This window comes from Balaenoptera acutorostrata, chromosome 2 (assembly GCF_949987535.1).
Source record: "Balaenoptera acutorostrata chromosome 2, mBalAcu1.1, whole genome shotgun sequence".
Taxonomy (NCBI): domain Eukaryota; kingdom Metazoa; phylum Chordata; class Mammalia; order Artiodactyla; family Balaenopteridae; genus Balaenoptera; species Balaenoptera acutorostrata.
The window spans coordinates 60,768,984-60,913,162 of record NC_080065.1 but is presented as its reverse complement, the minus strand read 5'-3'; the positions used below and the strand labels follow the sequence as shown (position 1 = coordinate 60,913,162).

Sequence of the window (144,179 nt, the reverse complement as noted above, 5' to 3'; positions counted from 1 at the left end):
TCGATGGTATGAGCATCTGCAGGAGAAGCTGATGTCCATCATCATGGACCTAACACACACCTGGCCCAGGAGCTGGAGAAGCTGAAGGCAGATCCAGGAGAAGGTGGAGTAGCTGCAGGCCTGGCTCCCACATTACACCATCAGCGTGACCCAGGAGATCAGCAACAGCAGCTGCTGCTTCTCTTCCGCCCTCCAAATCTCACATGAGAATCTCTCTTGTGACACGTTCTAACTGGAAACATACAGGGAGTAAAATTCTGGGAAATAGAATTCAGCCTAGCTATGTTGACACATTACAAAGCCACCACAGTCAACCCTTGTCAGCTTACACTATACACGGTTGCTTAAGCCATATTTTATCTCTAAAACCATAATAAAGTCATGCTTCAGCCAGATGGGATGCAACCATCACACATACAACCAAAAACACAGTATCCCTTTCCCCAAAAGAGGATACAAAGTCTGTTTTTTGATTTTGGATGTTGTTAATTTTTCTTCTAGATGATTCACAATCCCTGTTCTTTGAATATTGGTATGTAAAGCTAATTACTATATAAAACATTTTAGGTTAGGTGATACGGGGATGGGGGGGGAAGAAAACAAAAATTGTTGGTTAATATATATATAAACATATAAATATCAAAATGATGAAGCAACACTCAAACTCTCATTTACGCAATGGTCACATGATCATTGCTGGTATACAGCATTACTTTCTTCTACCACCCATTCCCTTTACCCTAAGCAAGCACTTCAGCTGCTTATGGTTCCTTGCCTGGTGGGAGGACTCAGACATTCGTTCCTGAAGGGTCTGGGTCATTTGTGATCCTGCCTGAACTGGGTTGTTGTAGTTTTCCATTGATTTTAATCCTAGGAAACAGGAATAGTAAGAGGTGGCCCAGAAGATCTCTCGTACTCCAAATATATTGTTCCTTAGCCCTGTTGTGTAGTAATCCCAATTACCCCATGATTATCAGGGTCAATCCCCAGAGCCAGTACCCGACCCTCTTCTCTGCTCATTGATTCACTGTCATGAAGAGCACATAGTGTGCAGGTGGCAGTCTCAGCTTCCAGTTCAGTGGAATCATTGCTGTGTCCCTTGGTGGAAGCATTTTTCACCTTTAGCTCCTTTTGAAGCTAAAATTCTTAAACCAGCAGAGCCCAGTTGCAGGGATGGGAGTAAAAAATGTTGCTAGTGAATCATTAGGGGTAATAGTGATAAGAGTCAACACCATTTCCTCCCCTTGATTCCCACACTCATGAGTCCAGGCTATAGGAGAAAAATCACCATATATTGGACATCAGTTTGAAGCATATACTGTATCCTGGAGGACATTGCCCCAGCCCTGCAGGGCATTGTCACCTAGCTGGCACCCAAATGAGTCTTCAAAAGGCTATTCCACTATTACATCAAGTCAGCTGCTTTAAGATGATGGGGAGCATGGTAAGACTAGTGAATTTCACGGGCGTGGGCCCATTATTGCAACTTCATTTACCATGAAATGAATTCTTCGGTCAGAAACAATGCTGTTTAGAATACCATGATAGTGCATAAGGCATTCTGTAAGTCCACGGATAATAGTTTAGGTAGAAACATGGCAGACAAGGAAGGCAAGAAGTGAAGGCATCCATTCCAGTAAGAACAAAGTGCTGCCCCTTTCATTATGGAAATAATCCAATATAATCAACTTGTCACCAAATATCTGGCTAATCTCCCTGGGGAATGTGCCGTATTAGGAATGCAAAGGCCATGGGGAGTTTGGGCGCTCAGCAGTCGTTGTAACCACATCAGCCTTGGTGACTGGAAGTCCATGTTGCTGAGTCTATGCATAACCTTTATCCCTTCATCCCTACCATGGCCACTTTGTTCACGAGCCCATTGTGCAAAGCCAAGAGTAGATAGAGAAGATACTGACTGATGTCCACAGAAGGGCCTTCCTCTCCACCTGAGGTCACCTTTCTGTAAGCATTCACAAGAGACACAAATATCTCACACTCCGTGCCCATTCAGAAAAGTCTATCCACACATCGTTTCTTTTTTTTTTTTTTTTAAACATCTTTATTGAAGTATAATTGCCTTACAATGGTGTGTTAGCTTCTGCTTTATAACAAAGTGAATCAGTTATACATATACAATATGTTCCCATTTCTCTTCCCTCTTGCATCTCCCTCCCTCCCACCCTCCCCATCCCACCCCTCTAGGTGGTCACAAAGCACCAAGCTGATCTCCCTGTGCTATGCGGCTGCTTCCCACTAGTTATCTATTTTACATTTGGTAGTGTATATATGCCCATGACGCTCTCTTACCCTGTCACATCTCACCCCACCCCCTCCCCATATCCTCAAGTCCATTCTCTAGTAGGTCTGTGTCTTTATTCCCGTCTTGCCACTAGGTTCTTCATGGCCTTTTTTTTTTACATCGTTTCTTCATATTTCCTTGTCACCGATTTTCAATCATGTTCCTTCCAAGTCCCTGACCATTCAGTCACACCATTAGCTGTAGCCCATGAATCACTGTGGTCATACCTCTGTCCATCTCTCCTTCCAGCTATAGCAGGTGGTACACACTGAGTTGCTAACCTAAGAGAGCTAACTTTGGCTTCTTCCAAAGGATTCCACCACACTCCTGGGAAACTCTTAGCAAAAAATGGTTTCCAACTTACCTTGGCTCACAAACACTGATCCTTGAATACCAAAGCGCTTACATATGCACTCTAACACAGAGTCTTACACATGGTAGGCAGGCGCTCCATCAATATTTGTGCAATGGTTGGATAGCCTTGACCATGCTACTGCTGAGGTTGTTAGAAAGTAGCCAAATGCAGAACAAGTTTATGCATCTGCCCAGCAGCTGAGATTGCATAGCGCATGACCACTTATAGCCAACAAGTCTGTATTGATCAGCTACTATGTACCCAGTTACTATTCCACAGTAATCTTTTTATACCAATTGTTGAGCTAGGTTAATTTTACGGGCACATGACATCAATTACATAAAATTACATTTATTTTTCGTTCAGGTTAAGCACATTTGTATATCTGGGCCTGGAGTCATAACTACTGCCTCAGAAGTGCTCAAAGGGGAAAAAAGGAATTTATTGTGTCCTACTTATTATCTATCTAGATCCCTGAAGTGATGCACTCTTCAGCTCTGGGAGGTTAAGGCCCATTTCTGACGTTGGTCTTGTTCAACACTCTCAATCTTTCTTTGGTGTCTGGCACATGATAGAGCTGTATAAATAATCGTTGAGAGAATGAATGAGTTGTTCACCGAGATCATGTCAGAAACTTTCTGAGATGCCCAAGGAGCTGAACTCTGGGCCCAGAGGGAGTATAGTGTAGTGAAAAAAAAAAAAAAAAGCACTGGGCCAGGGCCAGGACAGCTGAGTTCCAGCTTTACCTTTGCCACTGCCTGGCTGTGTGACCTTGAACAAGGTACATATCCTTTCTGGGCCTTGTTTTTGGTCCGAGGACATTTGAGAGTTTCTGAAAGTGTTTTGCTTAACAGCAACAACAAACACTGCACAGTGCTCCAAAAACTGTATGTGGATGCCTTTGGGGACACACATTCTCTGGTTTGCTGCAGTTGCCACCCATTCTTATCCCCTCTGTGCATTTTTACTCCCAGTCTGGCCCCTGGAGCCATCTGAGTTTGTAAATTTTGAACACAATAGACCCCTGCTCTGACAATCTCTGAGTTCATGCCACTGGAGTCTAAGTGCCCTAAGGGCAGGATTTTGAGCCTGTTTTGATCACCACTGAATGCCCAACCCTAGAAGGGTGTCTGGAGCCTGATAGATGTTTTAACAAGCGTTTGATGAATGAGTGAATGCATGTGTGAGAATGAAGCAGACCCAGGTAGAAAAGGAGCTGGGGGACCATATCAGGAGATGTCTCCCTCCAATTTGGATAAGTTTGTTTTGCTTTGATGGAGTAGGAGGGTCTCTGGTCTTCTGTAGCTCCTAAGCTTGTCTGGGAGGTCTCAGGTTGAGTACGACTAAGAGATATAACATTTCTGCAAAAAGCATCCAACGTCAAATAATACAAGTTGGTTTAAATATTAACTGGCCCTGTTTGGGAGCTTTCCTAAGAAAATTGGCCACTTTGTGCATCTTTGTTGCTGTGGGCACTTGCAGGAGCCCTGTTCCAGATGCCTCTGCCTGAGCTTCTTGCGTGTATCCTGACCAGGTCAATGCTGTCTTACTGCTGGGTCCAGCTGAAGCACTTCCTGTGAGCTTCCTACTGTGTGTTTTGAAAAATTCCTTTCTGAGACTACAACCGCACAGCACGGCTGTTAACACTCAATAAGACTTTTTTTTTCTGGTATGTTAAACTTTAACATCAGATTATAATACACATCAGCAGAATATGCCACACAGGTCTTCCTTGCTAAGCAGAAGTGAGTCCCCTAATTCATCAGCTTTGGGGAGAGTAAAAACCTGGCTCACTCTCACAGCACCTGGGGAGAAACTCTAGTAAAACAACTTCCAGTCCTTCAGAAAGAGCCCTGGCAGTTAGAAGATTAAAATATCTCACAGACAAAAGAAGTTAGAGGCTTGAGATTTAAAGAAACGGTTTAAAATTAGAAATGAATCCTGAATTACTCCTAAGCATGTATGCTGTTTTCTTACATTTTCCTTGCTCTGATAATTTGTAGTACACATCTTCAATTTGTGAGTTAAAAATGTAAATAACTTGACAAATGTTGTCTGACAAATCCAGAATAGTACTTGTTTGGATTCATGAAGAAAAAAAACCTGTGTTCAAACCCCACAGAGAGAGGACAGAGCAAAAAAAATTCTTCTGGTCTCATAATTGAAGATGGCAACATTGACCATGGCCTGCAAACTGAAGGTCTCAGTCTGCGCTCCAGACCCCTCTGGTGGGGTAACATTTCATTTCTAACTTGGACACAAAGGTGGCATCTACTCTGGGCTGACAGAACTGGGGATGGGCAGTCCTCTCTGAGAGTAGGTGGTGGAGGCCACCAGCAGAACATTTCTCTGCAAACACAGGGGAAACCCCCTTTCCCCCTACGCTGTAGGTTTTCACTGGAAATACCCCAGCCAGAGTTTTTTGATTTCACTTGTCATTTGTAGATGAATCAGCCTAGATGCTTTCACTCTGCACTGCCTGCCCATCAGGGCACAAAGTTAGAGATGTCTTGGGAAGATACACATGCAGAAGAATCTGGCCCACAGATTCAAAGGCTCCGCCTTTGCAAATTAGACCCCAAGATAGCATAGTGCTGTGTCATGTCCTCACAAAGGAACAGCAACTTTGAGGTTTATTCATGCAGCTCTGGCTTATACTGTGTATGTTATGATCCATATCTAACCACCTAATTAAAAAAAATAAGGATGTGAAAATTCATTTTAACAGAGAGGGAGAATAGTTCAGTAGATTTGAAATTTAGAACAAAAGTGATCAGCTGAAATCATTCCAACCATATAGCATCACATGGTAGCCTTGAGAAGGACAATGGGAGAAATTAGAGGCTGGTTTATAGAAATGATCCTGCAAAACTCTTTACTAGTTTATACAGATCTAAACTATAACATGGGTAGTCAAAGAATAGTAACTTTATCTTTTTCTTTAGTACATTGTAAAAAAAAGTTGTTCTTCATTATCATAATCATCTTCATCATCTCCAAAACCAACAAATGTCATTCAAACCTAATTATTGTATTTTAAGTGTTCCTAGTATCAGACCGAATTTACAGCCCAAAGAAGATAGCACTGACACAGATGCCTATGCAAAATACACACAGATTAATTACCTAAAATCTACATGGAGAGAAAATCCATTTTCAGAGATAGGTAGTCATAAGACTGTCAAATCTGGTAAAATTCTTAAGGCGAGTCCCTTTTAAAATTCATTTTGTATTTCCCATAGCAATCAGCACAATGCCTTGCACAAAATTGGTGTCAGGAAGCTTCTGTGAAGAAGACAAAAAAAAAAAAAAAGAAGACAGGATTGCCAAATTTGTTTGGAAAATGGCATAAAGTTTACCTCTGAAGTTTACCTTCAAAACGTCTTAAAGAAAATGTAAGTTTTTATTCTGGCTCTCTTTTAATGTATTCTCGCTAAACTTTCCTCTTTAAAAGACGGAAAAAAAGTCCTCCCTCAATTTACCCCAAGTCCTTCCTCTTAAACCAGGATCCTCCCATGGTTCACTCTGCTCCTCCCACTTCCTGGAAAGGCTTATTTCCTTGGGGAAGCTTTTCAGTGGCTGCCTCCTCACAGGAGAAGCAGAAACAAGTCTGGAACGTCCATCCTTGGAGCCCTCACCACGTTGTCATCTGGACTGTTTTATGTCTGACTTGTATTGTCTGGGTATCTCAAACTGGAAAACTTCACAGGGACTGTGCTTTTGAGTGAACTGTTTTGAACAGCTGAAATTAGTTGAAAATGCTTGAAAAAGTCATAAATAGCCCAAATTCTTAATCTGGTTTTGGGGGTAAGATTACTAAATGTTAGAGTTTTCATAACGAAACATGGAAAGTAAAGAATTCCTAAACATTCTGGTTTTGCTACTATTATCAGCTACCCTTGCTGCTGCCTTGTTTTTTGCTGAAGAATCTCCCTCCTCATTGCTCTGAAAAGAGGGTGAGTGCTGTAACTAACAGTTCTACCTCTAACTAATCAACCTCACCTTGCAGAGGGTTTTGAGGAGCATCATGCTGGATTAGGAAACCATGAAAAATCACAGAAGTTTCAACTAGAATGAAAACAAATGGGTGCATGAGACCACCAAGGCTTTTAGAAAGCAGCACCTATCGATCTGTGTTCGGTGTCAAGTAGTCTTCAAGAAAGTGCCACGCAGAAGCCCTGCGATGATGTTGTTTCTTATTTAGTTTTACTCTCATCAAAGGTACATGTGCACGCATGTAAAGAGGCAAGGAGTTGTTACAAGGCTTGGCATGAAAGAGAGAAGCCTCCACCCTCTGTCTCTCCTCATTCTCACTTTCTGGAGGCAAACCCACTCGATTTTTCCAAACAGTTATTTGGTATTCACATCATGTGATTTATCTCCAAATCACATGATTTTATGGCTACTTCTTGAATTTTCACTTTTAAATATTATCTATGGACTTCCTACAATAGACTATAAGGATTTAACACTGTTTCTCACCCCCTCCTACCACCCATATTCACATGATCCATCACCCTCCAACTCTGTACTCCCAAATATTTCTACATGCTTTTAGTTAGATCAATATATAGGTTGCCATTTTATGACCATTTAAAATGCTATTGTCAGCTGAGCTGTGTAGTACACTATGATTGCTCTTCCTTTTCTCCACAACTTACCGTTTTCCCTGGCATCAATAACTGCCTTACTGTTTCCTTTGCTTGGTTTTCTATATATTTATCACCAAATAAGCCCCCAACTCCCTTCCAGTTATGGAAATCTCTCAATAAGCTCAAATACGTTAGATATTCCATCAGATGTCAATCCAAAAGCCTTCTAAACCCCTCCAATCTTGATTGTTGTCCCTAAGCTGGTTACATATCTGCTGTCGTGGGTTTTCCCTTCACCACCATCTTGGGAGTTACCTTGGCCTCTGTCTTGTGTTGAATTCTCTGTTTCTTGGACTTTGTGTCTTCCTTTTTCTTGATTTATTCAGTTGTTTTGATGGAACACATCCTCCAAGAGCTTTCTGAGAAAGTGTAAATGGTGGTAAGTGTTTTGAGAATTGCATTTCTGAGAATATCCTTATTCTACCAATCCACTTTGATTAGTGTTGGGGCTGGGTATAAAATTCTAGGTTGGGAATAATTTTCCCTCAGGAATGGAAGACATTGCTTCTTGGCCTTCATATTTCTAGCATTGCTGTTGAGAAGTCAGACACCATTCCAATTCCTGATACTTTGTACCTAATTTTTAGGATCTTCTCTTTGTCACAAAGTGTTAAAATTTCACAATGATGAGCCTAGTGTGTGGATCTATTTGTATCCACTTTGGCCAGCATGCGGTAGGTCATTAACTCTGTAGATTTTAATAAGTTATTGGATGATCCATGCTCCCCTGCAACTGTTCTCTTTGTCTTTTTCCGGAACTCCTACTCATCAGATGATGGATGTCCTGGGCTGGTCCTCTAAATTTCTTACTATTCTTCTCCTATTTTCTATCTCTTCATTTTACCCTCAGGGATATTTTTTCAACTTCATTTTCAAACCTTTTATTGAGAATTTCATTTTTACTTCCCACTTTTAATTCCCTGAAGATTTTTGTTTTTTATATAATATCTTGTTCTTGTCTCATGTATGTGGTAGTCATTTGTTAAAGTTTTCATCTCCCTGCATTATTTTCTTCCAAGTTGTTGTATATTTGTTTGTTGATTTGGCCTCATTTTTTTCCTATTAGAAGTCTTCCTCAAATGTTGGTAATCTTGGCTATCTGTTGGTATGTAAGAGTACGGTGCTACAAAGCTGATAGGAAGTTCTGTATGCAAAGCAGGGCTTGTCAAACTCTGAGCCTCACATCACTCTGGGTTGATCTGGGTAGGCCATTTCATAGGTGAATCCCTGATGTTAGTTTCTAGGTCTTTCTCTTAAGCTGTCCAGATTCACCAAAGAGGTCTATTCTAATTAGGAGGGCAAAATAGTGTGGGGTTAATTTCAACATTCAGTGTGTCAGCTTTCACTTATTCACCCTGTTTTTAGGACATATTTTCCACCTTAACTTCTTGGTATTCCCCAGCCCAGCAGATCCTTTGTCTTATCCTCTTCAGGGAATACATTTCTGTCTTCTGTCAGCGTAGTGGAGGAGATATGGGGGGGTGAGGGTTCTCACTGCTTCTTTTTTTTAAATAAATTTATTTATTTATTTATTTATTTATTTATTTTTGGCTGTGTTGGGTTTTTGTTGCTGCATGCTGGCTTTCCCTAGTTGGGCGAGCAGGGGCTGCTCTTCATTGCAGTGCACAGGCTTCTCATTGCGGTGGCTCCTCTTGTCGTGGAGCACCGGCTCTAGGTGTGCGGGCTTCAGCAATTGTGGCACGTGGGCTCAGTAGTTGTGGCTCATGGGCTCTAGAGCACAGGCTCCATAGTTGTGGCACACGGGCTTAGTTGCTCCACGGCAAGTGGGATCTTCCCGGACCAGGGATCAAACCCGTGTCCCCTGCGTTGGCAGGTGGATTCTTTTTTTTTTTTTTAACATCTTTATTGGAGTATAATTGCTTTATAATGGTATGTTAGTTTCTGCTTTATAACAGTGAATCAGTTATAGATATGTCCCCATATCTCTTCCCTCTTGTGTCTCCTTCCCTCCCAACCTCCCTATCCCACCCCTCTAGGTGGTCACAAAGCACCGAGCTGATCTGCCTGTGCTATGTGGCTGCTTCCCAGTAGCTATCTATTTTACATTTGGTAGTGTATATATGTCCATGCCACTCTCTCACTTTATCCCAGCTTACCCTTCCCCCTCCCCAGCAGGTGGATTCTTAACCACTGTGCCACCAGGGAAGTCCCCTCACTGCTTCTTAAACAAACTCAACCAGTCCTCTGGGTATTAGCCCCATCATTATCCCCACTTCCAGAGGTAACTGGTACTGCCAGTTCTTAGACCTATGGGGGATTTCATGCCTCTCAGCTTTTCCTACTTTCTTGGGTCTGCTAAGTCATTACCACTCCTCCAAGTGCTTTTCAGCTGCTAAAATGTTATTGTTTCGCCTCTTCTCTTTGTTTACCTTTTGTGTTTTCTTTGTTTGATTCCTTAGTTGTTACTTTAGTGGAGTTTCTGGAGGAAGTGGAGGCAGATGGTATCTAGCCAACTATCTTCAACTGGAAGTCCATTAAGTAATCTGATATATTTATTAAAGAAAAAAATACAAGTCATGTTCTACAGAGAAAGCTTCCCTTGTGTGCCTGACATGCATAGATCTAGGGCTTCCTGTAAGTTGCTAAATGAAATGAAGAATAATACCTTTGCCTGTTCTCTCTAATATCTGATCTGTAGGTTGAATCCTTGATTCACATCACTGCCATGTTGGCCAGGGGCCCTATGGAAGTCCTGTGCCATTGGGCCTATACTAACAACACAAGAGTCTCAGGAAGGATTTCAGCCTCTCCTTTTAGCACTCTGCTCTACCCACCTGTGGCCGATTGCTGGCTAATAATAAGGAAGCTACAAATAGGAGGAGAGACCCTAATTAGGGATGGAAGAGGAGGATCTGAAACTCTAAGAAATGCACCCCTTCCCCTCCCTTGTGACATAGCCATGGTTTTGCCCCTCCGCTGCCCTTATTGACCTGTCTTTTTCCCTGGTCACCTTCACAACTCCAGGACAGAAGAGAGAAGCACATACTTCATTAGTCCACTAAGGACTGCCCAGTTCATGGGGTCAGAAACTAGAATTCTGCCAGGTCACTATTCTCAGAGGCCAAGCGGATAAATAACATCCCTGCAAGGAGACAGTTTAATCTGCCCCCCATTTGCATTACTTCTTTGGAAGGGGAAAAAGAAAAAGATGTAAAAGTTTTTAAAGGTAAGAGCTCTCAACAGGGTCAGTTCTTTGTAGGAGAGTTTACATGTGGGGCTTCCAACTATCTACTTACTTACATATACACATACACACACATACACACATACATACACACACACACACACACACACACACTCCCCTCAATGCTTTTATATAGGGTAAGTGAGACCTAAATGAATATCAGGCAAACCTGTAATGGGAGAGAATCCTCAAAATGGGAATTCCATAGTCTCAAGAGGGTATTTGTGGGATGGGGGAAGGGAAGACCCTGGGCTTGGCCAGCATGGGATGAAAGTCAATGCACTGACTCTATGTAGACAGGCCTCAGGATTGCCTATGTGTTTGGTTTTTAAAGTACCACCTGGCTGTCTAGTATCTTACGCTCCACACCCTGGGCATTTGTCAACCAGCTGTGTCCCAGCAATATCTCTGGCTCCCAAGATTACGGCTCCAGAGCCAAATCTTGCTTGATTTATGACTTGGATGATTCACACAAAAGCGTCTTGACTTCCTGCTTGGGTATGGAGTTTTGGAAAGAGCTCTCATCTAACGGGAACTTCCTTTTCCTTTACCCTCTAGCGTGCTCCCGTATTTCGAATTCAGATTTCTATTACTTGGTCTGCTGCAGGGCTTAAGGGCTTGGGAACTGGAGGAATTCCTGGAGGTGCTGGGAAACTGCTCAGGCTTGGACATTGATAACACTGCTTATTTCAGCTACTTGGACAAGTGCTGCAGGCTCCATCCTGCTCTTACTCCAAGCTTCTTTCAGAGCCAATATCATTTTCTGCATATGTGTCTTCATACACAATTTTCAGTAAACTTTGCAGGCAGCTGTCTTTCTACATAGGATCATCTGCCGGAAATGCAGGAAACCACACAGGCCAGAAACAAAAAGACACTCGAGGTATTGTTTAGAGAACATATGTAAGATATTAGAAACCACAACATCCTACACCTGTAGCAACATCTACTGCAGATGGGTATGTGCTTTGCAGTCCATTTTAGACTTTAATGCAAATTACTTCTAAGAAACAAACTCAGGCTGCCTTTCTGCCAAGTTCCCTGCTGTAGATGATTACTCCTGAAAGGCCACATACCTTACAACTTTACTACCTCTGGAGCAAAGAAGAGACCTCATTTGCAAGGGTTTGCCCAACTCAAGCCAAGGTCATCAACCAAGGTTTCTGTCAGAGCAGTTTTGGCCCCGGAGATTCTGCTTGCTCTTTCAAAATACACAGGAAACCCAAACAAACTCTATAGGGCTCATGCCTAACAAAAAGCAGACCCAGCCAGTCACTCACTCGCTCATTATTGTCCAAAAGTAGCACTTACCACCTCAATATTAGTTCTACGAAAAGCACATTAGCTCTGTGAGTTTTAACTCCCTCCTAATTGCGTTTTCTGAGACTGGACCCAGGGCTCAATGATGGACTCAAATAACTCACTGTGCAACAGGAAACTTCCATTGACTGGGGTTTGAACACCTTATCAAACAGAGATTTTATCTTTATTAGTTTCCTATTTAAACCCAAGCTATAAACACCATAACCATTAACAGTTTCACCGCTCAGAATATATGAATGTTCTCAAAATTGATGACTATCTACAATTTTGGGCAAGATCCAAGACCGTAAACTCTTGCATGCAATGAGAACCAGAAGGGCAGTGAGGCTGGGAGCAGCAGGAATGTTATATGTGGCTGACTGCCTCTTAGGAGATATTTTAAAATTAGGGACTCTTTGGGGATTTCTTTCATTTTTGTTTTATTTTGCATTAATTCTGGGTCTTTCTGCCTGAGCCAACTTCCAAACAGGGATACTGGAAAGGCTTGGTGAAAAAGACCCAGAATGTTCTTCTATTAATTTTGTCCCTGGCTAACTTGAGTACCTTGAGCAAGTCTGTCTGATGATCAGTTTTGTGAAATGGCACTTTTTCTATTCCTTTTACAGTGTTGTGGTGAGGACCACATACGTCTCCTTGAAAAATATGTTGATAAACAAATCTAATGTCCTTTTTTGCCTTTAAAGTTAAGTTTATTCAATTACCCAGTGTATTAATTTATCTATTGCTATATATCAAATTACCCCCAAACTGAGCAGCTTAAAGCAATAAACACTTAAAAAAATTTATTTTATTGAAGTATAGCTGATTTACAATGCTGTGTTAATTTCTACTGTACAGCAAAATGACTCAGTTTTATATATACATACATATATATATATACACACATACATTCTTTTTTATATTCTTTTCCATTATGGTTTATCACAGAATATTGAATATTGCTCCCTGTGCTATATGGTAGGACCTTGTTGTTTATCCATTCTATATAAAATAGTTTGCATTTAATCCCAAACTCCCAATCCATCCCTCTCCCCCGCTCTTTCCCCCTTGGCAACCACAAGTCTGTTCTCTAGGTCTGTGAGTCTGTTTCTGCTTTGTATAAAAGTTCATTTGTGTCATATTTTAGATTCCACATATAAGTGATATCATAGGACATTTGTCTTTCTCTTTCTGGCTTATTTCACTTAGTATGATAATCTCTAGGTCCATCCATGTTGCTGCAGATGGCATTATTTCATTCTTTTTTATGGCTGAGTAGTATTCCACTGTATATATGTAACACATCTTCTTTATTCATTCATCTTGTAACCGAAAGTGGGGTCTGGCTGCTCGCCTTTCAAAAGCCATTACAGAGGCAAGGTTGGTGGAAAGGAAAGTTTGCTTTATTTTGGATGCTGCCAACTGGGGGGTGGGGGGAGGGCGGGCTCCTGTCCAAAGGCTGACTCCTCCCCCCACTCCCCTGCCCCCCTGCCCCCCGACAACCAGGGGGCAAGAGCTTTTATAGATGGAGGGAGGGGGCTACATGTAGAAACAGCACAGTCAGCTCTGACAGTCATCTTGAAATTGGTCATGTGTTGGTCTGACCAGCGTCATCTTGATTGTTTTAGGTACAGTTAGTCTTCAGTTCTAGGGTCGGTTTGTTCCCATTTCTTTGAGGCCAATTCTTGGAATTGTGGCAGCTTATGTCATGGCTACAGTCATCCATCGCATAGTTAACTTCTTCCACCTGATGGGGGTTTCAGTGTCTATAAGACAGCTCACAGGATATGGCTCAGAATATTATCTATAGCCCATGAAGAGGGACTATAGGTCCTTGACTATGCTTAATGACTAAACTGTTATTATTTAGTCTTGTTGGACTGTTTTCCTTTGTTTCTGCATTTTCTCACTTTTCTAATTAAACTTATTCTTTGGCTAAAGGTTTTTCACAGACAAAAGGCAGGTGGAGGACGGGGGGGAAGGACCACATCCTGCTCTGTTTCAATCTGTTGATGGACATTTAGGTTGTAAAACAATAAACATTTATCTCACAGTTTCTGTGGGTCAAGAATTCAGGAGTGGGCTTCCCTGGTGGCGCAGTGGTTGAGAATCTGCCTGCTAATGCAGGGGACACGGGTTCGAGCCCTGGTCTGGGAAGATCCCACATGCCACGGAGCAGCTGGGCCCGTGAGCCACAATTGCTGAGCCTGCGCGTCTGGAGCCTGTGCCCCGCAACGGGAGGGGCCGCGATGGAGAAAGGCCCGCGCACCGCGATGAAGAGCGGTCCCCGCACCGCGATGAAGAGTGGCCCCCACTTGCCGCAACTGGAGAAAGCCCTTGCACGAACCGAAGACCCAATACAGACAAAAATAAATTAATTAATTAATTTAAAAAAAAGAAAATCCTTAAAAAAAAAAAAAAAAGAATTCAGGAGTGGCTTAGCTGGATGGTTCTGGCTCAAGGTCTTTCATGAGGTTATAGTCAAGTGTTGGCCAGGGTTGTGATCATCTGACATTTGACTGGGGCTGGAGGATCCACTTCCAAGATGGCCCACACACATGGATATTGGCAGGAGGTTTTGGTTTCTTGGCACATGGACCGCTCCATTGGGCTTCTTCAGTGTGTGTGACATGGCAACTGGCTTCCCCCAGAGTGAGTGATCCAAGAGAAAGCAAGGCAGAAGCCATGATGTTTCTTATGACCTAGCCTGGGAAGTGACACATTGTCAGGATATCCTACTGGTTACACAGGTCAGCCCTATTCATTATGGGAGTGGACCACACAAAAATGTGAATACCAGCAAGTGAGGATGGCTGTCTTGGGGGCTGGTTTACCACAAATCAGAACTATATTGACAAGTAACTAATGAATTAAAAGTGGTTATGGGAGTTCCCTGGTGGTCCAGTGGTTAAGACTCTGCACTTCCACTTCAGGGGGCATAGGTTCGATCCCTGGTCGGGGAACTAAGATGCCACATGCCACACTTGTGGCCAAAAAAAAAAAAAAAACTGGTTATTAAGTACATGTTTGAACTCAGCATATTCCAAACATTTTCCCATGCTCCATTCACATGTCCTGAGCATAGAATCAGAGTTAAATATTCAAACCTTAGATGGTTACAAATCTGGCTAATTCATGTGCTTGTTTGAGCCTATATGTCCTCATTTGCAAAATGGACATAATTCTATACTTATTTCACAGGCTTTTTGTAGCCATTAATCAAAAGAGCAGTCCCTAAGTACTCAATCGATGGTAGGCATTTTTATTAATTACTATTGCTTTCACTATACAATTCAGTTTGAGAGATGAGCTCAAGTGCCCAGAGTTTGCATTCTGACACTCATATAACAAGAAGTCTGGACATTGCCTAGGTTCAGGTTTGATGAATGCAATGGCTCAGTGACATCATCAAGTACCCAGGTTCTTTTTAATCTTTCTTCTCTGCCATCCTTGATATTTGGATTTCCTCCTTGATAAGATAACTGCATAGAGTAACTGCTGCAACTTGGATCATCATGTCCTCACACAACTACATACAAAGGCTGGCTAAAAGAGTAAGTCCCTTTCTTCTTTTTGAGGTGAAGAAAATCTTCCCATACCCCTATAGACTTTTCCTGATATTTAATTGATCTCAGTTGTGTTACATGCCTATTTCTAAGCCAGTCATTTGCAGGTGGTAGGGAATTACAACTTGCTGGCTTAGATGAATCAAGACTACTCCATGGGGCTGGGGAAAGGCTTAGCTTCCCAGAAGCACATGGCTATGTGATGCCTTAAAAAAGAACATGAAAGAAAGATGGAGATGGCTGTTGGGTGAGTCATCAGTGTCTGTTTCAGGGTACAGGGAAATAAAATTTTTAGAATTTTGCATGGCTGAAAATGTCTTTATTTTGTCTGCACATGTGAGTAGTTCATCTGGATGTAGAATTCTGGACTGGAAATGATTTTTCCTTAGAATCGTGAAGGCATTGCTCTATTATCTTTTTACTTCTAGTGTTATTTTTGAGAAGTTCAATGCCATTCTGATTTTTGGTATGGGACCTGTTCTTCTTTCTGGAAGGGTTTTGGGGTTTCTCTTTATTCAAGAGTTTCTGAAATTCTGTGAGTATGCCTTTTGGTATAAGTCTTTTGTTAGTCTTTGTGCTCGGCATTCAGTTGGCCCTTCTAGTCTGAAAAATTATCTTAGTAAGTTCCAGGAAATTTTCTTGTACTGTTTCTTTGAAAAAGAAATTCCCCCTTTATTATCTCTGTACTTTCTTCCTGGAATTTAATTTGAATGTAGGATTTCCTGTATTGGTCTTCTAGTTTTCTTATCTTCCCCCTCTATTTTCCAAATGTCTTTTTGTTCGTTTCTGAAATATTTCTTCAACTTCATCTTGACTTTTTTTTACTGAATTTATTTCTGCTACCATATTTTTAATTTTAAAAATTTCTCTCTTGTTCTCTTAATGTTTCTTTTTTAGACCATTCTTTTTATGTTTTATGGATGCAATACCTTTCCTCATCTCTCCAAGGATTTTACTTGGAAGATTTGTGTGTGTGTGTGTGCGTGTTTGTGTGTTTCTTTAAAAAGTTCTGTAATTCCTCCCAGCCCCTTACATGTCCAATTTGGTTTTTGTCTTTTGTTAAATATTTTCCTTAAAATATCTGGTGATTCTTCTTCACTTTCTCACATATAAGAGAAAAAAGCACTTTATCCCACTTCACTATCTACCCATAAGTTACACTGTAATAGAGGAGACAGGAATGCCAAAGGCATAATGACATTATGATGTAGTGCTCCAGGTGAAACTGACAGCAGTCATTGCTAACGCTTAAGTGCATGTTATTTTATTTAATCCTCATAACTCTGTGATATATGTATTATTACTATCCTCATTTTGCACATGAGGAAACCAAAGCTCATACAGCCAGAGAGTGGTGAACATGAGCTCTAAACCATAATACCATACTGCCTCTTAGTAGGTGAAACTTGTCCTTGGCATGGCCCACCGCCTCTCTCTTTCTCTCTCTCTCTCTTACTGGCCCATCTTCAGGTGTTCTTGCTCCCTAATTCCTTGGTGCCCTCCTGGTTTCCTTAGGTATCCTCTGTTTATATTGATATCCATCCCTATTATTTTTCAAAATCCTCTGCCCTCCCATATTTCTTCTCCTTTTTCCCCACTCCCTTTCTCCTCCTCCAATCAAAATTTCAATTTCTTCAATGGTATTACCTCAATTTGGGTTCAGAAGGAAAACAAATCTATTGACATAACTTAGAATGAACACACACCACCACCACTCCAGTGATCAGCATTTTAGAGGGGACTGTATTAATTCTAATTAGTTGTAGAGTCAACATAGGTAACATTTCTTGATCTGGCACCACACTGTAGGACAACAGAGACAATTGGTCTTGGTCATTGTTCCTAATACGTTAAAATTTTAGTTGAGGAGTACCTAAAAAGATAATCATAGTACATCAAGTACTTGTGTGCACTCTGTGAGATACGGAACACCTTTAAAGGTAGTGACTGCTTGATATCAAGGCAACTTGATTTTCCAAATACACTGAGATTTCAGAGGAAGGTGTGGACTCAAGGCAGCAATGTCTGCAAGGGTTAGTGCCCAGAGGATGCCAAGAGGGGTGTGTGTGGAATCTAGACAAGGGACACTGATGAGTAAGGGTGGGGCGTCATGAGAGGTGACCTAGTGCTACCCTTACTTAGGTCACCAGAAGAAAAGGGGTCTGTGGCAGGGCCCTCCACTTCTGAAAGGCAGTGCTCTTTGAAGCAAGGATGAGGAAGATGCAGGAGTGATACATGATTCTAAGTAACTGTCACACCAGTTGCTCCCAACGCTGTTGTCTGCGTGGTTCTCAACAGCGAACAAAGCTGCAGGTAAAGAGGGCTTCTTCAGAACATGGCTTTTCTGACACTTTGAGTGTTTTTTGGATGAAAGTGCTTTCTTTTAATATATTGGAAAAATCTGTTAGGAATAAGATAAATCCATACCTCAGGCTTTATCAGCTTCAGATTTAATCATGTTTCTTGAACCGAATTCATCACAGCTTTTAAAGGGCAATAAGAGAGCAGAGCCATCAGCTAGTCTTCAAGACTTCGGGATGAACTAGCAGATCGACCTTTATTCAAAACAAACAAATCCCTTTTTGACTTTTGTCTCTGGCTTTCAAAACCGAGCACCCAGCAGCAGATTAAAAACGCCTCCCAGACCCATGCTGCTGGAAGGGGTGGGTCCTATGCCCCCCTCGGCGCATGCCCAGAGTTCCGGGTCCTTCGTGCGCAGGGGGAACGGCTTCGTGGCCGCCAAAGCCCAGCAGTCCGGGGCGCAGCAAAGACACGGAAGGGTCGCCAAGCCGCAACCCAACGACCTGTGTCGAGCACCCCTAGCCTGTGATGCTGGGATGTTAACTGTGGAGTTTGTGTTGTTGGAAGAAAGCAGGAGAGCCGCTTCTCCCAGGCCGGCAGGTTTCCCTGGGCGGTCCGCTCCCTCCGGGCCAGCGGGAGAGGGCGTGTGGAGAGCTGAGGACGGCCCTGCGCGGGCCTCGACGTCCCCGGCCGCAAGGACGCCAGGCGGCCTCTGCACCCGTGCGGGTACCTCCGAGCGCGCCCGGGCTCATTTTCCACTCGGCTGCTTCCCGGCCGAGCTGTAAACCCAACCTGACGTGGGCTCATTAATTTGGCAGCGACTGGAAGGCTGGGCCAGGGCGGCGCACCCGGGAGGCCTTTGTACGCCCAGGGTCAGGTCAGAGGGCAACCGAAACACGGCTGAACCCTGCACGCGGCTCCCGGGCGCGGGGCTGCGCGGCCCAAGCTGCTTCCTCCCGCCCGGCCGCCCCGCCAGCGCGGCTTCCGGAGCCCGGGAGCGCGGTGACCCGGGCCCTGCGTAGCGCCCGGCGGAGCTCGGAGCCGGTGCGTCCCACCCGGTCTCTCTCCGGGAGGGTCTCAGGCGGGCTGGGCAGGCCGTCTCCAAGTCCTCCCGGCTCCGAGATTCAGTCCCCCGGGCGCAGGCCCTGACCTGCCCACCGCCTCCCCAGAGTCTCCGCGTCCCGCACCAGCCCGGGGGTGCCTGACCGGCCTGGAGCGCAGGGCTCGCCGCTTCCTTCCGGCCCGAGCCCGCCCCGAGTCAGGCTTCCGCCCGGCAGCCCCTCGGCCAGGTCCTGTGGCCGCTCGGGAGTTTTCCTGGGCGCCCGTGAGGCCGGGCTCCGTGTTCTTTTGCACATGGTGCAGCCCTGACAGTCGGCCGGCATCGAAGGCAGCCTCGCTGTCCTCTGTCTTCTCGCTCCGCCGGGTCGAGGCGTGCGTGCGGGAGGAGGCACGCGCGCCTCCCGGTGGGGAGAGGAGGCCGCAGGCACCCTCGGCGCTCGGGGTCTGTTTCCCCCTCGTGCTCCTTGGACCCTCCATGCTGACGAGCGCTTGCCGAATTTTCTTTCCCTTCTCCAGTTTTCTCGACGGGCGGGTTTAGACTTCGAAGCCCTAGAGCCCGGATCCCCAAGCGAAAAGGTTCTTTCACAAACGCCTGAAATCCGGCGGCGGGGACAGGGTGGCCTTGGGGTGGCCTAGGGGTGGGGGGAGAAGGGTTGTTATGCTTTTTCCAAGTGCTCCAGCACAGATTAATTTTAGCAAGAAACAGAGCGGCTTCCTTCTGTTCCTTTAGGTGACTTTTGTGACATTTAGCAGCAAAGAAACCTATTTCCTCTGCCATTCAGAGCTAACCACGTGTAATTAGCCCAGAAGTCTGTTGTATTTTGGGGAACTGTTTGCGATATCCCATCGGTTTTCATCTCGCAGTTCAAACGATACTGTTTACCCTTCTGTCGGGGAAATTGGTTTACATGCGCAGCAATTTCAGTGCGACACCGAAATATTCTCTTGAACCAACGCTATGAATCGTACAGGCTTTGTACTGCTAATAACCCCCCATTACGACTGTCAGGAGACATTTACACAGCCTCTTGGTCGGTCTTGTAAAGGAAAGTCAGATCCTGGGTTTATCTCACTATTTGAAAACCAGTTGGTCTTTGGCCAGAGACGCAGACGCATGGGCCAGAGGAGGTGGCCGGGCAGCCTGGGAGCAATCGGGTCGCAGGGGGCAAAGCCCTGACGCCTTCTGTCTGCTGTGGGGTGGGCTAGGTTGGCTGATACTGAACGACCCCAGCAGCTCCCTCCTTCCGCCCCGCAGACTCGTTTGCGTCTCTTTTCTCCGAACCGCGATCCGGAGCTTCGGGCCCAGCTTCCCTAGTGACACATCGTGAAACCTTAGGGAAGTGGTGCAAGCCCGGAACGGATGGGTCTCTGACCCTGCGTGTTTCGCAGATTGAGGATGGATGGAGGTGTAGACGGCTCAGGGCCATCTAGCCCTTTCGCGAGCCTCAAAGAGACGGTTCGGTGCTCCCAGGAGGCACAAGTCTCCTTCTCAGGCTGTGTCGAGGAAAGGGAGCCCGTCAATGCAGCGTGAAGCGCCGGCCCGCAGCCGTGTGGGTGGGGGGCGGTCTCGTTTTTTTGACCCGTGGGCAGCCGCTAGACGGCTGCGTAACCGGCTCCGGAGACCGGGAGTGTGCGTTGGAGCCGCGCCCCGACTGTCCTGGGGCTGAGAAATTGGAGAAATTGCTCTGAAGTAGCGTCGGCTGCCCTGACTGAGAGGCCCGTAATCAACCCCTGGCATGTGTGCAAATGCTGATTTTGCGGGTGTTACTTAATCCACGCCGGCGGTGAAAAGCCTCGGGTTGGTGGCAGGCTCACCTCCCACCACCAGGCTTCTTCTCGGTCTGCTCTGGGGAGCAGACTCTGCGTCCAGGGTGGGGTGGGGTGACCGGTGAGGGTGTGAGTCTGATGCTGGGGCTTCTTTGGCCCAAGGATTGAGGAGTGAAAAAAGAATGCGAAAGTGAGGCTGTTGACAGACGTCTGCCGCCTTAATTCAGGCTGTTGTCCCAGTGTCCTGGTAGAAATTAGCCATTTCCTCTGTATCCCATGCTAACTTACTCTTTCAAGGGGAGGAGTAGTTGGCAGAGGAAAAAACCATAATGATTTACACACAGTACAAAATATGACCAAGGCTAACTTGAGGAAGGTACAAGGAGAGGAATATTCAGTTGATCATTTAAACCTCAGTACCAGAAACAGTCAAAATTATCTGTGGAAAGCCATAAGATCAATAAGGGGCTCCTCTACAAAGGAAGACCCAAATTTTAGTCCTAGCAGTTAAAGTGACCTTTGGTAACTCCATTAAGGTGGAGGCCTGCTCCTGGGCAAATGCAGGAAAGCAAAGATCTAAGGCCAGAACCCACGTCCCAGAAAGAGTCCATCTTTTCCAAAGTTGGAAGGGAAAAGCTCCCGCACAATGCCTCATGATGACCAGCCCTCAGTTCTCTCTACTACCTTCAATTCATTGTCTCATGTGACTTATTATTATACTGGAAATGAGTAATTTTATAAAGCAAAATATTCTGGGGGAAAAGGAGTGAAAATTCCCACCTACCTCATCCCTTAAATTTCAAAAGGCAAATAATCCATTAACTCATGACCACACCTCTTCCTGCCCCTCAAAAGTAATGAGAATTTAAATTTATATAACAACTTGAATATAGGTCTAAATTATAAGGGGCAATCTCTCTTTTCAGATCCTTGAGCATTTTATTTTGTGGACTTTCCAGTACTTTCTACCAAAAACAAATCCACAGAGAACGTGAAAGCATCCCAGCTATAGAAGCTAGTTTGAGTCAATCGATGAAAACGAATTGGAAGGTTTGTCCTGAAAAGCAGTGATTTTAAGGTTAAGGTTATACTTTGTATTCTTGGTCTGCGTAGCCGCAAAGTGTAGAAAGAAAGAGAACAGAATTATCTCAGAGTATAGTGTTCACATATGAGGGCCATTGTAAAAACAGGGTTTTAGTTTAACAGGGTTTCTTAGTAGAGGCTTCCTCTGCCTTACTAATTGTCCTCCTTGATGTTTGCTTTCTTTTGTCCTCCTTACCCATCTACTACAGCTGACAAAAACTTACACCAAAGAGACTCCTCACGCAATTTGTTTTTGAGAGACTGCTATTTGCTTAGCACTGTACTAGCAATAATGAAGGGTAGGAAAGGATCAGATGTGTTCCCTGCCCTTTTGGAGCTTCTCATTTGCTTGGGGAGAAAAGACTTAGAAAACTTAGGGTATTCATGTCCATTAAAGAGGTAGGAAGGGCCTACACAGTATTGCTGAGGGAACGGAGTGAGAATGGCAGCACAGTTAGAGCGTGAGGAACGGCACAGGTCACAGGAATCTTTTCTGGGTCACCCAAGTGGTCTTCAGGTCATGTTGGAGAGAAAACTAGATGAGGAGATTGGGAAGCCAGCAACCAGATGGGGCCTGGCTCAGCTTTGTGCTTTTCTCCCCTGCCTCTTCTGCTCTTGCAGTGTGCATGGGAAACAACTGAAGGGCAAATCTGGAATTCATGGTGTGTGTCTGCGTGTGTAGGGGTGAGGTGGGGAGGAAAAGGCCAAATACATTATCTGATCATTCTCTACCTGTGGGGAGGTTAGGGAGCTCCATTTTCTGGCTCTTGACCCAGAGCTACTTGCCTTGCTATTTGCATGGCCATGATGCCCAAATGTAATATCAGGAAAATAAACTAACTGGATTATGAGCTGAAGAATCATGTGGCTTTTTTTCCTGCTAGAATCTCAGCAGCTGCTCTATGACAAACATGGCCCAACAAAACTGCCACCATCACAGGATGAATCTAAAGGACTTAACTGCCTGTGAGTAATTTACAAAAAGTACTTGGAATTTGGTATGTGATAGAAAGAACAACCACAGTGGAACACCGCTGCATTTCTAGTCATTTTTGAGACCATATCTACCTGGTTTGTGTTTGAAGGCAAAATAATTCTTTCTGCTTGAGAAAAATATTTGATTCTGTTCCTCCACATGCGTTTATTTGGGAGAGTTAAAAACAAATCCAGATACAGTTGCTGTTTTGATTCTACTCAACCTCTCCCTCCCCTGCCACCCTCCACCAAAACCTTCACTTTGTCTGGTTTGATTTTTCAGACCACACACACAGAGGACCGAATGTTTTATAAGTGATCAGAGTCTTATCAGCTCTGTAGTTGGCAGAAGACTTGATCTTTGACCTCTTGCCTCTTCATGGTATTGCTCTGTGGAAAGAGGTGCCCCCCTCCCTTAATAATGTGGGATGTGGTAGGATGACCCTCATGGCCCATCACCTCTGTCATTTAAAACATAGCTAGTTCAAGTCCAATTGGTCTGAAACCTGCTTTCTTCAGAGCTTGCCCAAAGTTTATATCTGTAATCATCCATAATGAGCCTATGCTGTCAGATCTACCCAGCACCTGTGCCAGAAGACTGAGGCCCAGGCCATGGTCAGCACCACTGATGGGCAGCCTGAAAGAGCCTGGAGGAGCCCTGCAGGTGAGATACTGCCTGGAACCTCTATACTCACCTTGTTTTCCCCCCCTCCATCTGAAGGCCAAAAGCCCTGCCTGCCCCTAAAATATCTGAAACAAAACACACATTTAAAAACTTTTGTCAACCTGTAAACAGTTGAATTTTTTCCCGTTGATGAAATTATCAAGTACTTAAGTTTTATTTCCTCCATGAATGTATTCATATGTTCATGGAAATCTTGCCCAGCGCACAGAGCATTTGGCAATCAGTTTCTTCTCCTTTGGGAAACCACCTATGCGAGTTTTCAGGGATGACCAGGGAGACTAGGAGTAAGTTTCTGTACAGTCAGTGAAGCCCCAACTAGTGGAGGCCATGCTCCTGGCAGAGCAGTGGATGAGGCAGGTAGAGGCAGTGCATGGCGAGAGGGAGGAAGGTTGGTATGTGATCCAGAAAGTCTAATTTCTGATGTTTCTTGGCAGGTTCTGACTATGATATCTTATGTGGGTAACCCTTCAGATGTGGTAAAGTAGATATTGGATGAGAAAGAACAAAAAGCCACTTAAAAAAAAAAGCAACTCAAAAAGAGAAAAACTATCATGCATGTTTTGATTCTATTAAAACAATGATTATATGTAAATAAGACATAACATAGTTATTCCTAATGCATGTATGCTTATGTTTTTCCATTTATATTTCTTCTGTCTAATAGATACCCAGATAAAATATAAAATCAAAGTCAGCATTTACCATTTATCTTATCATTCATATATACTATTCATATATACTTATTTTTTTCCTTAAAATGTACAGAATTTTAATTCTATAGACTTCTTTTGGGTCATGAAACTCACTTTACATTCTGAAAAACACTTTCAGTTGTTTCTTTAGCCAAGTTAGCTTTGCCCATTTTATTAACTGCACTTTTATACATTTATTTATTTTTGTGATTTATAAAAATGGCCTCATCATTTTAATAGTCACCCCTGGGTGCATAGGCAATGGTTTAGAAAACTTCCAAAATATGGTAATACCACTATAGCAAAACACCATTACAGCAACAAAAAACACAAACCCACTGAACACGAGCCCAGAACAACATTCCTCCAACTATCTGGGGAAAATAAACCAAAAAGAGCTATCTTTCATCGTGCTTGAAAGGTCAGCTAACCAGGGCTCTCAGGAGAACAGAGGAATGGTATTTTACAGAGGAGGGCCCTTTATGGAAGACCCTCTGCTTCCAGCTCCCCAGAAATGCACTGCAGGGTGGGGTGTGGAGACTGATCTCATGAAAAGAGAGGTCATAGAAATGAAGCAACAGAGAGCCTGTCCCACCTCCTGTGGATGTCTGGGGCTGCATGGATGAATAGACACGTGGTCCATTAGAGCTGATGACCACTCTTGTCCCGAGAGCTGAGGGCAGAGCCCTTTTTTTTTTTTTTTTCTGTTGTTGTTATTATTTAAGGCCAATAAAGGGCAGAAGGAAAGATTGTTCTTTTGTGATGCAGCATCATAATATAGAGATGGATTCTGAGTCCCAGCTGTGATTTTTACTAGATGTGTGATCTTGGGTAAGTCGCAAAGCTTTTCTTGAATTTAAGTATTTCTCTTAATATTAGAGACAACAATGGCTGCTTCTCTGAGTTGGTAAGAGAATTAAATGAAAAAACCTGTGTGAAAGCACTGATGTAATATATTGAAAGTGCTTTATATTATACATGACTGTACTGCTACCTGGAGTTTTCCTTGAGTCTAAATCATCTGGACTCTCTCTTTGTCTTTAGTTGGGTGCACACAGCCTTCACCATTGTGAATCGGATCTGGGCGAATGCCTGAAGAACCCAGAGAAGTAGATGGTCCAAGGAGGTGGCCCCATGTCGTACCGCCTCTGACAGCACTGGGCAGGCAAATGAAAACTCAGTCACTCAGGAGTGTAACAGGGGTTCTGGCAGAGCCTGGAGTGAGAGAAAGTGCAATGGAGCAGAAGAAAAGATAGAGGGGACTCGAGTATGTTCAGTTGACTTTTGCGAGCCTGTGGGGAAGCAGCATGGAGCAACGGTTACAAGCAAGGGCTCTGGAGCTCTTCTTACCAGTGATGCATACTTAGCTTTCAGTGCCCGAGGCCCACATCTGCAGAATAGGGAGAATAATAGTACCTGCCTACAGCATTGTAGGGAAGACTCAATGGGTGAGTGCCAGCAAAGGGCTTAGAACAGTGCTCAGTATGCTGGGTCCTGGTTCTTTCGAGAGGCAATAGAGACTCAAGCTAATGCACCGGACTCTGAGGGAGCTGCCTGAGTCTGCCTTCACCCCTTACTGACTAGATGACTTTGGGAGGTTTCTGCACCTCTGTGCCTCAGTTTCTTCATCTGTAAAATGAGGGTGATAATAATACCTACTTCCTAGGGTGGTGGTGGTTATGATTAAATGAGTTAATAAATGTCAAGTATTTAAAGCAGTGTCTGGCAGGTAGCACGTATTTGCTGATATTATTATTGTTGTTGTTTTTTACTATTGTTTTTAATAGTAAAAACAGTAAAAATAAGCATGCTGCCCCCTCACCTTTCCCTCCAACTCAATAAATGTAGATTATCCTACAGCCAACCTGAAGGAGAAGACTCTGTATCACCTGGAGATTTTTTCTATGGCTCTCACCAATACCCCTGGACATACCAATGTCATCCTAAGATGGCTCTTTAATAATCCTCTAGGAAGAGACACAGCCACCCCTCCCAGCAGGCTACCCCATACCACACCCTCACTCTACCTTTGGATAGACTCTCTATTTTTCACTTGTGATTTTTCACCACCTTCAGCTCTTCTACTTGTGTTTTTCCTCTTCCTACTAGTTCATGAGTGTGACCAAGGGTTCTTCTGAGTTACATAGACCCTCAGGGGATCTTGCATTAATCAGACCAGGGCTGCTATTGGTCGGGATGAATACATGGGTGGATGGACTCAATGGACAGTGCTTGGTTTCTGGTTTTTATGAAATCAACAAGAAATGAAAAATGGAGCATAAAAAAAATTAAATGCCCTGTTGATTTCTAGTTAATCCAATTATCTCATTCTTCATGCTACTATAGATCCAGAATGATACCGCCATTATTTGAAAAGACGGAGAATAAATACTAACGCCTTACCAAAACATTGCAGGACTCTGCAGTTTCCTCTAAAACCTCCTTTCTGTTTGCGGGTGGACTTGAACTCGACAGACGGAGGAACATCATGGAGCACATCCCCTTTGTTAGCAGTCTGAGCTTCATGGGCCCTGGGCTTATGGCATTCCTTCACGGCGGACATGACAGAAAGAGTTGGACATGCCATTTTAGACTGAGCTCTGAATCTCCAGATTGTGAGTAGTTTAATTCATACCCTCCATGTAGCTTTTGCTATTGACATTTATTAGCCGAGAGTGTTGCTGCCAACACAAGTTTTGAGTAGATTGTGGTATAAACAGATTTCCTCTTTACACATTCTAATCAGCGCAGAAGGACTGTTTTTATTGAAACCGTATCTCAGCCTAAGTCTCTCCACACATGTAGGCACACATGTACAGAGTTTAAATTGTATTTATGGTTGGTAAATGTTCTAATTATGGGGCTGCGTGTGTTCTGAGGGGAAAATTAAATCAGTGAACATGGGAGGCCAGGATGCCCTTCCGCTCTGGTTTAGGTTCTTTATGGTTTTAGGCTTTGAGAAATCAATGCCATGAAATGGTGGGTGACAATCCAGGTAGATGTTTGACTTCCAACTGATTTACAATGTTATCTACAGATTTCTTTTTCCTCCATGAGGTAAAGTTTGGTTTCTTATTGCCTGCATCATCCTAACATATCACAGTGCAATTTCCAACAAGCTGCTCTTCTGGACAATGTCCTGGGCCTCATTTCCCATATTAGAGTGCATGAAATGCTAAAATAGAAAAGGGGTGTAATTGACATTGTGCCCACAGCCCAGTCCCATACTGCTGTCGTAATGATGACAATGAGTAGGTTACTAGTCACCGAGCAGTGCCTAGGCTTCTTTGGAACTCACCTAAGGAGAGGTTTTGACATCTTCCCCAGTGCCACTAAAGGATGCAGTCCTAGCTGTAGCTGACCAATGGGTGCTAAAGGGTTTTGAAAGTAGCTGCTGCTGCTGCTATATAGTTAGCTCAAGGATGTTGTAATTTGCAAAAATGGGCAAAATATGCACTCCAAGGATATGTAGAACATAATCTAGTCAGCTCTACCCAACCACAGTAATTTTGCTGCTGCAGGCAAAATGCCTTCCTGGGGTAGGCTCGAGTTGACAGATTACTGAGGGAAATTTTTGTCTCACCCACACTCCCAGATTATTCAACTTACTTTCTAACACACCACTCAACCCTCCATGCAGACTGTGTGGTGTAGACCTGGCACCCTAAACTGAATAATCTCCTTGCTGACAGCTGAAAAGTAAAGGCATCTGTGGCAATCAGATGGGTTGCCTCAGGTTGGTTCCAGATGTCAAGTTGATTAATGTCAGAGTCAGGGCTGCCAGCAGCTAGGCCACGTGAGTGCACAGATCCCCAGGAAACAACCCTGGTGCTTGTGGCATCGGTGGGTAGAGACATACGCACAGATACTGAACAGACGCCAGTCCTTCTGTATCAGCTCAGTAGAATGCCCAGAAAATCATGGATTCCTCCAGCGTGCAAACCCCAACACATAAAACTTTTCAGCTATTTTCCATGTTTCCTAACCTAGTGGGTTTGTTTCCTTAAATTAACATCAGTATTTCTATACGAAGAGGTCCAACCTAGGAAGGCCCTAGTGGGAAAAGCCCAAGATAAAGTTTGGATCTTTGTGATGATAAAACAATACATTTCTGTAGTACTTCCGATTTTCCGATTTTTTTCATTGTATTTATTTCATTGTATTGTATTTTTTTCATTGTATTTACTTCCTTTCTCACTTGTAGCTTACATCCCTGTGAGTAAGGTTGAGAAAGGTGTGCTCATGTAAGTGGTACAGGGTTTGTGTTTTGAAATACTCTGTGGATATAAGGTGTCATTGTCTCTCTCCATCTCCGTGGGCCACTATGAGATGGGTGAATGGTCTATTGAAGGTCATGCAGTTTAGTCAGCACAAGAAATCATCCACCACCCTGCTCATTCTCTTAAACCAGTGTTTCTCAAAGTGTGGTCCATGGACCAGTAGCGTCAGCGTTATCCCAAACCTACTGGGCAGAACCTCTGGGAGCGGGCCCAGCAATGTGTTAACAGAAGCCCTTGAGGTGATTCTAATGCACACTCAAGGCTGAGAACCACTGGCCTGTGCCAGTAGTTCCCAGCTCAGTTTTCTTGGATGCCAGGACCCAGTGGACATAATGATGAAACCCCATAAGCTGTTTTCAGAATTGCATGAAACTTAATGAAAATCATACTCTTAATGTTACTTTTTAAAAAAACTATATATTTTATTACACATGGCTGATAAATGAATGTTGGGAAAGGAAATTGATTATTAATCAATGCCATTTGGTATTCTTTCATTCATGCATCACTCATTTAATCCTTTAAAGGTTATCTAATATGCTCTGTGCTAGATACTGGGAGATAAAGATGGTACACTCTTTACTCTTGAGGTAACTACAGGTTTGTAAACAGATTATTGCAATTCAATACGCTAAGTCCCGAAAGGCACATTTAAACAGTACGGCTGTAGAAATAAATCTTCTGAAAACTTTGGGGGAAATAATCTTCAGACTTGGCTGTGTTGCTTCAAGGCTTTGTGCTTGAACTTGTATGGTTGGAATGAGGAGAGATGGGATGGCAGAACTACTCCCTCTTCATTCCCAACCACCCAGCTGAGAACCGGTGGAGACACAAGCCCACTTCTGGGTTCTGGGTTTGCCCTCTTCTTGGAACTTCCTGCCTTTCCTGGGCAACAGCATTTCTGATTATGAGAAGCACTGATAGAGCATTTGAAACAGGCTCACAGAGGCTCTGTGTTAGTAAGGAGAGCTTGAAAATAAGACCTACAACATATTTTTATTGACTTGGCTTATCTTTTATTATAATGGGCAATTATTTAAAAGGCACCTCTCTGTTTAACCAAGGACTTGAAACCAAATGAAATGTCAGCTTGATTCAGAGTCTATTTGGAAAACATTTCAGTACACTTACTTTAGAAAATGCATAGGTTTAATTTCAGTTCAACTGTTTCACAGGTCTTTGTCTTAAAAAAAAAACATGCTTATGTGGCAGGAGAAAAAAATACTCTCTGTGTTCATTTTGCTTTCAGATTACAGTGAGGTTTGTCCCTGTTTGTCAGGTTCTTGGTTCTAGAGTCTCAAGCCTAAGCAGATGAGGGGCCCACCTCTGTGCTTCCTCTCAAGTTGACTTTCTGTCTGTAATTCCACTTCAAAATGACTATACACAAAGTACATCCAGCATAACTAAAACAAGAGGAAAGGGAAGGGGCAGGGCAGAGATGTTAATACAAGGAAACTTCACATGTAACAACTGAAACTTATATCAGAACATTAGCAGTTGCTTTCTTCTGGTGGGGGAGTGCTTCTGGTTCTAAATGAGGTGTTAGTGTTTGTGGGGTGATAACCTTGTCCCACTGAATTATGATGAGAAAACAACCCAGTTGCCTACAGAGCCAAAAACAAATCTCAGAACTGCTTAACTCATCCGTCAAACAAATTGTATTTTAGGAAATTCAGGACAGAGAAAAATGCACAAAAGAAAAGGAGATTTATTTATTTGTACAAAAGTAGAATGACAGGCGTTTGAGTGGATCCAAATAGCATTTAGGGAGAAAAAAATGTGATTCATTGCCAGCTATTAAATCTTGTTTATCCTTCTTTAAACTAACCAGAAACACATTTTGGAAAAACGCTAGTTAACAGTTTAAGCATTGACAGCCTCCTGTTGTGCTGCTTTGCCTTCCCTGCCTTCCAAGGGGAAGACGATGGGGTGAAGCCAGTGAGCATTGTTTCACGAGTCCATGACAGGAGATGAATTCCAGTCCTGCTTGTGAAGCTCGCCCTCAGACTCTGGGAGAATTCCTTCACTTTCCTCAAAGAAGGATGCTTACCTCACAGCAGGGGCAAGACGGTCCATGTTTACAAGGTAGTTTCAGATGAAAGGCCCTGAAGGACACAAAACGTTATTCAAAGACACAATGACTGATGAAGTGACGTGTCCTTCAGAAAGTGCCAATTCCCAATAGCCAATCATTATCACAGTATCTCCCAGACCAACAGCTGACCTCACCAAAGCTGGCTCCAGTCACAGCTTTGTGATTGAAATTCTTCAGAGCACTTGACAAGGATCTGAAAAATTTGCTGAAATCCCAAAACCCAGTGGGAGAAAGCCCTCCAGGCTGCAGTGTATTGTGGTGGCCCCTTCCAGCTCTGCCCCGTGCTCATCCTGCTATAGGGCTTTGAGGGAGCAGCCTTTTATAGCTGGGTCTGCTGCCCCCAACTCCAGCACCCTTTTGCTTAAATGTATTAGCATAAATATTTGGGTTGTCAGTGCCCTTAGAATTTGAGGGTTCTGTACCTACCATAGACTGTAGTGATTAACTTGATTTAATTAATTACAAAATATACACATTTCTGAAAAAAGCCACTAACATCTTTTTGCTTTCTAAGCAAATAATTCTACCACCAGGATTATCTAGGGTTTGTGGTCTCAAAGGTGACTCTGCTGAGTTTAAGGCCCCAAAGAAAGGCCCAAGTGGACTCATTAGATCCAAAGAACTCCTCTCCTCTCCCCGCCTCCCACTGCAATGGTCTAGGCAGGAGGAATATCCACACAATGGTTTGCTGACCTTCAAGCCTCAGAGCACTCATGGAAGCAAAGTGCTCTTTGCCCTTGCTGGTTGCCACCCCTCCTTTTCCCTCATAACCTGCAACTTTCCTCTTGCCCAACACATCACATTCCCTCACGTATTTCTATTAATATTATAAATTCCGTGAGGACAAGAACTGCGTCTTACTCATTTTCGTAACCCCTTCTCTTAGCAGAGCACCCACCACATAAAGTCAGGCACTGAAAACCAGTGGTTGAAATGGTCCTCCCACAAGTAGATGTAGGGCCTTCTCACCTGCCAGCATCATGAGCCACCTAAGCTAGGTCTGCACAGGTTCAAGGTGTTAAGACATTTCCTTCCAGAAAGCTCTCTAATACCCAGTATTTGGATGACTCTCCTTTTCTCATTTTAATTAACTCTAGAAACAACATTTCAACCTCTTCTACCATCACCACCACCACCACAACAGAAAAACAGCCCTCATCATCATCCTGTGGCTTTCCTGAGAATCTACACTTTTAGGGTGAGAATCCATCTGAACTATTGCAACAGTACCTACAGGGTTTATTGGATGAGAGGAACATAAAACAGCCTGAGAGGTCAGAGAAAGACAAACTTAGGTTGGGAGAAAGGTGTGCCTTCTCTTCTGGCTGTTTGGCCAGAGTAGTAGTTGAGAGAGGGAATAAAGAGAAAGGCACAGAGCATCATAATAGTTCAGAAATGTCAGAGTGTGCTTTCTTCCAGAAGGTGTAGATTCAGCAGATTTAGCATCATTAAATCCCTCTTGTCTCAGAAGGAAAATCTGGGCATGAGATGGGACAAGAAAGAGAGTTAGGGTGTCCAGCCTAGTTGTTCTCTGACTCTCACCATAGAACACAATGATAAAGGGACAAAAGACTTTAAAAAATAAATCAATAAAGTTTCTAGATGGTATGGACTGTTTGTGTCCCTCCAAGATTCATTTGCTGAAACCTAATCCTCAATGTGATGGTATTTGGAGGTGGACCTTTGGAAGGTGATTAGATCATAAGAATGGAGCCCTCATAAATAGGATTGATGCCCTAATAAAAGAGGCCCCAGAGAGCTCCCTCACCCCTCATGCCATGTGAGGACACAAAGAGAAAATGGCAGTCCATAATCAGCAAGAGATCTCTCACCAGAACCGAACCATGCTGGCACCCTGACCTTGGACTTCCAGCCTCTAGAACTGTGAGAAATAAACTTCTGTTGTTTATAAGCCACTCAGGCTATGGTAGTTTGTTACAGCAGCCTGAACTAAGACATCAGAGTAGTACTTTAAAAAATCTTAACAACTCTTTGCACCTATGCACTTGACTACCTGACCCATGTTTTGGTGTTTCTGGGAAGAGCAGTGGTGGATGGGATGTGGATGGGACCACCGGGTCAGGGGAGGAGCTGAGCTCACAACAGGAGGCAGTGGGGACTCCCTGCAAGGGCCCTCTGACTCTGGCCTGGCTTCCTTTGCCACATCACCTTCTACTTCCTCTTTCCAGGGAGACTGTGGTCTCAACCACATGCCTGCAGGCAACATGGGCTCACATCAAACCATCACGTGGTACCCTCTGTGCTTAGAGCTTCATATCCAGGAGCATGGCAGCAAGGACAACATTGTGGTCATTTTGTCCCATAGTCCTGCACTGTCAACAAGAATCTCAAGAAATAATGAAGTCTATGGCCCGGCAATTCTACTCCGAGGTGTACACCCAAGAGAACTGAAAACATACACACAAATGTTGACAGCAGTACTATTCATAACAGCCAAAAAATGGAAACAATCCAAATGTTCATCAACTGATGAATGGATCAACAAATGTGGTATGTCCATACACTGAAATATTATTCAGCACAAAAGGGAATAAGTACTGATACATGGTATAACATGGATGAACCTTGGAAACATTAGGCTGAGTGGAAGAAGCCGGAAACAAAAGGCCATATATTATGTGATTCCATTCAGATGAAATATCCAGAATAGGCAAATCCATAGAGACTGAAAATAGATTTGTGATTGCAGTGGGTTGGGGGGTTGGAAGAATGGGGAGTGACTGCTAATGGGTATGGGATTTCTTTTTTGGGTGATCGAAATGTTCTGGAATTAGATAGTGGTGATGGTTACTCAACACTGTGAATATACTAAAATACACTGAATTATACACTTTATTTTTTTATTTTTTATAAATTTTTATTTATTTATTTATTTATTTTTGGCTGTGTTGGGTCTTCGTTGCTGCACGCAGGCTTTCTCTAGTTGTGGCGAGCGGGGGCCACTCTTGTTGTGGTACGTGGGCTTCTCATTGCGATGGCTTGTCTTGTTGTGGAGCACGGGCTCTAGGCGTGTGGGCTTCACTTAGTTGTGGCACATGGGCTCAGTAGTTGTGGCTTGTGAGCTCTGGAGTGCAGGCTCAGTAGTTGTGGCATGTGGGCTTCAGTAGTTGTGGCACATGGGCTCAGTAGTTGTGGCACGTGGGCTCAGTAGTTGTGACTCACGGTCTCTAGAGCACAGGCTCAGTAGTTGTGGCACACGGGCTTAGTTGCTCTGAGACATGTGGGATCTTCCTGGACCAGGGCTTGAACCCGTGTCCCCTGCATTGGCAGGCGGATTCTTAACCACTGCACCACCAGGGAAGTCCTGAATTATACACTTTAAAATAGTGAATTTTATCTCAATAACAAATGCAATTAGAAAAAAAGAAGTAATTAAGTCAAGTCACTGGGAAGCAGCAGCCCCCTTTCCTTCTTTCTTCCCTCCCTCAGCCAACTGGGAAATTTGCTCGCACACCTGCACACCCTAGACCCGTATTTTCGGCTCATCTGTTGGCTCCTTCTCTTGTCTTCAACCTTCCAACCACTTCTCTGCACTCGAAGTGATCATCCTTTGAGACTCAAATGGGTGTTCCGTTCTGAGGTTTTCTTTTCGTGCCTGCAGTATGCCTTGGGTCTTTGGGGCTGGGCTGATCTAGATAGAAATCCCAAATCACCGCTCTGTTTCTGGGAACACTGTGCCTCTGAGCTACTCCCTGTGGAAGCCGGATTTCTCAAATGTTGGAAAGCAGCAGGGAGGCTGGTTTGAGAGACTGACTGATAAACAAGGCTTGGCAAAATGCCAACTCGGGCAGTCTGGTTTTTGGTTTTTGTTTTTTGCTGCTGTCATGAGACAAAGCCTTGGGGTAAAGAGACGCCTCTATCACGGGGTTCCAGAGGACCCCTCGGTTTGCACTTCTACGTGTTCCCTTCTCAGCAGGTGTCAGCACAAGCCCCTCCCTCAGGCCGCTTATGTGGAATACACACATCTATTTAGCTAAAAGTGTGAGAGTTTTTCAGAGTACAAACCTCATAAAAGTGGCCGCTGGGGCACTCACTGTGCCCACTCTGAGGGCCCCTGGCTGCAAGCCTCCCGCTCTCCCTGCCCACCTCTCACACGTGACTTCCTGCTTTGCTCTCTGGGTAGATGACTTTCTTTCCTCCCGGTCACAGGTGCCTCAATCTAGGCATTCCTGGTCCTTGATTATCTTTCACTCTTTTCTGATAAGCACATCCAGGAGCATTTTTATTCTCATAGATGATTTGAAGGACAGACAAAATGGGAAGCTTCTTATCATACTAGTTCTGGGAAGAAAAGGGAAATCACGTGCCACTATAGGCTTTTAAGCAGGCATGCTGAGATGTGATGCAAATGAAATAGTACTGCCTCATCTGGACCAAAATAGCTTAAGCTGGCTAATAAAAGTGAAGGCTTTGGATTTATTTTTTTAACTGAGAAATAAAGCCCAGAATAGTCAAGTGGATTGAAAAATATTCAAGTGATTCACAACAGAACACTGGCCGTTGTTTAGTCCACAAGGAGCGCCAGTGGAACAAGCCTGGTCATTTATCTGCATATTTAATGAAAACACATAGCCCTAAGCATTAGTAGCATACTGAGCCATCTCCTGCAGGCCAAAGAGAAGATGTTTGTGGAGTTAGCAGTATGTCTTCCACGATCGTGTTGGTGGGTAGTCAGAATGCTGTGATGTAAGCAACAGACAGAGATTCTGGATGACCCAAGTAAAAAGGAGTTTATTGGTGCTATGTGGTATCCACAGATTGACCGGGAGCCTGGAGAAGCAGGCTTGGGGAGGGCAGTAACCAAGCTCCAGAGTGAGGAAGCCTGTAGTATGGGAATGATACCATAGCTGGAACAGTCTGGATAAGGCAAAGCTGCCACCCTTGGGTCACTCAATATTCAAAGTCTTGAGAGGAAGCATCCAATTGGCTGAGGCCTTATTGCAAGTATGCCAGTGGCTTTACTACCGTGATGAGAGGGAAAAGGATCTAGTCCCTCAGCTTCTGTATGGGAAGTGAGTGTCATCCCATCAAAACTACACATGGGGGAAGAGGTAATTCCCCCCAAAAGATATCAGAGTGCTAATTAGGAAATGGGAGCAGATGCTAATTGGACCAAAACCAACCATTGTTTCTTTCATTTGAAGTGCAGAAAATCACTTGAAACAAATGAAGATAGCCTCTCTGTGAATGAGGGTGTCCAGGCATCTGTAGGGAAGTGTTTACAATGAGACCTTAATTTTATGGGCATTCTGGCAAAGGTGATATATGAGTATGAGCTAAAGGAGTATCCAAAACTGTTAGTAGCTCTCCTGCTCGACTGGTTGTGCAGCCTTGACTACATCAGTGGAGACAAAGTCAGCTAGTATTTTTTTTAAAATTAATTAATTAATTTATTTATTTATTTATTTTTGGCTGTGTTGGGTCTTCGTTTCTGTGCTAGGGCTTTCTCTAGTTGTGGCAAGTGGGGGCCACTCTTCATCGCGGTGCGTGGGCCTCTCACTATCGCGGCCTCTCTTGTTGCGGAGCACAGGCTCCAGTAGCGCAGGCTCAGTAGTTGTGGCTCACGGGCCTAGTTGCTCCGTGGCATGTGGGATCTTCCCAGACCAGGGCTTGAACCCGTGTCCCCTGCATTGGCAGGCAGATTCTCAACCACTGCGCCACCAAGGAAGCCCCTCAGCTAGTATTTATACATAGACAAATGGAACGTTTATCCGGTGAATCTGAATCAAATTAAGTAAAAGTGAGCTGAATAAACCTCCTTTGTGAGGGTCTTCAGCCATTTTTTCCTAGCAAAAGATTTAATAGGTGATTAGCACTTCAGGTACTGAGAGGTATGGCACTTAGAATGCACATAGAACCTCTACGTACTCCATTAGCGTTCACAGTTTATATATATATATATAAAATATAAAATATTTATATATTTCCCATTCACATATGCTGTTAGCCAGTGACAACAGTGTGACACCCGAGGAGCAGCAGCCCACCGTCTCGCACATACAGTCAGCCCGTGAGGGTCCTGCTGGGTGATCCTGGGTAGAGTGTGTTAGGCAGTATTGTTAAGTGGGCTGTTTACTTTGCTGTGGCCTCTCCTGCCATCTACATTTCGTTCTGGCAATGCTGATGGCTGAAAAAGGTCTACTATGATGGTGCTGGACCTGCTCCAGAGAAACAAAGGCGAGGATCATGCTGGATCACATTGTAAGTTTTACAGCAACTCATGCCCCCTTAAGGATATGGTTGAGCAAACACGGGGTAAAGTTCAGCAGGCAATTAGGAATTGGTGGAAGTCTTTTGACATTGTGGAAGAGATCCGAAATATCACAACAGCCTTGGGAGATTTAGCAACAGTTATATGAATGGGAGCTGGAAGAACTGCGTCCAGAGACATGTGACTTCAGCGAATTGGAGAGAATGGAAGTGTGCTCGCCAAGGCACAGTCTTCTCAGTGCCGGGAAGAAGAGACCAGGCGGTGCTCCCTCTCCCAGAAACGCCTCCGCCTCACTCCAGGGAGGATGCCTTCCTCAAGGAGCAGCTCTTTCCCCACTGGTTTCTCAGAGAATTGACTCAGCTCTTCATTCTTGCAGAGCAAGTCAGCAAGGCTTTCAGAGAGGGAAGTCTGTTTGTCTCTGTAGTATTCAGCATGGTTTTGTGGTTACAGTAGGTATTCCATTAGGATTCTTGGTGGATAAACCACAGATAACATTCTCCATGCCTCTTTGCATGTAATCGTAGTAATAAAGTGCTTGGCCAATATTTTATTGATCATTGAGAATTATGAATAATAATGGTTGTGTTTGCTGGAAAGCTTCTGGGAAAAGATAATTAGAAACATATTTTTGTCATGGCAGTGAAACAGTTGTCTTATTAGTTTTTAAGGAATTCTTCTAAAAGAATTAGGATTGCTTCTTTTTTAAGAATGGCTTCTAAAATAAAGACCATGATGCAATGCTAAAGATTAATGTTTTGCTTGGGCAACTTAAAAATAAGTTTGTGAGAAGCACTATTAGTAATGAAGAACTAAAACATAAGATTAGTTGTTATGGTGATACAGCCCCACCTCTAGAAAATTTGGCTTCAAGGAATGGGCACACTGAACAGAGTCCAAATATGCAGGTTTCTCTCATATTCTTGGGCTTCTTAATTTAGGAATCATGCATTTTAATATAAGTGTATAAAACATTCTGAAAATACTTAAAATTCTGTGTCAGTATGAACAGGATTGAAGTAGCAGTGACTAAATTATTTGTTTCATGTATAGTATAGCTTAAGAAATGGATAAAAGTAGAAGGAGTATTTCACAATCCTAGACAACTTGATTTTTTAATTATAAGTCTCTAGATCCAGCCTAGGATGGATTCTTTGTAAAATCAAACATTAAAATAGAATCAGTGTTATGCCTGTGACTTCATATATTCATCTGGTGTAGATTCATCACAGGAAAAATACTTTCAAGTCTCTGTTAATACATGATTCTTACCATTTCTCAAGCTTTAATATGAGGGTGTAAAAATCACAGCATTTTAGCATGGTGGATTGGGGTGGACACCAGTTAAGAGGGTATTGCAATAATTTGAGCAAAGAATGCCAGTAGAGCTAGTAAGAAGTAGTTGGATTATTAATAATTTTGAAAGAAGATTCACCAGGATTTGCTGGTGGATTGTATGTGAGTGACGAAGGAGGACTCAAACATGACCGCAAGGTTTTTGCTCTGAGCAGATAGAGCAATGAAGTTGCCATTTACTGTCATAAGGAGAGCTATGAGAAGAGTAGGTTTTAGGGGAGAGATTAAGAGTTTGGTTTTGGACTAGTAAGTTTGAGATGACTTTAAGACTTCCAAGGGAAGATGCCAAGGAGTTAGCTGGAATAACAGTCTGGTATTCAGGTGAGAGGTTATGGGCTGGAGATAGAAATCTGCATGTCATCAATGTGTACATGGTATTTAAAGACTTGAGTGTGAGGAAAGATGAGGACTGAGGATGGAGAACCCTGGAACATGCCAAGATTCAGAGGTCAGGCAGATGAGTAGAATCAGCAAAAGTAACTGTGAAGTGGCTAGAGAAGGAGGTGGAGAACCAAGTGAGAGTGGTGTCCCAGAAGACAAGAGAATATTGTTCAAGAAGAAAAGAGTAATCACCCCTGTCAATTGCTCCTGAAAAGTTGAGAAAAATAAGAACTGAGAAATAGGGTGACCGACTGCCCTATTCTGTTCAGAACTCCCCCAGCTTTGGCAGAGTCCGAAGCCGACTGGGATGGTTGGTCACCCAACCAATGAGAAATAGCCATTCCTTAGCAATATATATTGGTCAGGAGTGATTTAGGCAAGAAAAGTTTGTGTGGAATAGTGGGGACAAGTGTACAAAGCTGAGTGGAGTGAGGTGGTTTTAAGAGAGAAAAGGTGGAATTATTGTTACATAATACATATTACAATATTGTTACATCATTATTCTTACATAATATTAAAGTTATGTAAGAAAAATTTTTAGTTTTTACAGATGCATTCTGAAGTATTTAAGAGAGAAATGTCATGTTATCTGGGACTTGCTTTAAAATACTTCAGCAAGGACAAAGCAAATAAGTATCTCACCTATAATTTTTTTTTTTTGGCCGTGCCACGCAGCATGTGGGATGTTAGTTCCCGACCAGGAATTGAACCTGCACCCCCTGCATTGGAAGCTCAGAGTCTTAACCACTGGACCACCAGGGAAGACCCTCACCTATAATTATTAAATCTGGGTGATATGATTATGGGGTTCATTGTAATATTCTGAATGTTTAAATATGACTGAAATTTTTCATAATAAAAATAAAAAATTTAAAGAAAGTGAATGGGAGAAAAGGAATTAGAGGCAGCAGGAATACACAACTCTTTTGAGGAGTTTTGCTGTAAAGTAGAGTAAAGAAATGGGCTGTGCCTGGATTGGTCTCTGAGTTTTGTTTTGTTTTGTTTTCTTTTTTTTTTTTTTTTTTTAAAGGATTTTCTTATTTATTTATTTATTTATTTATTTATTTTTGGCTGTGTTGGGTCTTCGGTTCGTGCGAGGGCTTTCTCCAGTTGCGGCAAGCGGGGGCCACTCTTCATCGCGGTGCGGGGACCGCTCTTCATCGCGGTGCGCGGGCCTTTCTCTATCGCGGCCCCTCCCGTCGCGGGGCACAGGCTCCAGACGCGCAGGCTCAGCAATTGTGGCTCACGGGCCCAGCTGCTCCGTGGCATGTGGGATCTTCCCAGATCAGGGCTCGAACCCGTGTCCCCTGCATTAGCAGGCAGATTCTCAACCACTGCGCCACCAGGGAAGCCCCTGTTTTCTTTAAGATGGGGGAAGTTAACAGTACGTTTGGATGCTGATATGGAAACACAGATGAGGCAGGCAAGGCAGGGCAAATGCAGGTATGCTGTCCTTGAGTAGGGAGAGGAGATGGGGCCGATGGGGCCCAGGTGGAGGGCTTGGTCTTAGTGATGATGGTGCTGAGCTTGTCCACGGTCAGTAGGGATTCTGAGATGATTGGCTGTACATTCCAGAGGGCAGCCAGTGGAGGTGTCTGGGGTTGGGAAGGTAGGGAGTTGGTCGGATTGGGGGATATACCAAGCTCTGTGGGGGTGAGTCCTAGTGAGAGGGATGGTTTGGGATCTTGGGATTCTGGTGGTGATGGGTAAATACCCAGAAAGTCAGCATGGATGTGGGCATCATGGGATTAGCCACATCAGGCAGATGTAGGGGTGAGACTGAGAGTTATGGGGAGAGGGGAGGCCTGCAGAGGGGTGGGTCATCAGGAAACACAGGGAACTCTGCAGGTGTGTCCCCACCCCACTAAGTCCCAACTCTCCCTGTGGCTCAACCTGTGGAGTTTGGGACCCAATGATGTTCTTGTCAGAAAGAGGAGGAAAGTTAAAAAAAAAAAACAAAAAACTGAGGAAAAAAGCAAGAGTCATGTACTAAGGAAAATTAGAGAGAGAAGTCTTTCAACTCCCAGACCTGATAAGGCCAAGACAGAAATGTTCTAAAAACCAAAAATGCCAATAGATTTAACAGTGGGTCACAAGCCCATGAAGTTCAAGATCAGTTTAATCTCTCCTTTGGTCATTCTGCAGACTTTCCAGGGGCAGAAAATTTGTCATGTGAAATGGAGTTTTCTTCCATTTGGGCAACCCCTGAAAACAACCTTTAGTTGTTTTGCCTGAGCCTCGCATCTCTGAACAGATGGTTTCTCATGGTATCTCAAGGAACCTATTATTTTGAGGTTGCCTGGCATAAAGTAGAAATTTAATCAATATTTGTTACATGAATATCAAATGAATGAATGAGGTTATTTATTTATTTATTGAACACATAGGTTGCAAACATTGTTCTAGGCAATGAGGAAATGGTTGTAAATAAAAGAAATAAAAACCTCTGCCTCATCCTCATGGGTCTGACCTTCTAGAGGAGGGAAAGAAATGCATGTTATTACGTGAGGCCACAGTTCCCAGGGGGGTGGCAAAAACTCCAAAGTGAAGAAGTCTTAGTGATTGGTTACTGAGGGCCTATCATGTGCCAGTTGTTTTAAACATGCCATCTAATTTCACCTACCAATATGCAGTAAGTAGTATTGACCCCTATCTGAGAGAGATGCAAACTGGGGCTCAAAATGGTGAGGTCCCCAAGATAATGGTGCTAAATTGGCAGAGCAGGAATTTGAGTGCAGGTCTCTCTGACTTCAGGGCCAATATTTCTAACCAGTACACTGAGTTGCTTCTCAGTCTCTACTGAGCACAAGTAGGTGCATTTCTGTTGGGAAAATAGGGGCACTGGTGAATTCGGAATCCTCAGTTCTCTCCCTCTATCTTGGGCGTGAACTAACTCAATAGCAGATACCTCTCTTGCAACCAGGCTTTGACTCTGAAGTCAGTTGATAGCCTTAAGCTCTCTAGCTCTCAGGTTAATTTCTATTTAGCTACAGATGCAAATCTAAGTATTAACGCATATATGTGGGATCTAGAAAACTGGTACAGATGAACCTATATGCAGGGCAGGAATAGAGACGTAGACATAGAGAACGGACATGTGGACATGGGGTGGGGGGTGGGACTAACTGGGAGATTAGGTTTGACACAAATACACTACCATGTGTAAAATAGATAGCTAGTGGGAACCTGCTGTGTAGCACAGGGAGCTCAGCTTGGTGCTCTGTGATGACCTAGATGGGTGGGATGAGGGGGGGGTGGGAGGGAGGTCCAAGAGGGAGGGGATATAGGTATACATATAGCTGATTCACTTCATTGTACAGCAGAAGCTAATACAACATTGTAAAGCAATTATACTCCAATAAAACAATACAAAAATAAAAAGTTATACAATAAATACATGGATGTTGTCCACAAAAAAAAAAAAAAAAAAAAAAAAGCAATCTAAAAGCAGGACCCTGAGTCTGGGAGCTATTTCACAGTTTGATAAAATGCCAGTTCCTATCATATGAATAAGGAAAAGAATGACGCAGCTCAACAATCTACCCACGTTACCTAAAAATCAGTAGCAGTGCCCTCAAAATGGTTCCAAGTCATGCTCTGAATCCTAGACAACACTCCTGAATTATTGTCCTTATTTTTTAATTGAGATATAATTGACAAAATATTAGTTTCAAGTGTACAACATAACAATTTGATATTTCTGTTTATTGTTAAGGATCACCACAGTAAGTCTAGTTAACGTTCATCACCACGCATAGTTACAGACTTTTTTTTCTTGTGGTGAGATCTTTTAAGATTTACTATCTTTGATAACTTTTAAATATGCAGTGTAGTATTATTAGCTATAGTCACCATGCTGTATATTACATCCTCATGACTTATTCATTTTATAAGTGGAATTTTTTACCTTTTGACTCCCTTCACCAATTTTGCCCACCCCCCTCACCCCCAATGTCCCTGACCACCTCTGACAACCACCAGTCTGTTCTCTGTATCTGTGAGCTTGGCTTTTACTTTATTATTATTTTTTTAGGTTCCACATATAAGTAAGATTATATGCTGTTTGTGTTTCTCTGACTTATTTCACTTAACATAATGCCTTCAAGGTCCATCTATGTTTGTCACAAATGGCAAGATTTCCTTCTTTTTTTGTGGCTGAATAATATTCCACTGTGTGTATATATATATATATATATATATATATACACATACACACACACCACATTTTCTTTATCCATTCATCCATCATTGGACACTTAGGTTGTTTCCATATCTTGGCTATTATAAATAATGCTGCAATGAATATGGGGGTTCATATATCTTTTTGAGTTAGTGTTTTTGTTTTCTTCAGATAAATACCCAGAAGTGGAATTACTAGATCATATGGTAGTTCTATTTTTAATTTTTTTGAGGAACCTCCATACTATTTTCCATAGTGGCTGCACCAACTTACATCCCCACCAACAGTGTAGGAGGGTTTGCTTTCCTCCACATCTTTGCCAACACTTGTTATTTCTAGACTTTTTGAGGATAGCCATCCTGACAGGTGTGAGGTGATGTCTCATTGTGGTTTTGATTTGCATTTCTTTGATGATTAGTGATGTTGGACACTTTTTCATGTGTCTGTTGGCCATCTGTATGTCTTCTTTGGTAAATTTCTATTCAGATCCTCTGCCCGTTTTTCGAATGGATTGCTTTTTTTCCTGTTAAGTTGTATGAGTTTTTTATATATTTTGGATATTAACGCCTTATCAGATATATGATTTGCAAATATTTTCTCCCATTTGGTAGGTTGCCTTTTCATTTTGTTGATAGCTTCCTTTGCTGTATAGAAGCTTTGTAGTTGGATGTAGTCCCACTTATTTAATTTTGCTTTTGTTGCCTTTGCGTTTGGTGTCAAATCCAAAAATCAGTGCCAAGAACGATGTCAAGGAGCTTATCACTTATGTTTTTTACTAGGAGTTTTATGATTTCAGATCTTGCATTCAAATCTTTAGTCCATTTTGAGTTAATTTTTGTGTATGGTGTAAGATAGTGATCCAGTTTTGTTCTTTTGCATGTGACTGTCCTGTTTTCCCAGCACCATCTATTGAAGAGACTGCCTTCCCCATTGTATATTCTTGGTTCCTTTGTCATAAATTCATTGACCATATGTGTATGGGTTTATTTCTGGGCTCTCTATTCTGTTCCATTGATTTATGTGTTTGTTTTTTATGACAGTACCATACTGTTTTGATTACTATAGGTTTGTAATATAGTTTGAAATCAGGGAGCATGACTCCTCCAGCTATGTTCTTTTTTCTCAAGATTGCTTTAGCTATTTGGGGTCTTTTGTGGTTCCATACAAATTTTAGAATTGCTTGTTCTATTTCTGTGAAAAATGCCATTGAAATTTTGATAGGTATTGCATTGAATCTGTAGATTGCTTTGGGTAGTATGGGCATTTTAACAATTTTAATTCTTCCGATCCATGAGTATTTTTCATTTACTTGTATCGTCTTCAGTTTCTTTTGTCATGGCCTTATAGTTTTCAGCATATAGGTCTTTTACCTCCTGGTTAAATTTATTCCTAAATATCTTATTCTTTTTGATGCAATTGAAAATGAGATAGTTTTCCTAATTTCTCTTTAGCCTAGTTAACAGATTTCTGTATATTGATTTTGTATCCTGACCCTGTATTTATTATTTCTAATAGTTTTTTTAGTGGAGACTTTAGGGTTTTGTTTATATAAAATCATGTCTTCCACAAATAGTGACAGTTTTACTTCTTCCTTTCCAATTTGGGTGCCTTTTATTTCTCTTCTATATTTGCTCTGGCTAGACTTTCAGTACTATGTTGAATAAAAGTGTCAAGAGTGGGCATCCTTTTCTTATTCCTGATCTTAGAGAGATAGATTTTAGTTTTTCACCATTCAGTATGATGTTGGCTGTGGGTTTGTCATAGATGGCCTTTATTATGTTAGGGTATGTTCCTTCCATACACACTTTATTGAGAGTTTTTATCATGAATGGATGCTGAATTTTGTCAGATGCTTTTTCTGCATCTATTGGGATGATCAATGACTTTTATCCTTCATTTTGTTAATGTGGTGTATCACATTGATTGATTTGTGGATGTTGAAGCATCCTTACATCCCTGGAATAAATCCCACTGGATTACGGTGTATGATCCTTTTAATGTATCATTGAATTAGGTTTGCTTATATTTTGTTGAGGATTTTTGCATCTTTGTTCATCAGCCTGTAATTTTCTTTTTTGTGGTATCATTGTCTGGTTTTGATATCTGGGTAATGCTGGCCTTGTAAAATGAGTTTGGAAGTGTTTCCTTTTCTTCTACTTTTTGGAAGAGTTTAAGAAGAATTGGTATTACTTCTTCTTTAAATGTTTGGTAGAATTCACTAGTGAAGCCATCTGGTCCTAGACTTTTGTTTATGGGGTGTTTTAAAATTACTGATTCAGTGTCCTTACTAGCAGTCAGTCTGTTCAGATTTTCTATTTCTTCATGATTCAGTCTTGGAAGGTCGTGTGTTTCTAGGAATTTACCCATTTCTTCTAGGCTGTCCAGTTTGTTGGTGTATAATCATTTGTAGTAGTCCCTTATGATCCATTGTATTTCTGTGATATCAGTTGTAAGGTCTTCTCTTTCATTTATGATTTTACTTATTTGAATACCTTCTCTTTTTTTCTTGGTTAGTCTAGCTAAAAGATTGTCTGTTTTATTGATTTTTTAAAACAAGCTCTTGGTTTCATTGATCTCTTCTATTGTCTTGTTAGTCTCTTTTTCATTTATTTCTTCTCTGATCTTTGTTATTTCCTTCCTTCTTTTAGCTCTGGGCTTCATTTTTTCTTTTCTAGATCCTTGAGGTGTAAAGTTAAGTTGTTTATTTGAGATTTTTCTTATTTCTTGAGGTAAGCATTTATCACTATGTACTTCCCTCTTAGAACTGCTTTTGCTGCATTCCATAAATTTTGGTATGTTGTATTTCCATTTTCACTTGTCTCAAGATATTTTTTTTGAAAGTTCATAATAGTGCAATTGACAAGGAAATTTAGTTATTTCTGAGATATACATTTTAAAGTAATAACTAGATTTATGAGTTATAACATTATACCAGAACATATAAGATTTTTAGAAGTTTCACATAATGTCTGAAACATTTATATTAACATATTACCATACAAATAACCCAAAGAAAGTTTAGTATTAGTTGTTTTGTTTGTTTGTTTTTTTATACTGAAGGTTCTTGTTAGTCATCAATTTTATACACATCAGTGTATACATGTCAATCACAATCGCCCAATTCAGCACACCACCATCCCCACCCCACCGCAGTTTTCCCCCCTTAGTGTCCATATGTCTGTTCTCTACATCTGTGTCTCAACTTCTGCCCTGCAAACCGGCTCATCTGTACCATTTTTCTAGTTTCCACATACATGGGTTAATATATGATATTTGTTTTTCTCTTTTTGACTTACTTCACTCTGTATGACAGTCTCTAGATCCATCCATGTCTCAACAAATGACTCAATTTTGTTCCTTTTTATGGCTGAGTAATATTGCATTGTATATATGTACCACATCTTCTTTATCCACTCGTCTGTCGATGAGCATTTAGGTTGCTTCCATGTCCTGGCTATTGTAAATAGTGCTGCAATGAACATTGGAGTGCATGTGTCTTTTTGAATTATGGTTTTCTCTGGGTATACACCCAGTAGTGGGATTGCTGGATCATATGGTAAATCTATTTTTAGTTTTTTAAGGAACCTCCATACTGTTCTCCATAGTGGCAGTATCAATTTACATTCCCACCAACAGTGCAAGAGGGTTCCCTTTTCTCCACACCCTCTCCAGCATTTGTTGTTTGTAGATTTTCTGATGATGCCCATTCTAACTGGTGTGAGGTGATACCTCATTGTAGTTTTGATTTGCATTTCTCTAATAATTAGTGATGTTGAGCATCTTTTCATGTGCTTCTTGGCCATCTGTATGTCTTCTTTGGAGAAATGTCTATTTAGGTGTTCTGCCCATTTTTGGATTGGGTTGTTTGTTTCTTTAATATTGAGCTGCATGAGCTGTTTATATATTTTGGAGATTAATCCTTTGTCTGTTGATTCGTTTGCAGATATTTTCTCCCATTCTGAGGGTTGTCTTTTCGTCTTGTTCATGGTTTCCTTTGCTGTGCAAAAGCTTTGAAGTTTCATTAGGTCCTATTTGTTTATTTTTGTTTTTATTTCAATTACTCTAGGAGGTGGATCAAAAAAGATCTTGCTGTGATTGATGTCAAAGAGTGTTCTTCCTATGTTTTCCTCTAAGAGTTTTATAGTGTCCATCTTATGTTTAGGTCTCGAATCCATGTTGAGTTTATTTTTGTGTATTAGGGAGTGTTCTAATTTCATTCTTTTACATATAGCTGTCCAGTTTTCCCAGCATCACTTATTGAAGAGACTGTCTTTTCTCCATTGTATATCTTTGCCTCCTTTGTCATAGATTAGTTGACCATAGGTGCGTGGGTTTATCTCTGGGCTTTCCATCTTGTTCCATTGATCTATGTTTCTGTTTTTGTGCCAGTACCATATTGTCTTGATTACTTTGTAGTATAGTCTGAAGTCAGGGAGTCTGATTCCTCCAGCTCCGTTTTTTTCCCTCAAGACTGCTTTGGCTATTTGGAGTCTTTTGTGTCTCCATACAAATTTTAAGATGATTTGTTCTAGTTCCATAAAAAATGCCATTGGTAATTTGATAGGGATTGCATTGAATCTGTAGATTGCTTTGGGTAGTAGAGTCATTTTCACAATATTGATTCTTCCGATCCAAGAACATGGTATATCTCTCCACCTGTTGGTATCGTCTTTAATTTCTTTCATCAGTGTCTTATAGTTTTCTGCATACAGGTCTTTTGTCTCCCTAGGTAGGTTTATTCTTAGATATTTTATTCTTTTTGTTGCAGTGGTAAATGGGAGTGTTTCCTTAATTTCTCTTTCAGATTTTTCATCATTGGTGTATAGGAATGCAAGAGATTTCTGTGCATTAATTTTTTATCCTGCAACTTTACCAAATTCATTGATTAGCTCTAGTAGTTTTCTGGTGGCATTTTTAGGATTCTCTATGTATAGTATCATGTCATCTGCAAACAGTGACAGTTTTACTTCTTCTTTTCCAATTTGTATTCCTTTTATTTCTTTTTCTTCTCTGATTGCCGTGGCTAGGACTTCCAAAACTATGTTGAATAATAGTGGTGAGAGTGGACATCCTTGTCTCGTTCCTGATCTTAGAGGAAATGCTTTCAGTTTTTCAACATTGAGAGTGATGTTTGCTGTGGGTTTGTCGTATATGGCCTTTATTATGTTGAGGTAGGTTCCCTCTATGCCCACTTTCTGGAGAGTTTTTATCATAAATGGGTGTTGAATTTTGTCAAAAGCTTTTTCTTCATCTATTGAGATGATCATATGGTTTTTCTTCTTCAATTTGTTAATATGGTGTATCACATTGATTGATTTGTATATATTGAAGAATCCTTGCATCCCTGGGATAAATCCCACTTGATCGTGGTGTATGATCTTTTTAATGTGTTGTTGGATTCTGTTTGCCAGTATTTTGTTGAGGATTTATGCATCTGTATTCATCAGTGATATTGGTCTGTAATTTTCTTTTTTTGTAGTATCTTTGTCTGGTTTTGGTATCAGGGTGATGGTGGCCTCATAGAATGAGTTTGGGAGTGTTCCTTCCTCTGCAATTTTTTGGAAGACTTTGAGAAGGGTGGGTGTTAGCTCTTCTCTAAATGTTTGATAGAATTCACCTGTGAAGCCATCTGGTCCTGGACTTTTGTTTGTTGGAAGATTTTTAATCACAGTTTCAATTTCATTACTTGTGATTGTTCTGTTCATATTTTCTGTTTCTTCCTGGTTCAGTCTTGGAAGGTTATACCTTTTTAAGAATTTGTCCATTTCTTCCAGGTTGTCCATTTTACTGGCATAGAGTTGCTTGTAGTAGTCTCTTAGGATGCTTTGTATTTCTGTGGTGTCTGTTGTAAGTTCTCCTTTTTCATTTCTAATTTTATTGATTTGAGTCCTCTCCCTCTTTTTCTTGATGAGTCTGGGTAATGGCTTATCAATTTTCTTTATCTTCTCAAAGAACCAGCTTTTAGTTTTATTGATCTTTGCTGTTGTTTTCTTTGTTTCTATTTCATTTATTTCTGCTCTAGTCTTTATGATTTCTTTCCTTCTGCTAACTTTGGGTTTTGTTTGTTCTTCTTTCTCTAGTTCCTTTAGGTGTAGGTTAGATTGTTTATTTGAGATTTTTCTTGTTTCTTGAGGTAGGCTTGTATAGCTATAAACTTCCCTCTTAGAATTGCTTTTGCTGCATCCCATAAGTTTTGGATCGTCGTGTTTTCATTGTCATTTGTCTCTAGGTATTTTTTTATTTCCTCTTTGATTTCTTCATTGATCTCTTGGTTATTAAGTAGTGTGTTGTTTAGCCTCCATGTGTTTGTGTTTTTTACGTTTTTTTTCCCTGTAATTCATTTCTAATCTCATAGCGTTGTGGTCAGAAAAGATGCTTGATATGATTTCAATTTTCTTAAATTTACTGAGGCTTGATTTGGGACCCAAGATGTGATCTATCTTGGAGAATGTTCCGTGTGCACTTGAGAAGAAAGTGTAATCTGCTGTTTTTGGATGGAATGTCCTATAAATATCAATTAAATCTATCTGGTCTATTGTGTCATTTAAAGCTTCTGTTTCCGGGGCTTCCCTGGTGGTGCAGTGGTTGAGAATCTGCCTGCCAATGCAGGGGACACGGGTTTGAACCCTGGTCTGGGAAGATCCCACATGCCGTGGAGCAACTGGGCCCGTGAGCCACAATTACTGAGCCTGCACGTCTGGAGCCTGTGCTCCGCAACAAGAGAGGCCACGATAGTGAGAGGCCTGTGCACCGCGATGAAGAGTGGCCCCGCTTGCCGCAACTAGAGAAAGCCCTCGCACAGAAACGAAGACCCAACACAGCCATAAATAAATAAATTAATTAAAAAAAAATTGCAGCCTCCCTTTAAAAAAAAAAAAAGCTTCTGTTTCCTTATTTATTTTCATTTTGGATGATCTGTCCATTGGTGTAAGTGAGGTGTTAAAGTCCCCCACTATTATTGTGTTACTGTCGATTTCCTCTTTTATAGCTGTTAGCAGTTGCCTTATGCATTGAGGTGCTCCTATGTTGGGTGCATATATATTTATAATTGTTATATCTTCTTCTTGGATTGATCCCCTGATCATTATGTAGTGTCCTTCCTTGTCTCTTGTAACATTCTTTATTTTAAAGTCTATTTTATCTGATATGAGTATAGCTACTCCAGCTTTCTTTTGATTTCCATTTGCATGGAATATCTTTTTCCATCCCCTCACTTTCAGTCTGAATGTGTCCCTAGGTCTGAAGTGGGTCTCTTGTAGACAGCATATATTTGGGTCTTGTCTTTGTATCCATTTAGCAAACCTGTGTTTTTTGGTTGGAGCATTTAATCCATTCACGTTTAAGGTAATTAGCGATATGTATGTTCCTATGACCATTTTCTTAATTGTTTTGGGTTTGTTTTTGTAGGTCCTTTTCTTCTCTTGTGTTTCCCACTTAGAGAAGTTCCTTTAGCATTTGTTGTAGAGCTGGTTTGGTGGTGCTGAATTCTCTTAGCTTTTGCTTGTCTATAAAGCTTTTGATTTCTCCATCAAATCTGAATGAGATCCTTGCCGGGTAGAGTAATCTTGGTTGTAGGTTCTTCCCTTTCATGACTTTAAGTATATCATGCCCCTCCCTTCTGGCTTGTAGAGTTTCTGCTGAGAAATCAGCTGTTAACCTTATGGGAGTTCCCTTGTATGTTATTTGTCGTTTTTCCCTTGCTGCTTTCAATAATTTTTCTTTGTCTTTAATTTTTGCCAATTTGATTACTATGTGTCTCGGCGTGTTTCTCCTTGGGTTTTTCCTGTATGGGACTCGCTGCGCTTCCTGGACTTGGGTGGCTATTTCCTTTCCCATGTTAGGGAAGTTTTTGACTATAATCTCTTCAAATATTTTCTCGGGTCCTTTCTCTCTCTCTTCTCCTTCTGGGACCCCTATAATGCGAATGTTGTTGCATTTAATGTTGTCCCAGAGGTCTCTTAGGCTGTCTTCATTTCTTTTCATTCTTTTTTCTTTATTCTGTTACGCAGCAGTGAATTTCACCATTCTGTCTTCCAGGTCACTTATCCGTTCTTCTGCCTCAGTTATTCTGCTATCGATTCCTTCTAGTGTAGTTTTCATTGCAGTTATTGTATTGTTCATCTCTGTTTGTTTGTTCTTTAATTCTTCTAGGTCTTTGTTAAACATTTCTTGCATCTTCTCGATCTTTGCCTCCATTCTCTATCCGAGGTCCTGGATCATCTTCACTATCATTATTCTGAATTCTTTTTCTGGAAGGTTGCCTATGTCCACTTCATTTAGTTGTTTTTCTGGGGTTTTATCTTGTTCCTTCATCTGGTATATAGCCCTCTGCCTTTTCATCTTGTCTATCTTTCTGTGAATGTGGTTTTTGTTCCACAGGCTGCAGGATTATAGTTTTTCTTGCTCCTGCTGTCTGCCCTCTGGTGGTTGAGGCTATCTAAGGGGCTTGATGGGAGGCTCTGGTGGTGGGTAGAGCTGACTGTTGCTGTGGTGGTCAGAGCTCAGTAAAACTTTAATCCACTTGACTGTTGATGGGTGGGGCTGGGTTCCCTCCCTGTTAGTTGTTTTGCCTGAGGCAACCCAACACTGGAGCCTACCTGGGCTCTTTGGTGGGGCTAATGACAGACTCTGGGAGGGCTCAAGCCAAGGAGTACTTCCCAGAACTTCTGCTGCCAATGTCCTTGTCCCCACGGTGAAACAGAGCCACCCTCCGCCTCTGCAGGAGACCTTCCAACACTAGCAGGTAGGGCTGGTTCAGTCTCCCCCGGGGTCACTGCTCCTTCCCCTGGGTCCCGATGCACACACTATTTTGTGTGCGCCCTCCAAGAGTGGGGTCTCTGTTTCCCCCAGTCCTGTCGAAGTCCTGCAATCAATTCCCACTAGGCTGCAAAGTCTGATTCTCTATGAATTCCTCCTCCCGTTGCCGGTCCCCCAGGTTGGGAAGCCTGACGTGGGGCTCAGAACCTTCACTCTAGTGGGTGGACTTCTGTGGTATAAGTGTTCGCCAGTCTGTGAGTCACCCACCCACCAGTTATGGGATTTGATTTTACTCTGATTGCGCCCCTCCTACCGTCTCGTTGTGGCTTCTCCTTTGTCTTTCGATGTGGGGTATCTTTTTTGGTGAGTTCCAGTGTCTTCCTATCGACGATTGTCCAGCAGCTAGTTGTGATTCTGGTGTTTTCGCAAGAGGGAGTGAGAGCATGTCCTTCTACTCCGCCATCTTGGTTCCTCTCTCAAGATTTTTTTTTTTTTTTTAAAGAATTCCACTTTATTTTTTGGCTGTGTTGGGTTTTCGTTTCTGTGCGAGAGCTTTCTCTAGTTGTGGCAAGCTGGGGCTACTCTTCATCGCGGTGCACGGGCCTCTCACTATCGCAGCCTCTCGTTGCGGAGCACAGGCTCCAGACGCGCAAGCTCAGCAGTTGTGGCACACGGGCTTAGTTGCTCCGCGGCATGTGGGATCTTCCCAGACCAGGGCTGGAACCCGTGTCCCCTGCATTGGCAGGCAGATTCTCAACCACTGCGCCACCAGGGAAGCCCTCAAGATATTTTTTTATTTCACTTTAGATTTCTTCTTTGACCCATTGGTTGTTCAGTAGCATGTCATGTAGTCTCCATGCATTTGTGGATTTTCCAGTTTTTTTCTTTTAGTTGATTTCTAGTTTTATTGTGGTCAGAAAAGATTTTGATTTGATTTCAGTCTTAACTTTGTTAAGACTTGTTTTGTGGTCTAACACATGATCAATCCTAGAGAATGTCCCATGTGCACTTGAGAAGCGTGTGTATTCTATTGCTTTTGGATGAAATGTTTTTTATATATTTGTTAAGTCCATTTGGTCTAATGTATCATTGAAAACCAATGTTTCTTCACTGATTTTCTGTCTGGATGATCTATCCATTGATGTAAGTGGGGTATTAAATTCCCCTACTGTTATTGTACTGCTGTCTATTTCTTTCATTAGCTCTGTTAGTATTTGCTTTGTATGTTTAGGTGCTCCTACATTGTGTGCATAAATATTTACAAATGTTGTATGTTCCTATTGAATTGACTTCTTTATCAGTTTGTAATGTCCTTCTTTATAGTCTTTGCTTTAAAGTCCATTTTGTCCATTACAAATATAGTTACCCCAGCTTTCTTTTGCTTTCAGTTTGCAAGGAATATCTTTTTCTGTCCTTTCACTTTCAGTCTGTGTATGTCCTTACATCTGAAATGAGTCTCTTATAGGTAGCATATAGATGGATCTTGTTTTTTCATCCAGCCAGCCACTCTATGTTTTTTTGATTGAAGGATTTAATCTATTTACATTTGAAGTAATGAACTCCTTTAGCTTTGGTTGTTTGGAAAATTTTTTATTCCTCCTTCAATTCTGAATGATAACTTTGCTGGGTAGAGAATTCTTGGTTGGAAAAGTTTTTTCTTTCAGCACTTTCAATATACTGTGCCATTCCCTTCTGCTCTGAAAACTTTCTGCTGAAAAATCTGCTGATCATCTTACGAGGATTCCTTTGTATGTCACAAATGGTTTTTCTTTTGGTACTTTTAATATTCTCTCCTTGTCTTTAACTTTTAACATTTTAGTTATAATGTATCTTGGTGTGGGTCTCTTTGGGTTCATCTTATTCATAACTCTCTAGGATTCCTGGATCTGGATGTTTGTTTCTTTCCCCAGGTTAGGGAAGTTTTCAGCCATTATTTCTTCAAATAAGTTTTCTGCCTTTTTTTTTTTTTTTTTCCTCTTCTCCTTCTGGGACTCCTATAATGCAAATGTTAGTCTGCTTGATGTTGCCCTATAAGTCCCTAAAACTGTCTTCCTTTTCTAAAATTCTATTTTTCTTTTTGCTGCTCTGATTGGGTGAGTTCCCCTGCCCTATCTTTGAGTTCAGTGATCTTTTCCTCTGCTTCATCATCTACTATTGAACCCCTGTAGTGTATTTTTCAGTTTAGTTATTGTATTCTTCAATTTCATGACTTCTGTTTGGAACTTTCTTGTATTTTCTGTCTCTTTGTTGAAGTTCTCACTGTGTTCATCCATTCTTCTCCCAAGTGAGGTGAGCATCTTTATGACCATTACTTTGAACTCTTTATCAGGGAAATTACTTATCTTTGTTTCATTAAGGTTTTTTTTTTTTCCCCTGAGGTTTTATCTTTTTTGTTTGGAACATATTTCTCTGTTTCTTCATTTTGCTTGACTCTTTGTGTTTGTTTCTTGGTATTAGATGAAACAGCCACTTCTCCCATTCTTGAAGGACTGGCCTTCTGTAAGAGATGAAACTTACTGTTCAACTTTGCCCTGGCTTTTGGTTGTCTCTCAAACCTTTGTGATCATCCAAACAGCTTATTTTATTTTTAATAGCTCCCAGTTGTTGAGGGTTTGCCAAGACCAGTCAGTGTCCCAAAAGGGAGTATCTCATTTAGCACCTAGATTCAGGCTGATTAGAAGCCAGACCCTCAGGCAACGGCTTTTAAAGAATGCAAATATATACAGTCCTGTGGGACTACAAACTTAAGCCCTGTTGGCCCCCAGAACCGGGTGATCTAGAGGTGTCCCTTGGGCAGCAGTCACAAAAATTAGGGCTCCAGAAGAGTGTGAGTTGTAGTGAGGCAGGAGGAGAGCGCAAAGATGGCATTGCCCAACTTACATTCCCTGAGAACACCTCCACATCCTCTGGATGTGTGCCACACCTGAAGCCTGCCCCTCAGCCTGCTGCTCCAGGAGCAACAGGTAGACCTCTTTCATGGAAATGCTGGGGGTGTGTTTCAATGTGCTGTCTGTGCATTGCCCTGGAAGTAGTCGCCTGTCAAGGACTGTCTCTCTGATTGTTACAGGACCTAGTAAGCGCCCTGGCCTCCAGAGTCAGGCAATCAAGGGGTGACCCCTGGGCGGCAACTGCAAAAACCAGGGCACCAGACATAGAAACCAAACACATGTAAGAGCTCCCCTATGAGAGATGCTGGCACTCTGGAGCGTGGCAGAGGGAGAGCGTGAAGATAGTGCCTGCTCTCTGAGGTCTCAGGAAAGGATTACAGTCAGCCCTTAGATGTATGTTCAATTAGAAGCCTGCCTCTCGGGGTGCGGCCATGATGATGAGCTAATTGGCCTCTTTTGAGAAAGGTTGTGCTCCTGGGTCTGTTGCCTCCTTCTGTGTCCTGGGATGGTAGCTGTTTAAGAACTCTCTTTCTGGTTACAGTTCTGTAGGACCTGGGAGCACAAGCCTCGCTGTCCAGCAGAGCCTAGCAGCAGCTGCAAAGATCACGGCAACCAGAAAAAGTGTAAGTTCCTTTCTGTAAGATACCAGCAAGCTGGAGTGAGGTGGAGGGAGATTGCCAAGGTTGCATTCACCGGTCTCTGTTCCCGGAGAGCCCTTCTGTGGGCCCCTAGGAGTGTGCCAGACCTGAAGCCTGTCCCTCAGGTCAAAGCTCCTGGACAAGCAAATAGACCTCTTTCTCAGAAAGACGGGGGTGCGCTTCAGTGCGCTGTCTATGCAGTGCCCTAGGAGCGGTATCCTACGAGAGCTGTCTCTCCAATTGTTAGAAGCCCATGGGACCGAGGAACTCAAGCCCCTCTGGCCTCCAGAGGCAGGTGATTAAGAGGCATCCTCTGGGTGGCAGCCACAAAACCAGATCACCAGATGTAGACACGGGGGCCCCCGACGTGTGTGGAAGCTCCCCTCTAGGAGATGCTCAAGATGCTCTTGAGTGTGGCAGAGAAAGTGCAAAGATGGTGCCCACTGGTTGGAGCAAGGCAGAGGGGGAGTACAAAGATGGCACGACCTGAAAAAAGTGGGGAAAAAAGAAAAGAAAGAGAAGAAAAATAAAGAGAAAAATAAGGAGAGAAAGGAAGAAAGAGGGGAAAAAAAAAAAAAGATGGCGCCTGCTGGCTTTAGCAAATCAGAGGGAGAGCAGAACGATGGCACCCAGCCTCCATCCCGGGAGAGTATGCCAACAGATCCCTGCCCCTCAGACCAACACTTTAAAATTAGGAAACGAGTCTCTCACATAAAGTCGGGGTGCTTTTCGTAGGGCTGCTTCTGCGATAGGCCCTGAGCCAGGTAAGTCTGCACATGAGCCACTTAAGAGATGTTCTTCAGTTCGCCACAGCCCCGTGAGCCCCAAGGCCATGAGCCCCGTTGGTTTTCAAAGCCAGATGTTCCGGGAGCTCGTATCTCAGGTGCTGGTCTTAAAACCTGGGGTGCCCAATGTGGGGTACGAACCCTTTGCTCCTCAGGGAGAAGCTCTGGGTTTTAAGTTCCCTCCCGATTTTGGGATGCCACACCAGGTGTGAGGTTTAGGAGAGACTGTGTCTGAGCCTTTTCTACCCACGTTGATGTGGTTTCCCTCTCATTTGCCCAAGGTGAAAGGGTGGCTCCACCAGTTTGCAAGTTTTTTTCAGAGGAAATTGTTCCATATGTATCTGTAGAGTCAGTGTGTCTGTGGGAGGAGGTGAGTTCAGGCTCTTCCTATGTCACCATCTTAAGCTGGAACCCTCTTGTATGATTATTTTAAAAGTATATTTCTCTATGACTCTGAACACAGGGGAAAGCAGAAGCAGAAAAGGAAGTTGTCCATCCAAGGAGGGCTGGGAGACCCAAACTGTGTATGTGAGTAGTAATTACCTCCACACCAATTGTGGGTCACACTCTGCCTTGTACGTACCCCGGAGCCATGCCACAGTGAAGGGTGGGATGGCTGCAGGTATCCCGGAGGCTGCTCTCATGAGCTGGGGCCACGAGAGCTGCTCCCTCCCGGGATGTGCCCCAGAAGTACATGCACGACAAGGCCTGCAGGGCCTGCTGCTCTCCAGGGATCCAGCCTCTGCAGCCCCCCTTTCTTTCACCCTGAATTAAGTACTTCCCATTGTGCCTGGGGGAGGCTGCCACCTTGGGACTTAGGGCAAGGCTCGCCAGCACTGGGGGTGCCGGCATGCTGTAGGATTGCCCCGGGACCTCTAGTTCAGTCTGAGACGGGGTAAGGATGTGGTCAATGAGCACCAACACAGCTTCTCTCTTCACCTGCCTCCGAGGCCCTGGTCACCACATGCTGAGGACTTGAGGAAAAAGGAGCATTTTAAAATATTGAGTTTCCCACTGGAAGTTAAAACAAGAAATGAAGCAGCAGGGGTTTGCTCCATTCAGTTGCCTGAGAGCAGCTGCTGACCGCGTCTCCAGCCCCCAGTGAGTGGAAAGCAGCACTTGCCCCGGGTAGGTGCTTCTTCCATCCAAACCAAACTTCCCCTCAATGACTTCATTGAAGGCTGGTTTACATCATGAAGAGAAACTCCATTTATTTATTTGTAATAACTTTGGGATTTTATGGACCCACAAGAGGATGTAATTTAAGAAAACATTAGCAAGCTATTCCAAATACCAAGGTTTTGAAACTTGCTACGCCAAATAATCATCAATGGAAATATTTCAATATTAACAACTAAAAGCTGCAGCACAACTTCTTTTGAGCAGGGCTTTGGAGGTGGAGAGGTTTTGAAATATATATTTTTGGTCATAACGTCCTGGGGTCCTAGGAAAAGACAACTGGATTTCCAGGAACCCATTATGAACAACATATGATCTAATAGAAGTGGGTGCATCTAATGCCTCCCTTGTGGGGCTTTAGCCCTATAAATAACTTAGAAAATTCATGGGCTGATCCTCTCATTGTTGCTTTGCTTTGAACATGGTGTTGGAGGGAATTACATGATGTTTTTATTAGGATTTTAAAGACAAAATAATCAAAAGTTTACCAGGAGAGAGGGTGAGCTAAGAATGGCCCCTCACTGAAGAAATATGATATTTTTCAAGTTCCCATTCTATTAGCAATCATATGTTAGTGATATATTTTTTTTACACAATCGTTATTTTAATATGATATCTAATTTGTAAACAAAGCAGTTATCTAATTTTTTTGAAGCCTTTGGTTAGACAAACATTTCTTACACAAAAACCACAAACCATAAAAGAAAACATTGATAATTTTTGTAGACTTCTTCAAAATTTAAAAAGGAAAAAAAAGCTCTTTAAAAGCACTCTCAAATAAATGAAAAGATAAGCCACACACTAGGAGAATAGATTTACGAAACACGTATCTAGTAAAAGACCTGTGTTCACATTATAAAAAGATTTTAAATCACTCAATAAGAGAACAAATAACCTAATAGTCAAAATATTCTAACAAACACTTCACTAAAGAAGATATACAGATGACAACTAGGCACAAAAGATGCTCATCATTACTTATTTAGAAAATGCAGATTAAAACCTCAGCAGATAATAAAATGCAAGGGTTGGCTAGGAGGTATAACAACTGGGACTCATACACTTCTTGTAGGAATAAAAATGCAACAGGCCTTTTGGAAATTTGACTTTTTTTTTGTTGTTAAGTTAAACACACACTTCAACTATGTGACTTAGCAATACCCCTTTCTAGGTATTTCCCTCAAAGAAATAAAATATATGTCCATACAGAGACTTATACAAATAATAATTACAGCTTTATTCATAATAGCTCCAAACTGGAAACTACCCAAACCTCAGCTGGTGAATGGATAAACAAATGTGATTCACCCATAAAGTGGAATACAGCTTAGCATTAAAAAATAGCTACCCACAGATGCACACAAAATTTTGGGTGAATGTGAAAAGCATTATAATAAGTAAAATAAGCCAGGTACAAAATAATGTGTGTTGTAGAATTCCATTTATATGAAATTCTAGAAAAGGAAAATCTATAGTGACTGAATATTAGTGCTTTCCAGAGACTGGAGCAGGTGGTGGATGTGAAGACAGGATTTTCTGCATAGAGGCAGAGGGGATGTCTATATCATGATTGTAGTGATGGCTATGTGACCATATTTTTAAAAATACTTTGAAATGTATGCATAAAATGGGTGAATTTTATTGTGTGTAAATTTCACCTCAATAAAGCTGAGTTTATCAAACAAGGATAAATACTACAAAGAGAAACTGTAAATCCATCAAAATGGAAGAGTTTCAACAATAACAATTATGTTATCTGTAGGTTATTTGTGGATGACTTAATCAGGTTGGTGAAGATCCTTTCTATTATTATTTTGGTGAGTGTTTCAGGAATAGAATTTCCATTGGAAAATAATTTTTTTTGAATTTTATTTATTTATACAGTAGGTTCTTATCAGTTATCTATTCTATACATATCAGTGTATGTATGTTAATCCCTATCTCCCAATTCATCCCCCCACCCCCCCCCCCACCCTGCTTTCCCCCCTTGGTGTCCATATGTTTGTTCTCTACATCCGTGTCTCCACCCCTGCCCTGCAAACTGGTTCATCTGTACCATTTTTCTAGATTCCACATATATGCGTTAATATACGATATTTGTTTTTCTCTTTCTGACTTACTTCACTCTGTATGACAGTCTCTAGGTCCATCCACGTCTCTGTAAATGACCCAGTTTCATTCCTTTTCATGGCTGAGTAATATTCCATTGTATATATGTACCACAACTTCTTTATCCATTCATCTGTTGATAGGCATTTAGGTTGCTTACATGACCTGGCTATTGTAAATAGTGCTGCAATGAACATTGGGGTGCATGTGTCTTTTTGAATTATGGTTTTCTCTGGGTATATGCCCAGTAGTGGGATTTCTGGGTTATATGTTAATTCTATTTTTAGTTTTTTAAGGAACCTCCATACTGTTCTGTTAGTGATATTTTCATTTCCTTAAATAGCCATCATCATAAATCTTTAGAAATCTTTTTGAACCATGTTCAACCCTGTCCTCCTATTGGAAGCATGCAGGATCCAATGGTGGGAGACACAAATTCCCAACCAACAAATCTTCATCTTTCTTCTCCAGGAGACACTTGTTGAAAAGGGTGGATGTGTACACATGATCACCTGCTCATCTCACTGTAATTACATGCACATGCATTATACTTACAAATTTAGATATCTGTCTCCTACTCCCACCCCACTTGACTGACCTTCCTGAAGACACAAGTAAATCTTATTTATGTTTATAGTCCTAGGCCCACACTGCTGCTCAATTGTTAAGTAAGTCTAAGTCACTATGCTGAACACTCTGTTAAATACTGAGGGCCAGGGGAAGGACCAGAATCTGCAAAGGACACTCTTGAGCTCAAATTTTATGGAAAGAGAATTACCATTTCAGAGAAAAATTCAAGACTTTAGGGTTAGAGCTAACATTTAAATAGCAATTTATAGGTTATAAGATCGTCTCTGACTCATATAAAATCACTTTGAAGGGGATATTTTCCCTATTTTTCAAATGAATAAACCAAGAATCAAAAGAGTAAGTGGATCTTTACAAAGTCATAGAGCAGTAAGGGTGAAGTTGGGTCTTCATCCCCAGGTTTGGTTCTTGCCCCATCATACCTTCCTCTCCCCACACTTTTCCCCAAGTCAGAACATTTACACATATACACCTACTTTTTTCCTTTCATGACTGCTTTATTGAGATAAATTTACATACAAAGTTCACTCTTTGAAAGATGCAATTCAGTGGTTTTTAGTGTATTCATAAAGTTGAATAATCATCATCTCTATATAATTCCAGAACATTTTTAATACCCCCAAAGGAAACCTCATACCCATTAGCAGTCACTCTCCATTCCGTCTTCCCCCAGCCCCTTGCAACCACTAATCTACTTTCTGTCTCTGTGGATTTGCCTATTCTGAATGTTTCATATAAGTGGAATCATGCAGTATATGGCCTTTTGTGTCTGGCTTATTTCACTTTGCATAATTTTATCAAGGTTCATCTATGTAGTAGCATGTATCAGAACTTCATTCCTTTTCATGGTGGAACAATATTCCATCATGTGGGTATAACACATTTTGTTTACCATTCATTAATTGATGGATATTTGCACTGTTTCCACTTTTTGGCTAATATAAATAGTGCTGCCATGAACATTTGTGTACAAGTTTTCATATGAAGATATGTTTTCAATTCTCTTGGGTACCTAGAAGTGAGAATTTTTGAGGCATATGATAACTCTATGTTTAATATTTTGGAGAACTTCCGTACTGTTTCCAAAGTGACTGTACCATTTTACATTCCCACCAGCAGTGTATGAGGGTTGCAATTTCTTTGCATCCTCACCAACACTTGTTATTTTCTGTTTTTTGATTATAGCCATCCTGGTAGATGTGAAGTAATATCTCGTTATAGTTTTGATTTGCATTTCTCTGATGACTAACAATGTTGAACATCTTTCCATGTGCTTATTGGTCATTCATATACCTTCTTTGAAGAAATGCTTATTCAAATCCTATGTCCATTTTCAATTGGGTTATTTTTTTTTCTTATTGTGCTATTTGATTACCACAGAGCTGTGTAGAAGGAGGTGGGATTTGAGCAAGTTAAAACACTGAGCTAAACCTAGTCTAGGACTGTGTAGGGTTCTGAGTTCAAATTCTGGCCCAACTATTTAGTCAACTGAAAAATTCACACATCCTTACTGGCTCAGCTTCATTTTCTTTTTTTTTTTTTAATAAATTTATTTATTTATTTTTGGCTGCATTGGGTCTTCGTTACTGTGCACGGGCTTTCTCTAGTTGTGGCGAGCAGGGGCTACTCTTCATTGTGGTGCGCGGGCTTCTCATTGTTGTGGCTTCTCTTGTTGTGGAGCATGGGCTCTAGGCACGCGGGCTTCAGTAGTTGTGGCGTGCAGGCTCAGTAGCTGTGGCTCGCAGGCTCAGTAGTTGTGGCGCATGGGGCATAGTTGCTCTGCAGTATGTGGTATCTTCCCGGACCAGGGCTTGAACCTGTGTCCCCTGGATTGGTAGGCGGATTCTTAACCACTGTGCCACCAGGGAAGCCCCTCAGCTTCATTTTCTAAAGAACAAGATTGTTATGTGTTTCAAAAGAAACTGTAACTGACAATGCCAAGTGCTGGCAAGGATGTAGAGTAACAGAAGCTCTCATCCATTGCTGGTGCGAATGCAAAATGGCATAGCCACTTTGGAAAACAGTTTGGCGGTTTTGAATAAAGTTCAACATACACTTACCATATGATGCAGCAGCCTCAGTCCCAGGTACTTACCAAAGTGAAATGAAAATTTATGTCCAGGCCAAAACCTGTACATTAATTGAAAAAAAAAATTTATTTATTTGGCTGCACTGGATCTTAGTTGTGGCACACGGGATCTTCGCTGCTGCATGCAGGATCTTCGTTGTGGCATGTGGGATCTTTTTAGTTGCAGCATGTGGGATCTTTAGTTGCAGAATGTGGGATCTTTAGTTGTGGCATGCAGGATCTAGTTCCCTGACCAGAGATCAAACCCGGGCCCTCTGCATTGGGAGTGCACAGTCTTAGCCACTGGACCGCCAGGGAAGTCCCTAAAACCTGTACATTAATTTTTTTAAATTAATTAATTAATTTATTTATGGCTGTGTTGGGTCTTCGTTTCTGTGCGAGGGCCTTCTCTAGTTGCGGCAAGCAGGGGCCACTCTTCATCGCGGTGCACGGGCCTCTCACTATCGTGGCCTCTCTTGTTGCGGAGCACAGGCTCCAGACGCGCAGGCTCAGTAATTGTGGCTCATGGGCCTAGTTGCTCCGTGGCATGTGGGATCTTCCCAGACCAGGGCTCGAACCCATGTCCCCTGCATTGGCAGGCAGATTCTCAACCACTGTGCCACCAGGGAAGCCCCTGTACATTAATTTTTATAGTGGCTTTATTCATGATCACCGAAACCTAGGTGGAAAATATCTTTCAATTGGTGAAAAGATAAACAAACATACAAATAATTCCATAAATAAAATCATACTCAAAAATAAAAAGGAACAAGTTACTGATATTCCCAATGACAGGGATGGATCTCGATGCATTATGCTACATGGAAGAAGCCAGTCTAACAAGACTGCACTGATGACTTAATTTATATGATGTTCTGGAAAACACAGTGGTTGCTAGGGGCTGGGAATGGAAAAAAGATTGACTACTGCTATGGTCAGAATGTCTGTGTTCCCCCAAAGTTCATATGTTGAAACCAAATTCCCAAGGTTAAGAGCGGGCCTTTAGGAGGTGACTAGGTCTTGAGGGTGGAGCCCTCATGAATGGGATTAGTACCCTTATAAGAGAAGGCCAAGAAAGCTCTCATGCCCCTTTTCACTGTGTGAGAACACAGCAAAAAGAAGGCTGTCTATGAACCAGGAAAAGCTCATCAGATGCCAAATCTGTCAGCACCATAATCTTGGACTTCCTATGCTCTAGAACTGTGAAAAATAAGTGTTTGTTGTTTGTAAGCCACCTCATCTCTTGTATTTAGCTATAGCAGTCCAAATGGACTAAGACAACTACAAAGTGGTATGGGAAAATTGGAGGGTGGGGGGGATGATGTAACTGTTTAATATCTTGATTGTAATGGTTACATGATTGGCGTGTTTGTCAAAACAAGCAAAAATGTACAATAAAAAGCATAAATTTTATGTAATTTATAGCCCTAATTTAAAAACTAAAGCTAGGTTGGCATGGAAAGAGAAAAAAAAAGAAGTCCTACTTCTCTCTGTAAACAAGAAATCTTTTTGCTTCTTTGTCTTGCTTTGTTTCTTCACTCGTCAATTTTTTTTAAAGTTTTTATTTTATTTTATTTTATTTACTTATTTGTTTGCGCTGGGTCTTAGTTGCAGCTCGCAGTCTCCTTAGTTGCGGCATGCATGTGAGATCTAGTTCCCTGACCAGGGATCGAACCCTGCACTGGGAGCGTGGAGTCTTAACCACTGCACTACCAGGGAAGTCCCTCGTCAATTTTTTTTATTGAAGTATAGTTGATTTACAATATTGTGTTAGTTTTAAGTGTATAGCAAAGTGATTCAGTTATGTATATTAATATATTTTATTTTTTCAGATTCTTTTCCATTATAGGTTATTACAAGATATTGAATATAGTTCCCTGTGGTATACAGTAAATAATAGTTGCTTATCTATTTTATATATAGTAGTTTGTATCTGTTAATCTCATAGTCCTAATTTATCCCCCTCGCTCCCTCCCTTTCCCCCTTGGTAACCATAAGTTTGTTTTCTATGTCTGTAAGTCTGTTTCTTTTTGTATATACATTCATTTGTATTATTTTTCAGATTACACATGTAAGTGATATCATATAACACTTGTCTCTCTCTGACTTACTTCACTTAGTATGATATTCTCTAGATCCATCCATGTTGCTGCAAATGGCAATATTTCATTCTTTTTTTATGGCCGAGTAACATATATATATATATATATATATATACACACATATATACATATATCTATATATATATCTATATCTATCTATCTATATCTCACATGATCTTAAACCAGTCGTCTGTTGATGGGCACTTTGGTTGTTTCCATGCCTTGGCTGTTGTAAATAGTGCTACTATGAACACTGGGGTGAATGTATCTTTTCGAATTAGTGTTTTCATTTTTTTCTGGATATATGCTCAGGAATGGGATAGCTGGATCATATGGTAATTCGATTTTTAGTTTTCTGAGGAACCTCCATACTGTTCTCCATAGTGGCTGCACCAACTTACATTCCCACCAACAGTATAGGAGGGTTCCCTTTTCTCCAATCCTCTCTAGCATTTATTATTTGTAGACTTTTTGATGATGGTCATTCTGACCAGTGTGAGGTGGTACCTCATTGTGCTTTTGATTTGCATTTCTCTAATAATTATTGATGTTGAGCATCTTTCCATGTGCCTGTTGACTATCTATCTGTATGTCTTCTTTGGAGAAATGTCTATTTAGATCTTCTGTTCATTTTTCGATTGGGTTGTTTTATTTTTTTGATAATGAGTTGTGTGAGCTGTTTGTATGTTTTGGATGTTAACCTCTTGTCAGGCACATCAGGCAAATAGGAAGTCTTGAACCCTGAGGTCTGGTCATCTTTTGGGTACCTCCTTCTTTGCAGGAGGCTGCTTGGGTCTGACCCCCAGCCTCCCCTCCATATAAACTGAAGACCTGTATATTCCCAGATATGTGAGTTGAAAGGGGTGTTAGAACTGGTCCAGTTTAATCCATGGCTTATTGCTGCCATCACACTGTCCCAAGAACATTTTATGACTAACAATCCCATCTCCAGTGTGGTGCTGGGGGCAAGAACGCCAGGGGAGGCTGCAGCAGTTGTAAGCTGTTGAGTGATACTCTAGCAGTATTTTAAACCTCCATAGAAATCTTGTCACCACATCATGGTTCTGATTATATCCATAGCTGTAGCTACTTTAAGCTGTTATTACTCCCATGGTGGCCAAGTTTTGGTTTGCCTATAGGCAGGAACCACAAGGCAAAGAGGATGGGCCAGAGGTGTCATTAAAAGTAGCTGCATGAAGATGTGTAGGATATAACATAGAAACTGTTGAGTCTTCATCTTTGTCTCCTACACTATCTTAAAGAGCTCTTTCTGGTATGATGTTAATTTTTGTTTGGCTACAACTTTGAAATTTATATGAAAAGACAACCAGCAAAAAAGGGGTCAGGAAAAGGAAAACAAGTGGTGCTCACCAGCAGAGGAAAATGGACATATGTTAAACGTACCAGAGGAAGAACATTTTCACCTGTTCTGATTATATAGTACACTGTGTGCACAGCTCGTGCTTTCTCTGGGCACAGGTTTTTGCAGGGGCTGCCTTCCAGTATGAAGCTCTGGGAGATGCTCAGACCAGCCTGGCTTTCCCTCACTGTGAAGGTGGGTGGAGTGATCCTAACACTTAGGCTTTACCCATATCTTACCATCCTGAACTTTCCTCCAGAGCCAGATTAGGATTTCTGGTGACCCACTGCTCATGGAGCAAGGTTAGGAAAAGAAATCTCTGGGAGACAGCAGGGTATGGGGAAGTTGTGTGTAGATTCCTGACCGTTCCAAAGCTGCTTTCCCCTCCTTGCTTGGTTTATTTTTTGAGGAGTGCAGGCCACCAGCAAAGGGGAGGTGGCCTCTCTTTGTGAGGGATCTGGGGAGCTTGCTCATACCCTTCCAGCTCAGGGAAGCTGCATTTGAGCCCGTGTGTTCAGTGGCAGTTCTTGAATTCCCTCTGTGTTATCTCTGGGTGCCTATGAGACTGTGGGTCTGTAGTGTAAACTATAACAGAAGCCAACAGCTGAGGGTATTTTCAGCTGGGGCTTTGGTGGGAGACTTATTGGCAGTGTGTGCGTATTCGGGGGTGGAGGCTGCAAGGGGGAGGGTCAGAGGGGAGACAAGGCCTTTTAAAATGGATCTTTCAGTATGATTGTGCTGCTTCCTAAAAATGGCAACATTTTGGGGTAGGTCTGCAACTCCGTGGTGCTGGGAGATTTGTACTGAACTCTGGCCACGAGGAATTTTTTTCTCTTAATACGGGCTGGTGGAAGAGAGATTTTACAAAAGCAACATGAAATCTTTAAATGGCCCCTAGATCACACAACCTCTTGTTTCAGACTGTTCTTAAGCTACCTTTAAGGTCTCCCTGCCTTTCTTTGGCTCATCCCACTTAGCCAGGTGGATGATACTAAAACAGATTAACAGTGAGAACAGAAGGCCAGGGGTGGCTCCTGTTGAGGGTCGCCAGGATGCTGTGCAGGTGGCAGCCCCAGCTCCTTGGAGAGCACTTAGCTATGAGACCAGGGAGAGGAGCTCTGTGCAGGTCTCTGAAATCGCTCCACACTTGACCTGTCACCCACTGCAGTCTAGGCTGCTTTCCCAGTGTGGCCCACTCTCCCGCTACCTCCCAAGTGGGGGCTTTCCAATACCTTTACCCTCTTTGTTCAATTCAAGTCCAGCTCATAGGTTGCTAACGTTGCGTTAGCAATGTACTGGTTGCATATTATAGTTTATTTTCATATTGTTGTGCAACTATCACTACCATCCACCTCCAAAACCCTTTTCATCTTGCAAAACTGAAACTCTATACTCATTACACAGTAACTCCCAATACCTCCCTTCCCTCCAGCCTCTGGCAATCACCATTCTACTTTCTGTCCCTATGATTTTGACTAATCTAGGTACCTCATATAAGTGGAATCATACAGTATATATATATTTGGTGACTGACTTATTTCACTTAGCATAATGTCTTCATGGTACATCTATGCTATAGCATATGTCAGAATTTCCTTCCTTTTTAAGGCTGAATAACATTCTGTTGTATGTATATACCACATTTTGCTTATCCATTCATCCATTGATGGACACTTGGGTTGCTTCCATGTCTTGGTTATTGTGAATAATGTATCTATGAACATGGGTGAACAAATATTGATTTGAGACCCTGTTTTCAATTATTTTGGGTATATACCCAGGAGTGGGATTGTTGGGTCATACGGTAGTTCTATTTTTAATTTTTTGAGAATCATCATTTTATATTCCTACCAATAGTGTACAAGGGTTCCACTTCTCCACATTCTTGCCAACATTCATTATTTTCTGTTGTTTTGATAGTAGCCATCCTAATACGTATGAGGTGGTATTTCATTGTAGTTTTGATTTGCATTTCCCTAATGATTATTGATGTTGAGCATCTTTACATGTGCTTATTGGTAATTTGTATGTCTTCTTTGGAGAAATGTCTGTTAAAGTTTTTGCCATTTTTGAACCAGGTTGTTTGTTTTCTGGTTGTTGAATTTTAGGAGTTCTCCATATATTCTGAGTAATAATCCCTTATCAGATATATAATTGCATGTATTTACTCTCTCCTATAATTTTTAATGATAAAATATTTAATTCCTGCCAGATCAGTAATACTAACACTGAGCCTTTACCATGTGCCTGGTCCTGCTAAGTGCTTTACATACATTGTGTCATTTATTCCTTAAAATTAGGCTAAATGATTATCCCCAATTTGCAGACCAAAAATCAGTGGTAAACTGAATAAGTGCTGGGATTTGAACTCAGGTCTGCTGATGCAAAAACCCTGCACTTAAGTTCCTCACTAGACTGCTTCAAAGGGATGTGTGCAACCCAGGAGCCTGATATAGCAGCAGGCATATTCTGTGGCAAGTCAAAAGACCCAGTTCTAGTCCTAACTCTGCCACTGACCAAGGGACTGTTGTGGGATGAATGGTGACCCCCCAAAGGTGTGTCCATGTCCTAATCCTTATAACCTGTGAATATTACCTTATATGGTTAAAGAATGAATATTATATAGCAAAAGATGTGATTAGCAATTTTGAGAGGAGGCGCTTATCTTGGTTTATCCAGATGGGACCTACATGCCATCACAAATGTCCTTATAAGAAAAAGATAAAGGGAGATAACACAGATGGAAGGTGAGAACACAGAGAGCCTCACAGAGGAGAAGGCAATGTGAAGACAGAGCAGAGAGTTGCAGCCACAAGCCAAGGAATGCTGACAGCCACTGGAAGCTGGAAGAAGCAAGGAAGGATCCTTCCCCAGAGCCTCCAAAGGAAGTGCAGTCCGGCCAACACCCTGATTTTGGACTTCTGGCCTCCAGAATACATTCTGTTGGTCAAGCCACTCAGTTTGTGGTACTCATTAAAGCTGCCACAGGAAACAAATACAGAGACCTCAGACACGTGAGTTACTCCTCCATGAAATTAGCGTGTGGGGTGAGAACACAGCTTGGCTTGGTTTCTTCGTTGCCACACTGGAGTCACCCACTACAGGAATCTCCAAGACGTAAAAACATTTTGAGGTTAAAAACATCACCCCAAAGTAACTGAATCACAACCACTTGGGTGTGGGCTCAGAAAACAGCAACTATAAAAACCCTCCAGGTGATTCGACTAGGGTCCAAGGTGAACATCCCCGGGTTTCTGTGTCTACACCCTTAACCTCTGAGAGTCTGTGATTCTCACCAGAGGGAGCTCAGCATTCCCTGTCATCACTTTCCTCCAAAGTCTCAAGAAATGGTATGAACTCCTGAGCAGGAGAGAACCAGGACTTGCCAGAATAGAAATGGATGTCACAGGAAGTCTTTCCAGGACCGCAGAGGGGAGTGGAGAGCTTGGGGAGTAACGGGAAGAAGCCAGCAGGGCAGTGGGCGGAAATGAAAATGCCTGGGAGGTCTGGGGAACCTTCGATAACATTGGATCAGACAACAGAGGGGGCTGTGGGACCAGGGGGAGGCACCTGTGAAAATAGCAAATACTTGAGCCAGAGGCGTTACACATCCTGCCCTGGTTCCTTCGGGCTCCCTGCAGAGGAGGGCTCACAGGGCCAGGGTGATTATGTCTCCCACGATGTCGGCGTCCCTGAGGACCCGTCAGGAATTTGACAGGGGCTGCAGACACATCTGAGAAAGGCATATGAGAGAGATAGAGGGAGCGATAGCCAGATCGTCATTCCCAAAGACATAGCTTTCACCTCTGCCCCCTCCTGCCTGCCAGCTCTGGGAGATCCCGACAAGCCAGGAAACTTCTCTAAAAGGGGTGGGCGGGGTTCAGGGTTGGGGGAGGGCCCCTCTGCCAGGCGCCGTCGTCTCCCCTCCACCACACAGCTGACAGACACTTGAGAACTTTCCTTCCCAAGCCTGTGTCCTGCTGGTTCGGGGCAAAGTGTGCAGCTTTCCCACCAGGATCAGTGAGGAAATGGCCTGGTTTGGACTCAGACAGACTGATTTGTTTCCCCAACAAGGCCTCAGCTCAGTGCAGGAAGCCCCAGCATTACCCGTTTTTCCAGGGTGCCTGTCCCTCCCTACCTCCCCCTCCTTGCTCCGAGAACACATCACCTAGTGTCTGTAAGGCTTCTGCTTCTTGTTTGACATCCCTTATTTACAAAGCAAACAGAATGTTCCTTTTAACACACATCATGCTAAGTTTATTAATGCAGAAAACAATCCCAGGGGGCCGACCCAGGGGACCTTTGAAACCTGCCAGCACAAACTCTTCAAACGCTTAGTGCGTCAGATCCTCCAGGACAATATTTCACACAATGGAGTAAAAATAATATTTTTCTTTGGGCCTTTCCAGCCGCTTTTGTGGCGAGCAGACAGAAATTATTTTCTTACTCTGCTCCTCAGAGCAGAAATCTGGACGAAGCTGCGTTTATTTGTTTAACACAATGATTTCATCCTAAATGTCTCGACAGCAAATAGTTCATGGTTTAATAAAGGGCCTTTGAAAGGAGGCTGGAGCTGGGGAGATGTGAGGCCTGTGGCTCTCAGGGGCCGAGTGGCCACGGGCTACTGCGGCTGGGGCAGAGGAGGATTGGCTGCCCCCCTCTGGCCGACTGGGAGCTCGGGGACAATTCGTGCTGCTTCCATCCTGGAGAAGGAAGGAGACTGACCCCCTTTGGTCACAAATGCCAGGTCTTCCCCAAGACCAGCTCTGCCAAATACAGGCAGACACAAACCCAAAAGCAGATACTCAAAATTGCTTGAAAAAAAGAAGCCTCTTGAATTCATTCCTGCTTTCCCCTGATGAAAAACTATGTCCATGTCAACCAAATGTTGGTTGCTGCTCTGATGCCAGCCACGAGTTCAGTAGCCAGGGCTCTGATTACGAGGAGGGAGAGGGAACAGCACCAGCTCATGCCCGTTGACTTCACCAACAAGCAGACCCTTCGCTCCAGCCAACAAGGTCTTCCAACTTGCAAGTAGAAGTGTCAACCAAGGGGCTTCCCCAGTGGCGCAGTGGATGAGAATCCGCCTGCCAATGCAGGGGACACGGGTTCGAGCTCTGGTCCGGGAAGATCCCACATGCCATGGAGCAACTAAGCCCGTGCGCCACAACTACTGAAGCCTGTGCACCTAGAGCCCTTGCTCCACAAGAAAAGCCACCGCAAGGAGAAGCCTGCGCACCGCAATGAAGAGTAGCCCCCGCTCGCCGCATCTAGAGAAAGCCCGCACACAGCAACGAAGACCCAATGCAGCCAAAAAAAAAAAGTCAACAAAAACTCAGAAAGGCTCATTTGTGCTTCACTTCTCCGTGGGAGGAATTGTGAGAGGGAGTAAAATGGAACAAATATACTCAGAGGAAAAAAGCCAAGGGAAGATGGTGAATGGTATAAAAATTGCCCAGGTGGTCCTAGATCATCAGAGTCCAGCTCCCTCATTTTACAGGGGAGGAGGGAGGCCCAGAGAGGGCCAGTGACATGTCTGAGGGCACACAGCTATTAGAGCTGTGACTGGAACCCAGGCATCCGACTTCCGGGATAAAAGGAGAAAAGAGCCCAATCTAGCCGTACAGCTAACAAAATCAAAAAGCTGAATTACAGGTCTCATTTTTGCCAGCTGGGACTTGGATGGAACATCTGATTCAGTTCCTGGTGATTTGGTTTTTGGAATAGCTGATTTGGATCTGAATCAGTTCCCAGAAGGGATGCAAGAACCAGCGAAGAAGAGAGTATCTGTTTATACATACAGATATATTTCCAATTATAAAAGTAATAATTATTCATTGAAGATTATATAGACTATATACAAGTATAAACAAGACAACAAAGATTACTTAATTATTATAAGTACCTATAATAAAGTATTACTGTTAACTTATTGGTATATCTCCTCTTGGAGATTGCTTTTGTCCTTGCTTCTATATGCTTATTTATTTATTTATTTACAAAACTAAGATCCTCATTGCTCTTTAAAAAAAAATATTTAATTTATTCTTAAGTATCTCCCCATGTCATAACAGTCTCTCTGAAGCATGACCTTAGAAAGTCCTGTGGTATCCATCATATTATATGACTGTCATAATTCCTTTCCCCAATACCCTGAGTCTGGTCATAGGGTAGAATATCTTGGAGTAGGTCTTAAGGAACAGTCACTGAAAGACTGTCAGGCTGTGTGGGAAATGGCCCCCAAATTCTTACAGCAATTGAAATCTTTCCTCCACCTCAGAGTAGCTTCAGTCGCTCTCAAATCCAACTGCCTGCCCTGCCCTCAACTCTCTTTCATCCTTCCCATTTCTCTCTTTTTCCTACTTCCTTTCCAGACCTGAGACAGGCATATATTAATTCCTTACATCTGCATAATATTTTACAACCTCAAAGAGTTTTTATAAAAATGGCCTCATTTGATCTTCATAAAAAACCTACAACATGGGCAAGGCAGAATGATCTCAATTTTACATTCAGCAAATGTTGCTTGAGTGCCAACTTTTTGCCTTTTAATAACCACTGAAGGAGGGATTCAAATAAGTAAGTCTTTACTTCAAGGAATTTTTAGTCTAGTGAGCACTTTTAAGAACTTCAGCAGGTGATGGCTGCTGTTATTATTGGCTTAGATGACTTACCTTCTGTCACATGGCTAGTTAATGGCTCAGGCAAGTGACTTAGCACATCTTCCACTTTCTGTACTCTATCCCCTACACCACAACAGTTAGTTAAGAGTTGATTCAGAATTGGGGGGAATGGTCAGGGCAAATGGTTGATAGGAAGCTTTTAGAATTTCCTCCACCCCTTCCTCTCAAGCCCTGGTATAAGGTCCTAACACTTAAGATGCCAAATTTCCCTAATTGGAGTCCATGAATTGTTCTTTGTGTTGGAGGTAGACATAACGTAATTTATCTTTTAATGAACAAGTGGTTGTTTTGGATTAAACTCCTTCTGCACCCCTCGAAGGATAAAAAGGAGGAAGGAATTTATAATAGTTATTGAGCATCTCCCATATCTCTGCTAGTTTCTATACTCTATGCTTTACATATATATTTCATTTAAATCAGAACACACAAGAGGTTTTATTCATTGCTGTATTGCTTAGGACCTAGTGCAATAGTTGCCACATAATAAGCATTGAATAGGTACTAAATGAATTAATGAATACTCATAGGTAAGAAAATGGAGATTCTGAAAGGTTAAGCAATCAGTACTAGGGCACCTAGCTAGTAAGCAATGGAATTGGGATTCAGTTGTGATTCCTCCTGGCTCTAGAGATGTGCTTTCCCAACAATCCACCCTGTGTCCCTTGGTAAGCTGTGTGCATGCTTTAGGCTATGGAGGGACTGTTCAGTCATCATGGGTGGGGTGGCTTGGAGAGTCTGGTGCACTGTGCACAGACTACCATTTGGTTCATTTTTGCCTCTTTCTACAGTTCCTAGCACTTCACTATGAAAACAGCACCTGCCATTGTGTCTGCTGATGGACTGTTCCCTTCCTCTAAGTCTTTCTGGGTGTTCCTTCCTTATATCATCGTTTGCAATGGCAATTTGACTCCTTGAGAGTAGAGAGTATGTTATGTTAAGCACTACAGTGTTTTTATATTCTTTTCAGAGATATGAATAACAATGGCCTCCCTCTGAAGAAGCTAAAGCAAAAAAAAAAAAAAAAAGTCAAGCTTTGCAAATGTTACCTCTAGATGCAGACCTGTGCCATTACTAGGGACCTATTGGGCAGGGATAGGAGAGCTGCTGGCAGAGCTGCACTTTTCCTCTGGGAATGTCAGTGTTCTCCTTTGGTCTGCGTGCTGGGTCCCGGCCAGGGAGCTAATTGTTAGATCTTGAAGGAAAGGCTCTTGCTAGCAAGACTACCTGCCTAGTGTGTATATCTTTAAATCCACTGTACATGTCATTGTTCAAATGTCTTTGGGAATTTAGAATCCAGATGCTTATGTTTCATGCATTGTCAAGATGTAACATTCCATAAGATTTGGAAAATAGAGCTTTATGAACTAAAATCAGAGTCAGCTACTCTGAAGTTGAACAGCATCTACCTTTTTTTTCTTTCTGAATAGTGAGATCTTTGCTGGTAATATACATATTGACGTAAGAGAACAATGATGTCTAAAGGATTATAGGCGCTCTCTGGGAACATCTAATTGATACTAAAAGACTCTGTCAGGACTGTTTGGGAAAGAAAATTGATGGGTGTCAAGGAGAGTTGCTTTCAGCTCTGGCCGAGAACACTTTGGGTTCCTTTTTCATTGTCCTTACCTCTTCCCCATCCCAAGACTCACCCATTGCTCAAGTATGCGGTGCTCTTGGACTGAAACAACACCAGGTAAATATTTCAACACCAGCAAAATATTGACTGCTGCAGCGTGATTTCTTTGTCTTCGTCACCCAAGACTGAGTTTCAGCCCAGCAGTCTCTGAGAGAGTTTTTTTTAAGATAGGGAAGGGGGCCTTTCCAAAAGTGATGATTTTATTCTGCAACTTAAAAATAGGATCCTTCCTGAAATATTTTTTTTCTGGAATCCCAGAATGTGACCTGACACTCCAGATCATCACTTTCCCTTTCTGGAACTTAGACTGTATCTTGGAGGCTCGGTAAGTTACAGTCAACCCGTTCATTTCTAACCTGAACCAAATGTAAGCAGTCCCATGTGGAGGTGACCCAGGGAACATTTTCCCCCACCTTTTGAGACTTGCTGTGTATATTCCTGACATGCACACAAATAAATGATGTAATTGATCGGGGATACTAAGCAGACCACTCAGATGTAGCACCTGACTTTAGAATAACTTACCTTCTGACTCAAAGTGACTGGGCATAGAATCCTCCTAAAACCTCAAAGTGCTTGCTCCTGAATATATTAAATCTCTTTTACTTATCACATCACTTAAAGCACAGTGATGGCCTGGCACTTTTAATATTCTTTTTATGACATGTCATGTCTGTCACAGGTCAAAAGGGGTCCCCCAAACAAAGCAATAACATTGAGTGAAAACTTATATAAAGTCTCTCTATTAGAAAAGTTTGTTTTGGCCCCCAAACATCGGCTTTTATGGGTTCCTGTAAAATCATGACTATTTCTTAGCAGTAGGATTTTCCAAGCCTTGCAATGAAATTCTTAGCAATACTAGTTACTTTAAAATGAAGAATGAGAGACTTTGACCTCAGGAAAGATGGGTGGGCGTATTTTCCCTATTCATGCTACTAAATACAACTAAAACCCTGACATTATATATGAAACAAGCGTAGGAAGACTCTGAAAGACGGAAAGAAGGCAGACCAGCCAGGGACATGAGGCCCTAAGGAACGATGTGGGGTGAGTTCCCTGGGTTTTCTTGTTGCCTCGTGTATCCTATACTTGGAGCTGCAGAAGCTCACCCAAGAAATGCCAGTGAGTGCAGACATAAAAATCCCCAACAGAAGCCTGCTATTTTTAGTCAAATCACTAGGAAGAATGCAGCCCAGCAAAGCAGAAAACTTAAATAAGAATCACTCTATTCCAGCCACATACTACAGGAAAAACTATGGCCTTACCCTACCCATGCCAGCAAAGGCCTAGACCCGCACCCTCACAAGGCTGTAATGAGGCACTGCACCCCACTACCATGATGGAGTTAGTGAAGACCAAATAGGGAGCCAGGACTTTTATCCCCGCCAGTTGGTAGTGAGGCCCACTGCCACCCCTGTAATTTTAGTGGCGCCCACATGGGGGGCCTAGATTTTTTTCTCTCGCCCAGCGGTGATGTGGTATCCCTCCTCTTCCCCACTGGGGTGGTGTCAGAGGAGGCCCGGTGGAGAGTCAGGCCTGGCAATTTCAAAATTGCCAGTGATGACGAGGCCACCCCTACCTCAATGTCAGTGGAGACAGCATAGGGACCAGAACTACTACTCCTACAGAGCAGCAAAGAGGAACCCCCTACCTCGGATACCATAGAGGACAACTGGGCAATCTGGATTCTACCTCCACCTGTAAGTAACAAGGTGATGTACCCCGCCTTCTTTAACCGCTGGAGTGGTGTTCAAAAAGAAACGTGGGGGGAACCAGACTAGAAGGTTTAAATAAGCCTCAGTCTCATAATATAACAGGAAAATGTCTAGGTTTCTATTGAAAATGACTTATACAAGAGCTAAGAAGATCTCAAACTGAATGAAGAAAGACAAACAATAGACTCTAACACTGATATGACAGAGATGTTAGAATTATCTGATAATGATTTTAAAGCAGCCATGATGAAAATATTTCAGTGATAGATATTTGAGATTTTACCAAAATCTCACAGCTGATGACACACCAAGTTCCAAAGCCAGGTCTAACTAAGCTCTTTCTACCACAGGATGGTGATGCCCAAGTGTCCTTAGATTCATGGTTCATGTATCACTTTGCATTTTAGCATACAAGTTCTGTACTGCTTTGTCAGATCTACACCTAAGTATTTTTTAATACTCAAGAACTCTTTTTTTAAAATAATTAATTAATTAATTAATTAATTATTTATGGCTGTGTTGGGTCTTCGTTTCTGTGCGAGGGCTTTCCCTAGTTGCGGCAAGCGGGGGCCACTCTTCATCGCGGTGCGCGGGCCTCTCACTATCGCGGCCTCTCTTGTTGTGGAGCACAGGCTCCAGACGCGCAGGCTCAGTAATTGTGGCTCACGGGCCTAGTTGCTCCTCGGCATGTGGGATCTTGATGAGTCTTCCATATTTAAGGGTGGAAGGACTAGGTTAGTAATATGAGAGGATGGTGTGAATCTCTTTTGCTGTTGAGTAGGTTTGCTGAGAGCTCTTGGTGACCATTTTTTTTCTTTGAAATCTTCATTGGTTTATATTAGTTTATAGAATTGAAAAGTGAGACTCGCCTGTCTCCATGATTTTGGCGATTCATATACTATCCATGAATTTTCAAAGATTACCGGCAACCCCACCTGCAAATTGCAAACTGAAGTAAGGAAGACGTCAAGAATAAAGAAAGAATATTTTTAAAGGATAACAAGCAAGAGGATATGCTTAGGAAGAGGTGGTGGGTGGAGAACCTTGTCTCAGGGATATGAGTTCTTTATTTCTGTTGATGATTGTGGGAACACAATGCCTCACAGCCACAGGTGAGCTGTTCATAAATATTTATTGAGCTGAATTACTTTTCCCTAATTTTTCCCTTCCATTAAATAAGAAATTATTAAGAACATTCACAAGTACTTTGAAATGTTTTTAAGTGAAAGATTATTTGGACCTGTTTAGTGTGCGTGTCATCTGGGAGGGCGATTGCCCCACGCCAGGCATTGTTCTAAGAATTTTACGTGTTTATTTTATTCAATTATGATCACAGCCCTGCGAGGCAGTGTAGCAGATGCTTTTGGCTGTCTGTCCGTATCCACTCTCACTCTCCTCTACGCCACAGACTGCTACTGCAAGCACCTGAAATTCTCTGCCGAAATAACCTTTTTTTTTTCCTGGCTGCCGGAGCACACTCACCCCATGTGCAGGACACTGGGGTGCTGAGAGTTAAGACCCTCAGAAACAGCCCTCAGAATGACAGAGGGGGGACTTGGTGGTAATACCCCAGCTTCCTTAACCCTCAGCTGGGAGTATCTGGGGTACATTGTGCACACTCTCCTGGAGTCCCTCATGCAAAGCAAGTCCCAGTTGCTCACAGGTAACCCATTATCAGCTGCCTCCCCTTCCCTGTTTCACTTCTCTACCCACACCAGGGTGTGCCAGGAGCACCTTCCAAATAAACTCCTTACTCTCAAATCCCTGTCTCAGAGCTTCTGGAGGCACCCAAACTAAGGATACTGGGTAAAATTACTGTCCCCATTTTGCAAATGAAGAAACTGAGGCATTGAGAGGCTGGTTACTTGAACATGGATAGAAAGTTAGTAAGTGGCAGAGCCGGGCTCCCAAGTCCAAGTTTTAACCACCACCTTATGATGCCCTAATGCCTCTGAGCGCTGATGGGGAGCTGCGCACCTTGATAAGTGCTTCATCCAACCTCTTGTACAGGTGATAAAATAAGCTCAGATAGGTTACGTAACAAATCCAAGGTCACAAGTCGTAAGTGGCAGAGTGAGGATTTAAGCTCAGGTCAGCGCTCTTAACCAGCCTGCCACGCTGCCCGCTTGGCAGACTGCAATGTTTAGCTGCTTTTTCAACTAGACGGCTCTCAGATGGAGGTAAGCAGGGTCCAGGGCTCTCACTAGCGTGTCCAAGGGGACATGAATTATAGTCCTCAAATGGGCTGCATCCCTTGTCCTAAGTCTTTGTGCTGTTGTTTTTTTTTTTTTTTTTTTTTTTTTTGGTGTGAGTTTCATGAGTCTGCCTGTCAGCCTGGATCAGAGTCTCCAGGCTGTTTTCTTTCCTCAAGTAATACCTTCTAGTACTTACTTGCCTCTGCTCAGGAATGGTTCTGGATGCTGGTCTTACCCCTGAGGAATGATGGAGAGAGGCCAGGGGTGGGTAAGGTAAGGCTGTCAGTGATGACTGAGCCTTTTCTCTGTGCTAGGAGCTTTGCATAAGTTATATCATTTAATCCTCTTAGAAATTCCTTAATGTAATTGCTCCTTTTCCCATTTTAAAAACCAGGAAACGAGGTTAAGAGAGGCTAAGTAACTTGCCCAAGGAATTCATCCAAGGTTAAATCATTCAAAACCCAAGTCTCTTGGACTCTAAAGCAGTTCTCTCTTCACTGAGCCAGGTGAGGGTCTGTCAAGTCAAGGATAGGTAGGAAGCTGCCAGCAACTTCCAGGGCACGCCTGTCCAGCATCTGCCGAGAGGTGCCAGACCGTTTCTGATTATGATGGTTCTAGCATAAGATCCCTGCTTAAATCCCAGTTGGCTGGTATTAATGCTCATTGTAAGGGGCAGATCTGTCATTCAAATCTTAAGCACATTCCCTTCCCATCTATGAGCATTCTCCAAGTGTTGGGCTCTGTGCTGACCATTACAAGATGGGGCTGAGAGAACAAGGAAAGATCTGATTCCTACTTGGGAGGACCCTAATGCCTGGTTTGGAAAAATGGACCACATGCAGATGAGGCAGCTAAACACACACGTGACACTTGTATATAAACTACTTCTCGTGAGGGGACTGGGAAACAGTTGGGTTGGTTGGTGTGAATTTGAAGCCCCTTTCTGTACATTCATACCCAGTTTGGGATCCCATCGCTTGAACAAGACAGGAAAAATTGGAAAGGAACCAGAATAAACGTACAATATGAATTGCTCCATGACACAAATTATGAGAAATTAATTTTTCTAAAGCAAAATAAATCGGGTACACATACCCACTCTTCCAGATGTTGAGAATCCTGGGGCCAGATGTTGGGGTTCTGTATCTTCCCTATGTAAGAACCCTTGGGCCTGTGGGGCAGCAGGGTCTGTCCTCATCTGTCAGTCACCACTGTCTGTTTGAAGGATGCTGGCTCCCCTAGCATCTTCTTCCCTCCATGCCAGACGTGGCCTCAGGGACCATCATGGAGAGTCCTGAGTCACAGAGGTCAGCGTCCACCTCCGCAGGCACTGGGCATCCTGATTCTGCCACCGCGGTGTTCCTGTGTGTGGGTGGGCTCAGGCCTCTGTCCCCTCCTGGAATGCTATTTATACAGACCCCTTCCAAATCTTGGGAGACTATCCTGGGATTGGGGTGGAGGTCTCTTCTCTTAACCTCAAGCTCACAGCCCCTGTTCCCTCCCTACTATTAGGCCACCAGCCAAATTCCATCCCTGGGCCTTCATCTTTGAACTCTAAGGCCTAACTATGGGTGATCTTCCAGGCAAATTCTTTGAACCACCCTACACAAAACAAAACAAAACAAAACAAAACTCCAAGAAGTTGTTTATCACCTCCCTCCATTACATACACACATATACGCACAGACACACAGACACACAGACACAGACACACACACACACACACACACACACACACACACACAATGAGTAAACAAACCAAGCCTTTTGGAAATGAAAAGCTATTCCCCTCTTCCCATGTATAAAGGGATTTTACACACCAGCATATTGTAGTGGCTAAGAGCATAACTGTTTCCATTTATTTCTCAGCTATGTCACTTATTAGCTGACTAACCTTGGGCAAACGGCATAACCTCTTTGTTTTCTGATGTGCAGACTGGGGGTAATAATTACGTCACAGGATGTTGAGTTACTGCTAATAAAGCATTTATTTAGCACAGTGCTTAACAAGCACCCTTAGAGCAGAAGCGCCCCACCTTGTTCCAGCTCTTCCAAGCGTCGCAGAGCCCTCTCCTGAGCTCTAGGCAAAGATGGAGGGAGTGCTTCTGAGCATTAGGGTGTTTTAAAAGAAAACCCATCTATTATGGGCTGAATTGTGCCTCACCTCCGAATTCACATGTTGAGGTCCTAACTTCCAGTACTTCAGAATGTGACTGTATTTGGTAAGAGGGCCTTTAAGAAAGTGATTAAGTTAAAATGAAGCCATGAGGATGAGCCCTCATCCCATATGACATCCTTATAAGAAGAGGAGATTAAGACAAACAGGGAGACACCAGGGACATGCAGGAACAGAGGGACAACCTTATGAAGAGGCAGCAAGAGGGCGGCCATTTGTAAGCCAAGGAGAGAGGCCTGGAACAGATCATTCCCTCATGGCCCTCAGAGGAAACCAACCCTGCCGGCACCTTGATCTTGGACTTCTAGCCTCCAGAACTGGGAGAAAATACATTTCTGTTGATTAAGCTACCCAGTCTGCGGTATTTTGCTATGGCAGCCCTAGCTGACTAATATACCATCTCAGAGATAAACTAGTGCCAATGTCTCTAAAGTGCATCATTGCCAGTCCTTGAACCTCACTCAGGGAGAAGGGCACCCGTTGGCTTCAGGAACTGAGAATTTGTGATGCACAGCATAAACCATTCTTCTGTTTTCATACATTCACCTCCCACGGCTCCCACAAGTTGGACGTGTTAAAAGGACACCAAAACAGCAGACTTGGGGTCAGAAATTCCCAGAAGGCACTAACAGAAAGGATTTAGTGCTGCCCACCTCAGGAGGCAAAATAATGCTTCTGGAAATTGAATCAAAGGTTTACACACTGGTGAGGATATGGAACTATATGGAGAAGCTCTCTTCCTCATCCCATGATTTTAAAAAAGCATTTAAGCACTCCATAAGCCCAGTGCCTACAGCTTTTCAAGGGTCTACAAAATGTTTCAGAATGAAAAATTAAATTGATTTCAAGATAATTTCTTATAAAATGGCCAGGTGAAAATAAAGAATAAAATTACAACCCAGTTATAAAGTGCCTTTCAAAAGGTTTTCAATTGCATTTATATTTAAAATAGGCTGCTGAAGTATTTTGATATAGTTGATATCATGGGAGTGGTACCAGTAAAAGTTAGTATGCCTTTGGATCTGTGAAGGACTTAAATTGGTTCTGCTTTCTCTCCACCCTCACCCTCAAACTCATAACCAGGCCGGTCTGGGTTTAGGAGATGACAGTAACAGTGGGAAAGGGTCTGTGATGTGGGATGGGAGTTGGGGAGAGGCTGAGGCTCCCAGTGATAGAAAGACATGCCATATAAGAAGGTGGTCAGGAGTCCAGCTTAAACCTGGGTTCAAACCTGAATTCTGCCCCTGTGTGACCCTGGGCAACTTATTAAACCTCTCTGTGGGCTTCCCTGGTGGCGCAGTGGTTGGGAGTCTGCCTGCCGATGCAGGGGACACGGGTTCGAGCCCTGGTCTGGGAGGATCCCACATGCCGCGGAGCGGCTGGGCCCGTGAGCCATGATTGCTGAGCCTGCGCGTCTGGAGCCTGTGCTCCGCAACAAGAGAGGCCGCGATGGTGAGAGGCCCGCGCACCGCGATGAAGAGTGGTCCCCACTTGCCACAACTGGAGGGAGCCCTCGCACAGAGACGAAGACCCAACACAGCCAAAAATAAATAAATTAATTTAAAAAAACAAAACAAAAAAAAAACCCCTCTACTTGTAAACTGCCTTCACTGATTAAGTCCCCTAAAAAAAAAAAACCAAAAAAAAACAAAAAAAAAAACCTCTCTGAACGTAGTATCACTGGCACGAAGGGGATAACAATGCTTACCCCATCAAATTTTCATGAGAATTAAGTGAGAGGAAGAATATAAGGTGCTTAGCTATGTACCTGGGGAATAGGAAGTGCTTAATAAATGCTATTGTAGCTATTGTAATTGTAATTGCCTTCCTCAGAGTCTCACAAAGGAAGGAGACGGAGGAGTCTTTTTTTTTTTTTTTAAATTATTTTTATTTATTTATTTATGGCTGTGTTGGGTCTTCGTTTCTGTGTGAGGGCCTTCTCCAGATGTGGCAAGCGGGGGCCACTCTTCACCGCGGTGCGCGGGCCTCTCACCATCGCGGCCTCTCTTGTTGCGGAGCACAGGCTCCAGACGCGCAGGCTCAGTAATTGTGGCTCATGGGCCCAGTTGCTCCGCGGCATGTGGGATCCTCCCAGACCAGGACTCGAACCCGTGTGCCCTGCATCAGCAGGCAGACTCTCAACCACTGCGCCACCAGGGAAGCCCGACGGAGGAGTCTTGATCACTAAGGCTTTTGCTCAGCTTGAGCCACAGAGGAAATAGTAAGTGGCTTTTGACTGGATGTTGTTCCCACAGTTGAGAAAAAACAGCAGTGCAGAGACATTATGTCTCTGGACATAATGCTGGAGCACAGGTCCCTGTCGAGGGATAGGGCCCTGCCTGGGGTGGGGAGCCAAGGCAGAGTGGGCAGGAGGGGCTCCAGGACACCCCTCCACACAGGAGCCGCTGCGCAAGGCCCCAGGGGACTGATGGGCCGGCTCCCAGGATCCTGCGGGCCCGGGCACCTCTTCTGCAGCTCCAGGGCAGAGGGAGCAGAAATTGCCAGCTGGCATCCTAGGAATGTGAACTGCTTTACAAAGATGTTAGAGTTTGCTGGTGATGGGGGACTGATTATATCTACTCTGCCAGGAGCAGACAGACACGAGACAAAATCCCCGAGAGCCTCAGTCCTCTCACATAGGGTAGTGTCCCATGCAAAGCTAAGTCCAGGACAAAAAGGACACAGGCTATTAATTCACAGACTTGCAGCCAGGGAACCCTTCTGCAGGTCACTTTTGTTTCAGCAGGGGTTGAAAGGTGTTAGGAAGGTTGAAAGTAGCTTTATAGAGTAAAAAGAGGAAATATTTAGAGTCTCTGGTAAATGTTCTGTCGAGGTGAGAGTTTGGGAGCGGGAGACTTTCTAATTGATCTCTGGGTACGTGTGGAAGTCCTTCATTGGCTACCAAGTGGCAAGTGAGCAGTTTGGGGACATTTCAAAAGAAGATTGTGTCTTGTTTGGAGTGGAAGATATTTTGAGGCTGGCCATTTCCTGGAACAAGGGGGTGGCGTGTGGTTGATGGGGTGATTTTTTCTGTCAAACTGTCATCATGGCCCCTATGGGGGAGTAGGGGGGCTGCCATCAAGGTAGTTTCTCAGCAGACCAGAAGGCCCCTGGCTGGGTTCTAGGCCCAGCTGCTCCCTGAATGGGTCGTTTCCCTGGACCTGTTTGTTATGCGTACACTGAAGGGTGCGACCACCCAAGAATGTCAAATGGCTGACCCTTGGGCCAAATCCAACCTGCGATTGTGTTTTCTTTGGCCTACAAATGATTATTAAGGTTTTTACTTTGCATGCCGTTAGGAAGGGTGTGCCTTCTCCAGTCCACAGCCCCTCTGCTCCCTGCTGTGTTATACCTCCCAAGTGCCCGCCTGTAGGTAACCTCTGTCCCTGTAGGCATCGGGCCTGTGCCCCTGACCTAGATGACTTCTAGTGCCTTCCTGGTGCTGGCTGTCTCTGGTTCTACAACTCTCAATGACACCGCCCTCCACAAGTATTTGACACTCCTGCTCCCTGAGTCAATTATCCCTTTCAGAAAACTGGAGGGAGAAATGATACAATTAACTACCTGAGAGAAAGTGAACAGAGCAACAAGCTATAACTACCGATACCCACAGTGGAGCCTGAAGACCTCATTTGACCTCACCCAGCTAACAGTGGTCTGATGCTTCCCTGGTTGGAAGAGATCAGCCAGGCCAAGCCCAGTTCATGCTTAGAGCCACAACCTTCACAGAGCAGGGCAAGAAGCGGTCTCAGCCAACCCCCAGGCTCCACCCCTCCCCATCAAGTAGCCAGGATCAGAATCAACACCGCAGAAGGGCAAATCCTTTCCTCATGCACTGTGCCCAGGAAACAGTTACTCTGTCCCTAATTTGGGGCCTGGACACTGGTGTGTCGTTGGATCTTTGCATCCCAGCCTCAAACCACGGACCAGATAAATCAAGTTGAACTGACTTCAAAGCAAACACTGAGCAGAGCCATCTGTGATTCATTCCTGAGCGGGCCCTTTTCTAGTTATGTAACCAGAGAGATCCAGACAGAAAGACACAGCTTGGAAGAACTTTTTTTTTTTAAACCCAAAACTTTACAGTATTGGGATAATTATGGCTTTCATAGTGTTGATTACTTTAAGCTGTCAGTAATTTGAGTCTCAGAGTCAGTGACCAACTTTTTGTAATTGCATTCTATCTTCCCACTTCCATCCCTAGGTAAAGAAAAGAGAACCCTGAGTTCACAGGGCTTCCTTCAGAGCCCCTCACCCTGGGCACTTTGTTGTCAGGATGCTGCAATGGATACATCTCCCTCCAGGCATCCTTCTGGGCTCATCACACACTTGCTGCCCAATCCACAGTCTTATTAGAGAATACCTGTTAGTCCCCTACCTGAAAAGAAGGGTGAAGCTTAAGTTGGCTTAGGCTTTTGATGTGAGTCATTCACAAATCACCCAAAATATATATTGTGGTTTATGGGTAAAGGTTTATGGATAATGGCAAATACTAGAGACTTTAAGAAACTATATTTTCCACACATTTGCAATTTTAAAACTTTTTTTCTGATTATAAAACTAATATCTCTCAATAAAACAAACCAGTGAAACAGTAACAGACTCACAGATATAGAGAACAAACTAGCAGTTACCAGTGAGGAGAAGGGTGGAGGGAGGAGTGAGATAGGGGAAGAGGATTAAAAGGTACAAACTACTAGATATAAAATAAATAAGACATAAGGATGTAATGTATAGCACAGGGAATACATCCAATATTTTGTAATAACTTTAAATGGGGTATAATCTATAAAAATATTGAATGACTATGTTGTATACCTGAAACTAGTATAACATTGTAAATCAGCTACACTTCAATTAAAAAAATAGACATATTAAAAAATACCTATTAATGTAAAAATTCTAAAAAGTATAAAGAAAAAACATTTATCCCATATCCTTGTCTGGGAGGATTATTCAAACGATAAGTGGTACTAATATTTCAGCACATTTCCTTCCAGTCTTTGTTTCATCTATGTTTATATTTCTAGAGTTGAAACTATATTACATTTATAATCTTGTATCCTGAACTTCTACTTAAATATGTGCCCACATAATAAAAAAAACCTTCGTAATCTATAAATAGCAACACTACTTCCGATGAAATGGATGTACCATAATTTAAAAAAACAAACAAAAAAAATCCTCTCTTATAGGACAAAGGTTGTGTCCAATGATTTACTACTGTAAATGCTGCAGTGAACATCTTTAGCTATTAATTTCTATCTGCATGTCTATTTGCTTTCATAGCATCTATTCCTAGAAGTGTAATCAACTCTGCATTAAAGTGTATTAAATTTTTGAATATTCTTAATACATTTCACAAAGACTGAACCACCTTTTCACCATTAAGTATGAGTATTTTTTTAAAACCTTACTATTTTGATAAGTAAAAAATGTAGTCTCATATTTGCATTAATTTAGCCTTCTTTGGTTACCAGTTAAAATAGTTATTTTTTTCAAATCTTTCTTAGTAATATTCATTTTATCCCTTCTTAGAGTAGAGATTGTACAAGTCCATGGACTGAAGCTAGGGATGGTTGTGAGATTCCTGGTGCAGAGGTGCTCCCACCTTAATGCAGACCATCCTAAGGCAAGAGCAGCGAGGTCTGGGAAGAAGGTTAATTGAGCCAGGGTATCCAGAGGAGGAATAAGTCAGGGGTGGTTTCCATTCCTGGTTATATTGATTATCTATTTCTGTGTGACAAATTGCCCTCAAAACTTCATGGTTTAAAACAACAAATGGTTTTTATCTCAGTTTCTGTGGGTCAGAAACTCGAGGGCAGTTTAGCTGGTCCTTTGGGGTTTCTCCTGTAGTTGCAGTCAAGGCACTGACTGGGGCTGGAGGAGCTGCTGCCAAGGTGGCTCATTCGCATGGTTGTTGGCTGGGGGCCTCAGCTCCTCACACGTGGGCGTCTCCACAGAGTGTCCTCACAACATGAGGACAGCCTTCCCCAGAACAAATGATCAGAGAGAGAGATTAAAATGGAAGCCACTGTCCCTATTATAACCTAATTGTGAAAGTGATATACCGTTACTTCTGCCATAGTCTATTGGTCATAGAGACTCACACTGTTACAGTGTGGAAGGGAAAGATACAAGAGTGTGAAGACCAGGAGGTAAGGATTATTGGAGGCCATCTTGAAAGCTGGCTACCACCCTGGCTGTGGGTTTTCACCAGTTCCTTTTCTGAAGAGAGGAGAGATTTAGTAGGAGATAGTAGAAAACTTCTCTATGATTTTCACAATTTGCTTAATCATATATAGTTAACAATATACAGTTAACCATATATATAGTTCTGTTCTCATCATAAGGCTGGTATCAGCCAATTTGTTTTGTCTCCATAACATCTGTAATTAAAAGACCCTTTGCTTACAGTTAGATTTAGAAGGAACCAGGGCCAGGAGCTCAGCTCCTGTTACAACAAGCACTAGACAAGCCACTCCCTCTCTGCTGGGGAGTGAGTGGACAGTACAGTAGTCACGCTATGGTCACCTTGACGTGTGTAGTTGTCCATGTGACTAGCTATAGCTATAGAAATAGCTCAGAGACTGTCAACCTTGCAGTTTGGCAAACTCAACAAGGACGAGCAGGGAGACACGGGGCCCAGGCTGCGCTGCCTCTTCCCAGCATGGAGCCCCTCCGTCTCCCCACAGGCTGCTCTCTCACCCTCAGCCCAGCCCCACCAGCGCTGAGAAATGGCCTTGGTTCCCCTTGGAGAGGTTCATTTTCAGTCCCCAGCAAATGCCTCTTTGTCCTCCAGGCTGCCAGTTCATTTCAGCTGCCGGGGCTCAGAAAGTTCTTGCCCAAGGATGAGAATCGGGCAGAGGTGTTCCCACTTGGGACTGCATAAATGCCCACACAGTCTACAGTGGGCCAAGCAAGGTCAGCGGGCAGCTGTAAATGCCTCCCTGACAAAGCCAGCAAGCTAGCCAGAGCCGAGCCTCGATCAGTCCTCCGTGCGGGGCAGCTGGGTGCCCACGAGAGACCTGGAGGGCAGGTTGGCTAGGCTGGCAGCCTCCACGGAGGGACTGAGGCTCAGCTTCTTCTCATAACCGGTCAGGTGTAGCAGGAGGGAGATAACATTAAGAAACAGCCTCCCAGATATCTTCCTTACGCCAGGGTTTGCTTTTACTCCTCAGAGGAAGCTACTGGGGCCTCAGCAGTGATTAACTAATGCTGACCCCAGGGTTCCGGGAGTTTAGTCTCTACACAATCAAGGATTTAAGCGTGTGCATGTGTGTGCACACACACGCACAAGTGTGCTTTACCCCTCTTGTCATGAAAACACACGAAACAAGAAAATCCAGGAGGCATTTATCTTTTTTCTCTAAAACATTATGCTTGAATATTCCCATTCCAGAATATCATCTAAGCCAGGCAGCAGTTTCTCTGCAGTGTGTGAGAACAGGCTTGCTTCCTGCCGAGGAATGTTTTTTCTTGTGGCTGGTGGTCTGACTTAGGCATAACTGGGTGGTACGAGGGGGATTCCTAACCCCCTCGCTAGACATTAAAAACTACAGCTACACTGTATTACATGTCAACGATCCTCAAAGGAAACAACAGAAAGACAAATTATATTCTAGTCTAAACTCAAAGATAAAAATATCTTTTGCTTTCCATGAAATTATACAAAAACGTATGTAATAAAGCCCTATTAGCAAATATATTTGGTTTAATTAAATTTTAGAATTTAATGTATAGTATCCCCAAGGAAGTTTTGCCATCAGATGCTTTAGCCAGGAACTAAAATGTGTGTTCCCAGAGGTTCCAGAGGTCAGTGACAAGCATTCACAGTGACATGCTGAGTAGCCCTTACCTGATGTATTTCCCACACCCAACTCAGTGCCAGGCATGGTGAAGACTCAGTAACTGTTTGCTGGATGGGTTAATGAATGAAAGAGATCCTTTTCTTTGAAGCCTGGCCTGGACTGTGTTTTATCACATGAACTTAAAGAAATCCCACTAAGAAAAAAGCAAACTGAAAAGCAGTATGTATAGTATGATACCCTTTTTTTGGCTTAAAATTAAAAAAAAAAAACCTCTATATATTTTTCTCTATAGAAAAATCACTGAAAGATTCCACCTGGCACTGTTTATGCTGGTTACCTCTGAAGACTGAGACTGCACTTTAGGTAAGAAGACTATCACATTTTTTGTAATTTCTGCCTTTCTGCATTGTCCAACCTGGTAGAGCAAGTTTGTATCACCTTTTTTTTTTTTTTTTTTTTTGGTTAAAAAAATAAGAATTCTTTAAAGACCTCACTTACAATGTTGAAAGCACTCTACTATGTCATTCTATGGGAAAGAATTTTAATTTTTTATCCAAAGAGAAACCAAAGTCTAGGAAGGTTCATCAGTTCTGAAGGTCATGATAATTTCCTAACTTTTCATTAAATGATTTGAACCACCAGGCCAGTGGTAAGAAAAAAAAGAATGCTATAAAAAGTTAGTAGAATATTGAGAACTACATTAGGTTCAATATTCATTTATTCAACAAGTACTTATTACATGGTATTCTTAGTTTATAGGTTTGTAAGTACAACAGGAACTGTGGCACAAAGGGTAGTATCATGGAAAGAAGTCAGGGTTCTAGGTGGATTTTTTTAAAGTCACCTAAAGTTTCTGTCAGAATTAGAACCTCAGACTGTGGTATTTCTTTTGTCAAGGTTGGTTATTATAGCCTGTTCTTCATCTCAATGCTTTATTTCTCTTCCTTATCATGTAGAATGCCCATTTAACATGATGTGGTCATGTGATGTTTTTCCTATACATTTATCATAATTGCAATTTTAGATATATAACAATCTATACACTCAAAGAAAATAAGCCTTCTAATGAGGACTCAGGCTAACCACCTTAGGGAATTGCTCTTTTTGATTGTATTTTAAGGCCATTAAAATATTTGTTTAGTGATTTATTCGTCCTGGAGACAGATGTAAGGATCGGTCTATTTTTCACGTTGCACTGGAGTTTTCTTTTTAAATATTCTCCTTGGCCTTGTGGTGAAATGTGCATTATGATACTTCCTCACAGTGACACATGCAAAAGCATTATTCATCAAACAGTATTTTCAAGCATACTTCTCATTATTCTTTCAAGTATATAAACATAAGGAAGCCCTGTACTCTTCCCGCAATATAAAAAGAATCAAAGATGTAGTACAATTTCTGACCCACATGGACTGCATTTTAAGGACAGGGTCACCATATTTCACGTGAAGTTCTCTCTTGTTCTTTTTCCTTCTCCTCCCTCCCCCTCACCAAATACATAACTGTACTTGGTCTGATGCTAAATCAAGGTAAATGAGACGTGACCTATTAAAAAGGAAATGAATAATTCGAAAGAGGGGAAAATTGCATTCCTGTCTAGAAGTATGGACATCATGGCTTGAATGTATAGGTTTATTTCACCACTTCACTAGATGATTTTGCTTTTTGGGTGGCATGTCTTCCATCATCCAAATTACCTCATGAAATCAGCAAAGTAAGTCAAACCACGTTTTGGTGCTCTCTACTTTCTATTTTTTTCATGGTTCTTTTTAATGGGTTCTTTTTAATTAATGGGTGTACGTATAGCAGACCTATCTTTGAGGGGTCTGTGGGAATAGTTCTTATTAAACTCCCTAAAACTTGATCCACAACAGGAATTAAATGATCTGTGTGAGCAGGCACACAGGTGAATGTTTCACAGGCAAAACTGTTAATAGAATCCCTCATGTCTTCTAAGTACCAGTTGAGCCAGCCTTGCCCCTCCTTGCAGAATGTGGAGGAGGTGGTGAGGTTGGGGACCCATTCTCAGGAAGTCACTCAGTCAGCTCCTTCATGTCCTGGGGGCCAGCCTGGGTGGCACAAGACTCATCCAAGGAGCTCAGGTCTACACAAACAGTGAAAAGGGTCAGAGGGTAGAGATTCTTTGGCTGCAGGATGAACAGAACGTTGTCTGGGTACCTCTGTTAAATGCCGTGACCGACGTGGCTTTGATCAGGCAACTCACATAAAAATCACTGAGGCAGCCAGTTCCCTAGGCTCTGTGTCCCTTGTCACTGTCTTGAGAATTGCCGTGTCCTGGTCTTTGTACAGCTTTTTGCTTTATTTTTCTCTTTTTACTTATAACAAGGAGGGAGGGGAGAAAAAGAGTTCTGATACATTATAATCATCCGTGTTTTCTCCTTATGGAGTGAATAGTTCCTCTTATTTCTAGGTGGTAAAGGCCAGTGTTGAGAGTAATAAGAAATAAATCTCCCTTACTGTGATTAAAGCAACCATTAGAAAACAAACTTTGTTGATGGACTTTTTTAATATTAGTTTTGGTTTAAAGTGATGGGGGTTTGGGGGGAGGAAAGCCCTCTCCAGTACACTGCTGCAGGAGGAATGCAGCAGGGGCCCATGAGAGCTGCTATTAAGTGAGTGCTCCTCTCAATAAGGGAGTCCTTAGGGCTCTTACCTCTAAGTTACTTAAAGAGTTACACGCACGAAATCAAGAAAGGAGATGTGTTTGCAGGTGTCTTTACAAAACCTAACGATGAAAAGCTTGAGTTGCCTGTGACAGACAAAAGCAAGGTGCAGGGAACCATAGTATAACTTCAGACCATAGCATAAAGTGTTGGGAAAGTCAGTTCTCTTAGAAAAGGGATTCAGTTGTACTGAAGTATTGTGCAACAGTGATACTTTAGCCTTGATGTATAAATGTTCCTAAATCTTTCAGAAATTGAGGAAGAACATATCAAGAGCCTGACATTTATAGAATTACCAAACAGTGTCAAGTCACTGCCAGAGAGCACTTCTAAAACAGAGTCTACAAGTGCGAAGTGTCATGTAACCATTTCATGTTAACAACGATCATCCTTGTGATCACGACTAAGATGGCCTACCTGTGCTTTCTGCTCACATAGAGATATTTGCCTTGCAGATATGTCAGTTGCTAAGTTCTGAAATATATAGGCCTGAACTACATTTGGATTTGCACTCTCTCTCCCTCTCTCTTCGTGTTTCAAAGTAACATAACAGCTTTTGGAGCTATTTATAACAGCCCCAAACTGGAAACAACTCAAATATCCAGTGCTAGATGAGTGGATGGGCAAATTGTGGTACATCCATATGATGGAATCCTACTCAGCAATAGAAAAGAACAAACTACTGTATACAGCAACATGAACGGATCTCAGAAATGTTATACTGAGGGGAAAAAAAATAGATACAAAAGAGTACATGCTGCATGATTCAATTTATATGAAATTCTAGAAAAAGCAGAACTAATCCGTAATGACAGAGGGCAGATCAGTGGTTGCCTGGGGCTGAGGTGGGAAATTGCCAGCAAAGGAGCACAAAGGAACTTTTTGGGTGATGGAAATGTTCTGTATCATGACTGTGGTGATGGTTATAATGGTGTATACATTTTTCAAAACTCATCAAAATGTACACTTAAAATGGGAGCATTTTATTGTACGTGAATTTATCTCAGTAAAGTTGGTCTTAAAACAAGAGCTGAAAACAGCATCAACAACAAAAACTTGGCCCAGGAGTATTTATTTGGATCATGGAAAGTGTCTGTGATCTGAGAGGAAGCACACCAAACTGTTAGTTTTGGTTACTCCCAGGGAGTAGGAATTGGGAAGAGAGATGAGAGAGATGTATTTTGTTTTGTTTTATTTACTCTGTTCCCTTCTTATAAGTAGGTATTACTTTTGTACTAAGAAGAAGAAGAAAGAAAAAAAGATAAAGTCCCGGATAAGATAATGGTATGCTGAGAGAGACCACCTCTTGCTCCTAATGTGCTTACCCTTCTGGTATGGGTGTAGCTATGTGTGTGGTTATTGTGTGGTTAAATCAACAACAGGCTACAGGCTTGCAAGGGGGCAAGTCTCTGTAAGACCCCCTGTGTGGAGGCTGAGGGCCCATAATCTGGGTTGGGATGTGTTCATGGGGACACAGCTTCCCCAAGCAGAGAATAATAGGGGGCCAGCCACATAGCCACGGGGATGGCTGGAGGAGGGTTACGCCAGCCCCACAGGGACAAGAGTGTAAAAATCTTAGGATAAGGGCCTTGGGGCTTCCTAAAGAGCTTCCCTGATTTTGCAGAGGTTCTGTGTTCCTGCCTCCCAACCCCCGAGGTTTTTAGTATTTCTTAAAAAAAAAAAAAGAAAAAAAGTTGGCCCATCTCAGCTGGGTTAAGGGGAATAAGAAAACCTTTTGTATTGTTTCATTAGTTTTGTCACTGAGTTTCAGAGAAAAGGAGAGCTGGGTGTCCTTGATGGCCAGACTTGGTGGTGACCGGAGGCATAAAAATGAGGAGTAAGAACCACGGCTGCTTCAACAGACGCCCCTCACCCCCCAGCAGTTCTTCCAGGATTTTCTGTGAAAATTTGGGGGTGGGAGGTGGAGAGAGAAATGCTTGGTTATAATAACATATACCCAATAGAAAACAACTATTTAAAGATTAGCTGCACTGTAATGCACCTTTCCACATGGCAAGAAGCGAGTTTGGTTGGCCCCTGTTGGCCAGGGTGATTTACAGAAGCCTTTGAACACCGATGCTTGTGGCCCTGCGAAGGCCGGTGACTAACTGATCTGTCTGTGTATGGTCCACTTCGGAAACAGAAACTTCCCCGGTGGCATGGGAAAGAAAACACCAACCTAATCCTGAAAGAGTAACTTTAAACCAAAGCCCAACCGAGAAAGAGAGCGGGAGAGAGACTGCCAGCCGAGCCAGGACAGAAATAAAAGTCCCATTGTCCCGGCTGAGGCCAGCTCCAGGCGCAGACTCCCAGCCCTCTTGGCTTGCTCTGCACGCTGACACTTCTGGTACCCGAGAGAGTGCATTCCAGAGGCGGGCAGCCTTCACACAAAACTGCAGCTGGAGGAGAAATCACACTGGAGGCACGAGGGTGTCAGGTACGGGGAAGTTATGACACGGAAAATCATTCAACACTGATGGAACCAACCTCAAACCTGCCAAAAAACCAGGGATGATGAATCTGGGAGGGTTGAGTCCGTGAGAGGAGAGCAAGGGGTGGGTTAAGAATAAGGGAGGTGAGAAAGGGGAACTGTCCCGGCTCAGCTAGAGCAGAGGATGAGGACCCTGCTCCAGGAAGGAGCCCAGGTCCTAGAAAGTTTTAGTGGTCATCAGGGCCCTGGCAGCTCAGGCAGCAGCTCACTCTTGGGGGCAGGGATGTCTGGGGCCCATCTGCTTAATAAAGATACATCGCAGGAGTAAAAAGCCCCAAGATAAAACATTTAAAATAAAAGAGTGGATAGACCATCAACAGAAAGCAAAGTGGAAAGAGATGGGATGGAAGTCAGGAGCCACTGATTTTAGTCTGTGACCCCAACAAGTCACCTGCCAGTTCTGGGTTGGACATCGGAGTGAAGTGGCTGGGCCCCGCCTCTGCCATCCCTTCTCCATCTGGTGTTCTGAGATCCTCAGAGTATGACTCCTGGGTCCAAAGAAGAGGTTGTCCTTACCTGCCTACTTTCCTCTTGTCATCCCATTCTCGGGACTGCTCTCTAGAATCTCCAAGGTCTCCCCCAGCTGGGAAATCACCCCATTCTCTAACTGAAACCTGTTCACACCAGAAATCTCAACCCCTCAAACTGGACGAAGGTGGAGGAGGGGAGCTTGGAGGGCCTAAGGGTTCTGAATGTTGGGGAGGGAAGATGCTGCTGCCATGGTGACAAGGGCCCACGAAGAGGAGTCTGGGCGTGATGAAGACATGCTTAGAAGACTATAGCTTCACGTCGTGGGTCCTCCTTCCTTACCTTCAACTTGAAGAGGAAAAATGGTAGCTAGTCTCAGAATTTAAGAACAGTCTGAAAATGTGTCCTTCATTATAAATGGGCTGCATTCCCAGAAGACTTATTCATGTAGGTGCAATTCTGAAGTGCCTGGGCTCATATTCAAGCCTGAGGTTTAGCCTCAGCTTTGGCTTAAACTAGTTCAGTAGACTTGGTAGAATCAGGATGCCTCTCTGGGCCTCAGTTTCCTCATCTGGAAAGCAAGGGGCTGTCATCCTCTCCAAGTTGAGCCCTGAGGAGGTCCAGGAGAACTACAAACACTTATTCAAGGTGAATGATCAATCCGTGGGTGGCTCCTTCTCCCTACAGTTAAACGTGGTCCAAGCCAAGGAGTGCCTGGTGAGGAACTAAGAATCCAGGCCCAGGAAGACAGAGAGAAAGGGCAGATGCCCAAAATATTATTGCCCATGTCCCCCCACCCCACCCCACCCTGCAGCCTCTAATTATTAAAAAACAAAAAAGTGAGAGGCTGGGTGACATGATCTCTGACAGTCCTTGTAGACATTGGCTGATGCTATGAGCAAAAGCCATCTTTAGTGCACCCTCTCTGCCATCGTCTCCTATTTTTCCATCCTTGTCAGCCTGTAGAGGTAGAACAGGTGGGAATGTGAGCTCATGGCAGTGACATTTAGCCAGTGCCCTTGGTAGAGCCGTCTAGAAGCACATTAGGGCAGTCTTTTGCCCTGATGCGTGCCCTTTCTCAGCAGCACAGACAGGCAGAGCGGAGGGCAGGGCTGGCTTCATGGATGTGCAATCTTGGAAGGGTCCGTCACTTGGTTTAATGCTCTGTTGTCACCATTTTGAAATTTTTAATAATTTTTTAACAAGGGGCCCCAGCATTTACATCTTGCCCTGGGTCCCACAAATTATGGAGCTAGTCCCAGCAGGGGGCCTTGCCAGTGGGCAGCTTCCTGGACCAGGAATTAGTGGGGACTGATCTGGGTAGGGCACCCTTGCCATAGGTGTCAGCTCCATGGACTGAGGGGCAAGAGATCCACGGGGTATGTGGACACTGCTGAATATATGGGTGTACAAGCACGTAACAGTGAAAATACACTTGTAACTCTTAGGTAGGGAGGGTTTTAACTCTTAGGTAGAGAGGCCCAGGGCCATTGGGTGACCTACCTTTTCCAAAGAGAACCCAGTACAAACAAATGCATATACCCAATGTGAGTAGATACACACACGTGTGTGTATAAATATATGTATATATTTATTTATATACGCACATACACAAATGCACACACAGAAAAACCTTAAAGTGGCTAGAGAGACCTTGAGCAATTTAAGATCAATAGTGAATCAAATGTGCATGTACTTTGCACTGAGCAAATTTTCTTAACTCATTCAAAGATTCTAGTAAGACATTTAGAGTTTGAAAACTTTACAGAGATGACTTTTAAACAGGATATGATGGAGGAATCTGGGCATAAACCTGGGTCAGGACTGTCACCTGGGCAGGAGGGCGTTTACATGTTCATTACTGTTACTATCTTTCAAAGGAGATGTGCACATGCACTGTTTGGATATTCACAGACTCTTGAGAATAAGAACTTACTTGTACTCATCTTTGTGTCTTTACCGTGTGCCAGCAGAGAATCTGGTAAATTAATATTTGCTTAATGAATGAATACTCATCTCTAAGTGGACAGGATTTTTTTTCTTAAAACCGTAACACATTTAATTAAGGTGGATGAATATATATTTAGCTATGTAAATATATCATGGATTAGTAGAACATTGGATGACAAAAGGCCATTGACTATTATCTAGTCCATCCCTCTCATTTTATAGATTAGAAAACTGAGGCTCAAAGAGCCTAAATAAGTTATCTGAGGTCACCTCCCTAATCTGTACCAGAACTGAGCTCTTCTGCCATCTAACCCAAGTGAATTTTTCCACTAACCCACCCTGCCTTAAGAATCAGGAAGCATAAATAAGGAGTCTTAGGTGTTTACGCACCACTTATATATAGTTTTCCTAACCCTTCATTATGGTAAAGAAGAACCTAACCGTTCTAACTGTCACCTGCAAAAGGACTTCACAATTTGCTACGGTTGCTCTTTGGCAAGCCCCTGGGAGAGACAATTTGAGATCTGATGCAAAATGAGGAGGAAAGAAGGTCTAATAAAAGCTTTTTATTTGCAGATTGGAATTAAGTGCCTGTGCCAGGCTGTTGGCTTTCTCCTGACTTCAGGCTTGCTGCTTTAATGCTTCAGCGAGCAGAAAATTGGAGAGTAAGAGCGTCAATCACTCGGTCCTGCCAAATGACACCCCCTCAAACCTAAGCGAAATGTAATATTTTGCTTGCTCAGAACAACTCCAAAACCACCTCAGCTGCCTCCATACCACGGGTTTTGAGGAAGCTGCAATACAGTCATTTTGTGTTACCAGAGCATCTACCCCTTCGTATGATTCCTTAAAGCTGCATTTCTAAATAGGATCGTCCAGGTCACAGGTGGCCAATCAGATGCAGCCCCTAAGCCCCAAACTGCTGGGCAGTACCGACATCAGAGCGCTGCTTTCAGGGAGGGTGGAGCAGTGACCAGACAGCATTAAGGCTGAGCCAGGAAATTAGTGAGGTGCAAATTGCACGGCCGTGGCTTCAGGGCAAGAGGAAAATTGCAAGCCATCGCCTGGAGAGAAACAGCGGGCTGGTATTTTGGGGCCTGGCTCCACTGGGCCACTGGGCGTGCTCATCACTGCCTTAAAACACCGGGGCGCATGCGCGCACACACACACGCACACACAACCACAGCAACGGCAACAACAACGACAACATTTTCTTGAAGTACAATATATAAACAGAAAAGTACACAATCTTAAAGCTCAATGAACTTGTATAACCCTAACTGGCAACCTGCACCCTGATCAAGAAAGAGAACATCCCCTCCGGTCCCATCCAGTCACCCCACTCCACGGGGCACTGCTATTCTGATTCGGCCCCGTCTTTCCAATGGAAGCCAAGTGGCAGCTGAAGAGGAGACAGCCTGGTGGAGACTGTCCAGATTCTTCCCACAACTCCATTGCTGCAGGCCCAGCCTGGCAGCCTGCTGGGTCCTAGCTAGCCCGGCAGCGCCTGTGGATCTTGACAGGGCCCGACTGGGAGAGGAGGCGTGGGCAGCACCTGGAGGAGAGGAGGCCTGAAGACGAGAGAGCGGGCAGCGGAGGTGGAGAGCCAAGCCCGCGGGCCGCCGTGCCTGCCCGAGGCCAGAGAAGGTAAGGTTCCAGTCTCCTCACTGGGGCCAGGCTCTTGGTTGTACTTGACAGCATCGGCTGTTCACAGAGGGAGTCTTCTGTTTCTGTTTTGGTGTTTTTGTGGGTTTTCTCTCCTTGTAGGCTCTGTGAGTTGCTTTATAGTGGTCAACCATTCCGAGGGAGGGCAGAGGCTGCCTTGCTCCGCCAGCTTCCTGTCAGGCAGCAGAGTCAGGCCTCCATGGCTTGGCAGCTTCCACTCTGATTCTTGTGGCCTGGAGGCATGGCTGGTTTTGCTTAGTTTGCCACCTGGCTGCAGTGGACGATTTCACCCCAAGTTAGATGCTGTTTCTGAGGAGAAGTAAGCATGTTTTAAACAGGTTTCATGTTCTGCTCCGAGTTTTTGGTTTGGCTTCCCTCTGGCGTAGAGTGCCCTGGGTGCTGGAGTACGTGTTGGTACCTGTGAGGAGGAATCCATTTCGATGTGGGCATCAAGGTAAACAGCCAAATTCTCTTTATACTTTCAGTGGAGTGGGAAAGAGATGCTTACATTCTCAGGGGAGGAGATCTGGTCAAGGTCTGTCCCAGTCATAACTGCATCCTTGGCTTGGGGAAAAGGGTTCCCTTGCCTCTTTGGGTTTGCCTTGATAGACTTCTCCACGCCCTGGCCTCAGCAGGTTTCTCTTTTTGCTAAGGCCACTGCAGATGTCAAGTCCAATGAAGGCTTTTTAGTCCTAATCTTAAATCATCCCCGTGGCAGCAATGACGCGGTTGACCTCTCTGTCCACCAAGACATTCTCTTCTCCCTCGTCTGCCGGGAGCTCATGCCTTCAGAGTTTTCTCCTGCATCTCAAGTTCCTCCAATTCAGTCTTTTGTTGTCTCTTCTTCTTCCACTTCTCTCCTTGGTGGTGTGCTTTCCTGAGGTTTCATCCCCCGCTCTCTGACTCTGCACCCTTTTCCTGGGCGATCATATGCACACACATGGCTTCAGCCTTACATCTACATCCCCAGCCAGACTTGTTTACTATATTTTAAAGCTCTAGGCTGGCCACTGGCCCCTTCATGGATCCTCTATAAGCATCTACAGCAGTTGCTTTCAACTCTGTGTGCACATTAGAATCATGGCAGCTTAAAAAAAATATACTCTTGGGACTTCCCTGGTGGCGCAGTGGTTAAGAATCCTCCTGCCAATGCAGGGGACAAGTGTTCAATCCCTGGTCCGGGAAGATCCCACATGCCGCGGAGCAACTAAGCCCGTGTGCCTCAACTACTGAGCCTGAGCTCTAGAGCCCGTGAGCCACAACTACTGAGCCCGTGTGCCACAACTACTGAAGCCTGTGCGCCTAGAGCCCATGCTCCACAACAAGACAAGCCACCACAAGGAGAAGCCTGCGCACTGCAATGAAGAGTAGCCCCTGATCTCTGCAACTAGAGAAACCCCACGCGCAGCAACGAAGACCCAACGCAGCCAAAAAAAAAAAAATTATATATATATATATATATATATATATATATATATATATAAGCTTTACCACCTGAACTACTACTGATTCAGTTGATCTGAATGGGACCTGGACATCATTATTTTTAAATCTCCCCAGGGAATTCAAATGAGCAGTCAGAAATTAGGACTCTGAGGCACAAGGCACGTAAAGGTAGACAGCTGGAGTGCTCTGGACAGAAACCCCTTTGCATTCCTACACTAGGCCCTCCTCCAGGAAAATAAATCACAACTCTGGCCCTAGATTTTTCAAATCTTTGTATAGGCATTAACTGATGAATCCATGGCCCCATTGGGAATCAAAATTGATCCTCGGGCTAGACATGAAAAAACTGAGGCTGAGAGAAAAGACTGATTCAGAAGACTAGTTCTCCACCCCTTTCCCAGCACAAAACCTCCTCTGACCCTGCTTGAATTCCGGGGCTGGTTTAGAGTGTTTTTAAGGCCTCAAGCTCAGTTGTTTCCCATTCAGTCAAGTGCTTCCCACTTCTCCCAATGCCCTGAGGTTCTCTGACTGTAGAATGACCAACAAGACATGAACAGAGGGGCTGACAGGAGATGTATTTCTAGGAGCAGTATTAGAAGCCACTAGAGGAGTCAGACTAACCCTGAGCCTCATTCAGTTTCTCTAACTACCAAAATGGAGGCAATTCCTACTTTCAGAGACATGTGAAAAGCAAGCAAGAGATAAATGAAGATGCTAAAATATTATCATTTATATTCTAATTTAATCCAGAATTGAGTTTATTCACACAGGGCCTTAAATAACTATCACGTGTGTGCTCAGGAAACAACTTTAGAGATAATCCCATCCAACCGCTTCGTTTTCACAGGCCAAGAAACTGAGGCCCAGCAGTTAAGAGGCTTGCCCAAGATAACACTGCCAGCCGCATATCAGGTTTCCTCGTTCAATGTGCATTTCACTCCAGACTTCCCTAGGGATCTATGCCACACCCATGCGGCTGGGCCTGACCTTCACGTATCACCTTTCCAAACAGAGCGCCCTATCTGGGGCCCAGGGCCATTTGGTGACCTACCTTTTCCAAAGAGAACCAAAGCTGTTCTTGTCCCCTTCTCCCCATCCTGCTTCCCTCTCTACTTAAGACCCTGAATGTAGGTGGTCTGAGGTTCTCTTCCTAAAGCTTCAAAATGTCCATGGTCTTCCTACCTCTGCCTGCTGTCACCTTAGGGCATCTCCCTAGTGGGGTAAAATTTGGGGGTGGAGGGAGTTGTTAAAACTAGAAGAGACTTGGCCAGAGAGGGTACCTGTTCTCTAGCACCAGAGAAACCTCTGTTTGACCCTGGGCTGACCTTGGACAAAATATGAATCCTCTTTAAGCCTTCAGCTTTCTCACCTATGAAATGGACATCATAATGAGATGGGGTTTTATGAGAATTAAATGAGACAATTTCCCTAAAGCAATGGTTCTCATATATGACTTCACATTGGAACTACCTGAGGAGCTTAAACACACACACACACACACACACACACCACACACACACACTGATGGCTGGGTAATAACCCTAGAAATTGTGATTTAGTTGCTCCAGGCATCTGGATTTTTTAATTCCCTCAAGCAGTTTTAACTGTGCAGCCAAGATGGAAAGCATGGCTATAAAGAGCTCAGCATAGCACTTGGGCAAGTGATTAGCTAGTTCATTCATTCATTCACTTCTCATATGAGTAAGATAATGTTGACGACTCAAAGCTCCCTTCCCTACTGGAACCTCACAGGCCCTTGAAGGACCTTCTTCCTTTTGAATGATCTGGGGAGGGTTTTCTTCCCTTTCCCCAACCTCAGTTCTGCCCAGGGCTCCCTGAGTCTTCAGAAACACTGGACTGTTGACTTCCACTTCTGAGAGGTCAGTGGAAGTGAAGGGCTTCCTGATCACAGGTGACTGTCCCCAGACCCATTCCGAGTACCTCCTGGCTGTGTCTGTCGAGCAAGATTGTTTAACCTCTTGGTGCCTTCCTTGTATAAAAGGAAGCATTTTGGGCATTGTGCTTTAGTGGCTAGGACAGAGTGTCTTCTGCAAGTGGGATGATAACTTCTGCCTTGAAAATTATTAGCTATGAGGAGGAAATAAGGAAGGGGCCATGTGCAAAGAGCTTCGAGACAGGCCAGGCCTGCAGGCTGCCCCAATAATCGGGAACAGTGGTCTCAGACCGTTGTCTCCACGGTGCAGATTTGCAGGTCGCTGCTGATACCACTTTGCAGACAGGGGGAAGCTAGGGAAGGCGGAGGCCACTCTCCCGGCTGGTTTTACCAGCACGTCGCAGACACAATCTCGAAACCTCCTCCTCCTGGCCAATTTTTAGGACCTTTCCACACCCTAGTCCACCTCTCAACTGCGCTCTGACTTGAGTTCCAGTTCGCGGCGCGGAGGAAGCGTACAGCACAGAATTGAGCCTGGGCGCTGACCCGCGTGGCCTGCCTGGGGTGCGCGCGGCGCGTCCGCGGGAGCGCACTCCTAAGGCAGCCCGAAGCCAGCGTTCCCGGCAGGGCGCGCGGGTCAGCCGCCGGCCGGGCCCTCTCCCTGCCTCTATCAATCTAGAAGGCCGGATCCCCGAGGCCGCAGGGGTCTCGTGCTCCGGAGGGTCGCGCCGGGGTCCCAGGCAGACGGCCCCTCCTTGAGGTTCCTACGAAGTGTCTGAGAAAACAAACTGTTGCCCAGGCCGCAGGGGAGCTGGTGGCGGAGGAAATAGCTCAATGCCTGGCGGGCCACACCACCCTTGGCGCTGGCTCCAGGCGGAGCACAAGGTTCTTGGCCGCGACCCCGCTGTGCACCCCCGAGCGCCAGTCACCGCCCTCCGCGCATTGCTGGTGGCTCCGTGGGTGGGGCGACGCACCACAGTACCCGCTCACTACCACCCGCTGGAACCTCAGATAAGCTTCAGTTTCTCCCAGCCCGTCACTCCTTTTCAGGTGGCATAGTGTCAAGGGCCAAAATTTCAAAGTCTGGGTTCCAATCCCTGCCTTGCCATTTATGGGCATGTGACCCAGGGCAGATGACTTGATTTCTGCCTCAATTTCTCATCTGTAAAATGGGCATGATAAGATGCCCACCCATGTCGAGTGTTGTGAGGAATAAATGAATGTAAAATACCATAATAAACACTGTATAAGTATTCGACATTGTTAATAAAGTAGGGATTATAATATTCACCTTGCAGCGTTGCTATGTTTAATGAGATAACGTAGGTAAATTGCCTGTATTAAGTGGGCGGCGGATAAAGAATATTTATTAGTATTACCATTACTCCCGGGAAATCAGATTTCTTTCTTCTTCTTTTTTTTAATCTTGGCCTCCTCACGTGCACGTGTGCGAATTGGGGCTTCAGGCTCAACATAAAATGGCCCCTGAATTCGTGCCCAGTTGTAATTTCCTTGGCGGTTTGGAAAGGTGCTCTTCCACGTTGCCAGGCTAGCGCCGTGCTTTTGTTTGCAATAGGGCAGTGAGTAAATCATATCCTGGGCTTAGCAAAGCAAGAAATAAACACATTCACAGTAGGACTCTTCAGATGGACTATTTTATTCCTCTTTTGTATTTGTTCTTGGTCGTTGATGGTCCTCTGCAGACTAATGCAATGCTGATGCGTCTTAACATTAATGGTTCCGAGCTGAAGACAGCCGTTAGCCTCACGCCGTCGGGGCCGCCTGGGCAGGGTTGGGAACCACCATGAAGCCCAAGCGAGGGCAAGGAAAGATTCTTCTTGTCACTTTCTCCCGCTCTCGTCCAATACCTCGCATCTGAGTTCCTGGGGAAACATTTTTTCCGGGTTGCTAGTGAATTTAAATACCGCTGCTTCCGCGATTATAATTTTCTCTCGAGCAAAAAGCGGGAGTGCCCTGCTGCGCCGGGTACCGCTTTTTGCCGCCGTTGGGAGCATTTAACCCCTTTATATATAACACTTGGCTGCGCCAGGCAAATCGCCTCACCCAGGACACCTGCTGTGGAATATTAAAGGAGAGCAGAGGCTGTCTTTGGCCGGAATGTTGGTGGTGGCAGTATCCTAAAAATCAGCCTTGATGGCTGCTGAGGCCCAAATCAGGGACTGTACTCCTCTTCTCTACCCACGGTGCTGGTGGCCTGGCAAAGCACAGGCGGTAAAGTAGGTGCCACTGAAAAAAGATAACCACCAGCCTCTTCCCGGGCAGTTCATTTGAGGATTTCTGTCACTAGGGTGCTTCCACATGAATTTGGACTCCTTGCCCCGGCCCAGAACCCTCCCGTGCAGCGCCCCCCAACAGAATTTTAAGAAGAGGAGGGCCAGCGCCCCGGGCTGGGTAGAAGCTCTGGGGTAGCCGAGGAGCGAGAGACGCGAATGCGTGGGCTCTGGATGCTGCCAAGTTTCTACCTTTTAAAGGAAGAACCAAGCGCCGACCCTCGGCCTCACCAGAATGACAAACGCAAAAACAAAATTTAGCGGCGGAGCAGCTATCAGGAAAGGGGCTCCGGGGCGAGGAGGCGAATGTGAGCCCGAGTGCGCCCCGGGGACCCGACACGCCCGGGGATGTTCGCCGGCGCGCTCGCGTGCCCCCTCCACAGACGCGCTGTTGTTTATAAACTCTTTTCGGACATCAGGGCAGCGACGACGCCGTTCGTGTTGGATGCCTTTTGTCCTGGAAGGGAAGGGCAAACAAACCAGTCTTTGGCAACGCTCAACCTCCCTGTGGCATTCCGATTCACGACGGTTTTCAATGTAAATGCATTTCGTAACCTCCAAAGCAACGACTCTGTTTATTTGTTTTGGTGTAGGAAGGTTAGCAAAAGCGCTGGTGCCGTCCTTCGCGCTTCTCTTTGATTCTGTCTCAGATTTACGGGTTTTTACTCGGCGACACGGCCCGGGCCGTCCGCCTGCCCTCCCTTGGACCCGGCAAAGCGAACCCCAGGCCCCGGTCCCCGCTGCAGCTCAGAGGAAGGCGATTGCAGAACTTATCAACCCCCTCCCCAGGACCTCGGATTTCATCTCTTTCTTTTCCCCCTGCATGTTCAGTTTGTTTTCTCAAGACCTAAGCAATTTTTAATGTACTCTATACTTCCCGCTTAATCCTCATCGTTTATTGTATAATTATAGTTTCAAAGTGATTATGTAATTAAAATCATGTTTCGTTGCAGCAGGACTTCAAAAGGGCGGCAGACCCCCGCTCTGGCATTATTTTCTGGTGATGTAATAATTTCCCTGTGATATTTAAAATAAACACATTAGTTCAAGAATTCTAAACATGTCTCAAAGTATATAGTAGACTTGATTGGCACGAGGCTGGGTTGTAAAGAAATGGTAAAACCTATCACTAGTTTAATATATTTCTATGCTCCCATGCAGGGTAAATTATAGGATAATGGGGCTCAGGCGATGGTAAGCTCTGTTTATATAATCCATTTCTTCACACGAGTTCCCATTGCTTTCCCTTCCCTTTGCTGTATGTGGTGGTTCTCTGATCCCCTGACCTCAGCCATGTGTTTTCACTTTTTCTTCTGATCTCAATTCCATGACCAGCGGGGAATAAAATACAAATTGAATAGTAACCATTCACAGGCCGCTCTTTTCAAACTGTTGTTAAAACCTCTTTGTCTTGTCTAGCGGTTGATAGATAAATGTGTTGTATTTCTCCCGATTTCCCCCCTCCTTTTTTTTTTTTTTCTCCTGCAAAGGAAAAAAATAACCCTCCTCAGCCCAATTATGCTCTTTAAAAATAAAACCCACACCTCCTTTCAACCCCTCTCCTGCGCTTCCCTCTCTCCCCGGCCGGCCCATTGGTTCCGCGGCGGTGGGAGATGCGGTGGATTCACCACGTGGAATAAAGAATCGGCGGGAGCCGAGCTCCGCTGGGGGAAGACACGGTGCCCCCGTGTGAGGTCCGCGCCATTGTGCCGCGGCCTGAAGGTTCATTTAGCATCGAACCTGTATCTCCTCTGATGTCTTAGCGGAGCGCCCAGCATTGGCTCCGAAGTTGGGGGCCGCTGCTCCTAGAAAGCGGAGGGAGGGAGGGTGTGAAGGAGCCTGGGAGAAGGAAGTTAGAGTGAAACATTCCTCCTTCGCCCGCCTTTTTCTCTTTATGGTTAGACCTCTTTGAAGGCGAAGTGGACAAGAGGCCCAGGTTTTACAGCTTTTCTCCCCAAGGAGAAACACAATGGCTCCTGATTTCTGGGCCTTGCCTTTCCCAGATCTCTCTTCCTTCTACCTCCTCTGCTTCTTTTCGGGAACGTAAAGGCAAAAGAAAATAATTGCCGAAACTTCCATCCTGCAGCCTGCCCTCCTTTTCATCAGGGCTTCTTCGGGGTCAACGGCGCGGCAGCGTCTTTGTTACGCCACTGCCAGCGCGGGAGGGGGGTGGCGGTGGGGAAGAGAGGGGTGGGAAGGAGAACGTCTGTGGACGCGGGACCCACTACCTCTGCGTCTCCCAACTGCAAAGTGCTCCTCACTGTTTTAAAGCGAGCTGACACACCCTTCCCGGGAGGGGAGAGGGCCACCGCAGGGTGGCTCGCCGCGCCCTGCCCTGGGCGCGCACCTCGCCCTGGGCGCACGGCTCTGCAGCCGGCTGCGGCGCCCGCGCCTCCAGGCCGCTAACGGCGCCCGCCCGGGTAGGGTTTCCCGGCGGTGCAAACCAACCCGCAATCGGCGAGGCGGCTTGACAGCGCTCTTCGCCGTGGGCCCGCGTACCTGTAAGCTGAGCCCCGCTCACATGCTTCACATTAAACCTCCGTGCCCGGTGCCTTTTCTCTTTTTTTCTTCCGAAAGCGTTCTTATAAACTTCCCTTCGTTTATTTAGCCTGGTTTTCATTGCTCCAGTTTTGCATGGGTTGCCTTTGTTTAGTTTATTAACCCACGGGGTTACTTTAACTAAACATTTGGGCTGAATACTTTGGGGTTGAATTTCAACGTTTTCTAACGAAATTACCGAGTTTTTTGAAGCCGCACAGAGAACGCTGTGTTGAGTTTATTAGTCAATTTAACAGACCATAAGGGAGGGGAAAAAAATGAATTTAGGACAGTCCGGGCTCGTACCCACTGGGCGGAAGCACTTCGCGAACCCTTGGGGTTGAGGCTTCACCGGCGCGAACAGCGCGCGGGGACGGTGAGGGCGCGCTCCTCGCTTCAGCGAAGCGCGCACCCGGGGCCCCGGGGCCCCGGGGCCCCCGAGGCCCCGGCCTTCTCCGCCCGCGGGCCCGGTTCCCCGAGGCGCACGCCCGAGCGGGTCTTGCAGCGCCAAGCGCCGGCGCTGACGCTGGGGGACCGGAGAGGGGGCGGAGCTGCGCGACCCCCGCGGGGATCCCGCGCTTTCTCCAGGTTGTCACCCGCCACGTGTTTGTTGGGTGCCAGCGGCGGGAGAGCTCTGCGGGATGATCTAGGGAAAAGGGTTTGTGGTGGAATCTGCCGGAAAGATTGGAGGCGGTGGGCAAACTTCCGAGGTGGGTGGAGAGCAGGCTGGCAGCTCCATCCCCCGGCCGGGGTGAACCCCCAGCCCACTTGGAGACTGGGGGTCTTTGTCCCAAGCCCAAGGAAGACTTGAGGGATCCCGGGGAGTCGGACACACAGACCCACTCTCTGAAAAGCGGCCGTTCCGGGACCGAACCGCGCCATCCCACCGCCTGCTTGGCCTAAGGGAGCAGGAATGGTGAAGAGGGAGATACTGATGCTGCTTCTGGGTCGGTCCAACTAGAGCACTGATAAGGACCCGTTTCCACAGCTTCCTTTCCTAGCCAGCCACCTCCGCCACTTTTCACACACTCTCTCATCCTCCACCAGATTCCGGCACAGTGATGCCCAGTAAGAGGTGGCCTGGCTAAAACGTCCTTGACCCCTAGGCTTTTCAGAGGAAGCTGAGAACTTTGCTGTGTTTCTTTGGTGGCGGTAATGAAGTGGAAGCTAGAACACAGAAAAAAACCTTCAACTAGCTGGGGAGGGATGAGGGGCCCGAGGGAGTGTAACACTGAGATTCCTTAACTGGTTTAGTGGGTTGGTGAGATTCACATGGGTGAAAAGCGGGATTTCTTACTGCAGCATGCAGCCACCAGGGCCCTGGACCCCAACATTTTCAAATTTAATTATTAGAGGTAGTACACACAAGAAGTTCAAAATTCACAGGTACAAAAGGGTATACCACGAAAACCCTCTCATCTCTCTCAGCCTCCCCCATTCCCCTTCCTACAGGTGACCACCACTGTGAGATTCTTGGGAATTGTTCTGGAGAAAACTGCAAGCTTTCGCAAAAGGTCTAGCCACTCCTTTCCTTGCTCTGCTTCCGCCTCCTGGCACTCCCTGTGCACTTGCTGACCATTCAGTGTCTCTAAGAGGGCCATCCCAACCTTAGAGGTTGTTGCTTGTCACCTTCCCTTTCCCTAATCCTGCCCACGCATCCGCCTAGAGTTCCGCTAGCCTGTCAAACTCAGCAGGGTTGGAAGGGATTTGCTTGTGACTTTTCCTTCACACAGAGAAGTCCAGTCATCTCTCCCTGCAGTTCTCCAAGTCCATGCTTTTCCTCTTCTACAGCACGGCTTTGGACTTTTCTTTCCCTTTCCTCTGCTACTACTCCAGGTCCTCTTTGGACCATTGGAACAGCCTGCCAATCAGCCTCCTATTCTTCCATTCCCTTTCCTCCAATCCACCTTGCACTTGCCACATCGATCATCTGAGGCCCACTTTGATGTCCCTTATCTGACCACTAGCCTCTGAGGCTTTCCACTGCCACTAAGTTGCCAGGCTGCAGACTGCTGCTAGGTCAAGAACCCATCAGACCCATTGCAGATGGTCACGTCTCAGCTTGGCTGAATCCCATCTCCTTGGGATGACCTCAGCTCCCCTCTCTCTCCTCCTGCCAGCCCTCTGCTGTAAGCATTTGTCTCACCCTCTTCTCCAGCACCTGATCCCTCAGGCTCTCCTGCCCCTAGACATTTCCTCAAACCTTGTTAACAGCTGGCAGACCCTTGTCCCATCTCCACTGGTCAAAATTCTTCAAGGCCTTGCTCAAAAACTACTCAGTCCCCAGCCATTTGATATCATTTCCTCCCCTGACCCTCAGAGTGATTTGTTTTGACACCACTTATATAGGTGTGTTGAATAATCATTTGGGTGTTTGTGCCATTTCCTCTCCTAGATTTTAAAACAGTACATGCAAAGCAAGCAATAATTTTTTCAGTTAATAACACTTCCCTCACTATTCCTCCTTTCTCTCCCTCCCCACCCCCCAAAAAAGAAGAAAGGAAACTTCAATAAACATTAAAATACTTTTCTCTTTCTTAAATATGAGTTAATATTATCTGTTAGATTATCTTATTGAAGTAAATCTCACTGAGATATGACCAGTGTACAGGATTAACCCCTCTAGAATACACACGCATTTTCAGAGAACTGGTTATTCCACTGAATCTCCACACTGGACAGGGAGGTGGAGTGGGCCACACTGGGCCATTATTTGCAGCAGCAGAACAGTGAGTGGTAACTTAGGGCTCCACTCCTGAAAGGTTGTAGACACCTGGTGAAGATGCTCTCACTTAAGAATGTATAAATATTATAACTGAAGTTCTGGGTTAAGATGACTAGCCAGATTAAATTTCACAGATGGTCCTCCTCATGCTCTCTGCTCTTTAGGGGTAGGAAAGCTGACTGCTGGGAGCAGGAGGAAATCCTCTCCCTGGTCCCCTGCATCTTTTTGGTCACTGGACTGCAGATTCCCATTAGTACAGCTTTACACCTCTAGTCTGGTCTGAGCCAGTGGGGTGCAAGGGAGTGGGGGAAGAAGTTTGAGGCCCCCTTCTCCCCTCCCCGTAGACTCCATCGGGAACCCTGAAATAAAATGCAATAGAGGTAAAACAGTGTTGGCTATGCCCGTGCATCCCAAAGCCCCAATACCTTCCGCTACAGCCAGATTGCCGTCCTTAAGCTCCTTGTAGAGCTGTCACCGGTCTGACCAGTTTTAATGCTTGACAATCCTGCTTTGTATAGAGATTCTATGAAGTATGCCCTTCCTCCACCCCCAACCACTGCGGGGGGCCTGGCGCAGGGTAATTCATTATTCAGCAAGTATTTGCTGCCCACCCATTATTATGCCAAACAAGTAGATGGTGGGGCTACCCTGGTGAACAAGATAGACAAAGGCCTGGCTCTTGTGGGGCTTACCTTCCTATCGTATTTGGGGCTTTAACCCCGTGGCACCCTGTCTCAGCTAATGGGGAGAACACTGAGTTGGGAGCCAGCCTCGGGCCCCTCGAGTCCATCTGTGATCTTTGTGTCCCAGGAATGGTTTGCTCAACCTCACGGATCGGTTTCTCACCTCCAGACTTGGAAAGTTTTGTGAGATTGACCAAATCAATGGGCGTTCAAATCCTCTAAACGTGAAGTATTCACATGTTCGGATCTGGAAGTTTAATTGTGATTATAAAAGGAAATCTGATCGGTTCTGTGTAATAGCAAAAACAGACACACACCCCTCTCTCCCGTTCCCCACCCCCAAGGAAAAAAAAACAAACACCCTGGAAAGAATCTGAAGTTAAAATAAAAAGCAGCTGGCAATAGGCCCATCGTGTGTGTGATGATAATTAGACAAATGTTTTCCAAGTATGGGATGATCTTGTGAAGACAATGGTTGGGAGGGGGAAAAAAAAAAAAGCTTAGGAAATGGAATTTAGTAAAGCAGTGATTTCTGCCTGCCTGCAAAGGGTTTAAGTGGCACAGGATGTCACACGGTCTCCAATTTAGTACCTTTTATTTATTTTTTTCCTGCACCCTGGGAAACATGTCTTCAGCTAAAAGACTGAAGAAAAACTTGAGGCTTTGATTTACAAAAATTAAAGCCATGACTAGGCTTTGGATCAAGGTTGTGTCCCAGGCCTGGAAAGCCTCATCCTTCATTGTCTCAAACCTTTCCTGCCCTGAGGAAAAAGAGTTAAGAGTCTTAAGCTAAAGCAGCTCTTCTGCCATCTGGGGCTCTGACTTGGTTGACCCTCTCCCAAATTATTGTAATCCTGAGTCTGGAATGGATATAGATCTGGTCAGGGTGACGGCAGCTGCCTTCTGCTTCTGGGTGGCTCGGGATCTTCTGGACAGGCCTGGGTGGGGGCCGGGGGACTGTGATGGAGGGAAAGCAGGTACCATCAGTAACCTGGCCGGCTCTGTGCAAAACTGAGGCCTTTCTTTCTCTATGCCCATCCCCCAAGCAAATTTTACTCTTTAGAAATTATATTAGACATTTACACCTTAGTGTGAATATTAAGGCCATGTGTTAACTCACCCGCGGTTATTTACATTTTAAGCTTGGGCTTTGATTGTAAAAGAAAGTAATTTATCCCCCATTAAAAGAATTTCGAGTATGTGGGCATGTGGAGCAGGCTATGGGTGGGAAAGGGAGTTGAGGGAGAAATAGGAAACTCTCCCCAGCTAGATAGGACAGGGGAAAAAAAAAAAACTGGTGGAATCCCCTCCACCGGAGCAAGAGAGGTAGCACCATGGAGAGTATGTGGATTAGAGGCAGAAGAAAGATAAATGGAGATTACTTTCCTTTAATAAACCGACCCATCTGCCCTGAGCTTCAAAGGGAGGAAGACCAGATCACCTAAAATTTCTACTGCATTTACCCTTCATCCACCCTCAGATTTTACCCCAGGTGTGTATTGTCCATTGACATGAAAGATGATGGCTGCCATGTTCAGAACCAGCCTTGGAAATGCTTACAAACTGAAGCAATTGAGAAGTGTATTAGAGGCACATGGCATATGTCCTGTCTCTGGTCAGTCGGCTTTGGTATTTACTGGTTTGCTTCTAGGGGAAATAAAAAGCAGGTTTTAGTTTTCTTTTTAATCAAGGAGGAGTTTTTAAAAAATAAAAACCATTTTCTGAGTATAAAATGATACATATGCTGTGTAAAAATGCAAACAAATACAGAAAAGTATAAAAAAGTCAAAACAAAACCAAACTCAACATCCGACTCAAAGGTAAGCATTGTCAACATTTATGAGAATGGTTTCCTAGAGTGACTTTCTTTGCATATAGGTACTTATAGCTTGATATCTACAACTTAATGTAAATGGAATATACCGGAGGGGTATACATATCCTCTCTGTGATGGGACCTGAACATCTTCCCATGTTCCATGTCAATAAATGTGGATCTGCATCATTTTTCCTTTTTTTTTTTTGGTATATAACATACACACAGAAAAGTGCACAAATGATACATGTACAACACCACAAATTTTCAAAAAGTGAACACACCAATGTAACCACTAGCCAGATCAAGAAACAGAACCTTTCCAACATTCCAGAAGCCCTTCGTGCCCCCTTGCAGTCACCCCTTTCCAAGATAACCTCTGTCCTCACTTCCGCCATCCCGGGATTAGCTGCCCCTGCTTTTGAACTTTATATAAATGGAATCATACAGAATGACTCTTTCTTACCTCTTTCACTCCACATTCTCTTTGCGAGGTTCATCCACGTCATTGTTGACCTACCCTCACAGCTATATGGCATTCTCTGCATCCACATTTACGCATTACCCAGTCTGCTGTTGATGGACATTTGGGTCCAGCTTGGGGCTATTATGACTAGGGCTGCTGTGAGCATTCTTTTGCATGTTGTTTGGTGGATGTATATACACACGTTCCTGGTGGGGATAGTCACGGGTGGGATTGCTGTGTCATAGGGTACATGTATTTTCAGCTTCAGTAGATACTGCCAGGTGTATTACCATTTTTAATGGCCAGGCCACATGGGGCTCTGTTGCATTCATGCACCACATTTACTTATTTATTTAACCAGACTCCTATTGATGGGCACTTATTTTGTTTTCTAAGTTTTTCTATTAAAAACAATAAAGGGACTGAATCTGTGGGAGACTGAGAGAGAAATTTCTCTCCTGTTTAAATTAGGGTCCAGGTCTGTTGAAGTTTGTGTAGCTTGGGTGATTTTCACCTGTTGTGTCATGCAAGGGAGAATAAGGCCCCAAAGTCTTGGTTTTGTTTTTATTGCTTTTACATGGTTACGACCTAGGGGGAAAAAAACTAAATAATTTCAGATAATCATTTTGGGACTTTGTGTTTTGTTTGGTGGCGGATTGCTTTAATGGAGGGAGGATTGAACGAGAGGAACAGACAAGAAATAGGAAGCCGCCAGCACTCCCAAGTAGAAAAAGGACAAATTTGGCATCAAGTTGGGCACCTGGGCTCACATCCCATTTCTCTTTCTAGATGGTCCTGTGCAAGTATTCCTAGGTGAGTGAAGTTATGTCAGTTAGAGTGTTTTTACATTATTTTTCTCATAGTGTTAGCCATTCTCTATTGGTGGGCATTTGACTGAGCATTGCTGATTAGATTTCATCTGTTCATTCAGCAAATATTTTATTGAGCACCTACTGTGAACCAGGGACTCTTCTAGGGTTGGGGATACACCAATAAACAACACAGACAAAAGTCCCTACTCTTGGGATCTTGCTTTATAACAGAGCTTACATTTTCTTAGAAACATTGGGAATGGTTTCAGCTTGCTCCCTTCATAAGAGGACGATCCTGGGAAAGTATTTTCTTTACTTCAGTTTTCTTATATCTGTCAAAAAGTTTGATTAAAGCCTTTGGAGACCACTGATGTGACTTTAGACTCAGCCCTTGTCCTCTGAGCATTGGTTTCTCATCTGAAAAATAAACATGATGATGCCTCATTAGAGGAATTCTGAATATTAAATAGCATATATAAAGTACTGTGTCTGGTATACACTAAGTGCTTAATACATGGCCACCATTACTATTATTATGTGCTCTATGAACATAATAAAAATGTATAAAGTATGATTTCTACCTCACTGGGATTCAATATCTACTCAGAAGGCCAGACTAAAAGGCAAGAAATAATCACTGAGCAGAACCAAGAGGATATAATTAAGTGGTTCAGTAAATTGTAGGGTGTTAACTGTAAATGCCATAGGAATTCAGAGGAGGAAAAGATGGATTTGGGCTGGTGGAGGTTGGACTGCTGCCTGGCTCTGCAGGAGAGGGATAAGAGAGGATTCAGAAGGTCCCTCCAGGTCCTGGGGATGAGGCGGGAGTGAGTAAGAGGTTGGCTGGATAGAAAGGTAGTGTCCAGTCATGACAGGCGGGGAAAGGCGGGCCATGGAATTTAGACTTGGTATGTAAAGAAAGAATAGGGACCAGCCTTAAAAATCCCACTCAGGTCAATCTAGGTCAAGGAAGGAGAGGAGAATACTCCTCTCTTTCATTCTGAGTCCTCGCCCTGAGGAGGGAAGGCAGGTGGGTGGGTCATGGGGGGGCTCTTTATTAGGATGTGTGGGGAGACCTAAGACTCTCTTGACAAATCCTCACCACACTAGTCAGGGATTAAGTTAGCTGGCTGTGAAAAGCACTGAAATAAGCAGTTTGGTTTTTAATGCTAATTTCAGGGTATACTGTAACCTACAAGTTCTAGCCCACGAGGATGGCAGGTACTGTTTGGTTTGCCAGTTTGGGGCAGGATAAGAGTATTTGGCAGGGGCATTGAGAGAACAAACATGAGCCTTTTGTACATCTTTCCCACCTGTCTGCCACTTTCCTCACAGAACTGATGGGGCTCGGGTTGTTGACACGGCTTCTGCACTTCAAGGCCAGCTTCACAGTTTGGCCAGAGGATTCTGTGATCTCTGTTTCCTGCTTCCCCCTTGGTGTACGAATGACCATCACAAGTAGTGTTCAGAAGACATACAATCAGGCATGCCCAGTCGTCAAAAGGGTCCTTTATACTCAGCCTTATTTAAATCTAGGAGACTTGAAGCATTGCAAGAATACTAACTCTGTAGCTTTCTCCAAAACCTGGGTAGGGGGAAGGTCACAGAATGAGGTTAGACAATCCCAGAGGGTTGGTTTTATCATACATAATGGCTGGGAACCTGAGTGGAAAAGCATCAATATGTAATAATCTACTTAAGGTATCAGGGTTAGGAAATGGTGTTCCTACTTTTCAGATTAAAAAATTAAAGCAGAGAGCAATCAGATCATCTGGATTTGCAAGCAGATAATCAGAAAATCTGGCCAAGGGAAAGGCCAGACAGAGAAGTAGATCCCTGAAATCCACCAGCAAATCACACTACCTGGCTGCCATCCGAGGGGGATGATGAAATCAATCTAATCAAGCGGTTGTAAAATACATATCACGTTACATTTACCATCTTACCACTTTTAGGTGTATAGTCAACACAGAGAGTGCATTCATGTTGTGCACACAATCTCTATAATACTTTTGATCTTGCAAAACTAAAACTCTGTACACATTAAATGGCAACTCCCTACTCCCCTCTCCCCCCAGCCCCTGAGAGCTACCATTCTACTTTCTGTCTCTGTGATTTTGACTACTCTAGGTATCTCATATAAGTTGACTCATACAGTATTTATCTTTTTGTGACTGGCTTATTTCACTTAGCATAATGTCCTTCAGGTTCATCCATGTTGTAGCATGTGTCAGAATTTCACTCCTTTTTAAGGCTGAATAATATTCCACTGTATGTATACACCACATTTTGTTTATCCATTCATCCATCAATGGACAACAGCTGTTCATTTATAAGACAACTATTTTTTTTAATTTTATTTATTTATTTACTTATTTATGGCTGTGTTGGGTCTTCGTTTCTGTGTGAGGGCTTTCTCTAGTTGCGGCAAGTGGGGGCCACTCTTCATCGCGGTGCATGGGCCTCTCACCATCGCGGCCTCTCTTGTTGCGGAGCACAGGCTCCAGACGCGCAGGCTCAGTAATTGTGGCTCATGGGCCTAGGTGCTCCGTGGCATGTGAGATCTTCCCAGACCAGGGCTCGAACCCGTGTCCCCTGCATTGGCAGGCCGATTCTCAACCACTGCGCCACCAGGGAAGCCCAGACAACTATTTTTTTAATTTAATGTCTTGTGTAGGTTACATATTCACATGGTTCAAAATTCAAACTGTATAAAAAAGTAAATGGTGAAAGTCTCTCTTCTGTTCTTGTCCCCCAGCCACCTAGTTCCTTTCTCCAAAAGCCACCAATGTAACTCATTTCTTCAAGATCCTTCCAGAGTTGTTTATACATATATGTAGAAATGGTGACATACTATACACGCTGTTTGGCAACTTGCTTTTTTGACTTAACAACATTTCTTGGAGATGTTTACATACATAGAAAGTATATATACGGGACTTCCCTGGCGGTCCAGTGGTTAAGACTCTGCACTTCCACTGCAGGGGGCGTGGGTTCAATCCCTGGTCGGGGGAACTAAGATCCCACTTGCCCCGCAGCACGGCCAAAAAGGAAAAAAGAAAGTATACACACGTGTGCATACACACACACGTCTACATGTTTGCATGGTATTCTACACCATAATTTACTTGTTAAGTCCTCTATTGATGGATATTTAGGTTGTTTAAAATCTTTTCCAAATAACGTTGCAATGAATAAGTAACATTACATTTGTCATTTTGCACAAGTGAGAATATCTGAAGGGTAAATTCTTAGAAGTGGAATTACTTCACCAAATGTTCCTTTGTCAAAAGATGAAGTTGTGATAGACATTGCCAATTGCTTTTCACAGGGGTTACATCCATTTCTACCATCAGCCATGTGTGAGTGTTTGTTTCTTCACATCTTTACTTATATGTTGAATCATTCATTTTTATCACTTTTTAATATTAGTAGTTCAAACTTTAGAAATGTTATAAACTATGCCATAAGCCCAGAAAAAAATAGCATTCTTATTCTTTCTCTTTCTCCTCTCTTCTCCCTGGGCAATTTCAGGCTCAACTTCTGCATCTCTGGCTAGACTGATTCAAGTTGCTGTAATAGGGAATGTGATGGCCGAGCGAGTGCTGGTACTGAGATAAGGAGCATTTCACTCAGGTCACTGAAGGGGACAGGTTGGTGGTGAGTGAATGTTCTTGTCCAATGACTGTTCTGTGACCTCCGTGAAATGACTCTGTGGCCTACATATAGCATCTCCCGAACGGATGTCCACATCACAAAATCTTCTCCACAATTAGCTCTAATTTGCCACCTCCTTAATCTAAACAGGAAATATAACTTCCCAGCCTACAGGCCTTTCCTCCAGGCCAGAGGCCAGCCTCCCATGGCAGTGGCACCCTCTGAGAAAGTCTGTATAGCTACAACCCAACTCGGCTCTTGCTGGGGTAAAGACCAACACCATCATGCCTCATCTTTGACAAACACTGCCTACTTTTTAAAAGCTATTTCAAAGAGAGGTGTTTTGAGTTCCCTGATTTCTTTGACAGCAAATGACCCAAGTGCCGTTCGGTATTATAAAAACAGACAGCAGAATGAAAGAGTGGGGCTAGGACCTCGACAATCCCTTCTGGCCGAGCATATTGTAGGGGCTTGTTAGGTATTCCTGAGGTATATATTCCTCGCTTAATCCTCATAACCACTCTACCAGGTATTATTCTGCCCATTTTGTCATCAAAATTCAAGAGAAGCAAAGAACCTGCTCCAGATGACAGAGCTAACAGATAGGAGGGGTCTGGCTTTCAAGCCGGGGCTGTGTGCACAGCTTTACTCCCCTTGCTGTTGCAGCATTTGCTTCTGCTTGCCTCCTGCCCGGAGCGCCCCATCCTCCACCGCACCCCACCCACCCAGTCTGCAGCAGGCCTGTCTGGAGGCCCATGATGCACCCAGCAGAGCTGCTGGGGGGCTCAGGCGAACTCCAGGCACTCTTCCTTGGACCCCGGGCAGGTCCCGGGGAGTTTCAGAGCAGCTGGAAGAAGAGGGAGACAAAAAGAAAGTCCCAACTGGCATTGGCAGAGAGTATGGGGATCCAAACCAAACTTCAAGCGCTGCCTTCTGTCTGGACTGCCATTTCCCCTGCGCCCCACTTTGAGGCCCCCCGGCCCTGGTGCTTCCTATGAAGACGCCCTTGAAGAGTTGCTGGCTCTTGCCCCTGGGCCAAGCCCTCCTCTTCCTCCTCCAGCACAACCACTCTCAACACACTGACTTAGAAAACTGTTTCCTTGTCTGTCACCAGACTGGGGAGCTCCCTCAGGGCAATATTTAATATTATTTGATGCTCACTTTTCTTGCCCCAGCTCCTTACTCAGAATAGACCTGTTGGAAAGTTTGTTGACCCAAACTGAAATCTCTCACTTGATTCAACACCACGTGGACAAGCACAGGAATCAAAGATGAAGCCAAAAGACCAGGTCGGGAGGTGAGCAGCAGAGTGCATGGCTTGGGGGAGGGATCCCCGGCTTTCATCAAAGCCTTGGGAAAAGATGCTGGAGGCCCTTCTGCGGGGTGGCGGCCCATAGTCATGGGTGGTCAGCTTCTGTTAGAGGAAAAGGGTCAGAAGAGACCACGCCTCAAGGTCCTGACTCAGAACCTTGAGGTCCCCACCTCTCCCTCGAAGCCTATCCTGCCTACATCAACCCCACAGAGCCCTGGTTTTTCTCCAACTCCAAAGCAATCTCTCTCAAAGCAGCCTCACAGATGGCCTGTCCTTATGGGTTCTGACTTCTGACATGGGTCTTCTCTCTCCAAGTAATAATGGCTAACCCTCTTACACTGCAGTCTATGTGTCCAACTCTGTTCGAAGCCTGGTTATGTATTCAATCATTGAATCCTCACGGTGACCCTATACGGCAGGTACTGTTTTTATACCCTTCTACAGAAGAGGAATGGAGGCACAGAAAACTTAAACTAAGTTGCCCAGAGACACACAACAGTGTATGTAAAGTGGCAGGGCCCGGATTCAAACCCAGGCAGTTTGGCTTCAGAATCCATGCTCTTCTAATCATCCTAAGTAGAATGGAAGCCCCTCAAGGGCCACAGTCACATCTGCTCCCCACTAACCCATGGACCCTGCACAGTGGTAAGAATCTCAGTAACATCCCTAAAGAACAGCGGGCAACAGAGTTGCTGCCTCAGACCTGCCATAGACCTGGCTGTGTTATAGTGTAGGTTACCGGGCACTGGAGCTTCCAAAAAGCTCTTAATATGTCCTTTTATGGGTTTCACAGCCAAGGCCACTTTTGGGTATACACCACAACCTTCTTCTCCCTCACAGTCCTCCCTTTTCTGAGCTCTGTGCCGATGTGTCCCCCTGTGGCGAGGGAAGAACCCAGCAGGCTCTTTCCCCCAGCTGTGTTAACGTGTGTGCTTGCTCTCTGGTAATGACACGTCAAAGCTGAGCCAGCTGGAGTCTTACTAACCTGAAAGCCCTGGAGTCAGGCCTTTCCCATATCACCTTCCGTCTAGAAAGTAGATGCCAGAACCAGGGCTTTACGGGCTGGGGGTGTCCTGGACTTGCTGGGAGTTCTATCCACTGCCTTAGATGGGGCTGGGGGTTGGAGGAAGCAGATCTTTAGCTTCACAAACAAGTGGGGACTTACACAGTAAGTTACCACCCTCTCATTCACTTAGAGTTCTTAGGAGGGAGATGACGAGGGAGAGGAAAAAAGAGAGATGGACCTCCTGGGGCAACGTGAATTAAGTCCTGGGTAACAGAAATTTCTGCCCAGCTCATCCCCAAGGTGTGTAGCCTGGGAGAGCTATTCTGAGGGAGAGGATCTCCCTCCTAAGCAGGCTTTTGGGGTTTGCTTTGCATTAAGCACAGAGTTAGTGCCGGGAGTGTTTGGACTCTCATCTGGAAGTGAGTCATACATTCTGCTGTCCTGAAGGCAAAAACCAGCCCTAAACACCGCAGGGAGGACACCAAGGTTCTCCATTGGCCACTGAATGCTGGGGCTGGCCAGTCACTCCTGCACACCCACCCCACCTCCTTGAAATCGAATCAGGGTGATTTATGCCAGGTTCGAAGTAAAGAGGCTGCTTTTAGTTATTTCACTCCATGCACCTCCTGCAGGGTGGCCAGCTGGTGAAACACCCGTGTGGGCTGCTCAGGTTTTCATATGGTTTTGCAAAGGCTCCCACTGATGCAAATGTCATAGCTAGTCTGGTATTCAAAGTTTAAATTCCTTGATTCGGGTCAACTCTTCCGTGCAAACCAAACCTGATGACAGTCTGCACAGAATAAGTAGGTATGAACTCTGATTCTAAAATGACATGACAGATCCTCAAACAAAGAAATCAGAACTTGCATATTTACAGCGGTCACCTGTGAGGTTGACACTGACATTTTTCTTGCCCAGAACAATTTTGGAATCTCTCTCGGGAACTCCAGAACTTACAGTCCTTTCTTTTGCATGCCTGAGAAGTAGCAATGATTTTTTTTTTTGAAGGTGGATTTAATTTTTGGAAACTGTCAAAAATAATTCAGAGCCAAGTCTGGTGAATCAGACCAGTAATCAAGTTGGGTGAGACCATTTGGGACTTGAAACCAAAAAGCACATTATCAAGTAATGTATCTAATGTTCCTTCTGGACTAGCTCTGAAGACCTCTGAAAAGAGGAATTAGAGCTGTTTCAGGCAGTCGTAGCTTCCCACAGTATTGATATCCACTTTGAAGGGCTAGCATCTACTTGGCTAAATAGGTTGTGAATTGCCTGCTTGAAAAAAAACCCAGCCTTATTACTTAAAATCATACACATTTATGTAAAAACTCCTCCTCTTAAATAACCACGGGATTTTGTTGGCATATAAGCTTATTAACCAGCACTGTTTTTCCTGTATTTATCATAGGCCATGAATTTATTTCAATAGTCCTACCACTGCTCCTGAGTTTTCCTTGGCGGCAGTCCAGTTCCTGAATGTACTGCGAGAAAGGAGCAAGTAGTTTATCATAACAAGGGGCTGGGATTATTGTTGAGAAAAGCAGAGGGAGGTCGCATCTGCACTGCTGGCCAGGCCAGCTGAGTTGCAGCCGAGAGAGAGGGCGGCATTTGCTTTGGGCTTCTTTTCTGTCCAGTGCAGTCTTCCAGGGGCGGGCATCTTGTGCCATTCCGTTCACTTCATTGTGAGTCACTGAGTCCTAAACCTGCGCCTGGTATTGGGCTTGGCACCTCAGAAGGTTTAAAGAGAAGGCAAGTATCAATACTACGCAGGAGGTGCAAATTTAAAAAATGACACAGGGTAATCTGGAGGCAAAGATCCAATGGCGGAGGCAGAAAAAGGGATCCCCAAAAGAGGTGACATTGGAGACGCAGCCCGCAGAAGGTGACATTGGCAGGGTGGCTGGAGCCCAGGTTGGTGCAGAACCCGCAGCCTACCCTGCCCTTCCGCCCCCAAGAGCTGAGTTCCCAGCTCAGCACTGACAGCTGGGCCAGTGCTACGGATGGGATTACAGCATTAGGTGAGAAGTTAATCACAAACATGAATCAGCCTTGTTTTTTCCTTCTCAGCTCAGCTCCGGAGCCCTGCAGGGGAGTGGGCAGGGCCCCTCGCTGGATGTACAGGAAATCATACTGGGGGGAAACATGAAGCCAGCCATTTCTCACCGGGGCCAAGATGTTACCTGCATTTTGAGATTACAGGGGAATTTACTACATTACCTGGGAAGAGAATCCCCTCAGTGTGGCAAGCAGGAAGAGGAACTGTTTCATGGGCCAAGTGGCTTCTTGGGTTCCACTCAGGCTGTGACCACTGGGGGGTTTTTCATTTCAGGGAGCCCCACCTCCACCCCTGCTCTGCAGCTGCCCCCCCCCCCCCGGACTGAGCTGCGCCTACGTCAGAAACCCTTGTTTAGCTAAGGGTTCTCTTCTCTTGTCTCCCACCCCTGGAAGGTCAGCTTATATAGAAAACCCACTTCTCATCCAAACCAGCAGGACTGGGTTAGGACCTGCCAGAAACCCTCCCCTCCCCAGCCCTCTTCTGGAATGTCCAGCACTCTCAGCTACCCTTATGTTCCCTCACATCCTCCTCCTTAAGCTCTGGAGCGTCCCACTTACCACCTAATATTTGCAGAGTGGCTGTCACTCGCATAGACAGACGGCTGATGGCGTCGGCCTCCTCTGCTCTGGAACCCCCTTGCCCTCGGCTTTCAGATTTGACAAATGCCGCTCCTCTGTCTCCAGGCTGACCTGACGGGGCAGCCATTCAGTGAATGCTGTGCTGGGCTCAGAGTCACGCCATCACGAAATATTTCCCTCCTTTTGAATTCTGTTCGCAAAACTCCTCAGTTGCCAGCAGTTCTTTACAAAGAAAAGATCTCAGTGTCATCAGAGGAAGGTAACCCTCATCAGAATCTTAGTAAATCTCCATAGGTAGCCAGGATGGCAAAGGATTTCATTTCTTTGTTTCTTTCATGTTTTCAAAGTATTAAAGTTACTGCACACAAGTGTTTAATCAGAAAATGTTAGAGTCTGACTTCATAGGTCATTGCACAAGCCTGCAAACGTTCAAGAATTCCATTTAGCTCTGGGTTTGAATGTCACATCTATTTGTGCAGCCAAGGGAGGCTGATTCTTCTTTTCTTCTGCCCCAAGGAAGTTTCATCTGGGAAGCAGGCAGTAGGGAGTGCTAGAACCAACAGGGTTTCTTACTATAAAAACAGAGAGTAAGTCAGTCCCCTGCTGGAGTTAAAAGCAAAGTGGACTTTGGCAGTTTGATGCAGAAGGGAGAACTCGAAAAGGGAGTAGGACGATGCAGAGGACAGATCAGAGAGCGCACAGAAAAAGACAGTGATATCCAGGAGCTGCTTTCCCTTTCCAACAAATAGAGCTGCTGCAGGAAAGGGTCAAAATGATGTGTATGACCAGACACCGATATGTGTCCTTTCAACCTGGACAAACAGACACCAGAGGTTATGCACACATGATACCCTCAAAGTCAGAATCACTTGTTATCAATAAAGCCCATACTCACCTCTGGGCAAAGGCAAAAAGATCACACACAGACACACATGGACACACTGACCTGAGACATGGATAAACAAGCACGCTGTCCAAAGCTGTCACCTCTCTGTAACAGACTGCAGGGGTCTTCTCGCAGGCCTCTCCTGGTGTCTGTCAAAGCTAATTGTTTTCTCAGACCTGTCTTGACATTCAACACAACTGAACACAATAGCAGACCGGCTCAGGCAGGATTTGCCAGGTCTGTGGGGCTGGCATCCTTCAGTGGGAAGGGGGCAGTGGTGGCCAGGAGATCTGGTGCAGTGGTGGGGTGGGGACAGGGGGTGCTGTGCCCATGGGGGGCTGGGGAGATGAGCACCCACACTTTTGAAAATGTCAGGAGCCAAATTCACAGAAGTCCCGTGGGAGCTGGCCGCTTTGTGCCGTGGTTCCCTCAGCCTCGGGCGCTAGGCAAGCTGACTGGGGAACGCCCTGTGGTGATAGCGGATGGGGAGGCTCAACAGTTACGGGAGTTTCTAGCTTTCCAGGAAAACAGGCCCCTGGGAGACTGAGGTCATGATAGAGTCTTTAACAACTCTGTGGCTTGGCCAACTTCTAACCCACGTTTTTACCCCTGCTCACCCGAAAGCTCCCAGGAGGGTCACCTGAGGGAAGCCCTTCTCACTCTTCAATGGCTAACGAATTCTTGTTCCAGGTACATGAAGGAGATTTTGCAGAAATGTATCTGATTTCCCTCACACTCATCAAGTGAAAAAATTAACCTTTATTTCCGAAGGATGGGTAAAAAAAAAAATGCCAATGGACATTTTTATTTATTTATTTATTTATTTATTTATTTATTTATTTATTTATTTATTTATTTATGGCTGTGTTGGGTCTTCGTTTCTGTGCGAGGGCTTTCTCTAGTTGCGACAAGCGGGGGCCACTCTTCATCGCGGTGCGCGGGCCTCTCACTATCGCGGCCTCTCTTGTTGTGGAGCACAGGCTCCAGACGCGCAGGCTCAGTAGTTGTGGCTCAGGAGCCCAGTTGCTCTGCGGCATGTGGGATCTTCCCAGACCAGGGCTCGAACCCGTGTCCCCTGCATTGTCAGGCAGATTCTCAACCACTGCGGCACCAGGGAAGCCCGCTAATGGACATTTATATTCAGAGAATGGAAATAATTTTTATGAAGTTTTTAGCCAGTTTTCCAAATACTTCCCACTTATACACCAAGGATGTGTTCTAGTTCTTTAGACACAAACACACATTTAAGTGGCCCCCACTTAAAGGGAACGAGATATACAGACCCCCCTCCCACCCCGCCCCTCCAAGTTGAAGGACTGGTGGCGCACGGAGCCAGCATGTCCTGAAGACGCAGGCTTAAGGAAGCTTCTGAGTGGAGGGCCTGGCGTGCCGCGCACAGCACCTGCTGGCAGATTCTGTCCACGTCCATTCTGTCCATCAGCAGCTGCTCAGCCGTGGGAGGGGAGTCACGCTGCACACGTGAGGAACCAGAGGCCTTTCCAGAGAAACCAAGCGCTGATCCACAAGGGAGTGGTCTGGTGCCAGCAACTGAAGGGAGATCTCAGAACTGAAAACATGTTGTAGAATGTTCAGTAAAAAGGCAATCTGCTAATGGCCCTACAACCCCCAGAAGGCCCAGCACTTTTTTAGATGCACAAGATACAGCCTGAACAGCACAGGGCTCCAGCCTCATCCAAAATTTATAACGCAATCAATCCCTTCAGTATGCTGCCCCAGTCGGAAGAGACTTTGAGAGTGTGTAAATGCTGATGGGAAAGAACCAGTACAGAGAAAAAGAGGTTGAAGACGCAGGAGAGAGCGAGGATGATCAATGGAGAGAGATTTGTGAAGAGGCAAGAAGCCAGAATCCGGAGGACAGGAGGAGGGATTGATTATAAACAGGGAAAGGCGGCTTATTTCCCTGTTCCCGGAGGGGAGGTGGAAAGCCCGGGCTCAGATGCCATCAGGTTTGTAGGTTTGGTGGTGGGAGGGAAGGAGTTTGAGGCTGTCACCATTACATCCAATTCTGTGTGTAGGCAAGAGTTGTCTTATGGCAGCTGAGTATTTTTGCAAGTGCAAAGTTAGAGCTAGACAAGCTCTAGAGTATACTAATTTTTCTAAACTTTTCACTTTGGAGGGCTTAGAATTAATCAGAGGAGCTGGAAAACATCCTGGAGCTGTCACCTTGTAGAGGACCCAGAGAAGACAGGTCCAGCAGATTCTGGGGACAGAGCCCCAGTCCGGGGAAGTCTCCAGGGACCATGTAGCAGCAATCAGCCCGGGACCTGGATAGAATGCCTGGTGCTCAGTCAGGAAAGAGGCTGGGGGAGCTGCTGTGTAGCACATATTGTGTTCTACCCAGAAAATCCCTTAAATGCGATTATTCAGATGATGCCCTTTCTCTATCAACTTAAAAAGGAAATAATATATACCCCGTTTGTTTTAAATGAGAGCACCTCGCACCTTGGGTTTGTTTTTACAATGCTCCTCACACACCTGGCACTCACTGAGTGAATAAATGGGTGATTGACTAAAGAATGAGAACGTACCTGTGGAATAAAAAAGGAAAAATAATTTGGAAATGACTGAAAATCTATTGAAGCAATCTCTACTTCCTCTCAATCCTTAGGGATTAAAGGGTTAATTTCGTATTTGAATTAAGGATTTTAAACCCTTAACCCCATCACCTATCCACTGTTAACATCTTGTTTATATAGACTTTCAGATATTTCTTTCTATGAATATATGATTTTCTTCCTCCTACTTTACAGAAAAGCAATCTAACAGCCTATCTTCTCTTGGGAGCTGCTGTTTGTCTCTTAGCAGTACATTGTAGACAACTTGAGCCAATGTCAATAGATACCATTTTAGTTCCCAATACTGCGTAGTTAGAATGGATGTGCGGGTAAACATGATCACCACCCACGTGAGTGTGAGATGCTAAGAGAAGGGGAAACCTGGCAGACGTCTGCATTAAGGGGGCAGGCAGAAGAAGAGGGACCCATGAGAGAGCAGAAAGTGGGCCAACAAGATGAGGGAAAAGCATGGCAAATGGCGTCACAAAAGCAAGGAAGGAGAAAATTCCAAGAAGGAGGAGGTAGCCAATGGCCCACATGCTGCTGAAGGCTCAGGTAGTCAATGGCTGAGGGGTAGAATTGGATTCAGCTGGAGCGGAGTTACTCAGTTTATATTTTCCCACTCCCCCAAAATTCCTCATGTTATGAAATGAGGAAAGAGATTTTTGTTCTGTCTACCAGCTGGACAGGAACATTCCTTAACCTAAAGTGATGGTCTGAAGTTTGTGTTTTGAAAGGATTTTGGTTAGAATCGCATTTAGCTGCCTTTAAGAGAAACCCAGAGTCTTAACCAAATGGGTTTTATTTTGCTCAGCTGAGAAAAAGTTTTGAGGCGGGCAGTCAAGGGCTGTTACAACTGTTCAAGGTAGTCATCAAGGACCCATACCCCTTGTAGCTGCTATTCCACCAATCTTAGCGTGAGGGTTTCATCCTCATGGTTGCAAAGTGGCTGCTCTGCCTCCAGCCTTCATTCCAACCAAGAAGAAGACAGAAAAAAAGGACGTGCAAAGTTCCCATATCATCTGAGTCTGTACATTTTCATGAAAAACCCCATCCTATAGACTTTGCTTACAGATCATTAGCCAGAACTGGGTAGTATGGCTGCTCGCATGTGTACGAGAGTCTGGGGATATGAATATTTTCACCTGAGCACATTGTCAATCATTTCTGGGCAAGGAGGAAGAGAATGGATGCTGGGGAAGCAACCAGCAGGATCTTCTGTGGGGTGATTATATTAGGCCTGAACATAACAGCATGCAGCCTTCTTAGATTTATTACTGTTTTTGTGAAAGACAAAAATATTAAAGCATTCAATTTGATTCTAATTCTACCAGGAAGTAAAGAATAAATCACGATCAGTCCTGGGCCAGTCTTCCTCATAAAGTGGGGCAGTTAGATCAATGTCAGCTAAACCTCTAGCTAGGTTCCAGCTCTTTTGGTTTTACTGACAGGGCCCTCAGATATATAATTTTTAAAATTAAATTCCACCTTGCAAAAGTAGGTGGAAAATCCAAGCACAGCAAGTTGCCAGGAGACCTGAGGGCCTTTATTGGGTGAGCTGTTTGGGGCCTACATGACTGAATTTCTCTCACCTGATGACAGACATGCCTGACACCTGTTTAATTTCCAAAGTTGTGTGGAGGGAGGCAGCATTTCAGCTCTGAGCAGGGGAAACACCCCCTCACCGGGCCTCAGTAAGTTCTGGAGGAATTGCTGCCGCCCGTCCTCTGAGGTGAAAGGAGAAGGCAAGCTGCTGAAGGAGAGAAAAGCTTTCTCGACCTTTCTTCATGAAACAGTAAGCCTGGTAGAACAGTTCCATTTTTCTCCAGGAACCCTCTGCCCTCACCCTAATAAGGCTTTCTCCTCAGGGTGCTAGTTTCCAAACAGTGAGCTGCTAAGAGCAAGGGTCTGTGAGCTGCAGCCTGTGATATCTGAGGTCATCTGTAGCGGCCAGGATCGATTTGCTTCTCCTCCAAGACCGCACCATTTCTTTGCCCCGTCTCCCTGCCTCCAGCATTGCTAGAATAATATCTTTGTTAGCTAAATTGAACACATGCCAGATGCAGTCCATCTAAATGAGCAAGTGCTTTCTGGGACTAGGCCTGATGAAAGAAAAGCCAAGCAGAGCTCAGTCAGCGTGCCAATCCCTGGCTGCTGAAAGGTAACCATATTATTTTAAGAGGACTGTGTGTGCCAGCCCGCGGGCAGACACCGGGAAGAGGCAGAGTCACTTAGCAGCATCTTCATTCCTGCCCGGCACTCTCCAGCCCAAGAGGAGAGATGGCTCTGGGGAATTTCCATTCTGTAATTCACTTAAGCAGGATAAACAGAGCTCCTGCTCTGGAAGATTCGGCCCTGAGCAAAAGGCACTTGGAATCTACGGGGCGGGGGGGTGGAGGGAGGGTTCAGGTGGGGGTTTGGATGTCCCATGTGAAACATAGAAGAAAAACAGGAGTCAGGTGACATGAGATGCAGCCAGCTCTGACACCAAAAGGCCACAGGACCTGAGCAAGTGACTTCAGTCGCTCACCTGTGAAGTGACTTGCACTTTGTAGAGCCCTGAGTGCTGCAGAGGTTTTTAGAGTTTCTACAGACATTTGATTGAAATTGCATTAAAACATTTTCTAACTGTATAAAAAAAAGGATACAAATATGACAAGTGCAAATTTTTAACTGAAGACTGCCAGCATGTTCATTATAATGCCTTCCAAATACCTCTCTGTGGGTAAACCTTGGAATAAAGCTATTCTGCCGTCTGTGCAATGGAAGAGTATCTCAAGCTTGCAAGGAAAGTTATCTTTAAAAAAACCAACAACTGTTACCATGTGCAGCTACTTATCTGAATGAGGATTTCTTTTCCTCAATATTATGCAACCAACTATTCCAGAAATAAACTGGACGCAGAGGCAGACCCAACTGCTCTTATCCATCTAACTTCAATTTGGGGGGTCATGATAGCCTTATTATACTCATTGCTTAACCTACAATTTAACTTCATTTTAACTCCAAAATGCATTCATGCTAATAAAATACTGCCTTGTCTCATTTTCTGTGTAGGTGTTCTAATCTGGTTATTTTACTAAACGGTTTGAAAATCATGAGAGCTGAGACTGCTCAGGGACCTCAGCTCTCGCTTTCTAAGTTTCGGTGACTGAGTGCCCTGCTGTGGGGCAGACAATCACCAGGCAGGGGTTCCACAGGGAACGGGCAGCAGTGGGCAGAAGAGGTTGGCAAGGGGAGGAGGGCGGTTAATGAAACCTTGCATATATCATTATCAAGTGCTCAATAAATATCTGTTTGCTGGCAGAAACAAGCCTTGACACAGGGTGTGGTCAGTGCTAGATTGCTGGAGATTCAGGAACCCACAAATGGGCAAAAGATGTAGCATTGCCAGACAGTGAGCACATCAGACTGGTTGCTACGGAGTAGTTATGGGGAAGAGGGCGCGGTGGGAGAAAAGAACAGAAACTTTGGGGCTTTCAAGAGAAACCTCCCAGCTGGTAACGCTTGGTCCTTAATCCTTGCTGCCGATTTCAGAAACCTGTCTGTTTAGGGCCTCGGGAGAGCCTTGTAACCTGCTGCCAGGATGTTTGACGCCCTTCTCCTAGAAGGAGCGTGAATAATCTCCCATCTCTGCCCCTGTGTCAGCTAAGTGATGCTCATTCGGTATAGAAATCACCTGGAGAGCTTGTTAACACAGGTTCCTGGGCCCCACTCTCAGAGATCCTGCTTCAGTAGGTTAAGCACAAGGCCTGAGAATTTTCCTTTCTCATAAGCGCTCAGGTGAGACTGACACTGCTGGTCCCCGAACAAGACCGAGTAGCACCGACTTAAATATTGATGGGACACGCAATACACCCTCAGCGTGGTGCAGGGGGCCGAGGACGATGGAAAGAGCCGCTCCCGCCTCGAACAAAGGGGACAGGTTGCCTTCCTTCCTGATGAGTGGATGGTGGGAGTTAAAGAGAAACTTCCAGCAGAGATCTACAGGATGAAGGGGGGAAATCCCAGGGACACGGAGAAATAGGGAAGGGTCCCCAGCTCCAATCTATACTCCATACGGTTGCCTACCCCAGAGAACAAAATGATAGATGGAAAGCAAGTTCAGGTCAAGAGCAAACCCTTACGAAATGAGCGTGAAAAGCGAAGGAGAAACAAAAGTGCTCATAAGGCATTCCCGAAACTGGGGCTAGCAGGCCGTGCTTATCTGAGCAGTGGGATGAGGCACTTTCTTGAAAGTTCTGTTGGGAAGAAGAGCATTCACGTGATACCAAGAACAAGTCTTATCCAATGGTAACAAACAGAACCAGAATAACTTGTCTACCCACAGACCATTTAGTCCCTCCAGTTTCTTTATACTTTTCTTATTATTCCCACAGTTAACACCTTTCTTTGGTGAAAAGATACCATGATGTCCCCTGTCTCCATCGTTGGTTTAAAAAGGTACACTACAGTTCAGCTGGACCTCCTGAATGGCTGCCACCCTTTCATGCAGTGGCCCAGGAAGAAAAAGCCTGGCCCTTCTGCCAACACGGTGGTGAGTGTAGCTTTGTTATTTCAAATTTGCTCTTAAAATCCCTCTCTAAACTTTTGGAAAGAGACAAACAGATGTCCTACAGCGCAGGGTGTTGTGTGTTGTGGCTTCGGTTGGGGAAATCATATGACTCATTTGTATAAACTCATTAAAATATTTCTTTCTCTCATAAGTTAGCCACAAGTATTAATTAAAGGATCAAAGAATATGTATTTGGACCTATAAAAAACAGAACCAGCCAAAGCAAAAGGAGAAACTATTGAGCATTTTGGAACTTTAAAAACAATTTTTTGAAATGACCATATTGGAATTGAACATTTCTCTTTAATAAAGTTAGACTCCAGAAAGGAAAACAAAAACTAAGACATAAACCAAACTGCTTTTAAGAATTATCCTGTGGCAAGGTTATTTATTTTACTTGGAAGAACCAACCTAGAATGTATTTGTGCTGAGTCATCCATATTTACATATGGTAGAGATAGTCCTCACCTTAAAAGCTCATTTTAAAGTCAGTGTTAAGGAGAAAGAATATATTTTCTTGTAGAATAAAATTGTTATCCGTGATGGAAAAGGTGCGGGGGCTGGGCACACACAAGTCTGCATGGCTGATGTTTAGGTTGAAGAGTCGGGCAAAGGGTAGTGGAGCCTGGATCTTGTGAACAGAAACTATTGGAGGGGGACTAGGAAGGGGAAGGAGACCTTCCTCCCGCACTTTTCTGGCTGCCTGAATGCTGGAAATGGGCTCTTTCATTTTTCTCAAATAAATGCATTTTTACTGAGGATTCTGTATGCCAGACATCATGCTGGGCCAAGAGAGAGAAAGAACAAGACTGAAAGATCCCTGCCATCAAGGAGCGAATATTTCAGTGGCAAGGATAGATGATTTTATAAAGAGTTACAAATGGAAGCTTCTGCAATCATAGTAGCACCTGACTCGGACTTAGGGTATCAAGGAAGGATTCCCAGAGGCAGTGACAACTAACCTGAGACCTGAAGGATGAGGAGTCAGAGGGTCAAGGGGATGAGGTACTCTCCAAGCAGAGGAATCTGCATGGACAAATCCCCAGGACACAAGAGGACAGGCTGGTGGGGGAGGGAGAGAAGGTGATGGATTCCATCCTGGAAATGTTGGTTGACATGTCTGTGAGATGTGGGTTGTCCTGTAGACAGATGGGTGCCAGGGGGGTGCAGCTCAGGAAGGTGGTCTGGGCTGAAAGTACAGACTCAGGAGTCATCAGCATGTGGATAGTGAGAGGGGATGAGTCACCCAGGGAGAGTAGGACCAAAGAAGTCAAGGAAAAGAGTTAACAAGCAGAGAGGTCACCAGGGTCAAAGGCTTTGGGGAGGTCATGAGCCAAGAACTGCAGTTTCCATTGCTTTCGTCACAGTGTCACCGGTGACTCGGGCAAGAGCAGTTTCCTAATGGGGAGGTGAGCAGAAGAGACCCTGGGTGAGGAGAGAGGGATCAGAGTGAGGACGTGGAAAGCAAGGGGACAAGCAGCTCTTCCCAGATACCCGGCTGAGAGGGGCCATGGTGGGAGTGGACAGTGGGTTTAGGGAGAGCATTTTGTGTTTGTCGAGGTGGGAAAACAGGTTAAAGGAGCCAGTGAAGAGAGAAAAGTGGAAGATGCTGGAGACCGAGGGGAAGGAGCTAAGGGAGGTGGCTGGGAAGGCAGCGGAGCTGGGATCCAGTAGGCAGAGGGCAGACAGAGCTCAGCTGGGAGAAAGGGAGGCTGGGTGCGGTGCAGGACGTTGGAGAGCTGGCTGGGTTGGTGGCAGGAAGCTGAGGAAGTCTGTGGAGGAAGGCAAAGTCATCCTCTGAGCGTGAGCGGGGAGGGAGGGTCAGAGGTTTGAGGAGAGTGGAGGCGGCCTCTGGTCCTCCCCTAATACATATGTGTGCCTCTTCCCTCAGCCCCCCGGGGTCAAAGGGCCCATCTGTGCCATGCTCTTCAAGCTGCATCCTTCCACCCCTACCTGCCACTTAGCTCCCGTTATATTTCATCGAAATTTCCTTTTCTCAATCTAGCTGTCTAGGTGTTAGAGGGGCAGCAATCTGATCAAGTAGGTTTATGCTCAGGTCTGAAAGACCAGTGGGTCAGAACCCTTTTAGAGGTATTTGCATTTCTGTGGAAAGGCTCTTGTTCTAAATAAACCTCAAATTCAAGGGTTTTCAAATGGAGTGAATAATTCTAGGCAGCGGGCCAGGATAACTATCTGGAGTCTGTCTCTGAGGGTATCTTTTATCCACAAAGTGATCCAAAGGACAGATGCCAAGGAAACAGAAAGGTCTGCAGAGGAGACCAAGCCAACTTCATGATGTGGATGGAACAGATGCCCAGAGCAAATTTCTGCACACTCTCCCAACTCTGGCTGTGCCAGGCACTGAAATGGTCCAGAATCAAGAGATCAGGGCTCCTGAAACAACCAACGCAGTTAAAGCCAACACCAGGGTGAACCTGGCTTCTCCAGGGCACGTCAGCCCCTACTGTGTTCAGCTCATATTATGCGGCACACATGAGGTATAAAGCAAATGCATTGTGGACAACTGGAATTGACCTCGCAGATGGTGTCCACTGATGCGGATGGTAATAATTTGCAGGAGGTCGGCACAAAGTACTTGATTTTGTCATCTGTTACTGCAGCTTGGGGCATTGGAACTGTTAAAATATGTGTAGGTTGGAAGAGTCGTTATATCTATCTGTGAGCTGTATACAAAATGTGTAGGAGTGTGTGTGCGTGCTCCCTGCTCCTTTGGGCCTGGGGGGTGCGCTAGTACAGATAGAAACTCTTTTTTTTTTTTTTTTTAATTAATTAATTAATTAATTTTTGGCTGTGTTGGGTCTTCGTTTCTGTGCGAGGGCCTTCTCCAGTTGCGGCAAGCGGGGGCCACTCTTCATCGCGGTGCGCGGGCCTCTCACTGTCGCGGCCTCTCTTGTTGCGGAGCACAGGCTCCAGACGCGCAGGCTCAGTAGTTGTGGCTCACGGGCCCAGTTGCTCCGCGGCATGTGGGATCTTCCCAGACCAGGGCTCGAACCCGTGTCCCCTGCATTGGCAGGCAGATTCTCAACCACTGCGCCACCAGGGAAGCCCAGAAACTCTACTTTTAACAACCCTGAAGTCTATCAGCTCATGTGCTCAGACTCAGAGTTTAAAGATCATTGCATTTTGAATCAGAAACAATTTTTAAAAATATTTTATTGACTTTTATTGTTAAAGAAAAACATGCTCACTGCAGAGAGTTTGGAAAACACAAAAAGTCCAAAGACAAAAGAAAGTTACCTGTAATCCCAATTCCCAGGGATAATCCCTGGAGTCTATTTTGATCCATTTCATTTTAGTCTTCTACCTCTGTCTGTCTGTCTCCATCTCTCTCTGCCTTCCTGTCCCCTCTCTCTTTGTCTCTCTCTCTCTCTCTCTCTCTCTCTCATTAGGGATAATATCTCTACATAGTTGTGTATCCTGCCTTTTCCACTTAACTGAATCAGGAAATGTAAAAGCAGTAACAGAACCTTTTTATTTCCACATTTTCTACTTTATTTCTGTCTGCATCTTTCTCTCCTTTTTTTTTTGGCCAGTATTTCTTTATTTTGGAGTATTTCCATTTTTATCAAAGTTCAATTCAAAATGTAAAACAGTTTATGCTTTTTGAGTTTTATTTCCTCCCTACTTGTTAAAATAGACCAGTAACAGAAAAGTTTTCCAGATTATGATAAATCCACCTCCAACTATATAACTGGTTCAATTTAGAGTCTTAGGATAATGATCTGCCACCATATGTGGGTTATAACTTGAGGTTTGCATAAAAATGTGTCTTGGATTAACTGACTATGCCACAGTGCCGGGTAACTGGCTTGTTTCTAGGAAGTTAAATGCCTGACTTTTGCTTGATGTAGTCAGTCGAACTTTCTGATGAAAGCAAATAAAACAACCAATTAGGGATGTGACTTCAGGTGTGGTCTCCTCCCTGTAGAGGTGTGCTCCGTGTTCAAGAAGATTTTCTATGGGGGAGGCAAAATGCCTTGGAAAGCAATTATCTTATTGAAGCCTACACTTGTCTGGGGAGCTGAGGTCAGCCACAAAGCCGTTGGAAAAAAAAGGCGCTGTCTACCATAGAAAGCAGTTTCTTTGGGGGGAGGGGGGTCAGTTTGAACAACTTTGCTTTTGAACTGAGTGACCTCCTGAGACCACTAGCCTGTGTCGATTAAGCACAGAGCAAACCTCAGGACGAGACCGCCCCCTCGCCCTTCAAATCACTCCCATTTCAAAACAAAAACACAAACAGAAATACTTTAAACTTCGCTTTCCAAAGCCAATGCCCTCCCCCCAAACTGTCTGTTACTGCTTCTGCTTGGATTATTTTCATTTGGGTTGTGTTTTTCTGACTGAGGGCCAGGCCCTTGTCTTTGTGTATTTGTAAAGTGCCTCGTCTACTGACTAGTCTTTAGAAATTACAGACAAAAACAGGAATGCAAGAGAAACTGGCAGCTAAAACCTTGCAGCTTTTCTGAACTGATGCTCTGCCCGAGAACCAGAATGGAATATTTTTATAAGGCAATAGTGAAACATTCTAATCCCAAGAAACTAAATTAAGTCTACATTAGCTGAATTAAAAAACAGTGCCCCGAGTTGGCATGGTGTCTGCCACTAGCAGGGCTCGCCATGATGCCGCGTTAACGAGCTGTTGCTCTGCGGTCAGTATAAAAGGGAGCGGATCCTTTCCAGCTGGGGAGCCTCACGACAATTTCATGACAATGATGGGAGAATTTAGACTTCACGCCGCCGTCCGTCATTTTCTGTACCAACCTTCTGGAGATCCAGAAGTTCCTCCGGCATGATGCTTTTCATCTTATGACATGTATCTGGCTGTGCTCAACTGGCAGAATCTAGGAGCCACAGGAAAGAGAGCCCATCATTGGAGGGACACAGAAATGTGAATGTTTGGATTCAGTTGAGAGGTGCTATGAGGCCAGGTCAGCACAGCGGAAGCAAAAGGGAGGCAAAGTGGACAAAGCGGAAATTCCTTCCTTCCTTCCTTCCTTCCTTCCTTCCTTCCTTCCTCCCTCCCTCCCTCCCTCCCTCCCTCCCTTCCTCCCTTTCTTCTTCCTTGACCTTGCCAGGGTTGGGTATAAAAGATGGGGGGGCTTCCCTGGTGGCGCAGTGGTTGAGAATCTGCCTGCCAATGCAGGGGACACGGGGTCGAGCCCTGGTCTGGGAGGATCCCACATGCCACGGAGCAACTGGGCCCGTGAGCCACAATTACTGAGCCTGCGCGTCTGGAGCCTGTGCTCCACAACAAGAGAGGCCATGATAGTGAGAGGCCCGCGCACCATGATGAAGAGTGGCCCCTGCTTGCCACAACTAGAGAAAGCCCTCGTACAGAAACGAAGACCCAACAAAGCCATAAATAAATAAATTAAAAAAAAAAAAAAAGATGGGGTCTGTGAAATCTTTCTGTCTTAGAAACTTATTTCCTGGTTCTGTAGACATGGTTGTATTAGATGTTCTCTATGAGTTAAGAATGTACTTGTAGACCAGAAGATGTAAGTGCTGTATAAAATCAGCCAATTATTTCCTCTTTGATTTCTTCAGTGATCTCTTGGTTATTAAGTAGTGTATTGTTTAGCCTCCATGTATTTGTATTTTTTACAGATTTTTTTCCTGTAATTGATATCTAGGCTCATAATGCTGTGGTCATAAAAGATACTTGATAAGATTTCAATTTTCTTAAATTTACCAAGGCTTGATTTGTGACCCAAGATATGATCTATCCTGGAGAATGTTCCATGAGCACTTGAGAAGAAAGTGTATTCTGTTGTTTTTGGATGGAATGTCCTATAAATATCAATTAAGTCCATCTTGTTTAATGTGTCATTTAAAGCTTATGTTTCCTTATTTATTTTCATTTTGGATGATCTGTCCATTGGTGAAAGTGGGGTGTTAAAGTCCCCTACTATGATTGTGTTACTGTCGATTTCCCCTTTTATGGAGGTTAGCATTTGCCTTATGTATTGAGGTGCTCCTATGTTGGTTGCATAAATATTTACAATTGTTATATCTTCTTCTTGGATTGATCCCTTGATCATTATGGAGTGTCCTTCTTTGTCTCTTGTAATAGTCTTTATTTTAGTCTTTTTTGTCTGCTATGAGACTTGCTACTCCAGCTTTCTTCTGATTTCCATTTGCATGGAATATCTTTTTCCATCCCCTCACTTTCAGTCTGTATGTGTTCCTAGGTCTGAAATGGTCTCTTGTAGACAGCATATATACGGGTCTTGTTTTTGTATCCATTCAGCCAGTCTATGTCTTTTGGTTGGAGCATTTAATCCATTTACATTTAAAGTAGTTATGGATATGTATGTTCCTATTACCCTTTTCTTAATTGTTTTGGGTTTGTTATTGTAGGTCTTTTCTTTCTCTTGTGTTTCCCGCCTAGAGAAGCTCCTTTAGCATTTGTTGTACAGCTGGTTTGGTGGTGCTGAATTCTCTTAGCTTTTGCTTGTCTGTAAAGATTTTAAGTTCTCTGTTGAATCTGAATGAGATCCTTGCTGGGTAGAGTAATCTTGGTTGTAGGTTCTTCCCTTTCATCACTTTAAATATGTCCTGCCACTCCCTTCTGGCTTGCAGAGTTTCTGCTGAAAGATCAGCTGTTAACCTTATGGGGATTCCCTTGTATGTTATTTGTTGTTTTTCCCTTGCTGCTTTTAATATTTTTTCTTTGTATTTAATTTTTGATAGTTTGATTAATATGTGTCTTGGCGTGTTTATCCTTGGATTTATCCTGTATGGGATTCTCTGTGCTTCCCAGCCTTGATTAACTATTTCCTCTTCCATATTAGGGAAGTTTTCAACTATAATCTCTTCAAATATTTTCTCAGTCCCTTTCTTTTTCTCTTTTTCTTCTGGGACCCCTATAATTCGAATGTTGGTGCGTTTAATGTGGTCCCAGAGGTCTCTGAGACTGTTCTCAGTTCTCTTCATTCTTTTTTCTTTATTCTGCTCTGCAGTAGTTATTTCCACTATTTTATCTTCCAGGTCACTTATCCGTTCTTCTGCTTCAGTTATTCTGCCACTGATTCCTTCTACAGAATTTTTAATTTCGTTTATTGTGCTATTCATCATTGTTTGTTTGCTCTTTAGTTCTTCTAGGTCCTTGTTAAACGTTTCTTGTATTTTCTCCATTTGATTTCCAAGATTTTGGATCATCTTTACTATCATTACTCTGAATTCTTTTTCAGGTAGACTGCCTATTTCCTCTTCATTTGTTTGGTCTGGTGGGTTTTTACCTTGCTCCTTCATTTGCTGTGTGTTTCTCTGTCTTCTCATTTTGCTTAACTTACTGTGTTTGGGGTCTCCTTTTCACAGGCTGCAGGTTCATAGTTCCCATTGTTTTTGGTGTCTGCTCCCAGTGGCTAAGGTTGGTTCAGTGGGTTGTGTAGGCTTCCTGGTAGAGGGGCCTGGTGCCTGTGTCCTGGTGGATGAGGCTGGGTCTTGTCTTTCTGATGGGCAGTACCATGTCCAGTGGTGTGTTTTGGGGTGTCTGTGACCTTATGATGATTTTAGGCAGCCTCTCTGCTAATGGGTGGGGTTGTGTTCCTGTCTTGCTAGTTGTTTGGCATAGGGTGTCCAGCACTGTAGCTTGCTGGTTGTTGAGTGGAGCTGGGTCTTAGCATTGAGATGGAGATCTCTGGGAGAGCTTTCACAGTTTAATATCACATGGAGCCAGAGGGTGGACCAATGTCCTGAACTCAGCTCTCCCACCTCAGAGGCCCAGGCCTGACACCCGGCCAGAGGACCAAGACCCTGTCAGCCACATGGCTCAGAAGAAAAGGGAGAATAAAAGAAAGAAAGAAAGAATAAAATAAAATAAAATAAAGTTATTAAAATAAAAAATAATTATTAAAAATAAAAAAAAGAAGAGAGCAACCAAACCAAAAAACAAATCCACCAATGATAACAAGTGCTAAAAACTATACCAAAAAACAAAACAAACAAACAAAAAAGTCAGCCAGTTATGTTAAACTAGCATATCTGCCTTTGTGTTTGTCATTGGCCTGAATAGAAAGACCTATAAAATTGATCTTTTTTAAGAAAGCATTTTGTTTGGTATTATATTTATTCAATTAAGTATTTAGGGGCTTCCCTGGTGGCGCAGTGGTTGAGAGTCTGCCTGCCAATGCAGGGGACACGGGTTCGAGCCCTGGTCTGGGAAGATCCCACATGCCGCGGAGCAGCTGGGCCCGTGAGCCACAATTACTGAGCCTGCGCATCTGGAGCCTGTGCTCCGCAACAAGAGGCCGCGATAGTGAGAGGCCCGCGCACCGCGATGAAGAGTGGCCCCCACTTGCCACAGCTAGAGAAAGCCCTCGCACAGAAACGAAGACCCAACACAGCCATAAATAAATAAAAATAAATACATTAAAAAAAAAGAAATAATACAAAGAAAAAATCATTAAAAAAAATTAAGTATTTAGTTAGTTTTTAAAAGTCTCTCCTCCTCCTCTCTTCTTTCTCTCTCTCCCTTCCTTCCTCTCAACTGAATTTTGAAGTAAGTTGTCTCTTCCTCACTTTGACTGTAGACATAACTTCAAAAAGGAAGAAATAACTCAAAAATAACATTTGAGATCCTGATGTCGTGAACTCTCTTGCTCAGCTAAGTTTAGGAAGGGATTCGTATGTGAGCTGTGGGTTGGACAACAGAATAGACCTACAAGAGGTGTGTACCTAAATGTCCCCTCTTCTGGAAAGCAGTGATGACCTTAGAGTCCTGGGGAAGCAGAACAGCCTAACCAAACTCCTTGCAGGTTGAACTGCCCTAAAATGAGCTGGCAGCCTGGGCAGCTTATGTCACCAGGGTGCCAGCCCAGTCCAGTTAGTGGGGAATGAGGCCAGGAAACTTTTTGTTGGCAGCACAAGGGTATTGAATTTAATGACCCAGGCAGCAGCCGAGGTCACTGCAATAGCAACTCTGAAACCAAATTGTCCCACACGGAACACTGCTGTCTTTCTCTTTAAAGCAGCCCTGGAAAAGCATAGGCAGAGCCCAGTCAGAATATACATTTTTAAATTTCATTTTTCATTTAGAGATCAATAACTGAAGAATTGAAAAACGTGCAAACCTCACCAAAAAATCAGGTTTGGAAACTTACAGTTAAGCTTTCATCGCAGATTTGGTTCCAAATGTACATTGTTGGGGAGAAGCAGTTAAAATATAAGTTTTAGAACAACTGTTACTATTATGAGGATTTTTTACGAGAACATTGTTCAATGTAGTCACATTTCATTTCTAAAAATAGACAAATAACAAAAATGATTCACAGATGTTGATTTATGAGAAAAATAGTGAACGATACAAACCGAAACGTATTCGAAGGAAGGGTAGAGCCCCTCATTAAAAATTGTTCCATAAAAAGCACGTCCTTCTGCCTGACTCCCCAGGAAATTCCACAACACATGGGTACAGGCGTGCACACCAGCACCAGGACAGCGACCCAGGGCAGGACCTTTCAGTGTAACGCTCTCTGACAGGAGCCTGCTGAGGGCAGGTTCTCGGAGGTGGCAGTTCTCACTAGTTGGTCTACGTCAGAATCACCTACAATGCTAGTTAAATGCAGATTCCCAGGCCCCACTCCTAGAAACTCAGATTCAGTATATCTAGAATGGAGCCCAGGAATCTGCATGTGAAACCAGCCTTCCAAGCCATTCTGCTGCAGGTGGAGCACAGACCACACTTTGAGAAACACTCCTCTGAGGGATCCCAATGAAGTCATTTCCTCCCTGTCAGAATCCTGCAGTTGCCAATTAGGGTTCACCTCGTCTATCCGTGGTTTTTATTAGCACCTGTGGGAGTCTCTAATACATAGGTTTTGGGAGCCATAAAAGGAGTAATTAGAAATGACCAAGCCCTCATTATGGATTGAGTCTGTAAACTGTTTACTATACAGTTAACCTAAGTATAATTATATAGATCAGACTACCATTACTAGAGTGTGTGGTTCTGGAAATACACCTAATCCTGCTGTATTGTATTATTGTCAAAACAGTCACCACCCCTCCTGACTTTGCCCCACCCTGGCAGTTGTCCCTGGGAGATTGGACATCCTTTTTGCAGGCAGGCTTGGCCATGTGACTCATTTTGGCCAATGAAATGTGGGTAGGAAGTGGTGGTGCCTCTTGGAGCAGAAGCTTCAAAAGCCACGGTGTGGTTCTGGCCTCTCTCTTCCCTCTGCCACGCGAGCAGCATGTCCCAGATAGAAACTGCTCCTTCAGTCTAGACCTGAGTGGGGAAGACCAGGGGTCGAGCTACAGCAGAGACTGAAGCAGACAGGTTACAGGTGTGAGGGAGAAACCTTGGCTGCTGTAAGTCCCAGAGACAGCCTGCTCGTTTGCTACTCAGCCTAACCTAGCAAAACCAGCCACTAATATGGCTCCTCATTAGTGTCAGCAAAATACTGAACTAGGCATGACTAAGGGAAATGTCTTGGTCCTGATTCTTTCTGGAATTTTCTCTTGTCATCTGAATTCTTTGTGTTCCACACCAATCTGTGCTTCCTTTTCATAGCATACTTAACATTAACTGCAGAAAATTAGGAGTTATCTTGTAAGTGTTCGAAGTTCAGAGTTGAAATACCAAAACTTCATCAGCTGTCCCTCCGTTTTTCTTTTTTTTTTTTATTTGAAGTATAGTTGATTTACAACGTTGTGTTAGTTTCAGGTGTACAGCACAGTGATTCAGTTATGCACATATGTATATCTCTATCCTTTTTCAGATTCTTTTCTCTTATAGTTACTATAAAATATTGAGTATAGTTCTCTGTGCTATACAGTAGGTCCTTGTTGGTTATCTGTTTTATATATAGTAGTGTGTATATGTTAATGCCAAACTACTAATTTATCCGTCCCATAAGGTGTTCTTTTTTTTTAATTTTTAAAATTTTTAAAATATTTATTTATTTATTTATTTTTGGCTGCATTGGGTCTTAGTTGCTGCGTGCGGGCTTTCTTTAGTTGCGGTGAGCGGGGGCTACTCTTCGTCGGGGTGCACGGGGCTTCTCATTGTGGTGGCTTCTCTTGTTGTGGAGCACGGGCTCTAGGTGCACAGGCTCAGCAGTTGTGGTGTGCAGGCTCTAGAGCACAGGCTCAGTAGCTGTGGCGCACGGGCTTAGTTGCTCCGCGGCATGTGGGATCTTCCTGGACCAGGGAACGAACCTGTGTCCCCTGCATTAGCAGGCAGATTCTTATCCACTGCGCCACCAGGGAAGCCCACATAAGGTGTTCTTAATTGCACAGAACCTAGGAAGCACCCTCCACTTCCAATATGCTTTGCAACGTGGCCTTCCACCAATTACCGACGAACAGGACCACGATCTATTTGTGTGGTATTGCAGCTTCTTGTCCACCTTTCTGTTCCTGACATGCTGTGATCTGACGTAGTGTCTCCAGGGCTATGGTGGTGAGAAACAGTGTTTATTTGCCTTTACTTTGTGGTGAGAGTAAAAAAAAAAAAAAATGTCCACTTGAGACCATGCTTTTAGAGCTCCAATATGGGCTCCATAATATTTCCCTTATAACATTATCAAATATCTCTGTGGAAACTAGGCTTTTATTGTTTGACCATTTCACGTCCCCACTGTGTTAAGCCAGTGTCCTGTCACTGTCAGAACACACTTGTGAGTACAGACAGCCTCGAGAGAAAAGGATGAGTGGCAGCTAGCTCGCTGAGAATTTCCCAGAGGTCACAACCCACTTTTGCTCCGGGGCTGCTGTTGGTGATGACCCACTTTTTTAAAAAAATTGAAGTGTAGTTGAGTTACAATGTTGTGTTAATATTTGCTGTAGAGCAAAGTGATTCAGTCATATATATATATATTCTTTTTTATATTCTTTTCCATTATTGTTTATCTCAGGATATTGAATATAGTTCCCTGTGCTGTACAAGAGGACATTGTTGTGTATCCATTCTATATGTAATAGTTTGCATCTGCTAACCCCAAACTCCCAGTCCATCCCTCCCCCACGCCCCCTTTCCCCTTGGCAACCACAAGTCTGTTCTCTATGTCTGTGAGTCTGTTTCTGTTTCATAGATAGGTTCATTTGTGTCATATTTTAGATTCCACATATAAGTGATATCATATGGTATTTGTCTTTCTCTTTCTGACTTACTTCACTTAGTATGATAATCTCTAGGTCCATCCATGTTGCTACAAATGGCATTATTTTGTTCTTTGTTATGGCTGAGTAGTATTCCATTGCATATGTGTAACACATCTTCTTTATCCATTCCTCTGTCAGTGGACATTTAGGTTGTTTCCATGTCTTAGCTATTGTGAATAGTGCTGCTATGAACATAAGGGTGCATGTATCTTTTTGAATTATAGTTTTGTCTGGATATATGCCCAGAAGTGGAATTGCTGGATGATATGGTAATGTGAGTGACCCACTTTTCTGTTAATCACTCCTAGACTTTTGCCATGTCAACTTCCAAATTTTCTACGTTCCTTGGGCTAACACTCTGGAGCCAGTGTAAGCACGGACAAAGGAATGTATTCAGTGAGAGTGGTTTGCAGCTTGGCCTTGGAAAGGCCTGGTAGCAGGACTAGAGAATCAGTGGGAGCCAGCCCAAATTCTCACTCTCCAGATCTGTCTCCCAGTCTCCTTGGTCTCCTCCTTCCCCTGCCCCTCAGTCCCAAGAGGGGGCAAGGCTGCCCATAGCTCCGGAGTCCCAGCCTCAAGCACAGGAGGGATGTCTCCATCATCTCAGTCCCCAGGACCATCAATTCAACAAATATTTATTGAACACTCACTGTGTTCCAGACACTGCCGTAGGTGCTTGAGATACATAAGGGAAGGAAGAAGATTCCTGTGGGGTGGGAGATGGGGGCCAGAATTATGTTCCATAAATATGGTTTCCAGGAGCCCAACCCAAAAATCTCAGCAGGGGCCTCAGTAAGAAGGATCACTGTCAGCTGGGCAGATAGCCCAGAAGGTGACACTCGCACAACCAAAATGAAAGTGCCAAATGGGAAGATTGTACCTTTCTGTCCCACCCACATAAGCATGATCTCATATAGCATTTTTCACTCAAGTTTCATGAGTGCTTTACAAGCCTTATGCTATCACTCCTCGTTAGTTTTCTTTACTCTGAGCCAGGCTGGTGGCTCATGCTATTAACTTCATTTCTCAGAAAAACCAAAAAACAACAAATAGACAAGCAAAATGGGAGCAAGTAAAGAAAGGAGTTAAATGAAATCAGTGTTGCTAAGAATTCTTTCGAAACAGTTGATTCTCAAAATATGGTCAAATGACCACCAGGGTTCACTTCTGATAGGAATTAATATCAATAGTTTTCTCACAGCATTTCTCAAAGCTGTCTTATCCAAAGTTACACCATTTTTGTGACACAGCTCTGTTTGAGGGGAGACATGGAAATAGATGGTCTTGTGCAAGCGGGCCCTGGGCCACCCTTCTAAACCTTACTGTGCTCCATCCAGGCACGCAGTTGGGCTCCAGCCAGAGATTTATAAACCTATGGTGGGAATGGCTATTTTGTAAATGAGAATCTGCCTTTGATTTTGACTCTGAGATAGTGAAAACAACCAGAAACAGAACCCAGATGGAGCTGCTTCAGGCCTGCTGGGGAGACAGCACAGCTGAGAGGCAAACTAGAACCAGAAGTAAGAATAGAAATTAGGTATTTACCCGACCCCACCACAGAAGTTGCCAAGAAAATCATGGAGACTCATTTTACTGTAACAGGCTGCACTTTCATCACACAAAGGGCAGTTCCAATTAGGGGAAGAAGAAAACCGTTGTGAGTGGGAAATATTGGTCCATTAAAGAGTAAGGATGGTTGGCCCCATGTGCCCATAGACAAACATTAACCCAGTAACACTCAGAATGAATGTGAGCCTCTGAAGCTACTTCACAGAGCTTAAGATGAACAATTTCTAGGGAAGGGAGGGGGGAAATTCAGGCAAAGAAGATGACCCAAGCAAAGACCTAGAGGCAAGGATTAACGCAAATCGTTGAGGGGCTGCATGTTATTTCTGACCCATGTTGTGAGGCAGGAAGTAGGAGGAATGCAAGGGGCAGAGGTGGGCAGTGTCATTTAAGAAACCTGACTTTGTTCTGTAGGTGCAGGGAACCATTGAATGGCCTGATTTAGATTTTGACTGTTGTTGGGAGACAATTCCCCATGAGTTTATCACTTTTCTGCATGTCTTGTGAATCAGGTACTAACTCATCTCAGTTCCTCCTTGCTTCTTGAGAATCACAGGGACAGCATGGAGTGACTCAGGCAGATGCTATACATGAAGTGGAGGTCCTGTCTCCGTGAGAAACCCTAAGTGAGCTTAGGGAACCTGAATATTTTATAATTTTATAATGGGCTGCAAGCAAAGCTGCTGCCCTTTGAGTCTCTATCTCCATCTTCCAAAGATGCTTGCTATACAAACGTCCTTGAAAGAATAATCCAGAACAAAAGGGTAGTTTCCCAGCTACTTGCTCTACTGAAAGTTGAAAAGTCCTTCGTATCTGACCCAGGAGTCTCATGTATTCTGTCAGCATCCATGACATTGCTAGCATCCAGCCTGAGTAGGGTAAATCTGAGCTCTTTCATGGTTCTTGACAGCTGTATGTTGGTCCAATAGTTTGGAGGCTGTTGCAGTGATTCAGGTGAAAGATAAATTCGTTAACTAGGGCTATGAAAGTCAGTATAGAGAGGAGGCAATAGATTCCAGAAATATTCAGAAAGTAAAATTGATATGACCTGTGATGGTTTGGATTGGAAGAATTGGTAAAGGAAAGTGATCGTAGATGATCCCACCTTCTAGCTTGGGCGTTTGAGTCATTAGAAGAGCTTATGCCTAAGAGAGTGTTAGAGAAGAGACCTGATTGGGAGTACAATGAAGAGTTTAGTTTTATACACGTTCCCTTTGAGGTGCTCATGGGACATCCAAGAAAGGATGACCAGAAGATACCTTAATATAAGTGTCTGAAACTCAAGGGGAGTCATTAGGACCTGTATCAAGAGTTGGGAGGCTTCAGCATATAGGTGATGTGGTAGCCAGCCTCCAAGATGGCCCCTAATGATCCCTGACTCCTAGTATTTGTTCTCTTGTGTAGTCATTGTATCAGAATTGGTCTGTATAATCAGTAGACGATACATATGCCATCACCAGCAGAAATGATAGTATACGACTGCCAAGCTTAGGTCATAAAAGAAATTGTGGTTTATGCCTTGGTCTCTCTCTTGGATCACTTGTTATAGGGGAAACTGGCTGCCGTGTAGTGAGGACACTCAAGCAACCTTATAGAGAGATGGATGTGAGTGAGCCACTGTGGAAGCAGGTTCTCCAGCCCAGTCAGAACCTCAGAGGACTGCAGCTCTGGCTGACATCTTGGTTACAACCTCACGAGAGAGCCTGAGCCAGAACCATTCTGTTCAGCCATTCCCAGATTCCTGACTCTTAGAAAGAAGCTATGTGAGATAATAAATGTTTGCTGTTTAGGTTGCCAAGTTCTGGGGTAATTTGTTATGCAGCAATAGAGAACTAATACAGGTTGTAATTGAAGTTGTGATATCCTTCAGCACCCTTCACTCTCAGCAGATGATCCCCGGCCCTGACTTTGTAGAAAAAAATGCCAACAGGCTGTAACTCTTTCCATCTCCCACTCCATTACTCCCCATATCTAAAGGTATCAGTTCTGCACCTGCACTTACCTTTCCTCCATCCTTAAAGGAAGACTTACCTGTCTGGCTTTGCAGCAAAATGCCTCTTTAACTTTACATATTAATTTCCTGGGGCTCCTGTAACAAAGTACCATAAACTGGGGTAGCTTAAAACAATAGAAATTTATTCTCTCACAGTTCTGGAGGCTAGAAGTCTTAGATCAAAGTTCCAGCAGGGTTATCCTCTCTTTGCAGGATCCAGGGAAGGATCTGCCCCATGTTTTTTCCCTTAGCTTCAGTGTTTGCCAGCAATCCTTGATGTTCCCTGGTTTACGCTGTACAACTCCAATCTGTGCCTCCATTCTTCTTTCTATATCTGTCTTTTGTCCTTTTATAAGGACAGCAGTCATATTGGATTAGGAACCCACCTTACTCCAGTATGACCTCATCTTAATTTGTGTCTTAATTATATCTGCAACAACCCTGTTTCCAAGTAAGTTCACATTCTGAGGTTCCAGGGCTTAGGACTTCAACATATCTTTTTGGGAGCACAATTCAACCTGTGACACTGTGCACAGGAGAGAGGAGGACACTTCCTAGTTCTCATCTTGTTGGGTCCCCTGCATCAGCATTGGACACTATTGATCACACTCCGCTCAGAATTCCCCCTCCCCGACTTTCAGGGAATCACTCTTTCTTTTCTACCCACCTAACTATTCCTCAGTCTCCTCTACTGGTTCCTCTTCTGTGCCTCTCTACCAGTGAGTTCTCTGGACTTCAGTATTTGGCCTCCTTTTCTCCCAAAGTTGGGTCCTACGTCTGGGTGA

At 44.0% G+C, this 144,179-nt stretch overlaps 1 long non-coding RNA gene across 3 annotated transcripts; it reads left to right on the top strand.

Moving 5' to 3' along the window:
- The first annotated feature begins 24,688 nt into the window (after nt 1–24,688).
- Nucleotides 24,689–103,037, top strand: LOC130706942 (uncharacterized). Of its 3 annotated transcripts, none has more exons than XR_009006972.1 (8): nt 24,689–24,772; nt 26,358–26,556; nt 54,649–54,730; nt 55,994–56,058; nt 73,514–73,580; nt 87,445–87,515; nt 95,322–96,392; nt 102,059–103,037. It is a non-coding gene; the product is annotated as an uncharacterized LOC130706942 (long non-coding RNA). The 3 variants fall into 3 exon arrangements; XR_009006982.1 differs by lacking the exon at nt 102,059–103,037 and adding an exon at nt 101,454–102,051; XR_009006976.1 differs by lacking the exon at nt 73,514–73,580.
- Nucleotides 103,038–144,179: the final 41,142 nt, after the last annotated feature.